General features: G+C 41.4%; 9 protein-coding genes across 21 annotated transcripts; 2 read left to right on the top strand and 7 right to left on the bottom strand.

Moving 5' to 3' along the window:
* Positions 1 to 495: 495 nt before the first annotated feature.
* nfil3-5 (nuclear factor, interleukin 3 regulated, member 5) lies at positions 496 to 10,685 on the top strand. Its single transcript, XM_056371898.1, has 2 exons — positions 496 to 901; positions 6,652 to 10,685. Exon 2 carries the CDS (start codon positions 7,188 to 7,190, stop codon positions 9,051 to 9,053), a length of 1,866 nt encoding a protein of 621 aa, XP_056227873.1. The 5' UTR covers positions 496 to 901; positions 6,652 to 7,187; the 3' UTR covers positions 9,054 to 10,685.
* Positions 10,686 to 19,697: 9,012 nt separating this feature from the next.
* rgl3a (ral guanine nucleotide dissociation stimulator-like 3a) lies at positions 19,698 to 38,239 on the bottom strand. 3 transcript variants are annotated; one of them, XM_056372529.1, is made up of 19 exons: positions 38,114 to 38,239; positions 37,569 to 37,647; positions 36,525 to 36,781; positions 30,605 to 30,894; positions 28,653 to 28,697; positions 28,335 to 28,504; positions 27,530 to 27,684; positions 27,136 to 27,447; positions 26,939 to 27,042; positions 26,657 to 26,741; positions 25,672 to 25,746; positions 24,967 to 25,053; positions 24,830 to 24,862; positions 24,576 to 24,697; positions 24,387 to 24,482; positions 23,592 to 23,727; positions 23,228 to 23,482; positions 22,423 to 22,537; positions 19,698 to 21,736 (listed from the first exon to the last, which is right to left on the bottom strand). In XM_056372529.1, the coding sequence occupies exons 3-19, from the start codon at positions 36,711 to 36,713 to the stop codon at positions 21,582 to 21,584; spliced, it is 2,424 nt and encodes an 807-aa protein (XP_056228504.1). In that variant the 5' UTR covers positions 36,714 to 36,781; positions 37,569 to 37,647; positions 38,114 to 38,239; the 3' UTR covers positions 19,698 to 21,581. The 3 variants fall into 3 exon arrangements, with proteins under 3 accessions (XP_056228504.1, XP_056228503.1, XP_056228505.1); XM_056372528.1 differs by lacking the exon at positions 38,114 to 38,239 and having other exon boundaries at positions 37,569 to 37,697; XM_056372530.1 differs by lacking the exons at positions 36,525 to 36,781; positions 37,569 to 37,647; positions 38,114 to 38,239 and adding an exon at positions 32,886 to 33,195.
* An 825-nt stretch (positions 38,240 to 39,064) lies between these two features.
* odad3 (outer dynein arm docking complex subunit 3) lies at positions 39,065 to 45,870 on the bottom strand. The gene is made up of 13 exons (XM_056371960.1): positions 45,710 to 45,870; positions 45,350 to 45,471; positions 45,117 to 45,194; positions 44,715 to 44,906; positions 44,480 to 44,581; positions 43,893 to 44,018; positions 43,314 to 43,436; positions 42,928 to 43,077; positions 42,648 to 42,808; positions 42,394 to 42,550; positions 42,111 to 42,260; positions 40,643 to 40,730; positions 39,065 to 40,562 (listed from the first exon to the last, which is right to left on the bottom strand). The coding sequence occupies exons 1-13, from the start codon at positions 45,786 to 45,788 to the stop codon at positions 40,438 to 40,440; spliced, it is 1,653 nt and encodes a 550-aa protein (XP_056227935.1). The 5' UTR covers positions 45,789 to 45,870; the 3' UTR covers positions 39,065 to 40,437.
* Positions 45,871 to 46,330: 460 nt separating this feature from the next.
* slc44a2 (solute carrier family 44 member 2) lies at positions 46,331 to 63,623 on the bottom strand. Of its 3 annotated transcripts, none has more exons than XM_056372490.1 (22): positions 63,438 to 63,622; positions 56,949 to 56,997; positions 56,784 to 56,857; positions 56,030 to 56,114; positions 55,760 to 55,844; positions 55,519 to 55,641; positions 55,339 to 55,399; positions 55,120 to 55,246; positions 53,789 to 53,872; positions 53,352 to 53,464; positions 53,107 to 53,238; positions 52,922 to 53,021; positions 52,075 to 52,167; positions 51,850 to 51,934; positions 51,390 to 51,652; positions 50,983 to 51,077; positions 50,539 to 50,642; positions 50,382 to 50,455; positions 50,173 to 50,243; positions 49,960 to 50,048; positions 49,779 to 49,863; positions 46,331 to 47,208 (listed from the first exon to the last, which is right to left on the bottom strand). In XM_056372490.1, exons 1-22 carry the CDS (start codon positions 63,472 to 63,474, stop codon positions 47,099 to 47,101), a joined length of 2,139 nt encoding a protein of 712 aa, XP_056228465.1. In that variant the 5' UTR covers positions 63,475 to 63,622; the 3' UTR covers positions 46,331 to 47,098. The 3 variants fall into 3 exon arrangements, with proteins under 3 accessions (XP_056228465.1, XP_056228463.1, XP_056228464.1); XM_056372488.1 differs by lacking the exon at positions 46,331 to 47,208 and adding an exon at positions 48,038 to 49,519 and having other exon boundaries at positions 63,438 to 63,623; XM_056372489.1 differs by lacking the exons at positions 46,331 to 47,208; positions 63,438 to 63,622 and adding exons at positions 48,038 to 49,519; positions 59,102 to 59,245.
* Positions 63,624 to 65,484: 1,861 nt separating this feature from the next.
* On the top strand, positions 65,485 to 70,127 carry LOC130163312 (glutaryl-CoA dehydrogenase, mitochondrial-like). The gene is made up of 12 exons (XM_056367433.1): positions 65,485 to 65,590; positions 66,118 to 66,227; positions 66,468 to 66,500; positions 66,624 to 66,764; positions 66,956 to 67,018; positions 67,230 to 67,400; positions 67,519 to 67,648; positions 68,166 to 68,382; positions 68,481 to 68,584; positions 68,789 to 68,914; positions 69,021 to 69,181; positions 69,574 to 70,127. Exons 2-12 carry the CDS (start codon positions 66,125 to 66,127, stop codon positions 69,645 to 69,647), a joined length of 1,323 nt encoding a protein of 440 aa, XP_056223408.1. The 5' UTR covers positions 65,485 to 65,590; positions 66,118 to 66,124; the 3' UTR covers positions 69,648 to 70,127.
* A 117-nt stretch (positions 70,128 to 70,244) lies between these two features.
* Positions 70,245 to 72,486, bottom strand: syce2 (synaptonemal complex central element protein 2). Of its 5 annotated transcripts, XM_056367454.1 has the most exons (6): positions 72,114 to 72,134; positions 71,991 to 72,009; positions 71,685 to 71,800; positions 71,280 to 71,359; positions 70,954 to 71,068; positions 70,245 to 70,758 (listed from the first exon to the last, which is right to left on the bottom strand). In XM_056367454.1, the coding sequence occupies exons 1-6, from the start codon at positions 72,117 to 72,119 to the stop codon at positions 70,555 to 70,557; spliced, it is 540 nt and encodes a 179-aa protein (XP_056223429.1). In that variant the 5' UTR covers positions 72,120 to 72,134; the 3' UTR covers positions 70,245 to 70,554. The 5 variants fall into 5 exon arrangements, with proteins under 5 accessions (XP_056223429.1, XP_056223419.1, XP_056223445.1 ...); XM_056367444.1 differs by lacking the exons at positions 71,991 to 72,009; positions 72,114 to 72,134 and adding an exon at positions 72,372 to 72,486; XM_056367470.1 differs by lacking the exons at positions 71,991 to 72,009; positions 72,114 to 72,134 and adding an exon at positions 72,193 to 72,351.
* An 8,727-nt stretch (positions 72,487 to 81,213) lies between these two features.
* Positions 81,214 to 83,446, bottom strand: acp5a (acid phosphatase 5a, tartrate resistant). 2 transcript variants are annotated; one of them, XM_056371665.1, is made up of 6 exons: positions 83,420 to 83,446; positions 82,715 to 82,805; positions 82,408 to 82,607; positions 82,169 to 82,293; positions 81,713 to 82,058; positions 81,214 to 81,622 (listed from the first exon to the last, which is right to left on the bottom strand). In XM_056371665.1, exons 2-6 carry the CDS (start codon positions 82,803 to 82,805, stop codon positions 81,383 to 81,385), a joined length of 1,002 nt encoding a protein of 333 aa, XP_056227640.1. In that variant the 5' UTR covers positions 83,420 to 83,446; the 3' UTR covers positions 81,214 to 81,382. The 2 variants fall into 2 exon arrangements, with proteins under 2 accessions (XP_056227640.1, XP_056227639.1); XM_056371664.1 differs by lacking the exon at positions 83,420 to 83,446 and adding an exon at positions 82,965 to 83,022.
* A 1,375-nt stretch (positions 83,447 to 84,821) lies between these two features.
* On the bottom strand, positions 84,822 to 96,852 carry LOC130166222 (interleukin enhancer-binding factor 3-like). 4 transcript variants are annotated; one of them, XM_056371662.1, is made up of 21 exons: positions 96,279 to 96,414; positions 95,499 to 95,625; positions 95,266 to 95,381; positions 94,728 to 94,839; positions 94,085 to 94,275; positions 93,757 to 93,931; positions 93,477 to 93,630; positions 91,463 to 91,554; positions 90,817 to 90,912; positions 90,545 to 90,656; positions 90,368 to 90,465; positions 90,172 to 90,280; positions 89,925 to 90,065; positions 89,126 to 89,316; positions 88,844 to 88,963; positions 88,559 to 88,690; positions 86,843 to 87,004; positions 86,628 to 86,754; positions 86,459 to 86,497; positions 85,556 to 85,891; positions 84,822 to 85,397 (listed from the first exon to the last, which is right to left on the bottom strand). In XM_056371662.1, the coding sequence occupies exons 5-21, from the start codon at positions 94,228 to 94,230 to the stop codon at positions 85,288 to 85,290; spliced, it is 2,340 nt and encodes a 779-aa protein (XP_056227637.1). In that variant the 5' UTR covers positions 94,231 to 94,275; positions 94,728 to 94,839; positions 95,266 to 95,381; positions 95,499 to 95,625; positions 96,279 to 96,414; the 3' UTR covers positions 84,822 to 85,287. The 4 variants fall into 4 exon arrangements, with proteins under 4 accessions (XP_056227637.1, XP_056227634.1, XP_056227635.1 ...); XM_056371659.1 differs by lacking the exons at positions 95,266 to 95,381; positions 95,499 to 95,625 and adding an exon at positions 96,717 to 96,852 and having other exon boundaries at positions 96,279 to 96,422; XM_056371660.1 differs by lacking the exons at positions 95,266 to 95,381; positions 95,499 to 95,625 and adding an exon at positions 96,518 to 96,701 and having other exon boundaries at positions 96,279 to 96,422.
* A 538-nt stretch (positions 96,853 to 97,390) lies between these two features.
* LOC130166223 (prostaglandin E2 receptor EP1 subtype-like) lies at positions 97,391 to 101,907 on the bottom strand. The gene is made up of 3 exons (XM_056371663.1): positions 101,620 to 101,907; positions 99,467 to 100,377; positions 97,391 to 98,495 (listed from the first exon to the last, which is right to left on the bottom strand). Exons 2-3 carry the CDS (start codon positions 100,334 to 100,336, stop codon positions 98,226 to 98,228), a joined length of 1,140 nt encoding a protein of 379 aa, XP_056227638.1. The 5' UTR covers positions 100,337 to 100,377; positions 101,620 to 101,907; the 3' UTR covers positions 97,391 to 98,225.
* Between the last annotated feature and the right edge of the window lie 19,989 nt (positions 101,908 to 121,896).

The following is a 121,896-nucleotide window of genomic DNA, read 5'->3' as shown; positions in this document are numbered from 1 at the left end:
ACTCTCATTTTCACTTATATCAGGTATCAGTATCAACTGTGTTTCTATAATTAGCCATGTCAAAAATTGCTAAATTTGTATAGCCTATATTACTGCATTATGTCACACACACACACACACACACACACACACACACACACACACACACACACACACACACACTTATAAAGTTATACACAAGTATAACATACAGCACAAGTATTTTGGGCCATTCAGTTTCCTTGGACTCACCAAAGGTCCTTCTCGGTCATTATCAGAATTAACTTTATCTTTCCCCCATTAAACATAAAGTATCACCAGGTGAAACTATATAGACTTGATATTGAGAGGATATGCAACACTGACTCGTTGCTAACACAGCTGAAGGACATGCTGTTACATGCTATTATTGGACGTCTCAGTATAACATGGTGTCCGTGAAAACGCATTCATGCCCTTGTTATAAACTTAACCACTCCCGTAAAGAGTTGCTATTACAGCGCGGAGGAAAGATGTAGATGGAGGTGGAGAGGACAGAAAAGGAGAGGGTTTATAACACACAGAGAGAGACTCTCGCGCGGAGAGACAGAGGACAAAAACGTGACTAGGCAGCCTAAGAGCTGTTATGCAACCACTGACCTACTAACACATATTTCTAGAAAGGGAGCCGGAGAAACTGGAGCAGTGTCCGGCCGCACACAACACACAGACAGCCCGAGCCAAAAGACCGAAACAGCATCCACCCGACCCACTGACTCAACCACAACTGACCGGAGAACCGACAGGAAACGAAGAAGAAAGTGTTTTTTCGTTTTACGGGAGGTTTCTTCTAAAGGGACAAGGAAAGGAGGAAACGGGAGCGAGACAGCTTTTGTGTCGGGGAAGCCTGAATCTTTTTTCCCCTCCTCCAGGACATGGAAAGGTATGTTAGAGTGAGCGCGGAGCCGCATTCCGCCCTTTGTCTTTGTCTGTTTGTGTCTTTATATGTTCCTCACTCGGCGTGGTTAAACTCAGAGGTATATCAGCTCAGTGTGAGTGTGTAGACATGAGGACATGATGCTTATGGCCGGTTATTGTTCACATGGCGACTCTCTGCTCTACCGGCAGACCCGCGCGTGCGTCCGTGACTTTGAGACGTTTGCGGCTGTTTTTGTCACATTATTAAATCCGGCGCTCGCGGTGCTAAAAATGCTCCTTTGTTGCCGGGTTTGTCTCGTTTTCTTGCTTTGTTATTGAAATGAAACATGTAGCAAGATTGGAAACGTAGCTGGCCATACTCCACATAATGTGCTCAATGTCAAGGCGAGGTAATTTCCCTCATGGTGGTGTTTTCCAGGGAATGGGGGCAGCTGCTGTAGTCGGGCTGTGTTGTCTGGTTAATGCAGACACACGGTGTGCTATATTAGCCCTGCACGTGGCATGCTGCTGTTTGTATGTGCATGTTGTTTTCACGTTTTTCACTAGATGACTTTATTTTCTGAGATATTGATGAATCTCTCTCACCATCCACCTGATGCAAACATTAGGCTGAATTAAAGCATGGCTCCTTTTAGGATACCAATTCATCTAAAGGCTATTGTTTGTGGCACATTTTTAACAAAACTGGTTCAATTTCATTTAAAAGTGGAGGGTATAGTTACATTTAGAAAAGATTATATGCAACAACAAAAAAAACATTTTCTTGTCTATATCTATAGATATGCTGTATTCATTTGTAGGAGTGGAGATACTACAGGGATCAAACGTGTAATGTAACATGTAACAGTAATCTATTATAATATTGAAAAAAAAAACTGAAAACATTTTTATGCTTAATTTTCCCTTAAATTTACTTCCCCCAGATGTGAAGAACATTTGCTCCTGCTTTTAGGTTACATCACTATCACACAATTAATGTTTAAGTTCAAAGGAGAAAACAAGCACAAAATGTCTGATTTCTGCTCAGAGTGAGTCACTGATGATTCTTTTTTACTCATGAGGTGTGTTAAGTAAAGCACAAAGCTTTGCTTTGAGGGAGTTGGAGGGTATGACATAACCAGCGCACAGCAGGGAGAAGCAATAAACAGCAGCTCTCTCCTGGGACAGAGAGGCCTGTAATTGATTCCCGTTCACACCCTGTGCTTTCTTCTCATCATTCATACCCATATTAACACTACACCATTATTCCTAAAGCAGATAGATATTTAACAAGTCTGCACAGGGGAAATTGTATTTAGAAATGTTTTCATCAGTGATGTAACACAGCTGCTCAAGGTCTGAAAGCTATTTTTAACTTGCCCAGTTTTTCTCCTCCAAGAGAAAACATGGAATAGAAAAAGTTAAGCAAGGCTAAACTAGATGTAACAGTCTTCCCGGTTCGGTGAAAAGCTCGTCTCCCAAGATCCCAGCAAATTTTTTAGTGTGACTTTGTTGTGAAATTAGAATAACAAGTGAACATCCAGGATGTGATGCAATGCATGGAAACCCCTGTCTGGCGAAGTTCTGGTGAGCTCTTAGTCTGCCTGCTGCCAGCTGGTCTGTTTTCAGAGCTGTCTGCATTGCTCTGTCCCAGCCAGAGCTCTGAATATAGGTCAGACCTGTAACTGGGTGAGGAGGCACATGAGGTATACGGGACAAGCCGTGGACTACTTTGACCACTCTGTCTGTTGCTCTGAGGAATACAAGACCTCAGATTTATGCATACTTTAATAGGTTAAGCTATTTGTCCCAGTTTTTTACTTTTGTGACTGTTAATCAAAATGTTAAATTTTTTTCTCTTGGTGATTTTACTTTGCTAATCTGCTGATTGCGAGTAAGTAAAACCTTTCACCATGTTGCAGTAAGTCAGATTTGACTGAAAAAGATAAAGGTCACATGTTACTAATTGACCGAGTAAGATTCAAATTATACACAAATATGTAAATTCACACTACGTAATACATTTCAAAATAAGGTCATGCTTATTTATTAGATTCATTCTTCACCAAATTTCTAACCTTTCAAAAAACTGCTTATACCTGTGTATTCAGTCACCTACGGCCAGTACAAGTTGAAGTGTGTTAGGTAACCTATTACTCTGAAGAAGTGTTAAATGGCACACAGTCGTATAGGTCTCACTAACTGACCTGAAATGTCTGGATTCCTGTGTCCTAGTTTGGATTCTTTACATAAAACCACGGGGCAAGACTGAGGCTCCTAGCTGGGGCCCCTCCACGTGTGTGGTGTTGGATCACTTAGAGGATGGAGGAGGGGAAGAGGATGCCATGCGTTTTACTCACACTTGCCTCAGAGGAGGTCAGAGGTGAAGCATTCCTCCCTGAGCGGCAAGTGCCTGGGAACTACTTCTTAGCTGAGTTTTCCTCAGCCAAAAATACAGAGAAACACACTGCTTACAGTAGCTGCAGCCAACCCTCCTTTTTTTTTTTTTTTTTTTTTAATGGGAAATTAGCCTCTGCACAGAGAGCTAATTACACAATGTACCCATCTCTTTTCTAGCTTCGGTCTTTGCTTTGATTCAGGGAACAACATGCACAGAGAAGGATAGTGAAAGGGGAGATTTCAGGCTTTCACAGCCAGTAACCTGTAGCTTCTGCTGCTATGTAATATGCATGTGTTACACAAGCTTCGCTCTGCAACAAGAGAGATTCAGAGCACGTAGGTTACGAGCACCAACGGCAGCCCCTCCCCATGCAGTCCTGAGAGAGGCAGCCTGTTATGTGTGAATTTGGCTGCAGAGATGGGTGTGTGCTCTGACGTCAATGCCATCTCCCTATCTCTCCCTATCGTTTTTCATCTGCTACTGATGCATATTGTTATGTGCTGCATAAGGCGTCGCAGGGTTTCTAGAGCGAACAGGAATTAATGTTGGAAATCACTGGGTCTTTCGTAATCCGATTTTGGGCAGATGGCGTATGCAAGTTTGTCTCTTTTATTCCCCATGCTGCAGTTTCTGTAAAATTCCTCTCATTTCCACCAACTGAATTCCTCCCGTCACCCCATCGCTCCTCTGCTTCCTCCCTCCCTCCCTCACCTCTTTCTGTCGCTCTATTTTTAGAGTGCACTCTAATACTCTCTTTCCCTCTCCTGCCCTCCCTCCCATGCAGTCCCACTGACCTATTTTATGGCGCACCGTCAAAGACAGGAGGAGTGTTTACTGCTTAGCGTCGTTTCTAGGTCAGTGGGACAGCGCAGACGTATGCGTGCTTCCTTCATTGCCCGCCTTTGTTTCGCGCCACCCCTCCCTCCCTTGCAAGTCTTTATGAAAATTATTCAGGGTTGGAGAGAAAAATGGGGGCTGACCCTACATTTTTCCACATCTGTTGGTGGTTGTGTCCAAATCCCTTTCAGTTCAGTGTAGATTTACTCCAGTTCTTCAAGAAAAGGCGAAAAAACAAAAGGCGGAAGAAATCTTGTTTTGCCACTCGGAGGAAAATTCAATTTGAAGAATAGCCTGCAGCATTTCTAGACTTAGCCCCTCAGTTACAATATCACAGGCATGGGTAAATAAATGGTTAATTATTCTGAGCTGTAAGTCATGTTGTTTCAAGGTCACAATGTGGGTTTTTTTGAATGTGAGATTATGCAACAGGACTGGGGGGGGGGGGGGGGGGGGGGGGGGGTAGAGAAATGCATTAACCAGTCTGGAGAAGATATTCACTAGGTTAAATTGTTATTTGGCATTGAGTCTGTGGTGTGAAGTAAGTGGTTTGTGATGAGGGAACAACACACTGCACTTAGCAAGTTTTTTTTTGCCCTCTTGACATCATCATGGTTTAAATAACGGGAACAGTCTGTGGAGATTCTTTGTTCAAGTCTGCTTTCTCTGCTTGTGCCATGTCTGGTCTCAGTTTCCAGGCTTCACTATACAGAGGGAACATAAGACAAAAACAGTAGCATGAATTGGGACCAGGAGCTGCTTGTTTTTCCCTCAGCAACACCCCAAAATTCCTATAGCCTATATCTTTCCATGCCTGACTTTATCTTTGCATGCTAGAGTTAAAAAAAAAAGTTTAGAGCTTTCAAAATGAAATTGTCTACAGATGTCTTTACTGATTGTAAGTGACATTTCTTGCCCTACATGACGTCAAAAGGATTGACAGCAGTAGCAGCTGTAACACAGTCTGTCATAAGACACTTAAACTGACGCACAGTTTACTATATCAGTACCGACCTTTGCTGCTTTTGAGGTACACAGTCAAAAAGTTGCCAGGGATATCCTCAGGTTTCCAGTCATTGCTGCTGCAATTGCATAACACAAACCCTTAGCAAAACTCCTACACCAACATGTTATTTGCAAACTTGTGCCTCTTATTTGCATTTGATTTGAAAGTCTGAAACAAAAGTTGCTTGACAATTGAAAATGACAGAACTGAGTCGACTGATTCAGTGTCCATTAAACTGTGAAACTGCGATTCCGGTTTCAAGTGTTTGATACTTGGTATCACCAAAAAAAAAAGTAATAGAAAACATCAGGGAAACACAAGGCCAGTAAAAGCATTTGTGATGATAGAAGTTCATATTTGTGCTCTGTTTAATTCCAGCGTTGAGGATGAAAAGTGACACCAGAGGAGTCACTGTTACCCACAGGCACAGTGACCTAGATTATAGCATTCCCTGTGCGAGTGTGTCATAAAAAGATGTTTTCATGTTTGTAATGGACTCCGGGGGCTCAGTGTAATGATGTGTTATTAATTACTGCATATCAACTGTGTAATGCTGTGCAGTGAGAGAACCAGAGGAATCAGACCTAAAACAAAGAGCAGATCTAGTTATTACATAATGCTGGACTCCCATCAACATCCGCCCCGTGCTGCATTGGGCATTGTTGTTAACTTTATGGCGCAAGACATGTTGTGTGAGCAATGCTTCCTGCTGAGCTACAATGTTGACACAACATAAGGAAGTTCAGCAGCTTGTGGTGTTGTGTGATTTCAGACAGTGTGACGGCTACCAGAGAAACTGAGACATTACGGCAGTGATGGAGATCTCACCCTCCCCCACAGACACACACATGCACACAGCCTAACACAGATGTGTGTCCAATAACTGTGATGTCTCCCATAAGCCCATTTCAGCCATTCCTCAATGAGTGTGATGCCCTATTTTCAATTTCGTTCAGTATTCATGACTCTCATTTCATGTGATTTCCCTGTGATGAAAAAATATAAAAGCAGAGGTTGTAATACATTATTTGTGTCATATTGCATCACAAACCATGTTATATCTACAGTAATATGTCATGGAATAAGTGGGATGATACACCAGATGTATCCTCGTCTACTCCTTCCCTCCCTCAGCCCTTTATCTGTCAGTCTCTGCAGAGCTGGCACCAGGTCAGCCTGCCTCAGTCCTTGTTATGTGACTATGACGGTGGCTCTGTCTTACACAAGAGTTCAGCAGCAGCAGCCCTGTGTACTCATGTGTGCTGCTACTCATGCTCTGCACCCACCCCCTTTTTCTCTGTGAAGTCAAGGAAACAAAGACAGGAAAGATAAACATTGTGCAACTTTGAGGGTTATGTAATAGATTTTCAGCGCAAGTTGAATTGTGATAAACAGAGTGCATATTGATCTCAAACCTTAGAGGTTACATTCAATTGACCTTATATACCACAATGAACGGCAGTGGTTTTACAGCTAATCTAACGCTTTCTCTCTCTCTCCCCTTCCCTCTTTCTCTCTCTCCATAAACCAGGTAGTGGTCAGCAAACAGCAGCACTGAAGCTAGATCCTCAGGGATCCCCGAAGTAGACGGACTGACCTACATCCTGTGTAAGACACTGAGAGAAGCAAAGCAGCGGCCTGACAGGCATCACAGCTCTGCTGAAGATTGAGGAAGACGCAGATAAACTCAAAATCACCTCCAGCGAGACTCCAGAAACTGCTTTGAACAACTGACTCTCTGCTCAAAATACAAACTTGTTTATTTTTTTAGGTTCCTCGTTCACAACACTAGTTCAATGTCTGAGGTTTTTGTGGAGTTCCACCTCTTTTTAATCTTCCTGGCTAATTTGGACACTTGAACATTTTGATCTTGAATAATACATAGCAGAACTCAATGAGGCAATCCTCTCAAGGAGCACAAATACCTCATCCAGAAGTTTTTGCCGATCCTGCGACATAGGTCACACTCCTTAGTAACAAAGCAGAAGGCTCATATAGTTTTACATCTTTTCCCTTTCCCCCTTTGCCCTTCGCTAGAGTCACACTCTGGCCCCCAGTCGGGAAAAAATGGAAAGTCTCAGTCTACACTTCCCATCTACCAGCAACAAGAATACCATGGAGGTAGAAACTTATTCTCCCTACAGTGCGAGCCTCCCATCCCCTGGTTCTGAAGGTGGAGCGCGGATCAGCCGCCAGGCTAAAGGTAGCAAGCCTACTGTGACTTCCCGTCGCAAGCGAGAGTTCATTTCTGATGAGAAGAAAGATGCTTCCTATTGGGAAAAACGGAGGAAGAACAATGAAGCAGCCAAGCGCTCAAGGGAAAAGCGCCGCCTCAATGACATGGTGCTAGAGAACCGGGTCATGGCGTTGAATGAGGAGAACGTTCGTCTAAAGACAGAACTCCTTCAGCTCAAGTTGCGCTTTGGCCTCATTAGCACAGCCTCCTACATGGAGAAAAGTCAGCAGATCTCCAACAGTGCTGCAGCTGTCAACACTGGTAGCAATGGGAGCAGCACCAACGGCACCCCGAACAGTAACGCCTACCTCTCAAGCAGCGGTTATTCAAGTGCGTCCCAGGTGATGCTGAATTCAGACTCATCTGAAACTGAACAGTCGAGCCGTGGTGAGCGCCACTCAACGCTACACAAGTACTCTCCCCGGGGCTCCGTCTCCGACATGTCTGATGGCTCCTCCAGAGACAGCCCAGAACCCATGGGCTACAGCATAAAGAAGGAGCCCTCAAGTCTGGAGATGGCCCGGCTGGAAAGCAACGGGATTCCCGATGGGATACCAAGTGGAATGTCAACTGGGGCTTATCATGGCAGCCACACCGCTCTGGTTTCTCCTCACCAGCAGAGCACCCAGTTGGCTGAAAGTGCCATGGACTACCAGCACCACCAACAGCAGCAGCAGTGCCACATGGAGGCCTCCAGCCCCGCTCCTCAGGCCACTTCTGCACAGAGGAGCGTCATCCTGTACCGCTCCAGCAGTGGCTGTTACCCCATGGAGAGCCAGAGGTCGGAGGACCAGCTGTCCCAGCAGAGCAGACCGCCGCAGCATGGCCAGCACACCTCAACTTCCAAGTTCTCTGACTGCTCAGTGACCATCACAGAGGTCGCTGAGAAGCTAGAGAGGACGAAGACCATGGACTCGCCCCAGTATGAATACACCAATGATCATGCTGAGTCAGCAGATGAGCTGCAGCAAAAGTACAATCCCAACAGCCAGCAGCAGCATGACAACCATCATCATTACAGCTACCAGGGTCAGGAGAACAGTCTTCAGCACGCAGAAAGCCACCAGAACCCCTTTGCCCCTAATCTGATCCACAACACTGAGGAGGGCAAATCCTCCTTCACACAGCACAACGGCTACCTCAACACACTGGACGAAGAGCCCCCAGTGCTCACCTACGAGGGAGGCCCCCGAGCTGGTGGTTTCTACCAGGAGAACTCCTCCATTAAAGACACCTCCTCCAGTGACGGGGACCCACGTAGCTCTGATAAGGAGGGCTCCACAGATGACGAGTCCCCCTCCTCGTCCTCCTCAGACATCAGCAGCTACCACCAGAAGGCGGCGGGAGCTGCTGGTTCACATGGAGAGTGCCAAGCTGAGGTCAAAGCCACCGCTCTGCCTCACAAGCTCCGCCTCAAGTACAGAGCACTGTCCAATGGAGGAGCAGGAACACAGGTAGAGGGCCCTGTCAGCACCTCCATGTCACCCTCTCCCACCTTGCCACAGCACCCTTACTTAGCTCTACCCAGCAACCTTCATAGCAGCCAGGCCAATGGGGAGAGCAAAGAGGTGGACAATGAGACTGATTATGCAGAGGAGGTCAAGCCTCAGGTGAATGAAAGGGCAGAGTGTAAAAAGGAGGGAGGGAAAAAGGGATCCAGCGCCGGAAGAGGTGGGCGAAATAAGAGGCGAGACTAAGGACAAATAGGAGTAGCTGGAGTATTTTCCTATCACCTCTTTGTTGTCTACAGCAGACAGACAACTACAAGTATGACTCACATCGGCACCTTACAAGAAGTCAGTGATCTGTGTGAGGTGTGGTTAGGATGTGATTTCACCATCAAGTTTCACTGTGTCACCTGTTCCCCTTCCCCTTACGCTCTCCTACCTCCCACCCATCCCTCCAGTTAAAATAATAGATCACTTAATGAGGGAGGGGACAGAATGAAACTCTCCAGAGCTGGAGTCTGGGATATTTCCCTTGTGGAAAATTCAAACATTATTCAATTATTCATTGTTGTAAACTGCCTTGGTGGCTGGCCAGCGTTTATTGTGGCATTATGGGAACATTCCTTTGACCAAAGATACACATCCTTCCTTTAGCATCTCCCTTTCCTGGCAAAGAGTTACATTCGTCCTCCCTCTGAACACATCTGTACCATTTGATCTTCTCATCATCTGCACACAAGTCCTCTTCACTTCTGAAGCACTTAGATTGTATATTACTGTGACATATAAATTTGCATATATGGAATATATATTTTAAGAAAAAAATGTGGCAAAAACAACAAAAAATAAAACAGTGGGATACGGAAGTTGTAGACTTTAAAGTGATCAGTTTGTTCCTGTTGAGACACCTTGTACAGTCCCTCTTTGTCTAGAAAATGCCTCAAAGATGTTCTTTTAACTCAAAGTGGGAGCCACAACTTGTAAAAAAAAAAAAAAAAAAAAAAAAAAAAAGAAAGAAAGAAAGGTAAATTTTTTTCAGACTTCCTGCTCGGGCTCCTTGTTCAGGTGAGCCAAGCTTTTGACACTCAAAGCTGTCAAAAAGAAGTCAAGGCCAGTTATTCTCATATCAATCAAGGCTATGCAGTCACACATTGCTGTTGGCAAAACCTGACAAGCACAAGGCGAGCCTTGTTTGCCAGCTGTTCAACAAAAATCAATAGATCTTCATATTCCAGACAAAAACTGTCTGTCTAATAAATGAAATGGCTCTCCAGTCGCAACCAGCAAAGCTGCTCTATCTTCATAAGGTGCCTCTTTATTGTGTTGTCCCTTGTCCCCACATTGGCCGATGTCTTAAGGATCCCACTCACCTTCGCACTGAGTTGTTTTAGCTATAGTAGCTGCAGTAGATCATACAGTCTTTACAAGTTTAACTGTTTCACTTCCTGGTGCCTGCCTCTGGTCACTATGTATAAATGTAAAGTTGTCTCTCTTATCTCTTGTATACTGCTGTCATTATTTTATTATTATTTTATTAATATTGTTATTTTCTATTATATTCTGTTATTATTTTGGCTATTATTATGTGTATTTTTCTGTCATCCTGTTGTGTCATTTTGCTCTATGCTCTTCCTGGTTGTGCTGTGTATTTACCCTTGCTGCCCTTTGCCCCAGTTACCATTTGTACTACGTGTTACTGTATAACCTTTGTTGTTTGCCGAAAGGCTTTCCGAAATGGAAAAAAAATTGAGTAAGGCTTGTCCAGAAGCGATTATGTATTGCTATACTTCACGTGGATATGCAAAATGGTTACAAAAAAAGACTCATTTTTGATTGTGAAAGATTCAAAATGGGGAAAAAATAAAAAGGTTGTTGAATTTATATTCGTCTGTTTTGAACTTTTTGAGTCACTCTTATGAAATGCCTTCAGACACACACACACACACACACACACACAACCCCTTTTCTAGCAGAAGACCAACTAGCTGATTCACGGCTCGCAGACAGCAACATCCCAGTCTGCCAGTACAGCTCAGTGTGAGCCGACACAGTCAGAAAAACTTCACTGGTTCACCACGTCATGCCTGCTGCCCACTGGCAGAGATTCTCTGAAATGAAATGAAATCACAACAATACACAGACTGTGTGGTACAGCAGAACAGGGGGGAATCTGTTGTCCAGTTTTAACCTCAGCCTGAATATTCATGTCATATATTTATATTTATAGTTATACTAACACACAAAATACACATGGCTCCAGTATAAACAACAAAGTACACTTCATATTTTACAAACAAACTCTCAAAGGAGTCTATTCACTGGATAGGAAACTTAATGAAAACTCTCAAGGTTGAGTATTTAACTCAAATAGAAAGGGATTGCTCAATAAAATATAACAGTCAAAACTTGGTTTGACTTCAATGGCACAAGAAAATGAGAGTTTTTAATCTAGATTAGAAAATACTAAAGTAGGGGTGCATTTAAGATAACTACTTTTGCTGCAACTCACAGCTTTACGACCACATTTAAAGTAGTGTCACGTCAAAAAACAGTAGTTCCACATATTTTTCTCTCAGTTTCTGCCTTAGTCCGGAATTGCTCAACATCATGACCCAATCTGTCTTAGTTGGAGAAATGTGAAGAGAAAAATCACAGAATGAGTGCAACAAGGAAAAACAAGTTACACAACTGTCTTGGGAGAAAAACTGCGTCAGACTGGTAAGTGTGGCAGCCTGCATCTGACCCTGCCGTTAATGGAACAATAGCTGATGGGAACAGAAAGTTGGCATTGGCAGAGCGTGCCACTGACAAGGGTTATATAACAGCCATTAGAGCGAGGAGAGCCTCAGATACAGAGGTGTTGCAATTTCAAGGAAACACCCAGGTTTTTCGTGAAAATCTCAGGAGCAGCAGCTCTGGACTGGAAATGTCAACAACTGAGGGCGAGGCAATCAAACCACTTGTGCATGTTTTCATCCTCAGAGTTTATTACCAGAGTTCTTCATGAAGTGCAATTTTGTGATGCAAATTAAATGCATCCCCAGCACTTTTGGCATACAGAGGTTTATTCTTGCATCTCCTGCAATAGATAGAGGAAGGATGTAGGTGTGTGTAAACAGCTGACCACACATAGACCTGCTGCTTCTTGTCAGCAATGTGCTACTCTAATGTGTTTTCACTTCTGCGCTATATGCCACCCACCAGCCAGCTATAACAAGGTGACATTCCTGAGAAAACCGCAGTGCTTTGTAAGTGCACTATCCCTTCCTCATTTTCTATCATATACCTTTTCCCCCTCCCTCCTCTCAGTATCTCTTGTTTTCTCTCTCTCTCACTCATTCCCTTTTCCTTTTTTTTTCCCAACCCATGTTTGAGCTGTAAAAGCTGCTTTGTATTGTGCGGAGGCTTGTGAAAACGGGCCAGGAGAGTAAAAGTAGGTCAGTGAGGAGGGATAGGAGAGGATGGATAAGAGGGAGAGGGAGGGGAAGGGGTGAGGAGAGGAGGGGGTTATACAGAGTGGAAGGGAGAGAGAGAAAAAGAGAGGAAAGCGGTGGAAGGAGGAAGGAGGGAGGGAGGGAGGGTTACGTCACATGCCTCTACAGTGTAAACTTGAGCAAACTACTCAGAAAGAAGCTCTCGCTTGTTGCTGCATGAGGGAGCAGGTCAGTGGTGCACACGCACATATCAGTCTGCTGTTGCATCAAGCTGACATTTATAAAAAACACACACACACTGATTAATTCCTCAGAGCTTGTTGAATTATGTATTGTAAAGCTCTATGACATTTCTATAATACTATAAATCATTATTGTTTTTATCATTCTTTATATTCTCATGGGTTTCTGTGTAGATTTAATGACCTCTTGTCAAATACTGAAGCTTTTTCTGATGATTTTAGTTAACCGACAGTTTGACCTAATTTAGATTTTTGTCACTATTTGCCCACACACACCTTTTAAAGGCACCTGTCTCTCAGGTGTGTGCACAATTGCAGAGGTATGCCTCAGGATGGTGACTTCCTACAACATGAAGAAGTTAATGAAGGCTGGTAGGTCATAAGAAAGAGAGTGCGTGTGTGCGATAGAGAGAAGGGGGGTGTTGGCCCAGTGCTGCCTGCGGTGATCAACAGCCCGGGCTTGTTATGTAACTGGGATGCTGCAGTATGTAGGTCAGCAGCACAGGGAGAGCCAGGGATGGGGTAAGGAGGATGGAGCTGAGGAGTGTGTGTTAAACTCTGTGTTGGTAGATATATGTGTATGTTCACACCTCTGAATTTCAGGTTTGAGTCATTTTAGCTGGTCCTCCTCATACAGACAATGTGCAGTTTATGTCATGCCATGCAGATGTCAGATACCACTGCACTCACTGCAGACATCTCTGCTGAAAGAGCTGAAATGCACAAGCTGAGAGGAGGAAATCATCAGAGGCTTGATGCAGCAGAAACTCATTGTGCAATCAACCTAAACTGACCCAGCTTTAAATTTAGAAAATTAATCTAACACACAATCCAGTCCCCATAAACTTTGAATAATGATGTTTTGCGTCTTCTGACGTGGGAAAAACGTTTTAAAAAAAGAAAGGAAAGGAGATTTTTAACCATTCTTTCAACTGATATCTCATATCAAATGATAATAAACTTTATTGTGAACACTCGTCAAAAAAGGATTTCATTAAGAATTAATATGTCAGGACAGAAGTCGTGCTGGGAAAATTGAAAAAGGCAATCAAAATAATGCTAATCATGATGAAAATAATCTGATTTTATCCTAATATTGTACACAGAGGGGACACTGAGAAGTTCTGTAATTAAAGAATAAATCACTCAGGAATGCAGTTAATCAATTATTAAATGCTTTGCAGCATGACTGGACCTGGCACTAATCAAGAGCCTCAACGTCCCACAGTGAGATTTATTACAACTATTCATAAACTTCAGGATCATGTGATGATGATTGTAATGATCTGAATATGTTGTGATTCTTTCCTGATTCCTATCCAATTTGCAGACTGCAAGTTCAGTATCGAGATGTTTGCAGTACATGTTTAGGTTAGGTATTTAAAGATATGGGATTCTGTATATCAAGAGGTGTGCTAACTTGCCCTCATGACAATTTCACAATCTCAAATAAAACCGAATCAAGCAAAACATTCCTCTGATGGCAGGAAGCCTGAGAGAGAGAGAGAGAGAGAGAGAGAGAGAGAGAGAGAGAGAGAGAGAGAGAGAGAGAGAGAGAGAGAGAGAGAGAGAGAGAGAGCAGAGCAAGGGGGGGAACGACATCTTCTGCTGGACATGCTTGGTTGGTTGTGGTTCAGGAATGAGTTATGTTGCCTGTCATGATCCGTTCAATCCCTGCTGCCTCTGCCCTACACAACACGGTAAAATAGGTCAGAGAATGTATGTGTGTGTGTTACATGTGTGTGTACAACTGAGATTTGAGGACCGCCAAATTCAGCGGAACACTACAATACACACACACACACACACACACACACACACACACACACACACACACACACACACACACACACGCACACACACACACACACACACACACAGACACAGACACACATACACACACACACACAGACAATGCTGATGCATTTACATCACAACATAGAATTAGGCCACAAGAAAGTTGTGCACTTGTGAATTGAAAGTAGGCCACAAGGAATAACTGTGTGTGCGTGTGTGTGTATGTGAGAGATGAATCAGCTCCATGTTACGCAATGCTAAACCACCCTTGGGTCCCATTACCATATCTTGTGCCCTTGTGCTACAGGAAGTAGCCTGTTGGTGTGTGTTCATGTGTGCGTGTCCAAATGGAGGGTACAGACAGTGATATCCTTTTGGCTACTGACTTCAGCAATCCATCACCTACATGTTGAATTTGTCGGCCTGCTGGACCTTAACTTGTCTTCAAATTGTTCCTTCACAGCTGCTTAGTGCAAAATGTGCTTGGGACAGCGTTTTGTTTTGTAAACATGGTATCTATACATGATCCCATATGAGGAAGATATTGCAAAATTACCTCAGTCCACTTTTGGTCAGAATCAGACCAGACAAATTCATGATTAGTACACGTTAACACATTCCCTATCAGTGTTTTTATGAAGTTAAAGGGGCTATATAAGTTTTTGCTATTGCTACATAGCAAGCATTAGCATAACTAGCTTTTTTTGTTATCCGTCAAGAATAAACAAGGCAACTTCAGCATTAAATTTAATTTCTTTACTCATCAAGAGCTGTCTCCAGTGATGGAAAGCCACACAAATGTTAACTCCTATTTTGCTTCAATTTCTATCACTTCTTTTCTTCTACGGAAGTTAGCATGCTAGCCAGCTAGCAATTTCTGATAATGAGTCACTGTAGCTAGCATCCAGTCCGCCCTCAGTTCAACATGAGAAGTAGTGCCGCTCAGGGGGCCAATTTAAACCTCTTGTCTTGTAAACGCAACAGTGACTGAAGCTCTTGGCAAGCGGCCATCACCAACACTAGCTCCCTGCAAGAAACCATGTTTGGCTGCAGAGAAAACTTAGCAACATAGCCAATAGCACCTTTAAGTAGCCTATTAACACTCTTTTTAAACAACTGAAACGTTAAATTTTAACCATTTAAAATGAAATAAACACCACTCTCATGTCTGTACAGTAACCACTAAGCTAAAGCCAGCAGCTGGTTAGTTTAGCTTTGCACAAATCTGGTTGCCTGGCAACCTCCACATGACAACAAGACTCCAGTTGGTCACTGCACTCAGCCAAGAAACAGTGTGGACAGAGCCAGGCTAGCTGTCCCTTGTTTACAGTCTTTATGCTAGGCTAACTGGCTACTGGTTTCAACTACATATTTACTGTATATCAATGAGATCCCAACATCTCAAACTATGCCTTTAAAAACTATCTACTCTTCTCTTGTTTTAACAATCAATGCACCACATAATTAACAGAAATCAGCAGAGAAGTCAGTTTACTTCATAAAAACAGTATGTGTGCTTAAGTTTTTGTATGTTTTATATTCAGCTGAGCTTTACAGTAAGTTTCACATTACTAACCAAAGACAAGCTTGCTTCAAGTTACATGATGCAATCACCAATACCTACTAATTGAGTCCAGACACACAAGTTTCCCACATAGCTGTTGGAGAGCTATGACTCAGGTGTCATGAATCCCTCTCCCTGGCTTCCACATAAAAACGTTCATATTTGTGAGCTGTATGTGTACAGTGCAAATATTTTAGTGACATCAGAGGAAGACTAATGGCCCTTGAGCGCATGAGCTCAAGTGCACAGTTTTAAATCCAAGCTGCCACATTGTTAACTGGAGCATCGCCGGAGATCAATAAAGTTAATTAAACACAGAGTGGAGGTGGGCTACCTGCATTTATGAGGAACTCCAGTGACACTTTACAGGAAGGCATTATGGGTTTATATGTTGTTTCCAATAAACTTGTTAATTACTAATAAAGCATTATGAGCAGTAAGTCAAGTGTCATTATAAGTGTGGGAACATTCCCTTAACAGCCTGGATGTGACCTTGACCATGAGAATCCCAAAATGTGTTAAAGTTCTTGTTCTAGCTAAGCTAATATGCAACTTCTGTGGTCCAGGTTTACCAAATCAAGAGGGTATCTTCCAAAATCATGGTCTTTAAGTACTAAATTCCCTTTTTGTGTTACTATAACTGCACTCTGCTGGTCCGCCCAACAAGGAAACTCTACAGGGGAACACAGAGACCAAATTTAGTACTAAAAAGCCTGTAAATTTGGAAGACACCAACTTGATTTGGTTATCTCAGAGTGCTGAATAAGCCTCATGTAAGAATGGCGTCATGCTAGGAAGTGATCTCCCCACAGCCAGTATGGACAGGAACAACAATTACAACGACTAATAATTCTTATAAATGAGCATGTGAACATTATATTAAGATAGACTTTAAAAAATTGGAACCTATCCTTGAACCTACATGTCTATCGCAAGTTGATGCTTTCCTGCAGATACAGTGCACACAGCTGATACTGTGCTATTTCATCAGGAATAATGCACTGTCGGCGTTTCCCACATAAGCCAACATTATGGAAACTCCATCAGCCTGACGGACAAACAGCATGTTGGAGGTGTGGTGGGTGAGGTAACATGCAGTTCTTCGTGGTTGTTATTAAGTGGATTAACCCCTTTAGATTAGTCTCAGCCATTTCTCCCATCTGTCTACTGTTACACCACAAACCTGCTACTGTAAAACCATCCCAGGACACACACACACACACACACACACACACACACACACACACACACACACACAGGAAAACACAACAAAAGAGGCATCAGAAATATATTGGGGAGCACATGAGCATATCTTCTCGCACTGACCTACTGCGCTGTATTTCTGTGCTTGACTGGACACACACACAACATGCACACACACTGAACTAATGCTCATTCACATCGCATATTTACATTTTACTGTAGACACGCTCACACAGCGGCCTTGGTCTCACATGCAATAAAACACGCACCCACACACTAATCTGTGATTAGTCGTTGGTTATTATTCTCAGTCGAGTGAACAGGAGACATGGCAGTCATGTACAGTACTGACACAACAAGGTGGAATTAGCGAGGCATGACTTTGGACATAGCTGACCGTATGGAGGGATTTAGACTAAATGTATAAGTGTGTCACTGTGTGACACTGTTGAATTTGAAACTCGGGGTGCATAAATGTCTCTCCACTGAGGTGTTGTGAAATTTGATTTAATTTATTCTGATGGAGGCCTAAAGAAAAAATGAAAATTAAATACAAAACAAACCAAATCTGCACTTTTCTACAGATTGCTACATGGGACAAGAGTGTGGATATTCTTTATGATCTGTGTTCATACAACCAAACAATAAAAAATAGATTGAATTAAAAGAAATCATTATTTTTGAGGATGTGAAACCCTCACCTTGACACTCCCTTGCCCCTGCGTATCTCAGTACTCATACACAGTGGCAAGTCAGGTTTTTCAGCTCGTGAGCAAAAATCTACTGAACAAAAATTAATAAAAAAAAAGGAAAATTGGCTTAGTTTTTGGCACAGATAGCGCCACCATTAGGCCATTAATAAAACTCATAAGTCATGTGAAGGATCAAAGCAAAAGCACATCTCAACATATTGGCCTTTTAGTGCCGTTTTGCTGTGGAAAACCAACTCAAAGGTTTGTTGGCACTGCATCAATCTGTGATACTGGAACAACATGAATCTATAGCTGTAAGTCATGAGTTTGGCTTGAATTTTGGCACAGTTCATCTCTGCACAAAGTCCTCATCTTACCAGACATGATTTAGGCCATTTCTCCAAAATAACTATTGATGCAGATGAAAACCTCCTAGATTATGCAGCATTGATAGATGGACACGATGATGGGTGTGTGTATCTATTTGTTGCATCACAGTCTGAGTCAAACTCCTAATGACTTATATTTTTGCTTTAGGCTTCATTTCTGCCATTAAAAAGCACAAACACTCCACAAAACACAAGAGCATCTTCTGTGAGTCAACCTGGGATGAACTGGGACCAATTTATATTAAGCTCTCACATGATACCAGTTCCCCAAATGTTAGTCAGCCTGTTGGTTGATTGAACAGTTTGTGCAGAGTAAGTTCATGTCAGGAAAGAGGCCTGATTTGGCCCAGAGCACACTGGAAGTCATTAAGACTCAATTAGGCACGAGGCCATAGAGCAGAGGACGACAACAAGGAACCACAACCACAAGCACAGAAAAAGAGACTGCTCTGCCCCCCGGGGGGGGGGGGGGGGGGGGGGGGGGGGTCACAGTTTGGTTATTTCTCCTTTTTTCTTTCTCTCCAGCACACAGACACAGATGCCTTAATGTAATATGGGTAGTCAGATGAGGGTGAGGGCAGCATGGAAGTGAAAGTGTTGCCTTGACATCCTGCGCAGGCGATGACACATATGAAAGATAAGGTTGTAGATATACTATTGAATACAAGCCATAATGAAATACCACATAAAAGGTTCATACAGGTAAACACAGGGTAGATAAGTAGTAGTAATCTTAGGGCAGATAAAAGGGAGAGCCGAGGAAAGGAGTCAAAAGGATGGTTTAAACAGAGAAGAGGAAATAAAAGAGAGTAGATCATTTGTTGCCTCTGCACCAGCTATACACTTATACACTAGCTGTTAGAAACCTTACCACACCCTTCTTGACAGTGAAGGTGTTAAAGTAGAGAAAAGTTTGTTCAAAATATAGAAAATTGAGCTCAGAAAACCTGCAACAGAACTGGAAAGACAGGTCTCAATTTCCCACACACATCTGTCACTGTGAACTCTGACCTCCTGCATTGTTCGAGGCTTCATCAGGGTGCAGAGGCTGGAGAGCAACGCTGCTGACCCCAATCTCGTCTCCTTGTTCTATTTTAGCTGCGTTTCTGCTGGACTTCAGTCAGGAAGATTGTATCTGTGTTTTTTTTTTCTCTCATCTCAATCTTATTTCTTCAATTGCTCCAACTTGCTTCACGTTAGCCAAAATATAGGTCACTGCTGGAAAGACCAGTTATTTGTTTTTTGAGTGGGAGCAGGATGAAAAGCACATGACAAAACATTCAAAGTATCTGTGTCTGGCTCCACCTAGTGGTCAAACCACAACCATTACATTTACCCAGACAGTTTCAGTTGTAACAGCCGTCACACCATTGCTGGTACACAAAGCTTGAGTTCATTTGAGTTAAATTTTATTATAAATTGAAGCTTAAATTTGATATTAACCACAACAGTTGACCTTGTGTTGATACCAGCAGCCCCAACAACAGCCTTTCCTTTTCTTCTGGACTCAAGAAATTCATAAATCTCTAAGCAATAGAACACAAATACAAATTACAAATTGTGGCACAATGATAAATTGTAAATTGGCTTTATTAGTGGACATATAATATTAATTATAAACAGCAAGTGCTTAGATTAAATTTTAAAATAAAGAATCTGTTGAAATAAAATGAAAACAAAGATACGTCGCCTTAAATTATCACGTGCATAATGTCGACAACTTCACTTACATTTTAACATTAAGGAGATAATTGACAGGAAAGTCAACTGATAGTAGTCGACAGACAGACTGACTGTAGACTCCTTCTTCATATATTGCAGCTGCCAGACCTCATTACCAACCTTTAACCTCACTGTTAACCAACCTCAGCAGTTTTCAAGCTGAACTCAGTGACGCAAAACTCTTCACAAAATCAGCAATTTAAAACAGGGATGTGAACCACTGTGTGCACATCTTTCAGTGACTGGAGAGCAGTGACTTCATTATATTTTTTGACTATACCACCAATACTCAATATTAGTACTTGCAGAAAGCTGCCTGCAGGTTTTGTGGAGGATTTCGCATCACTGAGATGATCAAATGTCACATAAATTCACTTACTGAGACGCTTCGTTTTCACATACAAGAGCCTTTCTTCAGGTAAATCTTATTCGCAGCATTGCACGTAGGCAGGTGGAGCTATATCCCATTCATGGCAGAAGGCCTGTTCTTGTTCTGTCATTCTGAGTTAAGTTGCTCTCCATTAAAGTGACCAGCAGCCTCGTCTGGATCACATCCTTCACACCACCATGTCAACATTTCGGCTCCTCTTTGAACCCAATGACAGAAACGCCACAGGCCAGGCAAGACAACTGAATATGAACTTTTATAACGTGTGCATATTATGCTCACATACAAAGTCTCTAATGTAACTAATGCAATCTAGAGTTGAGCTTCAGAGATACAAAGCAAGTTAAGGACATGCATGTCTGAGAACAGTGAAGCGCTGAAGGCTGAAGAGAGGATCTGAAATGAAGTGAAACATAAAAACAAACAAAACACAAACATTTTTATCATGCCACTTTTGCTCTAAAAAGTGAATACTGAAATGTATTAAATAATTTAAGTTGATAAAATTCTCATTTAAATTCTCATCTAGAAGACGACTGAACATCTGAATACTTATTACTAACTCTCTGTACAAATAAAATCTCCATGTCAGAGGTAACAGGCCTCGGTCCAAGCAGTCTTTCAAACGCGTTTTGATCCAGATCATTTAGATACTCATCATCTTCCATCCCATATTTAGTCATTCTGTCTGGCGTTTCTTCATCGTGTTCTGTGTCGTTGGGGAACTCCTGTTACTCATTCAGCCAAACAAGCTGATGGAAAAGTCCCAGTGTGTCGGTCCACATTTATCATGTTCCCCTGAAGAGTTATGACACAGGACCGTTGTGTCAGACCAGCTGCCCCTGATGCTTATAGTTGGCTGCAGTAAAAGCTGATGTGTTTCTCCCTGGGTGGATTGGGATTCATGACTCAATATGATCCAAAATGTAATCCAAGTGTGTTTATCTAAGGAAGACAGGTCCTGGCTACATGTGGTTCATTAATCCAAACATGGTCAGAGAACAGCTGGAGAATACAAAATGGTTCCTCTTGGCGTCTCTCCTCTCTATACTTGGACATTTTCGTCAATTTTATTCCAACACTACTACAATATTTTGAGGTGTCACACATTTCAGTGTTGCTCCCAGTGAAGACAACTTCTTGCTGAGAACCCCTTCAGGTTATTTTTCAGTCAAAGCTCTCAGGTCTCTGTGGCGGAGCGGCTCATATCTGCTGCACAGCGACACCCTCGTGGTGATGAGTGGATACAAAGCAGCCACAGGTTTTGTTGTCTGGTTGTTGTTGCAGATGAGCAGCTCCTCTGTTGTGTAGTTGGACTGCTAACCTCCAGTCGGGACAGAGGCTCATCACTTGGCGTGGCGGCTCTTGGGTTGAGCTCCAGGGCTGGAGGAAGAGCCTAGGTGTTTCCCAGGGCTCCTCCAGTGCTGCCGCAGGACAAAGTCGTAGTTGGCGGTGGTGCACATGGCATAAAATACATTGGCTTTGTCGGGGATCAGGAGCTCTGAGGCAGAAAGAGAACATTTATTTTCCCTTGGCCCACTTTTATTTCATTTGCTACATTTCTGAGAATTACATGGAGAGCAATTTTCAGAAATGTCTCCATTTTAAATCTATTTAGAGCGAATGATAACATAATTGAAGGCAGTGAAGAAAAAGAGTTGTTTTCCAGCTGAGAACTTATACTCGTTCTAAAGAACATTACCATTTCGTGGCTGAATTGGATCGTGGTTTATTACAGGCAGTGTCAGTGAAGGAACAGATCTCTGCTTCCTCTACAGTGGATTTCCTGCCATTTACTGTTAATGCATTAAACTTGTACTGCTTTTAAAATCAAACATTGGCATTCATTTAGCCAGTTTATACAGTTTACATAGAAATGTTAATGGTTGACTTTTCTTTTCAGTGCAAAAGAAAACAGAGGAATGACTCCTGCCTGTTAGGCTCAAAGTTACAGAAAGTTTTTAAGCTTAAAGTGAGTCTGATGCTGCTTTGTACAGGACAGGACCAGCCTCTAATACTGCTTGTCATTAGATGACCTGCTTTTTGTATCTTGTATTGTACAGAGAAACATAATATAGAAAAAAAACGTAATAGGAAAATCCTGCTCAATGGAATAATCCTGCTCTGAGCAGGTTAGACCGTTACTCAGAGAAGACTGGACTGACAGAGGCATGAGGAGACGTTCACCTTTTCCATTGTTGAGCTTCTGGCAGAGGCTGAAGTCGTGGCAGCTGACATCCTCCATGTTGTGCTTTTCAATAGCTCTCTGAATCACCTGAGGTGTGTGGTCCTGACTGGTCAGCTGGAGAGAAAACATCACAGTGAGAGTCAATACATCACATCTGCATCCGTAATATTTATTAGTAATAGGAAATGACAAATTTGAAAGCCTGTAAATTTACAAATTACAAGTAAGTATTTATTTGTAGCTATTCCTGCCTTTAACCAAGAGTGACATCAGTGATGATGCCCTTAGCTGTAACTAAAAAGAGACATCATAATAATATAAAGTAATAACAGTAATTCCATAATTGCCTAATTGTTCCAGTCATTTATCGATCTTTGTTTATTGGGATTATTAATTTCGAGTCTGGTCACTTGCCGTGAACATCAGTCATTATCTTACAATTTGAAGACATTTATTGGATAACAGAATAACAAGTCAATTTATCCTTTATACCTTTGACAGTGGAAATAACTGTCATTTGCAGCCTAACTGATGATGTTGCTTCACTGCTACAAGCTGAAGGATTCATTAATTTATCCTGGGCTGATAACAACTTATCACTTTACAGTATTTACCACTGAAAAACTGTTAAGATTGATCCTGTTGTTCAAAAGTAACCTTGATTTAAATATTCTTGAATGGCTGGCCATTTAACAACACCAGCTCCTCACACTTCTGCTTTCCTTTTTTTAGAAAGTGTTAAACTAAAATCAGACAACAACAGGCTGGGTCAGCAAAACACAATTACAAAACCACCGTCCTCACCAGTATGCTCTTGTAGACATTTCCGTTGCTGACAGACTCCACACTGACCCTGATGATACATGAGTCAGCGACCTGTTTGTTGTAGACGGGCAGTGAGGCCTGAGGAGAGCAGCTGGAGGACGACGACTCAGGGCTCAGCGCCAGAGAGGAGGAGCTGAGGTCTGGATGAGACGAGCTGCAGGAGGAGCTGGACAGACTGGCAGAGGAGGAGGAGGAGAAGTCCTCTGCTACGTTGTGAAGAGAGCCCGAGAGAGACTGAGGAGAAGACACGAGAGAAAATATCAATATTTTGGTTCCTGCCAGTTTCCCCCCTCTTTTTAAACCAGCTATGTCCCTGCTGACAACAAACAGCTGGTGCTCATACCTTGAGTTTGAGTCTGAGGGGGGAGGGCTGAGGGACGGAGAGGTCCTCCATGTCTGAACTGCTGGAGCCCGAAGACGACACACTGATCTGATCAGCGTGGGTCTTCCTCAGGGAGCTGTCGCTGGCTGTTCGCAACCTGCACACACAATTTAAGCTGGAGGTTGGCTGAAATTGTTTTTTCAAAAACTTTTTTTTGTTTGTAAAGCATCACTGGATCACACACCAGTAAACAAATACTGAGTCCTCTAGTGTCTGATTCCAGCATTAGAGGAGTCTTTTTTATGTTCATGACTTCAACCATTTATTATTAAAAACATATGTTAAGTTTTATTTAATTGTTAATTAACAGGACATTTCAAACACTGTATGTATCACACAATTATCTATTACTGCGTGTCTATCATTCTATCATTATGCACAACTACATTAAAGGTCCCAAATTGTATACAGTGAGGTTTCCATGTCTTATTTGATTATAAAGCAGGTTTAGGTTCTATATTAATACTGTGAAAGTATCAAAGCCTCAGTCCACAGAGAAATGCACACAGCCTGTATTCAGAAACTGAACCTTAAAACCAGCATCAGGACTTCTGTGACACAACAAAGCAGTCACGACTCTCAACCATACCAGGTTTTTGGTACTTAAAACCACAAATATAATTTCTTATAGATCAACACTTAAATAATACACAGGAAAAGCATAAAATATGGGACTTTTAACTTTTTGAATAAATCCAAAGACATTGAGTTCTGACAGGACCTCTCCGTCCCTCAGCCCTCCCCCCTCAGACTTACGATGCGAGCTTCTTAGTAAGTAGGCGACTGCTCCATGAATTGGGAGAGCTGGGACAGGGGTCGACCGGAGGCTCCAGCTCACGGGACAGCTCATAGCTTCAGAGGACAGAAAAGCAGAGACTATGATGTGATGCCAGCAGCTTTAATTGTCTCGATACTGAATTGCAGGGGTGTCAGTGTGTGTCTCACCTCTCCTGGTCTGTGAGCAGTGTGTGTGCCTGCAGCCAGGCAGTGATGTGAGGGTTCACTGAAAGGCTGTAGTGGGAACAGGAAACCTGGAGCTGTCGAATCTGGGAAAGAATCTCAAACTCCTAAAAAAAAAAAAAATAATAAAACAAGGCACAGGTAAACTACTGGAACAGAAAAGAATGACAGAGTGTCAAATATAAACTGAGGATGTTGGTAGTCATTCATATAAGACACCACTAGGGGGCGACACCTACCCGTCTGCGCTTCTCAAAGTTGATGAGTCCTCCCTGTGTAAAAGGAAAGACAATATGGCATCATAAATCTATTAAAGTACCATAGAACAAATGAAAACAAAACAACAGTTGGGTTTGTGGGTGTGATGTGTACTCACCTCCACAGTGTCTGTCAGTGCTGTATCCAGCATGGTGAGGACAGTCAGGTAAGTGCCCAGGTACGGCACAACACCTCTGCTTAAGCTCTGAGGGCAAAAACCAAGCCGTTCGTTTACATTTTGGTCAGTATGACTGCTTGAATGTCAAAAGAGAGAATCAACTTATTCATTTTTCTCTTAAATATTTTAATTCAATATATCAATTTAATACAGTTGCGCAGACAGGATATTAAGATAACTCAATGAAAATACAAGAAGAAACTGAGCCACACACAAGTGAAAGCACAAGACCATCACTATTTAAACAGAGTGATTATGGGGGCTATAAAACATTTACACACAGCACCACCTAGACTAAGTAAACCGCTGAACTGTGGGAAACACTGCACACACGTCAGCTTTTATATCCTCTCCTATGTAAGGGAGAACACCAACAGTCACGCGAGTTGTAACTGTGCAAACTTTTCCATTAGATGAACAGACTGAAAAAGAAGAAGAGGGAACTGGAAATCTGGAGTCTATTTTAGCTTGAAAACATCTGACATTTAGGGAAGGAGAAGTGATGATCCAGGCAGATAGAAATATACCTCTGCCTTTCATTTTCTCACTGGCTCACATCGCTGACAAGTTCACTTTATTCTGGCGGTCAAACCGAGAACCCAGGAACAACAAGGTTATTTCCAAACTGTATGACTATTTTCTTACCATCTGTCTGGACACTGAGCAGAGCTGCGGAGATTTAGGGCCCGGGGTGGCACTGCTGTCTGGGTGACTCCCATCCTGCAGAAAGCAGACGATAGTCACGTCACTGTGATAGAACAAATGAACTGAATGTTAATGTGAGAGCTGGGTGTGAGTTTACAGTTTGTTCTTTTCAGGGTTGAGCACCTGCTGCAGGGTGTGGGAGACTGTTTGAAACCTATGGCTTCCAAACAATCCTATCCACATAGTTACACCCTATTGTGTTATTTATCCCCTCAGGTGTACACTCTGTGTGTGTGTGTGTGTGTGTGTGTGTGTGCGCGCACGCGCTAAGAGACTATTAGACAGCATGCAGTCAGTGAAATAAATACGTCTTGATTAGCACCGGTGCCACTTTTATTTGTGGTTTTATTTGTCTTGGCCACTAAGAACGGCTTTTTCATTGTTTCATAGAAACTGTGCTGCTGATAACAGCGATATCATTGAATACACATTCATATCAATTGTTTTGCACATGGGAATAAAGGACACACAGTGACAAGGGGACTGGACACTTACATCCAATCTTTAGATTTAAATTGTTAAAAAAAAGACAAAAGAAAACATGAGATTAGGCCATAAAGAGGAAAACTAATTAACTATTAGAGGCCACACAACTAAAATGACTCATTGACAGAATAGCTGACAATTAATTTTCTGTCAATCAACTAATTGTATGTGCAGTTTTAACAATGCAGAATCCCAGGAGCCTTGTATGAAGGAAAAACAGGCATCAACAAGTCAAACAAAGCTTCCGTGCTGCACAGTAGGAAGTAACCTGTTATTTTCTTACTGCAGTGCATTCAATAGTCCACTCAATCATGAAAACACCCCTCCACCCATTCCTCGGGAAACAACTAGCCCACTTGTTGAAATAATAGCTGTACAGTTCTTTCCCCCATTAATTAGGCATGGTCATTAGTCCACATTTCCCCACACACCAGTTTACCTCCACAAGGATCTCTCTGGTGGTTAGCACACAGTTCTCATCAGGGAAAGTCTCACACAGGTTGTCAAAGGTGGCCATGCTTTCCCTGAAACCAAAACATATTCAATCTGTTAAGATGATTTTTCTTTCTTGAATTTACTGTAATCAATTGATTTAATATCTTTATTCTTTCTCAGTCAATTTTCACTTCCATTTTTATCACTTTGTGCCCTAAAAAGTAACTCACTGGTTCATTTGACAGAAGTCTGTTTTATAAGTTCTGTCTTAAAATCATTTGCTGACCTGCTGACAGCAGCCCAGGTCTTCTTGAGGCGATACACGGCGTTGGACTGCAGCGCTGAAAGGATGGCCCTTAAAGAGGAGAAATTCTTCAGCTGTCTGCACTCCTGCAGAGACACATGCACAGTTGTTATGCTTTTTTTTTCCACAAAAGTTACATTCATTTATGTCAGTAACTTCAAATTATTTTCTTCCCTGACCTGTGCAATGGCGATCCACCTCTCAATGATGCGTGCTCTGTGGGAGGGGTTGGTGTGCGAGGAGCGAGGTGAGCTTGGGGCAGTGGAGGGGTACAGGAAGGTAGAGGAGGAGACGGGTGATGAGATGGGAGAGGAAGTGGAAGGGCTGGGTGAGGACGGGCAGAGGAGCGAAGTGATGACACGGTTGGTGACGGCGTTGAACTGGGAGATGGTGGCGCGGACGGTGGGCGCCAAGTTTCGGTTTTCTTTCTTGTCACGCTGTGACCAGACGCAGCCCAGGCAGTGAAAGGGCACCACTCTGACAAACAGGTCCTGAGGGAGAGACAAGGACAAAGAGTGAGCGACCCGTGGTGACATGGAAGTGAGCTTTGAGATATTTGTTACTGAAACCTACGGCGTCCAGTCTGGTCAGCTGCTCCGCTATTTCTCTCACAGGGCAGTCCATGAAGCTGTATCTGTCTTCCTCCTTAACGGACGTCTCTCCTCCGTCCACCTGATCTCTGGGCTCCTGCTGCAGTGATTCACCCCTGTGCAGTGAGTGGCTGCAATCTGTCGAACACACACAGTCATAAATGACAACGAAACAGGCCGTTTAGAAGAGAACACGGGCGAACGTGCAACAAAGCACCACAGCATGTAGGAGAAAGAAAGTGGAGTCAAAATGTCCTTTTTTATCACCATGATTTGTTTTTTGTTTTTTTGTTTTTAAACAAAAGGAGGAATTAATGAGGTATTTCATGTTATCTACAGGAGTCTGTTTTAGTGAATAGCATGAGTATTAGTCTCAAAAGAGTCACAGCCGCTTTTCATGCTAAATAATGTTACTTTTCTTCTTGCTATCTCGCTATTCATTCTCTCCTTCTAACGCCGCATCTTTTTGCACTGAATGAAAATTGTAGAGCTGTTGAACAGAGTCCTTGACAATATCGAGCAGTGAATCTACTTTGAATAAAAGGATGGTTCATTTATAATAGAAGTGGTGTAACAGATGGATCGTCTGCAAACCATGTTTCCTTTAATATGAAAATCTATGCAGCAAAGTGGCTGAAACTCCAATCAGATCATGTACTTAATACATCATGTATCTAGAGTACACATGCACACAAACCGCCGTGAGAGCACTGTGGCTGCAGTACATGGATTGTGGTGGCAGGTCATTAACAAAACAATATGTGACCGCATCTCTCATTTCTTTGTACCTTGTTCCTGGACCCTCTTGAGTAGGGTCTCAGCAGTCTGAGCCAAACGTCTGAAGCACAGACGATGTCGCAGGTGCACACACAGCAGTCTGAGGGCCTGGTGCGGAGGGGGCTCATGGAAGTCTTCACTGTATTCCTCCAGCCACAGCCGAATCACAGGGGGTAAGGTGCTGAGGGGAGGGGGGTGAGGTTAGTTAGTAGGACAGTAATATAAGGCTGCTGGAGTATGAGCCAATGTTAAGCTTTGATTTTACTACATTAAACTCAATTTGGCAAAACCAAAATAATCTTTGTAAACAGAAGAGTGACGACACCTACCTGCGAGGGCAGACCGTGTTGTCCAGGTTGGCGTTTAAGTCCTCTCTGTTGAAAAGGAAAACACAGTTATCTATCACCTGAGAACTACATATCAGTGGTGGGACAGTGCCGTGACCTGGTGACAGAAAACATCCTGTAAACAACCAAGCTCACTGGGCTGAGCCTCTGTGATTGTTCACTTCCTGTGGAAGTGTCCTGCAACACTTTAAATCCCTGAAGAGACACTGTGGCCTTGTTATGGTGTTTGAAGAGCAAACAGACAAATGTCACCCTCAGTGATTAATAATGGCATCGTAAAAATATATATGTGACTAAAGTACCTGAAATTTAAAATGAAGGTGTTTGTGCACAATGAAAAGTAACATGTCACATTTAGGGAGCAAATGATAGAATGCCATGTCTGGAGTTTATAAAATAACAATCACCGTCATGAACATCACAATCACGCAGGAGCTGTCACGCTACAGTACAGGTGGTTTAGAAGGTAATGACAGCAACATAACATCCTGTACAAAATCCTGTAAGGCAAAGGAGGGAAAACACACTTCCCAGGTTACCCTGAGGCCGAGCTCACATCAAGCTCACAGGAAACCTGTTGCCACCAGCACCTCAGATATGAGGGCGACTGTTTGACAAATAACATACCTACCCCACAGTACTAATGGCCAATTTCAAACAGGCGGCAATATGTAGCACATTAAGCAAAGGTGAGCTTTAAAGCACTGATAAAGAACTGATAGAGAGAAAAAAAAACTCCTTGGGAAATGTCTACTAATTTCTATAAGTGGCTCCTTGGGAAGAGCTAATGACCAAGGAGTCTATTTGTGACACTTATGAGTTGCAGATGAACATTTGTCAACTTAAATCTGAGCTTCAGTCACATGAAGAAGCTCCTCCATTGGGTGTGGCGAGTGTCGTCATGACAACTCAGGAATGAAACAAAGCTCCTGGGTGCTTTGTTCAGCTCATGACTATAAGACCTGTCATAGAAACTTGCCCTGGGTCAACAGAGATGGTGTTACGCTGCTGTCCTGTCCTGTCCTTGAGGCATGCTGTAAAACTTGGTTACACGTACAGTAAGCTCTATTTACATTTGGATACAGTGACACACTTTTTAAAGAGTAGCACACACTGGAATAACAAATCAATGAGTACTAGTACTAGAACCATCAAATCTATATTGTGCTTTGATGACGAGAGGTGTCACAAGGTCCAATAACACTTAACTGATGTCACTTTTCATATGGTAAAACTAGTAAAGTCAGTTAGTTCAACTCAGTCAAATCCTAAAAACCATTTTACTGTTACTGCTGTTTCATGAACTTCTATCCCTTTTATTATTTTATCAAAAAATCCATGTGATTTAGTCTTTGGAATAGACTTTTCCAAGCACAAAATATAGGCCGTTTTTCAAGTCAGCTGCACTTTCCAAGAGTTAGATGAGAAGATCGACACCACTCTCATGTCTATACACTAAATATGAAGCTGTAGCCAGCAGCTGGTTAACCTGGCTTGGCATAAAGACTGGAAGCGGTCAGCTGGCTCTGCCCAAGGGTCATTAAATCTCCCATAAAACTGCAAGCTGTAAGTGGATTCTGTCACATTAAACAGCTGGGCTACCCATTTCCCCATTTCCAAACTTTATGCTAAGCTAAGCTAACGGTGGTAGCTTCATATGTGACTTATAGAGAGTGGTATTAATCTTCTCATCTAACTCTCAGCAAGAAAGCAAATAAGCAACTTTCCCAGAATGTCAAACTAGTCTTTTGAACACAGGGTCTCCGTCAGGAGAAATCTTTAGTGTTGAACGGAGCAGATCCCTCTGAGTCAAACATCAACAATGACCTAATATGTGGGCTTACAGAGCAGCTGACTGTGCCCTCATGGTTTTTGTTAACTTAGGTCTCAGCTCAACAAGACTCTGCAGAGCCTCGGTGTGGACAGTTTCTCACCTCTGAAACAGCAGCTCAATGAGGGTGCTGGCCGAGGTGAAGGCTCTGTAGGTGGAGAGGAACACACGGGTGAAGTCAGGCTCCTGGTGTTCGGTGTCCAGCAGGTGGGTGACCAGACGCTCCAGGGTGGCAGCCTTGAGCCTGCGAACCTTCACCGTGTGGTACTGGACGAAGCTGAAGGCTGTGGGGGGCTCTGCTGTGTCAGAGCTCGGCATCACGGGCTCCCTGCGCAGTGTGATGCCAAACACGGCACCGTCCTCCTCCTCCTCCCCCCACTCCTGCACTGGGTCCTGCGAAGAAATACAAGGTCATCAAGATCTGGCAAGTTATAGGCCAAATACATAATATGGCCTATTTTCCTAATTTCTTTGATAGTACAGGCTACTAAATAATGCACTTGAGAGCTAGTTGAAGTGTCACATAAAACAAAGTGGAAAAACAATAATTCACTGAACTTTTAGAAGAAGTGCACATTTGTATTTCTCAATATAATCTCAATTTGTGCAAATACATGCATTGCAGAAATGAAACTAAACTAAATATCCTCAGTATGTTTCCTACCTTATATAAATTCATAGCTTTCTAAACAGTCATGGAGCTCCTTCAACGCAGGTTGCTTAACTGAATGACTGTGACAATCTCACATATCTGCAACAAATACCTCATGACAAATGCAATAAGCCTTCAAACCGAGTAATGTCATTAAAAGGGTCAAACTCAATGTCAATTAATCTCATTCTTGAGATTCTGGCTGTGACCCAACCTTGAACTGTGACGCAGACAGACACCTGGTGACTGGACCGATGACTTGCCAGAGAGGCCTTCACTGCCCGACGTGTTTACGTCTATGACACAGTTTTTTTGTTAATTCAATTCTGTCTTTACACTTGTTTTGTTTTTTGTTTTTAAGGATAACAACAGCATCACATTTCCCCTCAAATATCATCACATGTTACAAACTTTAGAGAAACAATGGTAGGTGGTGAGGAGAGATCAGGAGGTCTTTGTTGGCTCTGAACTGGTCTTGAAGGGGAGAAGTGAAGGCACGCAAGCGTCAAGGATATGGACAACTATAATATCACAATAATTATTGGAAAATTAGCTCTGCGTCAGAGTGTTTTATTTGATAAAGAACATTTTATTTATCAAAGAGTGAAATTTATTGAAATAATTTTATGCTGTGTTTTACTGGACAAAACCCTGACATTTGCAAACAACGACATGAATAATATCTAATATCTGATAGTGTGGCGGCAAATGTTGATTTTTTTTGCAATCATTTAACACGAGGACCGAGAAAACATGAATAGCCTCACAGTATTGTCTGTATGCTTGCCTATTGCCAATCAGTTTTCGTTTTCTTTTTTTGGCTTGTCACACTATTCCACCAATATGTTATACTGTATGTTAGCATTTGTCTACTATGTCATCTTATATTCATATATAATATCTTATATTATTCTCATATATATGTCATTTTTTGTCACACTATTTCACCAATAAAAGGGAAAATAAATAATAATAACCTTGGGGTCCCATAAAAAAAGAAAAAAAGAAATGAACAATAATAGTTAATTAAACCCCACTAATACAAGATTTTTTTTTTTTTTTTTTTACTGTAACGTCATGTGACAAGTTAGTGGATGTTGGTACAAGATGTAAGAACATTTATAAAAATAATACGTTACACCTGTACTCTGAATGTGCTGACTGCAGAAGTCATTCAGGTTACAACTCATTCAGGAGACAACTGATAGTCCTAATTAAAACAGAGAAATAATAATATCAATCATTTAACTAATTTCCCCCTGGGGATCAATAAAGTGTTCTGATTCAAATTTAGCCTAGATTAAGACTTGCAACAGATGTGTTCTGTTGTGAAGGTAGGATTTATTGTCGGGCTGTTGAATTAGACTGTAAAAGCTAGGTGTGAATACCTGGTTGTCAGTCCATCTTCAACAAGTATTCACAGCCCTGGAATGAGGCTCTATGACTGGACTGGTAAAAAAGCATGTGTTGATACTCTCTGAGTTATCTGGCACACATCTAACAAAAGAAGTAGCCTATGCTTGAAAACACCTGATATCACATGACAGAAACTCAAGACAAAAACCAGTGTGCTAGCTGCCAAACACAATGAGACTGGTGGATCTACACAGCCTCCACTCATAGAAACCATGTTATCGTTGTGTTTGTGCCGGTGGCCAGAGAGAACATAATTACGTTTACTACTCGTGTAAACCCGAAAAACAAATAAAAAGTTTTACGTCATTAAACCTACCATCGATAAATGCCATTTTCCCATGTTTATTTCGCTCTTGTGAGTGAATAAATCCCAAACTCCTGCTGCTGTTGCTGTGGTAACAGCACCGCGGTGGTCAAGGACTCAGCTCCGTCCTCCGACAGCTCACTTCAGTCTGAATTATTTCGGACACTCTCATATTTGAGAAGGCGGTAAAATGTGAAGATGAATTATGTCCAGGCACAGGAGTTGAACACAGGCAGTGGACGAACCAGTTTGACAGCGGAGAAGGAACAGGGAATGAGCAGCACTTCACTTGGCGGGGCTAATGAGTCCAGTATGGGCGGGGCTAATCATATGGACCAATCACAATAAAAGGATACATGGTTTTATATTATATTATGCAGATTTTAAATATGAGGCTCTGACTGGAAATAAATGCCATTGTTACTGCTGATATTGTTGCAAGTAAAAACAAAACTAAAATCAAATAAAAAGTTAGAGGGCTACCTAATAGCTTGTCCCTATTACTTTAATTAATATTACAGTTATCAGTACAATTCTATCATTGTCAGCAGCTATTTACAGTATAGGTGGTGGTAGTAGTGTACACATGGGGTCAACCTATGAGCTCAGTGGTGGAAAAGTATTCAAACCCTTTAAACACTTTACCATTGCAAAAACTACTCAAACAGTAGAAGAGAAGTCCTTCATTTAAAAATAATATCACTTAAAGAAACGTACAGCTTCAAGAGTACAGTGCAGTAGTAAAAGTTATTGTAAATGTAAATATATATGATGTTTTGTCATTAATAAGACATCCAACAGTGTCGTGACTGTGGACCTGGGACAGCCAGTATTCCCAGTTAGAGATGAAGGCTGTGGGCTCTGGTGTCAGGATCAACAAAACCCCATAATGGTTCATATCCTGCCTCAGCTAGAGGCCGACAGTATGACTGCAGAATATGAATACAGCCTCACTTTTTTTGAAGCAGAAGATGTGCAGTCACGAACCCACGTATTATAACCCTTTGTAAGACTTTGAAACCTTTCATCCAAAAAAGAGAAAAGAGATATTATTCTGAGGCTTGACTGTCTACCTTATGACTTATAAGTGTTGGTATAAGACACATATTACATAATGAATTATTATTATTTTCATGGTGCATTAACATCCATGTGGGCGGCACGGTTGTGCAGTGGTTTGCAAGAAAGCTCTGGTTTTGGACCTGCTGTCCGACTTGGAGTTTGCATGTTCTCCCTTTGCCCGCGTGGGTTTCGTCCAGGGACTCCATCTTCCTCCCACAGTCCAAAGACATGCAGGCTAGGTGAACTGGTTAACTGGTGACTCTACATTGTCCATATGTGTGAATTTGAATATGAATGGTTGTTTGTCTAGCTTGTCATAGACTGGCAACCTGTCCAGGGTGCACCCCCCTCTTGCTTGTCAGCTGGGATTGGGTCCAGCTCCCCCTCAAAGGATAAGAAGTATAGCTAATAGGTGGATGGATGTGAATAGGTTTATAGAAATTTCTACCAAAACACAGAATCTAAGATTCTGTGTTTTGGTTCTGTGTAATCTATTCAATTCACTGTGGACATGTTGTTTCTAAACTTTGGCAGAGACAATATTGTGACATCTGGTGGCCAAACATTAAAGAGATATCTTTCAAAGAATACAATTTGCTCAGGTTGTCTATCTGGATCAAGAACAGGCCCAACAGCTTTAAACAAGCTACACTTTCTATCAGGAAATGTTTATTTGCAACTTTTCAAGATCACCACAGATAATTTTGCAGGAAGAGATTGAATGCAAGATTCTCATGGAGACATTTTTGTCAACTAGAAGCTACGAACAGTGCATGCCAATGCCTCTGAATCTAAAAGAATCCAGTCGGGACAGTTTTTCTCAACAGCTTGTAGCTTATGTCCCTGCCTATGGTGACTGGGGAGTGGTGGGGACATACCACATGAAACAGGTCTGCCGTGCTCCTAAAAAGTGAAGTCAACATTGTGGCTTCAACGAAGCACGTATCTGGAAAAATGTGTAAACTAAGAGCTTTTGGTGGGACTGAAAAAATTTCCTACATTAAATTGACTAGAAGCAAAAAATTATAGTAAAACTGACAAGCAGAAAAGATGGGATGTCTTTAATCAGGCCGTCCACTGCCTTTGTAGCTCAAAAGAGAAGAATGAGCTTTTTGTTTCTGTAATGAGTTTCTCTCCTTCTCTCTGAACTGAAAATCTACCATCATTCTCCCCTGTTTGTCCATGCCACCCGGCCTTTCTACAGAGGCCGAACAAAGGAGCAGAGAATCAGTGCCAGGAGAGACCCACAATTAGTACTTATTAGACACATGAATGGGTGATGAGGTGGCAGGCAGGCAATGAGCCAAAACACGATGATGCCGAAATATGCTGGTTGAAGTAACTTCCTCAAAACTTCGCACGGCTTTTAGCTGAAAATGTACAGTACACCCACAGGGATATGATCTGTCCACTGCAGTTCCTTCTCAGTGACGAGAAAATAGCTCCTGCTGTGAACGACGCCTCAAGTGAAAACATGTTCAGCATAATGGGAACAATGGTGGAAGTCCCCAGAGAAAAACCCAGTGTAAACAGTGACTGGATATATGACTGTTCCATCACAGTTTCAGATACAGATACAGTGAGTGTATCAGCAGCCAAATCAGCGCTCATAGTGATAGATTCATGACTTGTAAATGACAGAGGACACTAAATCTAATAGTAAACTTCAGGAAACAGTTAATTCAAATGATAGAGTCATATCAACAATTTAAAATAACATTACCTCTATACTAAAGAGACTGATGGGAGATTAAAGGGTAGCACTTCTAGGATGCCAACACATGTTACTGGTGTTGATGTTGGAACGGTTTGTAACACACAACACTATCTGACAACTGATTAATCTTTTAATTCAATTATCAAGGAAAATGCAAATATTGGTGTAGAGCTGGAATGATTAGTTGATTAATTGATTCACAATCAACAGAAGCAACAATATCCTTTGGGGTTTTGGATTGTTTGTCCACATCAATATGGACATTTCTCAATATCTCCTGAAATTTTATAGATCCATTAATTAAGAGGAGAAATCTGTAGATGAATCACTAATGAAAATGATTGTTTGTTACAGCCGTTTAGGTCAGTGATTGATTACTACCAGTCAAAGGTGTGACTTGATCTTTTCACTGAACTCTAGCAGTCAAACCAAATCCGTAATTTAATCCATTAACTAACATATAAATCTTGAAATTTTAATAACCAAATTCCCAGTGGATGTTCTATATCATATCATATCATATCTTATCATATTATACTGCAATATCTCCTAGTGCTAAGTGGAAAACCCCAGAAACGTTAATATTTCTATGATGACCTCTACAGACCTGTTTGACCAAAGGCTTGGAAAAACCTGGGTGTTTACAGTGGAGATGAGTGTATTGATGCTCTGACCTCTTTGTGTTATTTCCATGGATGATATTCTGACAACCCTGATGTAAGAAATCAGTTCAGGACCACTGAACTTAATTAAGATGTTTAAACGAGAGTATTTGTAAAATGCAACAAAATGAATGTCAGTTAACAATGTCAGATGAAGGAAGTCCTCTCTGGATGATGTTTGAAAGCCTGTGTAGTTTTGTCATAACTCACCTCATATTGCGCATCAGTGTCTAACATCTGGAAGCTCCTCAGCCACACACCGGGCTCCGTGTCCATGTGGACGTCCACGCACTGATTCGGCCTCAGCCACAGCAGCTTCCTCATCCTGCCCATCCTGCTGCGGAGGCCGCGGGACTCCCCACCATCACCGCCTCCACACACAGCGAGAATGGTCCTCATCTTCCAGCTCTGTGTCACGCTACAGGCCCACACACCTCGTCAGATCTCCCCCACACCTGCTGCCTCATCTGTGTCAGGGAGGAGAGCGTGAGTACAGTCAGCCACAGTCCCTCGCACTATCATTTTCTTTATTTCCAAACATCAGAGTAGTATCCAGGTCAGCTGAAAGCGTTAGCAACTTACATTATTATAAAACCCCCTGGTTTCATTAAACACAGACCAGCTCTAAAGAACTGGGTCAGTGGCAGTTAAACATGAGTATGAAATCACAATTACATTAACCATGCTGGGTTAGAAACAGGGCAAATGGCTCAGCCAATTAGCAGCAGCAAAGATAACATAAACAATTTGAATTCAGATAATTCCTTTCATAAGAATAAAGCTGCATGTAAAACCCCCTTAACTACAGACAGGAGCTACAACCTATAACATATAAGATCCTATTTTGTCTTAATGAACTGAGGAATTGTCTCTTGAACTTTATAGCTGGCAACAATCTGTGCCACAAACAAATATAAAATACACACCGTATAGAGCATATAAATGTCAGCTTTGCTTTTACTGAATTGACAGCACTGGCGCATTTTGTATTCTAAAGTGGCATGTTAATCACTTAAGGAAAACATGAAGACTGCAAGGAAAGAGTCTGTAACTTTACGGTCAATAACCATAAAATACTTCTTATAGGTATAAAATTCACATTATTCATTTACATATACAAAGCACAACCAATCGTAACTACTGAGTAGGCCTACCAGTGTTTCTTTTACCAGAAAAATCAGGATGTCGTAGCATTCAAATGATTGTTTTGATAAAATTAAACACCCACAAAAGTAAAGAAAATAATCACTTAACTGTAATTTTGCTCCTCCTGAATCAGCATCTCATGAATCCTGATGAAGGCCACGTTCAGAGCTGTGTCTCTCCAGCTGGACTAATCATGCAGAGACAGTGTGAAACTTGGATGAAGACTCTGGTATTTATCAGAGGACGGATTGTTCTTTGTGTTTGTGGGTGGGTGATGCTCTGCGCATGTTTGTGTGTGTGTGTGTACGTGTGTGTGTGTGTGTGTGTGTGTGTGTGTGTGTGTGTTGGGCTGGCCTCCTCCCTGTTTGGCTGTACTCTGAGATTTATAATTACATGCAGTTTTGATTGTATTTTACATCTCATTGTTCCAGGTCACAACCTCCTCACTAGAGTAAGACACAAATCCTCTGCCCTCATCTTCACCTGGACCATAGATACAAACACTGCAGGACAGGCTACATCAGGATGGTTTGATTCTGCTTAAAGAAAATGCACATTCAAAATAATCCATTCATTTTTCAGTATATATATTGATTTGAATTCGACAGGCTGATGATATTCAGTTTGTTGATAAGATCTTAAATGCGTCTTACCTGCGAGTGGGTTACAGTTTACTCTTCAGACAAGGTGAACGTAATAAAGCCATGACTGTCACGATGGAAAGGCTACACAGAGCGCACAGACATGTTTGATTGAGAGATGTTACGGAAACGCTGTCACGCTGCTGGCAGCGATTCAAACCCTGTACCAGGAAGCGCAGCCCCGCCTCCTCTCACTGATTGGTCGATACGCGCGGATGTATCGATTGACTGCCGATATATTAAACCTGTTAATGAGCCAGTCTGTGTCCGATATCATAGAGGATCTTTCCAAAAAATCTTTTGTTTAAACACGTTCAATTTAATTTCTTTTTTTTTAAATTTTATAGCATATTAAGTATATTTTAAAAAATAAGGTAGGCTATATGTACTATTTACATAATGATTAAACAGGTGGGTATGTATAGATACTCCTGGTCAAAAATTACTCCTACACAAGTGAAAGTTGTTCAGTCAATTTTTTACTCAAGTAATAATACCGGAGTCCTTGCTTTTAAAAATAGCCCACGTAAGTATTCAAAAATAAAAAATTTTATGTCAACGCATTGTTGTCTTGTTCCACTCATAACTCTGAAACAACCCACTGAATGCACTGACTTCTAACCCTGAAGAACATGTAGAATAAAAAGCTTGTAGAATATACTACAAAGCTTTAGAGTTGGTCGTAAAACCCATATTAATCAACATTTCAAATTTCTTTTTTATTTTATTTTACATGCCACACCCATCATATAATACCATGGCAGTGTTCTGACACACCTATGGCAATGTGTGTGTGTGTGTGTGTGTGTCCATCAAACAGATGATGGAATTACTATAGATGCAACACCCATAAGAAAAAAAACCCCAAACCAACCTGACCTACTTATATGCCTCTATCTTCTAACATAGCCATCATTAGGCCAAGTTCATACTGAGCTGTTTAGAAATAAAGAAAACACAACATGATGTAGGGTCACTTTATTTGAAAGGGTCACACAGCAAAATGGTTGAGAACCACTAGTCTAAATAACTAAAGGGTTTCAGTGAGTTTTATTTATGTATACACAATAATAAACTGGTTAATGGTTGAACATTGACTGAATAATTGCAATTATTTGGGGTGAGAGCAGTGGAATATAAATATGTGACACATGGGCCACTATAGGCTTAGACAACTGCTGTGTAAGTCAAGGCAATTTCATTTATATACCCCCAAATCACAAATGTGCCTCTGTATTCACATCATACATCATATTTGTAAAGTGCTGGTGTATCGATTTGCTGAAGATGACAGGGTGGTAAAAGTTCACTATTGAAAATGTATTATAGCCTAGAGCAAAAAAAAGAAAGAGCCATCTGTCAAGAACAGCATAAAAACCCCAATTTTGGGAATGAATGTGACATGAATCCAGCTGCATATGAGCACATACTACAAGCACAGCTGCCTGTATTTTCACCTCTCCTAGTACTGTACACACCCAAAGAAGCACCTGATTCTTGTGCTCCAACCAATCAGTCAAAGAGTTTTTGTTCACAGCCAAGAGTTATGGTTACATTGTGTAACTCAGTCAGAGCTGTCAGACGGTTACAGAGAGAGAACATCATTCTATGACATTCAGGTATCAATAATTATTGTTGTGCAAGAAACTCATAGAACAAGACACTCCACCTAACATCCAAGAGTTGGCCCTAACAACCTCAGAGCACTTGAGCAGAGGCAGAATCATTAGTGAGATACTGAACATAGCAGAGATAGTTCAGGTGTTAATGCTACATGTCTACAAACATGGGTGGCTTCACATGCAGCTTTTAATCCTATGTTACATTCCGGACAAAACATGAGTGTCTTTAGTTTTGATGTGATTTGTCACAGGTGTTGGATTTTCAGTGCAGGCTACAATGCATCATGTCTGTAAGATAAACTACTACTATATTTAAAGAGAAAAACTAGATTAGTCGTCTCTCCTACACACTGCACAGCTGTGTATCATAAAAAAAGAGTTATCAAAATAAAGTTAGAGCATTGTTCTGATTGATTTTATTGGTTTTCCGTGAGGCTGCAGGGTGTTAACTCTGAACAGTGAAAAAGAGGTGGAGCGACGAGTGTTGGTGCAACAGTGACACCTGACAGAGAACATTACTGCTGTCACAACAAATCCACTAATAACCAGCATTAAGCTACTGGAACTGTAGACATGAAACATTAATTGGTTAAAATAGCAATGTGAGACCAGGGAAAGTCATTATATGTTCTTTCTCCTCAACATAAGCTAATTTTACACTTAAATCAGTTTTTGTTCCTTATTTCTTCAAAGTATTGAGACTCTGGCGCTGGATCAGAACTTGCCCTTCTTCTTCTTCCAGGGCTTCTTCTTGGACTTAGAGTCAATGATCAGCTGAGACTGGCGCTTCAGTTCCTCCCGTGAGATGATGTCAACCTCGTCCTCTTCGCTCTCGACCTCTGAGACACAAACAGTGACAATTTAAAAAAGAGAGATGTAGATTGCGTGTGTGTGTGTGTGTCAGTGGTTCAGAACTCACCATCGTTGAAGAGGTCCAGTCCTTGGTCCTCAGGGAGCTTGACTCGGGTGTTGCAAGTAGGCAGTTTCCTCTCAATCCTGATGTAGAACTGCTCAGAGTAACACACAGACAGAGTGCAATGATGAATGATTAGCACCAGTGACACAAGGATTTCCTACATTTTCCAGCGTACCATGGCTGATGTGTCTGAATCTGTCGATAGCAAGTGAATTTATTAATACAGCTCAATTTTTAAATCTATAGGTTCTGTTCAAAAAAACATTAACCACTGTTTTTAAGTAAATTTACATATTTGTATTCAACTATTATGATGAGTTATCATGATAATAATTAGCATTGAGTCCTGGAGGGATTTTGGTTTCTACGACCAGAAGGCCAGTCTTTTCTAGACTTCAGGTTTTCCTTAATGATAGACGTACAACACCATGACAACCAAGCAAAGCCCAACAGCAACCGTCAAGCAAACAAGGCGTGCTGATTTTCAAATTATCAGCTCAGAGTTGCGTCAGTTATACAGATTATGCCTCGTAAAATGGACCTGAGAGTAAAATAGCCAATGTCATTAGTAAGTGGCCTACAGACCGTTGCGTGTTTGCTATGGTAAACTCTGATATCCCATGTTCTCAAACAGAGAAGGTTCAGTTGAGCGTTAGTAATCAAGAACAAACACTTGAGCTTGCTCTGACGGCTGCTTTTCCATTCAGATAAACTATGCAAGCACAGCAGCATGCATGCATACATGCTCAGCCATGCTGTGTTCATGCGTTGCACTGTGTAATGCTGTAATGCAGGTTTAAACGAGAGCCCCAACATTTGCCAGAACTGCATTTACCATTGGAAGTTGAAGCTGTGGTTTTTCTGCAATTTTTAAGACCATTTTAAAACCACACAGAATGTAAACTAATACAATTTCACAGTTATACCAGCCAATATATGACAGTATGAGGGAAAACCAGTAGGGCTGATATGGCCTAGAATTATCTATCATTTTATCACATTTTATCAGTACTTCCAGGCATTATATAACAATAATTCCTAATGATATAACTGCTTAAATTAAGGCAAAACTGTACTCAAACAAAGGGCTGGATTGATTAACCAATTAAAACTAATTCATAATCTAATTTAAATTAGTTTCAGATGTGGTGAAAATGGACACTTGTCCACCAGGACGTGATGACCTTCCTACTGTAGCTACAGTAGCAGTAATGACAGTGTTTGCTGCAGGCCTGATGGTGCTGACTCAAACAGTCCTTGTGCCAACACTCTGCTAATGAGAACAGTGTGTACGTTGTGATTCATCTAATGATGTGCCCACGCATCGCCCACACACCTGTTGCTAAAACTACGCAGAGACATTCTGCAAAAGTGTATGAGGATTACCTGTGCAAAATGCAAACCAGTTTTGACATAATCTCCAGTCCCTGAACCTGTACTTCAAACCAGTGTGATGCCAACTGACCCTCACCTCCTCTTTCTCCATCTCCTTCATAATAGCAGCCAGATCTTTGCCTTGAAGCTCCTCCTGCAGTAACTGCAACTTCAGCTCGCACTGGGTCATCAGCTCCAACACAAACTCATCTGAGTCTGGAGACACATCAGACACTATGTCCTCACTCTGGAGAGAAATGGAAGAATAGTGAGCAGACATAAGCTTGATTGGCACCAGGAATTTTGAGAAGAAAGGAATAACAACCAGTTATCAAAATGGGGGAAAAGAATATAGTCATGATGGTATAAGTCATATTTACCAGTGCGATGTGTTGAAGTTTGTTTGCCAGGTGCTCCACTCCGGCTCGAATAGTCCTGAGGGTTTTAACCAGCCAATCCAGGCGCTCTTTAGCTGCATCGCACCTCTGCTGCTGAGCCTGCAGTTGCTGCTCACACTCCTCCAGGATCTGTTGGTCACTTTTGAAGCGACAGAAAAAGACAGTGACAGAGAGAGAATAAGTATCCCACAGCTGCATACATGACACCTTCCTCTACTACTGTCTCGCTGTGTCACCTGGAGAGTTTGGCCTCTCCAGAATATTTCATATCCTGAAACTGTTGGTTCAAGAGCTCCCTCTGCTCCTTCAGCTGCTGCATGACATTCTCATTCTCTCCCTTCAGCTTCTCCAGATGCTGGTGTGTCTCCTTTTGTGAGATAAAGCGCTCCACTATCTCCTATATGCAGAGTACATGAAAGAATGTATTATGTAAACACTGATAGTAACTTCTTAAAAGTATCAATGAAAAGCATTACACAATAGATATAGTAAATCTTTATGTGTCCACATCCATACCTGTATATCTGTGACTCCAGTGGCCTCCTTGATGCGACGGAAGGCCTCTTCAAAAGTGGAGATGGCCTTCTCCTCTTCACCTGCCATCCTGGTGGTGCTGCGCTGGGCCTCACTGCTCAGCTCATCTGGCTGCATATTTGCTCTCTGGATCTGCAGGTAGCAAAGTTTACAACCAATCCAAATTACTCATGTTCACCACACATGTAATGAGTGTTGTAGGCCTGTCTGTGGTCATTCAGATATTTGCATGTTTAATCACAAGTGTACATGGCTGGTGACCAAGTGTTTAACCAAAAGAGGGAACAACCTCAAAATAAAAGCATACACCAGAATAATATTCTTAAATTGCACGTATTGCACAGTACGTAATATCATGTGTATCTTACCCTTCTATCAACTTTTTCAGCCTGGGCCTTGCGCTCCTCAACCTTTTTCCTGTAGCTGGCAATAATACGCTCTCTCTCTTTGCGCTCCTTGTAGAGTTGTTCCTCCTGCTGCTGTAACTCGGCCTAGCAGGAGGAAGAAAGGGAAGGAGTGATGGGCACGGAGTGAGGGAAACAAGGGAAGGAGAGAAGTAAAACCAGCACAGTGAGACAGCAGCGCATTAGTGATGACTATAATTCATAAGTATAGGATACACAATAGAATACAATACACAAGAATGATGCCTCACATTGCACCTTTACCCAACATCATGTCTTTAGCTGTGCTCTTATTTTGAAGAAAAAAAAGACAGAAGAGGGAGCAACATTGATTTGGAAAAAAAATTGTTGTTTGAACAATCCATAGTGATTGGATATTGTAATGTATGTGAACTTAAAAGTACACAGGTGAATGAACACAGAAAAATTATACAATATTACTTATGACAGCGGTGATGACAGTAATGGTGAGCGAATCATCCCTCTGATGCCTTTACTGGAAACATGCATGTTGTACAACTTGTAGAGTAAGTCATGGCTCACCTTAGCAGCCTCTTTAGAGAGCTGGGCGTCATTGTTCATAACCTGCAGGTTGTGAAGCTCCTGTCTGTGGTTCAGGATTTCTGCTTCCATACTGTCCAGCTGGCCTTGGAAAGTCAGACTCTCCTCCTGAAGTGGTGAACATGGAAAAGTGAGGGACGGACAGAGAAAAGGACAGAAAATATGTACAGGAGGGAAAGAGAGAGGGAGGAGATGTGTGAGAATAGATAAGATTTTGTAATTAAAGCCTAAGCTATTAATGTGTTAACATAACAGCAAAATGTATAAATATTTAAAAATAAGCATAAGAAATTAAAGTGTGACATTTAAGTATTCAAGAAACTACAGTATCTGTTGACATAAATTCTTGAATACAAGAGCTCAACTTAAGTGCAAACAGAGGTAAAGTGAGCTTGGGACAGGAAGTAATATTCCACTGTGGATGTCTCACTCGACATCTGCAAATCACAGACACATATTCCCACATAATGCACAAAAACAGTACTCCAGCGACATTTCCAGCAAGTGAGGATAAGTTTGTGTGATGCAAAACATTATTTTCAGACTAAAAATGTGCATGTTGGACAAACCTGCAGGTGACTTTTGAGTTTCAGGTAGTTAGTCATGATGTTCTCAGCCTCCTTGCACTTAAACTGGGTCTTTTCCAGACTGTTCTCAAGTGCCCGCAGATTCTGAAGACACACACACACAGACATAGCATTGTTTACAAAGATTTTTATCTCTGTGTGGATTCATCTGTCACCAGGAAGACAGATAATTAGCATTTTTTGTGCTTTGAATATCTCTACAGTGAGAGGTAAATACTATGGCATCTTCCTCTTTTCTACGAGTGCGCGCATCAGCAGACTGTGCTCCACTGCAGCCCTCTGGTTTCTTTCTCTGGTACTCCATCTTAAGGTCTTCAAGGCGCCGTTGGTAGGTCTGGGTGGTGTGTTTTAGGGCATTCAGGCGCTTCATCTTTGACAGCACCCTTTGGTCCAGTGTTGTCAGGGCCACCTGAGTAAAAGTGTTAGAGGCAGACATACAGACAGGGAGAGAGAAACAGATTGAGTTGAACAAGTTAGAAACTAGTTTGAGAACTCTTTTCTGAGGACATATACGATTTTAAATTTTGTTTTTACAAAGTTATCACCACAGGCTAAGGTGTAAGGACAGTAATACCAAAAACATTTTGTTGTCTTTTATATTTATTCTCCTTCCTCTCACCTTCCCTGACATGTTGCGGTAGGCATCCTTCTCCATGCCTCTGTTATGAAAGGCCACTTTGATGATGTGTTCATCACCCTAGGAGGCAATACACCAAAGTGAATTACAGTGTAACTGCTGAGAAAGCTATGATCTGTTTAGTTGTTGCTATAAATAAATGAGAACAAAAAAAAACAAAACAAACAAAGAGCTGAAAAATTAACCTCAATTCAGCGTGGATATACTAAACTTACAGCATTAGCCTCTGCCAGTTTTCTGTACAGCCTCTTGTTCTCCTGCCTCAGGTGGAGGATGGACTCTCTGTTCTTCTTGATGGTGGACTGAGAGCTCTCATAGTATGCAGCTCTGTCGCCCTCTGGCGGACACGTTTAATCGTTACACCAATAATATGTCTCATTATTTACTACTTATACAATTAACCAGCTGCTGTTTCTGTTGGATTTAGTCATGGGATAAGTTAAGGTGGCAGGACACATTGTCACACGAAATATGATCAAATTAACCTAAACGTAACAGCTAGCTAACTGTAGCAGAGCACATGTCCTTTAGCATAAACTGATATCGACGCTCAGACTATTTTGAAACAAACTTACCAAGCAGTTGGATTTTACGCTGCATCTCCGTTATTTGGTCATGCAGCGGAGGTTTAATTGCGTTGCTACTGAGCGGCATTTTTTTCTTTTACTGTTGAAAGTTACACATTTAACAAAGAAAATAAAACCCACAGTCAGCGACAGCTCAACCTGAAGGTAGAACTCTAGTAGACTCCAGTGTTGCTTAGCAACCTGTACACTTTAACCCTGTGGGTGGAGCGCTACAGTCACTTAACAGTTTTCATGAAAAATTATGCGTTTATTTGAAAAGTAGAAAACACTATAGCAGTAACTTAGGGCTATATGTCTATTCTTAGTTACTAAATTCACCAGTTAACAGTTTCTTTCTTTCAGTTCATGTTAAAAACTAACAAGTAATAATGGGATCCATATAGACAGATACAAGAAGCTATGGGCCGAGGCCTATATTTTGCTTGATTATGACAACTTTAGAGTTTTATATCTATATTCATATAACATAATTTTATATTTAAATGTTATTTTTCAGGACTAGCAAGTATTTTCCCTCAAATGAGCATGAGTGCTAAAAGCAAACAATTAACATGTTACTTTACCCAAAGAAACCTAAGAAACAATTGTCTTTTGTTCTTTGAACACTAGTATGGTAACACAAACTTTTATTAGTTTACAACAAAATGAGAGGCAGTGTAAAACTTTACAGACTTAAAATGTATACATTATTCCTGGCTATGTTTTATATCAAGTGGAGATTATGAACAAAAAAGAACACAAGCCATATAAAAATAAGCACTGCAAGTTCAAGTTATGTTACATATGTAATCTCTAAAGGCTTTAAGAAATATACTAAGTTTTTAATTGCCTGCAATTTAGCAACTTTGCTTTGGTGAGTTAATTTCAAACAGTGCAATATGTTTAGTTAAACTGATAAAGCACAGCTTTACTCGTGTATCAGGTTACATCTGTTAAAAACTGGACATATCATTGAAAGATCCTGGACCCTCCGAAGCTTCCATAATAAAATGCATGACAGAAAACACACGAACAGAGAGACAACAAAGACCAAAGTGTATGATGAAAAAGAAAAACATGACTTTTTACAGAAAGTTATCTTCTATAGTCTGTAACTCAAGCTCCTAAATTCCTTCTGTGATGAAGTCACACTTGTTGGGCGGGTATTGGGAGACAATGACTTTAAGAGTTTATAACAACATACCAAACGATCAATAATGTACAGACAGAATCTCATTTGACAGCAAGACACAATAATTGTGTACCTACATAATGTGGCACAGGAAATGGCACAAAGTTCCTCCTTTTCTTCTGCTTTTCACCACACACGCACACAAACACACACACACACACGCACACACACACACACACACACACACACACACAGAAAGCTGTGACTTAATCTACAAATTTGGCCTCTTCATTGGACTTCTTCAGTAGGGTGAGCAGGTTCTGCGACATGAAATATGGCCTCTCCGCTGATCCATCGTTCCGCTCTAGGTCTTCCACTGTGACACGGACAGAAGAAGTTGAGGGACAAACATGGTAACACTGAACTGTAATTTAACCATGCGTGTATTTATGCACTGTCTGTGATCAGTTTTGTCTTTTAGCTACTTTATATTGAAAGGGGCACTCCGGCAGTTTTACAACTGCACTACAGAGACAATTGGAGTAACTTAACACTAAAAAAGCCTGTTGGGCGTGGTCAGAAGTGTCTTTTGTTGCACTTGTAACCACATACAACAGTGATATCACAGGGTCCTGGAGAATGCCTGTGCATCACTGCAGTATGGTGAGAAGATAAACAACCAGAAGATAAACACCAATCATGTGGTGTTAAGTTAGTCTTTAAAGAAAATAAAGAATGCTCTAAATCAGATGTTCCCTTGGGATTTGGACCCTGAAAAGGGTGAAAGAAATATTTGAGGGGTCATGAGATTGGTTAAAAAAAGGAAAAAAAAAATTATTTTCCAAAAATTTTTTATTTTTTCTGTAGAAGCTCAGATATCCTGATTATTGTCCCTAACATGGGTCAAGTTGCACAAAGCCAGAGTACTACACTTCCCATACTGCAACTCAGTCCCTTTGTTTGTAAATTCCAAGCCTTCAGTTTGTAGCAGATGTTTCATTAAAAATTTTCAGAGCGCTCCTCCCCATTAGACATGTACAACTGTTTCACTGAGCAGTACTTCAGTCATGACTCTTGCAAAATTGTTGGAGTGCCCCTTTAAGACAAAATCAGTCCTGTCTGATTCTGTTGGACATGAAAACTCACCTGCTTCCGAACGCCAAACCACCATATGACGCACACATATTTACCCATAACAGAACTACTATGATTAAATACAATCACCTTTAATTAAGATTTACAGCCAATAAATATGGAATGTCATCATTGTTTTCAGTGGAAAATCAACTTTCACAAAGTGGCAAACAAGAAAAAAGGTACAAAAGCATCCAGAGAAGATGTTAGTTGCGAGCATTCAGAAGGCCATGTCAACACCATGCAGCACTTATAGAGAGAGAGAGAGAGAAAGAGAGAGAGAGAGAAAGAGAGAGAGAGAGAGAGAGAGAAAGAGGACAGGGACAGAGCAAGGTAGTTGGAGTCAGTAAACAATGGTGGAGTCCGCAGAGTCTGAGAGGTCATGATGGCTGCATCATGGAGACACAGTCACAGCACTTACGCCAGTCAGTCTGAAATACCAAGGCAAGTAGGTGGCAATACAATACATGGGATCCCATCTTGGCGAGGATCTCTACAAGACTGAAGCCAAAAAATACATCATAGACATACACTACTGTGTATATACACGTTCCATGGGGGAAAAGGATCCAGTATCCATACAGTATATCAAACATGTCTGTAACATTTTGGCGTCAGCTGGTATTATTGTAAACAGTGAAAGAGGTTCACCATCGACTGAGAAGTGTTTGTTCCGACTGTGTACAGTACTCAAGTGGTTCTGTAGTGCATTTGTCAACAGGATTAAGACAACAAATATTAGTGACAGTAATCAGGCACAGGTTCAGCACTCACAATGTTCTACAGATCTTCACGATATAAAAACCAACACTGTTCTAAAACCAAGACAAGCTACAGAGATGCACTGGGCTTTTGACCTGCTTCGACCTTCACAACCTTCTCCAGCCGGACGTCACACCGCTCACATAGCAAGGCCGTCTGAAATTTTAGCTTGTTGTATGCCGTACATTTATCAGGTCCATATCACAAAGTTGTAGGGACAGTTCTTTCATTCTTTATGCTTTATGAGGTTTACCAAGCCTCACTTTTGTTTTACCATGACATCTACTCCTGTGGTGCAGCGGGAGGGTTTTCTTCCTTCGATTCCTCTGTTTCCTCTTCCTTTTCACCAGTCTCCTCTTTCTCAGCCTCCACAACTGGTGGTGACGCCTCCTCCGCTTTTTCTTCTTCCTGTTTTACCTCCTGCTGTTCCGCTGCTTCTTTCACCTCGGCGTCTTCTTTCTTTTCAGCCTCCTCGTCTGCCTGACCGACTTCCTCGCTCTTCTCCTCTTTTGGCTCTTCGGCGTCTGTCTTGGACTGCAGCGGCTGCTCCTCTTCGTTGTCCTGCTTGAGCACCACCTGCTGTTTCAGTTGGATCGCTCCGTCTTCTTGCTGCTGAAGAGGTGTTTCCTCCTCCAGTTTCACCTCGTCCACTTGCTTTGCGGAATTCGCCTGCTCAACACCGTCGCGATCTTCCTCCTCCGGCCGTTTTGTTTTGGAGAGGATCTCGTGCAGCTCGGGGGACATGAAGTAAGGCCTGTCAGACGAGCCGTCGTTTCTTTCCAAGTCCTCACCTTTTGAGTGTGTGGGGATGCGTTTGCAGTGTGTTTGATTGGGTTAATGGAAAATTAGGGGGGAAATGAAAACATGAAATAAAGGGAATGTGTGAAAATAAAAGTAAAGTGAAATTAATGGGAGAAACGAGACAAAGAGAAGAAGAAGAGTCAGAAACATGGCAGGAAGAAGAAGAAACCAGCAGCTCAGCTTGAGACCTTGAAGAAGAGGGACGATCTGCAGGAGATCTTGCCAACAAATGAAGGCAATGTTACTCACAGAAGCAGAGGAAGAGCGTGTCCACACACATGGCGTACACACTGAAGAAACCATGGGCGATGAGGTAAGATCCCACTACCAATGTCTGGGTGAAGAAAATCACATATGTCAACCTGTGCTGAGGTGAGCTCAAAACAAAGGATTAAATCATACAAATATAATGTTATTATATGTTTCTTACCAGTATTGGCACCCAATAGTAGTTCAGAGATGGAGCAGCATCCTCTACTGCTTTGATTCTTCCAGAGAAGAAGAAGAAAGAGAAAATCCCTGTACAGAGAAAATAATGAGGATTTGTGGATTTAAACTAGAAAGCCAGACTGGTCACTCTCCACTGGTTTAATAAATAGATACTTTGGGTCTAAAAATAAAATATAAGTAAAATCTCCCTTACCAACAATGCCAACAATGAGGAGCTTCCCAAGAAACAGCAGGAAGTCAGTCACTTTGTCTAAAACAGCCACCCTGAGTTGAAATGGGCACAGAGCAGAATGTGAGAGTGAAACAAATAAAACGAGGCTAAAAGTAGCTTAAATAGTGAATAAATGTAGTCTAAAGCTTATAGAATTAAAAATTGTTGATATTAATGTAATGAAATCCCACCTGATGATGTTCCTCATGAGAAGGAAAAAGGCATTTCTAGCTGAGGGACAGAAACTTTTTCCATAGATGGCAATCTAGAGAAGAAAAAAAAAGCCTTTTTAAAATCCGACCACACAGAACATCGATCATGCTGCTGTATCCAGTTGCAAGGACTCACCATGATGTAGGCATTCCTGTTAAGGAACTTGATACATTTCTCCAGACACCAGAAGCAGCACTTCATGCAGCTTAGCAGGAATTTAGCAAATTTGTTCTGAGCACCTGGAAGATGAGAGCCATGTTATCACTATATGTGATCACTGCAAGAATAATCTGACTATTGGCTATGTTCAGGTCATATTTCGGTAAACCAAGTTACAAGCACCTGTGATGCCATGAAAGTTTCCCTGTTGCTATAAATACATCAGAAAATACAGTGGAATAGAAGTGTGAGGAGGTTCACTGTATGAGAGGTGCATGCATCCAAAACCAGGAGTCAAAAGTAACAACAAAATCCTAAATGGATATAAACATAATTACTGATGAATATAGGACAATGATGAAGGTATGCAGTCAGTCAATATTTAGTGAGTCGTCTTCTTCTGATGTTAAATCATCTGACCTTTCAACTTGTGATCCAGATACTCCAGAATGACCCTGATGACCTGAACCACAGACAAGATCAGAGAGCCAAAAGCCAGGGAGCCTGTGTGGTATCTATACAAAAGGATGAAACAAGAGGCCGACTGTGAGCATCAAACACTCTTCTCCCATCACACAGGCAGGCAAACCCACCTACTGACCTTCCCATCTGTCGTACACGGAGAGAGATTAACCCAAACCAAAAATTTAGAGTCAACACCATTCTGACTTTGCAATAGAGAACACCATTAGGGTCCCAAAATATCACTTGCCGTTTTTATATAGCTAGAAAAGCACTGAGTTGATACACAACTACAACTACATACATACACTGTACATGCATGTGCACAGACTTTTCACAAATAAATTACAAATCCATCTTCTAACCTGAGGGCGCGTCCAAGCGAGGAGAAGATGGGGTAGGCAGGAATATCATCAGGCTTCTTGAAGGCCCAGTAATATGAGGCGAAGGCCCCCGACAGAGTGACCTGGCCCAGTGCCGTCACAAAGTTGGCGCACCAGAAGAACAGGAAGACGTTGTAGAACTGGAAGAGGATGAGATATTTGTGGTAGACGGTCTCACCACCGTAGAAGGCAAACAGGCACTCTGCATCTGGACACTGAGCTGAGGCGTTGGAGGTGTTGAACGTCTGGAGAAAGAGAGAAGGTAAACTGTGATGAAAACTGCAATGCTATCCAGGTAAACAGCATAAAACTGCTTCTTCCTAAAATGTGACATATATTAAGAGACTGCGTGGTTGGCTCTTTGGCAGACTCTGAAATTCTACCATCCCACACACATCTTCTAACGTTACATTTAATAGGACTTTGACATTTAGAGACATACCTTGGGGTCGCATGTCTCTCGTGAGTACTCGCACTCAGAGGTGTTGAACACTTTGTACACCTGCTCATTAGAGGTGGACAAGAAACTGGTCAGAGCTGTCAAGGAGACAACAAGGGGAGGACGTCTTTCAAAAGGTCACGATCATCTATTCATATTGAAATGCTACACTGGGAATAATTTATTTTGTAATCATCTTTGATAATCATCTGAGAAGTGAAAGGATACACAGCAGTGATGGCCCAGTAGGCAATCACCACGGCCAGCAGGGCAAAGGTCAGCAATGGGTAGAACAGAGATGACATCACATGCCCAACGGCTCTGGAAAAGAAAACAATGGACGAAGTGTTTTGTTAACAAGCTTAGATATATTATATATATAATTCTCTGCTGTAATGAAAATAAATGTAATCAAATTAAAGCAGCGTTAACTGATTTTGTTTGGCCTGCTGGGGTTGGTAGAGCTAGCCTCAAACACAACCTCGACGTGTACTGTTCACTATCATCACTTTAAACATTTGTAATGCTAAATGTGTTTAACAGCTGCTTCTTTACAAATCCAGGAGACTTTGTGTTTCCTGTCACCTGATGAAGTCTAATATTCACCTCCTTTTAGCTATATTTTGGTCTCCACCATGTACAGAAGGAAATATCTAATTCTCTATGTGATCTGCTAAGAACTGTGTCTGTCTGCTATTTGGTGCTGGACAGGTGGAGTACAGTGGACAAGTGAAAACCGCTGCCTCCTGTGGCAGGACACAAGATTGATGAGAGCTGTGAGACTGAACCTGAACAGTAAAGTTGTGGGCTGGAAAACCAAAACAATGAGCTGAAAGAAGCGCTTCGTAGAGATGAGGGGAACTGAAGAGCTGGATGATACTTTTCTCAGGGTTTGTCACAATGAGTGACTCTTATCACACAACACAGTTAAATGATTCATTGTTGGACGGATATTTGTTGGTGCAGCTTTAAAATAAGTGAGCTGGTCCAGTCACTTTTCCACTTCATCTCAGAAAACATATGAAAATGATGCTGCAAAATAAACAATTTGAATAAATTCCCAACTGAGACTGACCTGCTGGCCTCTTTGATGAGAGCGATGGCGATTAGGATTCTCTTCCTGAGGAAGATGAGTAGTAGGATGATGATGAATTCCACAATAGCGAGGATGATCACTGCAAGTGAATGAAACAGATTAACAGGACATATGGACAGTTCATACAGAGTTATATTACTGAGTGAAAGCATGTTTGTGCTTACTGAAGGCCAGCCAAGTCTGTCTGATCTGCAGGTACACAGAGAAGTCCGTCTGCAGGCCCAGGTCACGGATGGTGACGTCAGCGCCAGGCTCTCCCTTCAGACTGGCAAATTCCATGTAACAGTGGAAAATACCTACAAACATTGTTTAAATATTTACTAATCTTTTTAATTTCATTTCAATAAAAGGAGTAAAAAATATTGTCTTGAATAGCAACTTTATTATTTTTTAAAGGCTGAAGACTTACCATATCCTATGACTAGAATAACCAAAACAATCATGACCCAGACCATGACGCCAGCCAGGAACCGCAGCAGGACGATGAAAATCAAGCTGACCACCATTGCTATCACCAGACCACTACAGAGCGTGCACACATCAAACATTTTAACATATTGACAGTTTGACAGGAGCCTTACATCGTTTTAACCTGTGATCTTTCTGTTATGGTCGTGCATAATTTGTGGTTTTTAAGTGAAGGTCAGTCTTGAACTTTCAGATGTTTTTCACACACAATGATGAGAACATTTCAGCCATGATAAGCCATTTGTGTTAAGACAAGTGCAGAGGTGACTTATCATTTCTAGTGACAACAAACCAAAATCTTCTCATCAAAAAATTGTACTTGAACATTAATTAAGTAACGCTGTGTGACTGTAACCAGTGCAGAGTGGGCAGACTTACAGCAATATCCAATGCCAGGACTGAGTGTAGTCTTCAAAAATTCTCATGGCCACCTGTCGAGCTTCAACAACAACATTTGACTTCCTGTAAGAAAAGGAAATGAAATGAAATCCAACCACAAGAGTCTAAAATTAATTCAATATTTGCCATTTATAGACCTGGGAAACTGACTAAATGTTTCAACAGTTTAACAGACAAAAAAAGGCCTATAACTGAACACATTAATAGATAATACTGTTAGTTGAATAATTAATGTAGCGAGAAAAATATGTGTGTGTGTGTGTGTTTGTGTGTGTGTGAGCTCCTAGCTAAGGCTAACATTCAAAATATGAATATCAAATGTAGAATAACTTTTACATTGGCACATTGCAACTTAAGATGACATAATTTGATTTGGTGGTGTAGCTCTACTGTCAAGCCCTGTGATACTGCCAGCTGTGAGAATCTAGCATAACAACAGTAGGCATACTCATCATCTTGATAAATAACATGCAGGGAGCAGTCCCCAGAGGGAATAACGCTGATAGAAAACACTGACATAAAGACCCTCCAGGCTGAATTCAAACTGAGCAGAACCAAGGCAGACGCAGGCTGTAGCAAGCACACACTAGTGTAGAAAGTAAATGAGAGCATAAAGGCCTTTAAATAGGCTGTCAAATCAGTGCAGGGAGTTATGGTGGTGATGTGATATACCAGCTGTCAGCTGACACAATTCAGCATGATGTTTGACGTGAATGTCCAGCAAGAACTAGATCATTTATCCATCTAAACAGCATTTTCTCTGCATTTGAAAGTGTCCACTTTTACAGTTCAGAGTACAAACTGATGTCTTTAGTCAGACCAACACTCTAAGACCAAAATGAATTTACTTTAACTAGACAGAAAAAGTTGTTAATTCAATAATGAGTTAAGGTCAGAACTTACTAATATTTAATCAATATATCTCAACGTGCCAACTTCCAACTTTCCTGCCTAAATATTTTAAACGTATTTTACATAAAGCATTTTTTCACTGTGATGCATTTGACTTCTTAGGATTTAGAAGACAAAAAAACTAAATCATTTTATGCAATGAAGAAAACATCTGAAAGATGCTTTGGGAGGGAAACTGGAAAAACCAACGGCCAAATGTTATCTGTCCTTACAGTTTGCCTAATGTTGTAAATAGTCTGCTAAATAAAATAGTTGTACTTGCTGCTACATAGTGTGAGCTAGCATTAGGCTAAAAACAACATATATGTGCAGTACCACTCACTACACAAGTGTGTACCAATCTTTCGACTGGTACTGTATATGTATGTATATGTTTCCGTACAGTGAACAGGACCTACTTTGATGCCTCCAGCACCTCAGTGGCGTTGATATTGTGACCCTCTCCGGCATCAATACTGGTTTCATTGCCTACCACCACCACGCCACCTTTCATCGTTCCCAAGGCAGGAAGGCAGCGACGCGTGACTGTGGAGGGAGGAGAGGATCAGTATTGATGTGGTTCTATGTGGGTGGGTGAAAAGTGAGCACAGGGAATCTTGAACAAGCGTCTCACTTACAGGCTTTACTGGGCATCAACATGGCAGGACACAAGCCATCCCTCAGGATCTCAGGAGTAGTCTGAGTAATGTAAAACAGCCTTCAATGTAGTTTTTGATTTTTTCGGGTTTTATCGTGTGTTTTACAGAATCGTTAAGCATGTATTGAATATGAATAACGTGAATAATCGAATTATTTACCATTTTGGCAAAGTCCACTCCCTCCTTGCAGTATTGTTTGTAGTTTTCACGGTCTTCTTTGCTGCCCAACTTGATAACTTTCACCAAGGTAAGATGTCTGTCAGGACATCTTTCCACACATAACTGGACACGACATATAATCATGACAATTAATGACACTGTTAGAGATATATATATATATATATATATATATATATATATATATATATAATCTGATAGATTAGCAGATCCTGTTTCTGACCTGTGTGGTGGGACACTGAAACTCCAGCAGAACCAGAGGACTGGCACATTTCAGTATGTTGAAGTAGAACAGAAGAGGCTTCTTCCTGTTGAAACAGGAACATCAGTGAAAGAAAGCTATTATTAGGCCAACATAATAAATGAATGTCTCTAAGACCCAAATGAGGGGCATCGGATTACAATAATATTTATCTGCAAGGAACACAAGATAAGATGCACCTAAATTGGTACATTTACACTATTAGACCATTCATGTTGCCATGAGACTCACTCCAGATGTGTTCCAGCTTGTCCACAGAACTCCCCCCTGCTGTCTGTGGGATAGATCACTTTCCTGGGGTCACCCTGAGACCAGGCTGCATGGAGAAATATAAAAATCACTCAGGACAAATGTGGATATTGAATCAAATGACAATATATATTCATGCTTATTACCACCATTGGTGCTTCAGATCTTCTATTAATATTAAATAGACTGTTTTCTGACAAATTTGCAAGTTTGTATATTTAAATCAAACCCCATCCCCTAAAGGCAGACTGTGTTTGTGCTGTGCCAAGGACGTGGAAGAACGTTTGCCATCCTCAGAAGCAGATAGACAAAGCATTATGTCTCGAGGATGTAAACAACTCACGCACGCACGCACGCACACACTCAATGATCACTGCTTTTATAATACTAATTTTCTCATAAATTTATGCTGTATATTTAGTGCTGATGGGGATTTATATTTCTCTTGGAAATTATGTATCTACTAAGAGTAAAGAAGGAAACTGGAAACAACCCAATACTGCCATGACAAAGGCAAGATAGGTGAAAATGTTTGGAAATGTTTGGAAATGTTTGGTGAATAAACCCTGCTGTACTGAAGATGAGATGTGTGACATATTTTAATAGTGATTGGTCTTAAATACATAATTATAAACAATAATAAAAACAGGCTTCCTCTAAATTCATACGATCAAACATGCTAGTGTCTAAGCGATGAAATAGTACTAATATCGTAGGGATGGACGCTCAGTCTTACCGAGGATACCCACAGCGAAGTAGCCCAACAAGGCTAAGATGAAGAGGATACAGCAGAGGATGTCTGTGCAGCCCCTGAGCAGAGGAGAGGCACAATATTGTTGTTGTTGTCTTGTATTACAGAAAGAAAAGAAATGATGATCAGTGATTAAAACAGATGTCTCACCTGTTGTGGATCGGCCCTTTGAAGTTTGGATCAAACTTTCTGGACTCCCCTGTGGATATAAAGAGACAACAGGATTGTTATTGCCGCTTCCTATAAACTGAATTTTAGACTTCTAATTTCAGTCTCAGTCTCATGAAGCTCTAAAACAGATAACTCATTTTGTTAGTTTGTACTTTTCTTGGAATCAATCATTTAAATGACTAGATTTTAGAAACTGCTAAAGATGTATGATTATATCATTATGATACAATTCCACTCAAAGTCGATACACAGCAACTCTGAATTATTGACGGGCTATGTGAGCTCTTTTCTGTTGTCACATTTTGTCCCTGTTGGCCAGTGTAAACTTTCTCTGTGGCCATCAGTCACTGTCATCATAGTGAAACTAAAAATATGCTAAAATGGAGAGGACACTACAACAGTAATTGTAAATGTGTAAAAATAACAATTAGTCAATGAATCGATTAATAATAAATAATTACCAACTATTCTGATGGAGTCATGATTTTCATACAGAAAGACATTTTTCCAACAAAAATAATAATCATTCCTTAGTTCCATCTTTATTAGAATTCATTGTCTTATGTAATAATAGACTAAATATCTTTGGCTTTGCTGAATTGACAAAAACAAGCAATTTAATGACATCTCCCATTGGGTTTAACTCACTGCCAACATCTCTATGTACAGTACCATCATCACTGTTAAACAGTAATTGTACTTTCATTCCTCAGCAGTACGAAAACTTAAAGGCTCCTCTCACGGCAAACATCCCTTCATGGTTCACTAACATAGTTTAACAGTGGAGCGTCTGGTGGCTGAGTGGTTAAGATGAACACCCAGCTAAAACTAACTCAGTCTCATACAACAGCCCTATACAAAAAATCCTCCCTCATGGTGGTTTCAATGTGCGGTTTTTGTTGGAACTGTGTTAAAGTGGTGTTGATTCAACTGCAGCCTCCACAATGATCACACAGTTGAATCAACACCTCCCTAACACAGTTTCAACAAAAACTGAGCAGTTGAACATTCATGAAGGACGATTTATTGCAGGAATGCTGCATTAGCCTGCATTAGTTTAGCTAGGTATACTGTCACTGTACTTTTGAAGTGCGCAATACGTCATGGATGCTATTGCAATTAGTTGCACAGTCGAATTGCTTCTGTAAAATCAAAAGTGGAAGCAAATTATTCATCGGTTTCTGCGCGTTAGTGACTCAGATAAGACACAGTTACAAATCATTCCTTGACTTAGTGGAGAGCTGAATGTACTTGTGTACTCAGAAGAGAGAGAGAGTGTACTTGAGACACATATATATACAATATACATCAGGTGTAAGCTCATGTATTGACAGACAGGACAAAAGGATTCTTCTGCCTGACTGTCATGCCCGGCAACCTACAAAATGGCTCCCTAGCGACAGTGAGCTCCCTGTGGACATCGCTAGCCGCCATGGAAACACCTCAGACGCGGCAGAGGAGAAACATCAACCAAGCCCACTCTGTCTGTGGTGAGATCATCAGGAGCTTACACTTTGAATCAACTTTAGTAACAACAAGAACAGGAACAAGAACACTGAGCGTGGATGTATTCATCTGTGATTTTCAGGCTTCTAAATTTCACCTTGAAATATGTTTTAAACAGGAAATCAGCTTGGTGAAGAATTCAGCTGCGTGTAAACACAGTCTCCTCGAACAACATCCTTCCATTAGAAAACCAGTTGCCAGACTCAGAGCTCTTACACATCCTGCCACATTACTGTAACTGCTTGCCACAGCCTTCATGACAATTCACATCATAAAGTGGCATTCAACTCTTCTGTAAATGCTCTGCTACAGATTCAAAGCTAGAGGCGAGCCCAGCTACTTGTTGTCACTGCCTATGTGCTCACATTCAGTATGCATCATATACAGTGCTTCACACACTGCTAACACACACATACACAGGATACACACACACCCTCTGCAGACACAACTGAAAGGTGTCACTTTGTATTTTACAGAACAGTTTGTCGGACCATTAACCATCACAATTAGCAAAAGATTAGCTATTTGTCAGCTCTATCTGAGAGGCGGCGGTTGTACACAAGACACTCAACAACAAATCAACCTCCAGTTTATAATAAATCCTGCTGCAGTGACCTTTACAGTACCTTGTCTTTCGTATTTTGTCATTCTGTCCTTATTTCTCTCAGAGTTTCAGTCATCAACGCGTTTATAGATTCCTCTCAGTGTACCATGTATGACAGTTGTTTCTTTACGTTTCCTTCCCGTATGAGGTCTGAGCTGTCCGACCTCTAACTCTTCACTTCCTTCTTTCAGAGCACTCAGAGCTCTGTCAGCATACTCCCTCTCTCTGGTCCCTCTCTCTGCGCAGGGCTTGTCAGGGGAATTGCAGCAAAAACAGCATTGATGGGGGAATTGAGAGAGGAGCTCAAACACAACAAAGACTTATGGCGCCTGAGAATCTGCTGCTGCCAAAACTGGCTGTGTTTACACACACAGACACACATGACACTAAAATGTCTGACGGCAGGGAGTGTTTGAGTCAGAGGTGGGTGACACGTTCTGAAACCAAAGTCTTTAACACCAACATCATAACAGTTATTTTAGGCTTCAACTCAATCCACTATATTGACATGTGTTCATTGTTTCCTTGTTTGAGCTGTTTTACAGTGTGTAACTGCATGCAGAGAGCGGCACGGTGGTGCAGCTGTTAGCACTGCAGCAAGAAGGTTCTGGGTTCGAACCCCAGTTGGGGCCTTTCTGTGTGGAGTTTGCATGTTCTCCCTTCACTCTCACCTCACTGTAGTCTGTAGAAAGCACCTAACATGGGGTTTGAAAAGAAAAAAAAAACTGTACAATAAAACACTGCCACTGTAGGGTTTGCTCTTAAAAGATGATAGGCCTTCTCTCAAATTTTTCTCAGCTTCCTGTTCCTGTACTGTCCAGATTGTTACAAGCACTTGGACCACATTCCCCCTCCAAGTGCTTTCGAACTTCCTAAACAGTGGACAAAGATCTCTTGAAATGGTTTCATGCAACCAGACAACGATTTGATTATGATGAATTGGGCCTGTTGTCACACACGAGGCGACGAAGTGAACTGTACATCAGATATAAGACCTTCCTACATGTTCTCTGGTGGCACATGACTGTGGCCTGGTCTGCCCACCTTCGCTGCCATGTGATGGGATAACACCATGCATGAAATACCAACTATTGACCTCATACACAAGCTTGTTACAGTGCCATTTCCTTGCAAACCGAGTTTCTGTAACCTGCATGGGAGCCCTTAACATCCTTAACATACTGATCTTTTCAGACCGATATCAACATATTTGGCGGTCAGTGTTACAGTGGTGGGCCGCCATGAATAAATCAATGTATGGAAAACACTGAATAAGGTAATAGAAATTGTGAGAGTTTGAGAGGATCAATACCACCTTCATATCTGTATGATAAATATAAAGCTACAGGCAGGAGAACAAGATTTACCTATCAGCTCTTCTTAAGCTCACTAATTAACAGGCTATAACCCATTTGTTTCTGTACTGCAATTATTTGTTTCCTATTGCTCAACATAATGATACTTACACACGTGATGAGCTAAAATGAGTTGATGATATTAGTATTAAAGTATAAAATATATAAAATCATACAATTAGAAATGATTGTTTTAAAACAGGCCTGTACAGTTATGAATGAGATTTAGATTTCAGTCACAGACACATCTTTGTTAACCAAAGGGTTTGCTGTTTCTGTTTGGTCTGACTCCCTGCTTTCACTTTGTGTGTATACATTTTCTCTGTCTTTATACTCTGAAGGACAAACATTGAAAGTGATTTTTCCATCAGCCTTTCATTTGCAGGACCATCTGTGACTGTGAGAGACACAGCTCCATTAGTGCTGGAGCAACAGGCGACTCTTTGCCTTTTTTGTGCCACGAAACAATCTCCGATTGTGCGGAAAAGCATTTCAGCAGATTTGTTGTTGTTGCGTACAGGCTGCCAAATGTCTTGTAAATGGTCTTGTTTGTCTTTGTAATTGGCTTAATTAATAAAATTAACTACTACGGTACATGTAGCAACTTTAAAAAGAAAAAAGGTTGCACATTTTATAGACATTTTTTGTTTTGTTTTGTTTTTTCCCATTTGGGTAACCTGGGCCCCTTAGGTACAGGAGTTCCTTACACACCCTCCAGAGACCCTGAAAACCCACAGGACTTACCAGACAATCTCAGTCTGCATTCAGTTCCCTATGGAGTTCAAAACGTCTGCCAAACCTCACCCAAAACTGGAAACTATTTAGTAAAATCCCGAAGACAATTCTTTACAAACAACCAAAGTGTAAATTCTGAAACCAGAATAATTGGAACTCTGCCTCTGCTGACAATAAGATATGTTTTTCTAGTCACGCATGCGTGTGTGTGTGCGTGTGTGTGAGTGCGTGTGAGAGTGTGTATGTTAGAGGAAGTAATGATGTCATGACTGATCTGATTCACTAATGGGCCCAGAGGGGTTATCAGATGAGCCCTTCCCTCGCTACCTTAATGGGTTACTGGCCACTGTGGTTGTGCGTGCATGTGCGTGTGCATGTGTGTGTGTGTGTGTGCGTGTGCACACAAATTGACAATGAGTATATTTTGTCTCCTGTGCTCTTATTCCTAACATTTCTATTCAGGACATGTAGATAAATATGATTAATATATAATAGCATTTCAGAAACTACTGTATGTACTGCTGTTCTAATACTGTATCAAGCAGCTGCCACTGCATCAAAAAACTCCTCCATCACAGCCACTAATGAGGTCATTGGCCCACATACAGGCACGGAAAAGAAGAAACACAATAAAGTCTCTTTCCGAATAGCTAAATACATAAAATCTGCCAACCACTGGCTCAGATCACTGTCTCTCTCTACTCTTCACAGTCACTGGTTGGATAAAACAGCAACAGGCAAACTCCAAACGACAAGAGATCATTGTGAAACATTTAGCAGTAGTGTCTTTGTGTGTGTACATGCAGTGTGTGCTGTAATGCATCAGAGCGTTTGCCAGCTTGATATTGACTGGAAGCCTCTTGACACTGTCTGCTGAGTGGGTAGAGCGGGCGAGGCTGAACACAGTCCAGGCGGTGCAGGCTGCAGCCTGCCTGCATGCATGCACACAGGTCTAGACAGGTGGGAAATGTAGGAGTAGGATTAGTAGGCGACCAGGGACGTCTCACCAGTCAAACTCTGCCAATAAAAGCTACTGTTTAAGAATACTGGTGAGCTGGAATTTCTATTGTGTGTTTGCATCATATAAACTTTTATCTCTGGTTTAAAAGGCTGCACTTTTTGACATTTTAGCCTTCATGGGGGAGGGGAGTCGAGGAAAAAGAGCTGTTTATGTGGTAACAGGAAAGCAACAAGGAAATGCTCCACAGTGGGAACTCCATGGATGGACTGAACAGGATGTGTGCTTAACATTGTGGGTGTGGGCTGTCAGGAGCATCTTACATTGTGAAAGACAGAATAACTCAAAAGTCAGACATAACGTTGACTCAGCATTAGTGTTGTCTTCCCAGTGAAATGTGTGTGTGATGATTGTGGTTTGCATTTCAGCGGCCAATAGCCTTCCTCTCATGCAACAACACTGACATGGGGTATTAAAGCAAGAATAACACCCGTGATGAAGACTTCATGACTAAGCAGTCTATATGAACCACAGCCCAGCCCAGACATACGAGGAGCACAGCAGGCTGCTGTAGGCTGCTGAGTTGGTGCTGGTGGAGAAAATGCATGTGTGACACACAAAATAATCAGCGATGAGTCATGAGTTTGCCTTGTATAGAGGATGAATTTTCCAAAATATGTGGATCCAAAAAAATCAGTGTGAACAACATGTGTTTGTGCAAGTATCTGTGTGAGTGTGTGCAGCTTTGAATGAAACAAACATTTGTCAATCCAAATGTTTTTTTAGCCCAGGGGAAAACACTATTCATGCATCTGTTTTCTCCTCCTCCTCCTCTCTGGCCTGTTGGAGTGTTTTTCTGCGGAACATAATATGAGCAAATCAAGACAGCCTTGGTTTGATAAGATGACAACCTACTTTTCTTTATCAGTCAAATTAAGCCATATACCGACAATGAATAACTAATACAGCTTTCGTTTCATTTAAAGCTGTAGGCTATTTGGTTGGCAATTGGCTATGGATTGTTAACATAGGGCAAACAAGCCAAACAGAACCACCCACGCACAGCACGTTGCCTTCATTCACTGTGTATTGTCAAGTGTATAATTAAAAGCTAATTTAATACGTTTCCCGAGGTTAAAGATGTTGACTCCTTAGAAGCCGGCTTTGGAGGATGAGGATGCCTCCAGATCTGCATACGACCCATGAGGTCCACACCCATCCATCCATTACAGTCATTGTTTCCATTTCTTCCCCCGTTTAAAGAAAAATCAAAGATCGAGGAGAAAACTGTCACGTAAAGCTCTTCTTACCGTATTTCGGGTCCGGGTTTTTTTCCTCCGGCTCCATTCTCACACACTGCTCGGCTGCTCGCTGCTGATCAGACCTTAGACTGGACAGTTACCATGGAAATGTCGAGGGAAAAAACATCAATAACAGTGGCCGACTGCTACAGAGAGAGCGAGAGAGTCAGAGAGAGAGACCATCCCAAATCAAACTGAAGCACGGCGCATTCCAGCTAACGGACAGACAGCCAATGAGAGAGCAGGGCCTGGTGACTGACAGCTGCCGCAGCCAATCAGAGGGCGCCTGAGCGGGCCAAAACAAATTGTCCGACCGCTATCTCAGTGGAATGTGTTGAAAGTGTTGGTAAAGACTAACGTGTTGGGCATACTGGGCATTATGCATCAGAAAAGACTTTAAAAAAAGACCTGCTTCCTTTACACGATTAATGAATTTATATATATTTTTTTACACATTTAGGCCATTTAAACCTACCATAACACTACACCCCAATAAATAGTCCACACAGAGCACAGCCGTGGTACTACACGTAAGTATTCTATGCCAATTCATATACTCAATGGAAATATTATACTTTCCATTCAACTATACAGTACTTTCAGATATAAAGTATAAAGTAGTAGCTCATACTTTCATGTATTCATAATAACAATCTCATAATAATGACATAATATTATGACAATGCTGCATAAAAAGTGCTTTTATTTTTGATGCTTCTTGTACATTTTGCTGACAATTTTCTGTAAGCTACTTTAAATATGGTTTAAGCAAAGGTTTGAATGCAGGACTCTAACTTATGTATGTATAGTATTTCTTTGGTAAATGATAGATTTCACTGGAGCACAATCCCCCCCTCTCTGAGAAAAAACCTTTAGCGATAGCCTACATCTCCTGACATGAGAGACTACACTGACGTTCATTTTCAAAATTTCTCAGTGGAGGCTGGTCTACTATTTTCTGTGTAGCTCCCCTCTGCTCATAAAGACATTACTGCAACTCTGTGATGTACAAGAACAAAGAAAGAAAGAAAAAATAAAACAATACTATACTATTCTTGCAAACAATTATTTAAAAAAAGGTCCTCTGGAAGATAGAGAGACAACATGTATCTTTACATAACACTGGCTGGAAGGTGAACTGTGACAGCTAACTGCTCTGCCTCACCTTTGGCCGCATAAGTGTCATGTGTAGGTGTGCCGGAAAAGTAATAAATAATTCAAGTTATGAAATGTTATCAGCTTTCCTAAGAAAATCATGAGAACATTTTACCCATCTAAAATAACAGCCAAACAAGCAAACCCATCTTCCTACTGGTAACATCTACCCTGACAAAATCAGCTGATTTCATGTTAATAATTAATTTTAACTAGTTAATGTTTCATCCAGGAAAAACACCAACAATAGCTGGTTAGAAATAAAAGATCACCTCTCTTCTCTTTACAATCCTGAGCTACTAAACAGTTTTTAAAAATTTGGGCTCTGGTCCCAATTTTTTTTCAGTTCCTGGAGTTTTCTTGCTTTTTTTCTTCCTTAATTGTATTGCCTACAAACAAATCCTCACAATCTAACCACATTAAGTTTTACAGTGTATTGTCGGTGTAGTTGTTGTTGTATAAGCCTGTGGTCAGGTGTCTCCACTGCCAGCTGCAGTGTCACTTATAAAAGTTGTGTACAGGCGCTCAGACATTCAGTACATCACTCCTTATTTTACCAGCCAATGAGCTTGAAAGGCGTGGGCCGACACCCTCCACACCCCGACCGCACAGCAGTCCTCGAACGCCATTTTGAGTGAGGACATTTCTCACGAATGTCATTTACACCCCATGTTTAAATTAAACAACATGCTACACAGGACACAGAAACAAAGCTCTCACATTCCCAACAGTCAAACTCTCCATGTGTATTCAACATATTCATCTTGTCCTGCAGCCGCAGGCAGTCAAAGTTAGTTGTGTAACTTGAAGTTGTTGCACAACTTCGAGTCGTGCAGCGTCTTGTGCCTCACCTGTCATGGTGGAGAGGAGCTCCCACGTTTGACGTTACGTATCCCTGTGACGTTTCACCGCGAGAATTGTTACTTAAGCAACTTTTTTACAGCTCATATCACAGCTGAAAAGTCACCGGACCATCAGATAAACTCACCGAGAGGATATAAAAAAAGGTATTGTGCGTTTAGGACGAGGTTTCCTAAAGAAAAGCCACTAAATGTTAAAAACATTGCTGCACGTGCAGGTTAATGCTGGTGTAACTGCTTTAAAAACTGCTCGTAGGACAGTTTGTGAGTTTGTTCTGAAATGTGTACATCATTAACAGGCTGCTGTTTGGTTGCTGAGAAAAGATTTTAAGATTTTCTAACCCAGTGCCATAACAATACCCAAACCCTTTCTGTTTGTATTGCATGGAGTGATGATAATATAATAACAATAATAATAATAATAATTATAATGACTTATAGTCCAATACAAAAAATAATGTGTTTATTAGCTTCCTGAAAAGTTCTATAAATTTGTTATCAATAATTCTGTATTGTGCTTTATATTTACTTGATTTTCACTGGTATGGCTACTCAACCTGCATCAATGTTACATAACAATGTGACATCAACTGTAAAAAGTGCATATACTCTGTTTTATTACAAGTATAACAACTTTAATAAATATATGTCCTCTTCTTTTCCTCCATGTCCAGTAAACATATGGCTCTCAGAGGTGCTGTCACCCGTCTGCTCTCCAACAGCCAGAAATGTGCTGCTGTCACTGCGTCCAGAGCCCAGGGCACAACTGCTGCAGCTCACAAAGGTACATTTGACATTCTTCAGTCCTTCTGTAAATATATAGAAGGAATGGTAGGATCAGGTTTGGGGGGGTACGGTCTTTGATGAGATAAATAAGTCTCCTAATGTGGCTATGACTGTCTTCATTTGTGTCCAAAAAGAAAAAATAACACACAGGAGATGAAAACTGAGTTAAGTTGTTTAAATTAGTGTAAGGGAATGAATAATACACAGGACTCAACACTTTAATATTTTTCCCTTTTAGATGTTGAAGATATCAAAAAACCGGCAAAGGCAGGTAAGAGACGTTTTAATGAGCTCAACCTGGTCTGCTCAGATTCTTTCACACCTGTTACCATATCTGACTGTGACATAACCACAGTGTGTGTGTGTGTGTGTGTGTTCATGACTTGACCCTCAGCCAAGGTGTCATTCAACTGGCGGGACGCTCTGAACTTGGACGGTCAGCTGACAGAGGAGGAGACCATGATCCGGGACTCCTTCCGCGACTACTGCCAGGAGAAACTCATGCCCCGTATCCTCATGGCCAACAGACATGAACGTGAGCTAAACACATGTCCATGATTCAGAGCATATAGGGCTGATATGAGGTGTTTATTAAATCTCATATCATCTAGATTGTGGAGAAGATCTCATCATAGCACAGTTTCATTTCTTGCCTATCAAAGGTATCGAGTTTCTGCTCAATATTTGACGGTCAGTGTCTGTTTCCCAACATGCACCATGATACAGATTTCCACCGTGAGATTGTCTCAGAGATGGGAGAGTTGGGCGTCCTCGGCCCAACTATTAAAGGTAAACAAAAAACAGAGCTACATGATCATTTATTCAAGTTATAGTCCCATCCTAAAAAGGAACAATGCTTACAGTAATGCTTGATCTTCATCTTCATGTTTTTTTTCTATCTGCTTTGTCAAAGTGCCACATGATTTTTTTTGTCATGTTAAGACTACTCACTGGGTAGTAGGATTATTTGGAATTAAATTCCCTTCTGTCTACCCTGCAGGGTACGGCTGTGCTGGCACTAGTTATGTGGCATACGGTCTGATTGCCAGAGAGGTCGAGAGAGTGGATAGTGGGTATCGGTCAGTCATGAGTGTCCAGTCTTCACTGGTCATGCACCCAATCAATGCTTACGGCACAGAGGCTCAGAAGGAGAAGTACCTGCCAAGGCTTGGTAAGAAACGTGTTATACAAATGGGCATGACATCTCAAACAGCAAAGCAGAAGCACAAGATACTTTTACTGAAATCTATCTGGTGTGTGTGTGTGTGTTTTTTTTTTTTTTCTTGCAGCTCGTGGAGAAATCCTGGGCTGCTTTGGCCTGACAGAGCCCAACCATGGCAGTGATCCCAGCAGTATGGAGACCAAGGCAAAGTACAACCCGTCCAGCGGTACCTTCTCCATCAGTGGATCCAAGACTTGGTAGGTGGACAGACATACGAGAAGCATTAGCCTTTCAGATAGATAGATAGATAGATAGATAGATAGATAGATAGATAGATAGATAGATAGATAGATAGATAGATTAATAGATAATGATATTGAGTACTCACTCACTCGCTCACTCACTTACTAACTTACTTACTTTATGCATCCCCTTGGGGAAATTCAGTATAAATATATAGACGATGAAGAGAAGTGTAGACTGTCCCTTTTTCAACTTAAGTTTTAGACCATACTTTAGTTTGAAATGTAATAGTGGTCAGGTATTTGGAGACTAATAATCTAAATAGATGCAGTAAATAAACAAAGACCGCTCCTCTCTTTTGGGTTAGCTTAGAGCCAGGCCAGTTTTTTATCAAGTTAGTAAAAACTTGAAGCTTTACATGAGACTTGGTCTGTACCAAGCATCAGGTTCTTGTTAAAATACTAAAATGTGCAATCATGCAACCTTATCAACTGACTTTTTTCCTTTGTTCCTCACTCCTTCCTTCGCTAGGATCACAAATTCCCCCGTGGCAGACATTGCAGTGGTCTGGGCAAAGTGTGAGGATGACAGGGTGAGGGGTTTCATCTTAGAGCGTGGAATGAAGGGTTTTTCCACCCCCAAGATTGAGGGCAAGTTCTCACTGAGGGCGTCTGCCACTGGCATGATCCTGATGGATGAAGTGGAAGTTCCCCAGGAGAACCTGCTGCCCAACGTGTCTGGTCTGGCTGTAAGTGGCTGCTCTGTCATAGCAACTTAAACTCCAACAAATACTTTAATATAACAACATTAATGTAACTGTGTTTTGTTGTTGGCCTTTGTAACCAGGGTCCCTTTGGCTGTCTCAACAACGCCCGGTATGGCATCGCCTGGGGAGCTCTGGGAGCTGCTGAATTCTGCTTCCACGCTGCCCGACAGTACACTCTGGACAGGTACATGACATTCGGTCTACTCTAGTGTGCACGAAGGTCAAGGTTAGAGGATCTGACAGACATAACAAAATATGAATTCAGTAAAAAATGTGTTAACGTTAGCATTATCATACTGCATATATCCATACTGTCTGCCCATGTAATGCCAGCCTCAGCTTCCCTCAGAGAGGGATTAGTTTACATGTCTTTCTATCCTCCAATCAGAATCCAGTTTGGGGTGCCACTGGCAAGGAACCAGCTGATGCAGAAGAAGATGGCTGACATGCTGACAGAGATAACTCTTGGTCTGCAGTCATGTCTGGCCCTGGGAAGACTTATTGATGAGAAGAAGTGAGTCTTCTCTTTCCCTCTGTTCTTTCAAGTTTGGCTCTTGGCTCTGGTCCTCTCTTCTCCTAAAAAACATTGTCCTCTAATGTGATTGTTCTCGTCCTAATAGAGCAGCACCAGAGATGATCTCCTTGCTGAAGAGGAATAGCTGTGGCAAGGCTTTGGATATTGCCAGACAAGCCAGAGACATGTTGGGAGGAAATGGCATCTCAGATGAGTACCACATTATCCGTCACGTCATGAACCTGGAGGCTGTCAACACATACGAAGGTGGGCACACACAAATGGCTACATCTACTTACATGATAAACATTTTCAGAAGGTTTGAGACTGCTGTTATGTTTGTCCACCACCAGAGGTCAGCAGTGCAGAGAGTGTACAGGTTGAGACTAGTTGGGTAGAGAGGCACAGTTTATCACAAGTCTGTCCAGTTTGAGTCAAATTAAAGTAAAGCACATTGTTTAAGTAAATATTAATAAACAGTTTTCTTTAAGTCAAAACACTTTTTAGAATGTGTATTCTCATATATGAGGACTGAGTAAATTCAGGAAAAAAGTTTCATTGTAATACTGTGATTTCTTTTTTTACTGATAACTCAACTATCTCTACATGTTAAAGTAACTTTTTCATTATATTTTATTTTATTTTATTTTTTTATATAGGAACTCATGACATTCACGCCTTGATCCTGGGCAGAGCCATCACTGGACTGCAGTCTTTCACGGTTGGAAAGTAAAGCTTTTCCAGTTTCCTTGAAATGGACTTGATGTGGAACAGTACTGTTCATGTACCTTCTGAGAAACACCATCTGACTGGACAAAATGATATTGGTTGAAACTTGAAGTGCAATTAAACCACCTCACATTACAAGCTTTGCCTGGTGGGATACCGGCGTCACAAATACCTCATCACATTTACAGTGTATTTTCAAACAACGTACATGTAAAGCCAACTGTACAAAGCTTTGGGTCCAACTGAGATATGAGATATTTGTACAGTTAAAATGCCTGATGTCTACTTCAGGCATTTGTACGGCATAATGCATGTAAAAGTTGTGGCATTATGATTTGGTTTATTTTGTGATAATTGAATAGTTTGTAAATGAATGGTCTGGAATAAGCGGGAAGATGTAGACAAGTGTAGCTAAGATGCTGTATGTGCAAACCCCTTACTACCTGTAATCACATTAAATTATCACCTGTTCTTAAAAACTCTATGATGTAATGTTGGTTACTAAAGAGTAGTGTATCAGTATCAATCTGAAATACCATAGACACAATAGGGCATGATGATACCTAAATATATAAAATATTAACACCACAGAGCCAAATAATTTGGTTTATTCTTTGTTATTTGTAGTTTTATTTATTGACTCAACAGATACTGAAACTGAACATAAATAAAACATGGATTCAGCTTATTTTTTTTTGTATTCTTTGACTGCAATTGTGAGCTGTAACCTGAACTACAGAGACACAGACAACTGAGTATTCTTGGAAAAAGGAAGAATGAAGAGGAAAGAGGAAACCAGAATGAGTAATGTTACCCATGGCAGCATTTTGGCAGACAAAGTGAACTATTCTGAACGCTCATTATAATAATAAACACAAGAACACATGAACCTATTCAGAACAACCACTAGTTTACAGGGATTCTGATGTCTGGCTAATGGTCAGACCCTCTCTGAGACTAGTCAGAGCCTGGCTGGCCTCCAGGAGCTCATTGTTGAGCTTGGTGCAGCTCTCCAGCACCTCAGTCAGCTCCTGCAGCTTAACCTGCATCTCATTACCGTTCTCCTCATAGACTGTGAACATGTGCTCCTTCATCTGCCGGCACGTCTCTGACACCTGGGGGAGGAAGATAATTTGAAAATTGACCAGATCAGAACAGTTTGTGGTAAGAGATAGTTCAGGATATATACCGAACACATGAAGTACACTCAGGCCGTCATGAGAGGAGTGTTTGGTAAGTATGTACATCGCAGTGGACCAGGCAAAAACACTATATTGAGTAGAAACAAATACATTAAATAGGTCTTGTACCTTCTCCGTTAACTTTTCCTGAAAGCTGTCCATGATTTTCTGGTCACTGGTGCGGCTGCCGTTAATCTTTTCTAGCAGTTCCTGCACTCTTCTGCTGATGTAATCTATGCTTGAGCTACAGCAGATGTTAGCATACCAATGTTGACATAAAAGCAGAATTTGGCTTCAACAAAATGATGCTGATGGAACATGGAAGGACAGAGATGTTTGTCCTGGGGCAGGTGAGCAAGCAGCACTACTCAGGAAAACACACATAACATAACAGAAGCTACAACTACATCAATTATTATTTCTGTGCATGAATTGGTCTGTAGGTGATTGTGTACCTGGTATGATCCTCTTGACTCTCAGCCATGCTCATGTTTGAGGACTTCCCCACTGATGAGTCATGCTCTGTGTCTTCTGTCTGTATTGCCAAGGAAATGGCCAAACCATAAACATTTACTGTACAAGTATGATTTCATGGATACGCAATATTAAGTTTGAACAAATTAATATAAGATAATTTTTTCCATTTATTAGTCATGGCATATCTACTTATTATTCAAACAAAACATAACAGTACATGTCATGCTGCCACATCTTGTTCTCAGATGATAATAACGTGCTCACACAATGTATGGATCTTGTTTTTTCAGCAGTATTGTGCTCCCACAAGCTCATATCTTGCTTTCACACTTTTGATAATGTCATATTTGGTACACCTGGGTCTTTACATGATTAAATGTTACCATTTGTGTATCTTCACGCCCGCTCTTGGGAGTGGACTGGGATGTGGACGGTAAAGTGAGGTCCTCAAAGAAGAAATCCATCTTGGTCTGGTTGACTCTGCACGTCTGAATCTGAACTGGATTTTAAAAAACAAAGAAAAAAATTCACACCTGTTAGAAACACATGAACAAAATTACTGGGAAAATAATCTGAGTGAACAGAATTAACAGTTTGTAAATATAATATGGCAAAATTAGCTGGTCGTCACATTTTTCATTTACAGCTAGCATCACCACCTTTAGCTTTAGCTAACCTGCTAAACGTACCATTTCCTTTAGCTTCACACTCGCAAACCACAGGACAAATATATAGTTATGTATAGTTATATAAATATTTATATAAAACGTGCACAGTTACAGTACGTTGAAATAGCGTATTGTGTTACCTACAGACATAAAGCTGTTATTAGGACAGTACAGATGGTTAAGTGTAGCTGTACTTAAGCTAACTTGCCAGCTAAACACATACTGTGTCTTGATGGATAGTCCCGTGGTTTTCTTTTTATGTTTCACTTATAAAACAAGCCGAAGTCCCAAGAACTGCATTATATTTTTTTTTAGCGTTTTAAGATTATGTTGCTAAAAATCAAAAACAGTATATAATATAATTCAATACAGTCTGTGGTTAAAATGAAGAGATGTTCTCACCTGAGCAGTAACCTGGTGGTAGAAGAAATAATGACACCAAAAAGTAAGTAAAAGTGTTGTAATTCAGAAAAACCCATTGTGCAGCACCATATTGCCCCATTAGGTGTCTTATTTTATTTGAAGTATAATTTATATTGCTGTACTATTTCATCATTATTTCTAAACTTCTTACATATTTGATTCAAGTTTCAGTTTGTTGTCAAATGAATGTAGTTTATGATAAAACACGATATTTTCTCTTAAATATAGAGAGCATAAGTGCAAAATACCATAAAATGGTAATAAAATGAAAAACCTCTGTGTCATCTTTTAACTGAGAAAATTATATTACAGTAGTGAGTACAGAGACAAATCTGAAAGTAGAGCAGGATTTAATTTCAGTCTTTTCAGTCAGGAAAGTCATTACATTGAGGATTTATTTCTGATGACCTCCAAACAACTAAGAATTTCTTAGCAAAGATTGTGATTTTTCCTTCTCTTTCTGTGTATTTATGTGTGTGGGTGGGTATAATGTGTGTGAGCATTATAGGGGAGAAAGCACTCACTCAGATTGTCTCTTGTGGATTAGGTCATCTGTGTGGGATAGGTTGGGGGAGGGATGAAGGACTGATTGATCGCTGCTGCGATTGGAAGTATAATCCCTCCCTTCCTCTCTCTGTCTCTCTGTGTCACCACCCACAGTCTGGATTATTTCAGCAGAGAGGACACAGCACAGAGCAAAGAGACTCCCAGGCTATCTGAGATGTCCTGATGTCTGTTAGGTACAGGATGAACTGATAGTAGCAACATGGTACTGATGATAGTGAATACTAGTGGTGTGGAAAGATATTAGTGAAACAGCACTGCAGAGATGCAAATGTGTTTTTCCTGGAAGCTGCAAAAACTTGGTCTTGACAGGTGGGTGAATTTATTCACTGGCCTTTTTTTCATATTGGTTAAGTGTCAGAAAAGTAGCTCATCATACCTTAAAAAGTTAATAAAAAGGTAAATTGGAAAGGTAAATTAGTATATGTGTATTACCTTATATTAAAGTCAGATAAATGATCAGACATAAATATTTTATTTCATTTTTAAGCATTAAACCTAATCTAATTTTGACTCTGCTTCTTTTCTTTTAAGGGTGTGACATCAAGCAAGTGGTTAAACCAAACATTTTCTCATTGAATATAATGGAATAACTAAAACTCACTGGAGGCCGCTACTCTGGAAATATGGACAGCTTTAATTACACTGACGAAGGCGGACAGTCATTCCAGTTCTTGGTTCACAATGTGGAGCCTCTGTACAAGGAGTACAAGCCTCCACCCAGGGACCTCATCCAGCTACCTAAATCTCTTGTCTACCTCCTGATGGCCGCCCTGGTTGTGGTCGCTGTTGCTTACGCTATCGTGGGTCACCTCATCAAAGACCTCATGCTGGATATTACAGGTACTGAAGTCTATTAGAGCTACATCAGTCCACATCAATACAGTACTGGATGATATAGTCAGACTATATACTGTAGTATAAATGTACTCATGAAGCTTCCAAGTTCTTATGCAAGCAAGCAAAAAATCTGTGTTATTGATTTATTCCAATATTTATCATATGTGAGGAGTATTTCTACGGCTAGAGTCTGTCATTGGAACAGGAAAAGCAAATGTCTGAGACATCTGTGATCACTGAATTATGGCTGAAGTAAATAAGTAGAAGGACACTTAGAGAGAGCACACCTCCGTAAATGTCAAACAACATACACTAGACTTAAGAGTGGTGACTTGAGAGAAAAAAAAAATTTGTATTCATAGTAAATGATCCGGATCTGCCCCAAAATTTATTGGCTCATGCCCCACCAAGTTTGGTGCAAATCAGTTCAGTACTTTGTGTAAGCCTGTTGACAATGAAACAGAAACAGGTGAAAATATAACCTCCCTGGCAGAGGTAACTATCAGGGGTGTATTGCATGATTCTCTCAACTCAATACACAAGTTGAATCAAATATTGATTAATACTTTGTTTGAGTCACCATTAGAAAATTGCATATTTTGCTAAATATCTAGGTCTTATACGATGATATATGATATTTTTTCACCACATCGAGTTCATGCAGCTCAAAGTGGTTGGTTGGTGATTTTCTTTTGCTATAAATGCTCTGAAATGCACTGAAAATGGAAATGTAAGACACATTCTCAGGCACTCTTTGATTTTGCCTTGTTGAATTTGTGTCACACACATGTGACACCACAATGTTTTGAATTTATAGATGAATTTTAACCATCATTACACCTTTAATACAGTAAATACTGAATTTCAGTTATTGTAGTTCTGATTTACATTCTGCTCTTTATACAACAAAGCTAAATAAAATTTGCCCGTTGTAGCACAACAATAAAACACACCAAAAAAAGGGTAAAATGATTGGAGTAATTCAGCAGACTTGCTGTAAGTTGAATTGTCTATAACAATTACTGTGATTAAGCCAAAACAAAACAATACAGGAGTTTTATAAGTATGGTGAGAATAACTTCTTCTCTCCTTCTCTCCCCGTCCACAGACTGTCTACTGGGTCCGGTCGATGAGGACATTAAAAAAGATGGAGAGTTGGAGGGAGCCAGCCCTCTGCACATGCCACCTGCCCTCTGTCACTCCCACCCTAATGCATTTCACGTGTGGGACCAGGACGACGTCATCATCCCAATGACGTCCCAACACGACAGCCCGCTGGCCAGCCCTCTGATGTCTGTCATACCATACATACCTTCATTTTTCCCCAACTCCCTCAACATGGGCAGCCCGTCCTACAATCAGCCAATCCCGAAGGAGAGTGATGCATGAGGGAGTGCGCCCAAGGCAGTGTTCATTTAGTGCATCATTACTGTCTTTATTTCTCTTTTGCTTTGGGTGTCTTTAGCTGAGCTTCCTTAGCTCCTTGTTTTCACCTCTGACCCACTTTCACCCCTCCACTGTTTAAAGGTGTTGGAAAAAGTTGAACAATTTCTGGGAAAGCAAATCAGTGTCACAGATCCAGCAACGTCACATGACCTGCAGAGACAAACTACGCATTAAGATGTTTTATTTTCCACATTTGACTGGACACACACAAGCAGTGATCAAGGCCAAGCTGGACGAATGGATCTACTTCTGTTGGAGTGACTGATCTCCGGACTTCACCAAGACATAAACTCAGACAGAGCCTGGGATACTATGTGGGACAGCCTTCACTTGTTCATTTTCCCAGTGGATTTGTGCCAAGTTAGCATCGTGATTATTCTCCTTCCAGACTCACTAGTTACATCAGCCCAAGCTGCCACATGTGTTTGGATGTAAGATCTTCCCGAATCTGCCTGATTCAACAAACTTCAGATGTAGTTGAGTTATTAGAATTGTAACCATATTCAACCTAAAATAATCCAAAACTATCATTAGTTTGTAATTATCCATCAACACAGGTGTGTCATTAACTCCAGTTAATCGTATCTCATTATACAGTATACTTTCAGAATATGAATACCTGAAGAGAAATAATGAGGAGAGCTGTGTGCACATCACAGGAGGTTTGTGTTGCAATTATTGTATCAAATAAAGGTGAATGCTGGTGTCGACTGAGATAATGTTTGCTAACACTGTCGTCTCAATCTTATTCTGATACTAAATATATTTTCAGTCTTTAGGAGGATCGGCCTGACTTACTAACTAATAGGGTGGAGTTAATTCAATTAGTGGAGGTAAGCGCTTTAAGGTGACTTTGTGGTACCTTTTTAAAGACAGTCACAGTGTCCATCAAATTGATTCAAAAAATGCCAGCCTCAGAAGTAGAGTAATTACGTCCACCTCTCTAGTTTAGTAAAGAAAAAAAGACAATAATATCATATTTAATGAGAAATTGGATAATTGTTGTGAATGATGTTAAATTGCAGACAATCCCAAAGTAACACAGGTTTCACTCAGGTTCTACATTATAACCTTAATATTGATTTATGATTCACTCAAGTCACATCTGTTAAAATGTGACATTGTGTATTTTAATGCAACTGCAGAGACATGTTATTGTCTGTTTTTGCTTGTTGTTGGCATAAAACACACACACGCGCGCACGCACGCACGCACGCACGCAGAGACGCACACACAGTGTTACACAACTCAAAAAGACAGATTTCAGGGTGCATTTTAAGCAGGATATTGGCTGAGATGCAGAAATGCAGGGATATTAAAAGCACACGAAGGCTGTGACCTCACAAACACGCACACTGCACAGCATCAGCACTTTAATTTATTTCTCATTTCTCTCAGTCTGCGCCCAAATCTGAAAAGATTATTCCACCTTTACTGTTTATCCCCAAACAAACAACGTATTAACGTTTTTTTTTTTTTTTTTTTTTTTAAATAATTTTGGGAGAACTCTCACTGAGGTAACATTGCTCAATCCATCTGTGAAACCCAGAGTGCCTCTATTCAGTGAGGGATTAGGGAGAGAAGATTAGATGAGCAGTTTAGCCTTTAATACAGCGTCCTTTTTATTACTTTTGAGCCGTGGAATTAGATAATCGGACAGCAGCAGCCCAATCGGAGGGGACGGACTTCAGAAACTTACCTTGTTATTTTGGTTGTTTGACAGGTTTGATTGGATCCGGGCAGAGAGGGAGGGACGGGTGCTGAGTGAAGAGCAGAGGGGATGTGAGGAGTCAGGGATGAATGGGGAAGAGATCGAGAGCTCAGCGCAGCAGAGTGGGTCTGACTGACATGTGTCTTGCGTGTTTAGATTATTGGTGGCCTGGGCAGAGGTCTCCATCATGTCGCCGTTGCTGTTTTATGTGGCGGGACTGGCCAGGAAAGGGAAGCTACAGCACTGTGTTGCAGAGACATTCAACATGTTGTAACTGAGGCAAGAGCCGATGATTGTGACACCCTGACAAACGAGCAGATGCAGCGTTGAGTGTGATTGTTATAGCAGCTGTGTGTGTGTGTGTGTGTGTGTGTGTGTGTGTGTGTGTGTGTGTGTGTGTGTGTGTGTGTGTGTGTGTGTGTGTGTGTGTGTGTGTGTGTGTGTGGGTGGGGGGTGCGCTGGTGCAGCCGCACGATGAGGAGGGAAGTGGAAGAGAAATTGAATGATTTATTTTTTTCACTTACTTTCAATTCAAGCAAAAAGTTTAGTTAGAAGAAAGTGGAGACAGTTGACAGCTGCAATACTTCAGACAAACTATACTATGAGAAAGAGAGCCTGTTTCCTCTTTCAGAAAACCAACTAGCAGCATTTTGAAACTCACAGTGAGTTGTAAGGCTGCCTCAAGTTTTATAAAGACCATTCATTTCAGTTTAAAGTTGCAATATTTGCTGGTACCTGTACTTCCTGGGGAACATATTATCTTTGAATCCCCCAAGAACATATTTTCTCTATCAGCTTAGCAAAGAAATAACGTCTTTGGTCATTTCTCCCAATAGATTTGTGTACTTGTGTTTTTCTCTGTGCTCTCCATAGGTGTGAAGTGGTTGGGGGAAACATGATGTCACATATGGTACTACTGAGGACCAATCAGGTTTCCTATTCGGTGCTCTGACAACATGTGTGTTTAAAAATAAACCAACACAGGTGCCTTTATTTGAGGAAATCAACAACGTACAATTTAAATGTTACTTATCTTCAGGTATGACTTGAGGGGAAGGAGGACGGTTTGCTAATCCTATTTCCTGAGGCAGGAGATCTCATGGCTCTAGACTCCACGCTGACACTGTGGGAAATACACTGATGGCAAAGGATCTCTCCAACACGAGCAGAGGGGTTAGGACTTAAAGTGGAGCCAATAAAGACTCAAAGAAGGTCAGAGTGATGAGGTGATTCACCAGAAGCTTCCACACCACACAGCTATGTCGTGTTATCCCACAAAAAAGTAACAAAATGAGGAAGCTGACCCGAGACCGAAACATTTGTGTTGTGTGTCTGTGTTGGGGAATGACTCAGACTCAGCTCAGACTGTACCTGTAACATATCAGAATAATAGTTACGCCAGCTGATCAACAAACAGAGGAAAACACTATCAACATGTGACTGGCTGCTTTGTGAAATCAACCTTTTGTTTATGTTCACCGGGTTCAAAAGACGTTTTGGGATTAGCTGTTGTCTGGGTTTTGAGGTGGAACATGTGAGTGCAGGATTACTGTGCTGCAGTTCTGGACATTTGGTGGCAGGTGGTAAAACCTAAAATACGCTGCTAATAGCAACTGAATCTAGACTGTGACTGAGGGTTTTGGCTGAAAACATCTACCATGGTCACCATAAGTGTGAAGTTAACATTGAAAGCTGTTACAGAGGGTAAATTAAATGCATAATCACAATAGGCTCAGAATTAAATAAAACATTACATCAACCTAGGTTGCATACCAATTATCAATGTCAGTATCAGTCACCTCCATCCCACACTTCATCCTTCACATCTCTCTGGGTCAGTTTCAACCAAGTGGCAACCTCCAACTGAAACAAACGTGGAAGTGCCGATAACTGCAGTTTTTCAAATGGCCACTTGAGGCTGGCTCCAAAATCGAGTCAATCCCAACAGACTTTACAGCAGAAAGTTTGTTTTGGTCTCTATAGCTAATTCCCCCTCGTGGCAACTGTACGGGGGGTGAATTTTTATTTACCTCACCCAGTTTTGATTTTATCAAGGGCGTGGCTGCCTTGAGTGACTGGTGGGTGAGCGTAGGCATGCCACAAACCGGCATGCACCAAAGTCTCGACTCCACCTCTTTGCCCATTTTTGGATTAGCTGGGAGTTAGGTGGAGTGAGGCACTGCCAAGATGGAGACGGCGGTCCGCTGGGTTTCTCATGTTGATTTGAAATCTCATAAAAATTCTGATTGTAAACAGCTATTTTTCGATCATAGTTCATATTTAAACCTATAACAACAGCAACTGAAACAAGATTTGAACACAACGTTGACGTGTCATCGATGTGGTGAACTTATTGGTAAAGAGTTAAACAGCTAAATGTTTAATGTTTATGTTCCCCAGCCAGTGTCAGACTGTGTGTCTGCTGTTTGGGGCTGGTCAGGTCGAGCACAGTGGGTTTATATAGCTGTTCCTGGGGGTGGGGAGCTGCAGATTCAGGTGATAATTCTCTCTAGGTTCATCACTGTGGGTGACCCCTTTCATAGAGTCATTAGCATATATTGATTATAACTTTAACTTTAATCATGAATTTAATCTTTGTACTTGCTGCTAACCAATTGGTACACCCACCCAGGACCCCTGGAGGCGACAGATCAACACATACATGTATATAATTACTGTAAATTCAGATATAGTGTCTAACCATCAGCCTGTCTTACCTGATGTGCAAATCCAGCGAGACCTTTAGTCTGCAGGAAGTTCACGTCATTCAGGGTTAAGTCAGCCTCACCTGTCCTTTATCCTCAGGTGACAGCTTACCCCCGGCCGACTTCTTGTTGTCATTGACTCACCTCTGTAAGTCGAGGTCTCAGTTTGACGATGCATGACACCAGCAGACTGTAACTCATCCTAATTGGATCAGGACATCACCTACCAACAGTCAGTAATCCTATAGTAGCCAAACTGTGGTCAAGACAAGAAAAACACAGATAAAATGTCTCTATGGTATTACATTACATAATACACACCAGCACACTATAGTTATTTGTATTCATTCAATTTCTCTGTGCAGAATTAAAATACCCCTTACATCATACAGACATTAAAGACAGTAGAGCTCAACAATTCAACATGTCAGCAGGAGAGAAGGGAGAAAAAATAGAAACCCGTCTGTTCTGGACTATGCTTCGCTCCCAGGTTAATTGTCATTGGTCGGTTGAGTTTATCCTGGCCGCAGTCACTGCCAATCTGCTGTCATCCAGCCTAATCCTCTGTTGGCCGGCCGGGTGGTTCTCTGTGTGACGGACAAAAGAACAGTGACTGGAAATCTTGACCTCTCCTGTCCTTCAGCAGCAGCTAACCATGTCAGCATTTAAATTCTGCATGTGGGCTCCTGCAATGAGCATAAAACTAATGTAGGATCAAACTTTGTCAATATAGAACTCAATATAAAAAGCAGTTATTTTGAAAAATCAGTCATTTTAAATTTTGCACCATAATCCTTATTTGAAAATGTTTAAATCACATAACTGTATATTCAACTCCAAACCAGTTATTGGTTTTGCTTTGCCAAATTGTGTAACCACAGAATCAGCAGGCAGGGTGTCAGGCCTGACAGAGTGTTATGGCTCAAATATCCTCAACTGGAAGTTCATGGCATATTTAACAGTCACCTGGAGAAGCACAGAACAAAGTAGACACTGTTTATCCTCATATTTACAACACTGGACCTATGTGACTAAGGAGACCACAAACATGGTACATGTGAATAAACGCCACAGCCTATTCCAGGTGTTCAGAGTCTGACACTGTGGGAACCACCTCAGGCAAAAGATAACTGGACACCAGCATCATTAAAAATGTGCCAAAATAAGCCTAAAGCAGTCCCTGTTTAAGTCACACATTGGATGTACACTGTTATACTTAAGGACCCCCCACCCCCCAAGTTTGCCCTGGACAAATGTGCATCATGTCCATGTGCTCAAATGACTGACTAACTGCATGAAATTTTACATTTGCGTAGATGGAGCACTTTAAAATGCACCAACTACTGGCTCAAAGTGAGATGAGGTGTAGATTCAGTCAGCGCAGAGGAAGGCTGCAAGTGTACCAGACTTCAGTAAAACTGTCTACACTGAAGCAAAACAGATCCATTTGCAGCAGAACACAAAGCAAATGAAAATGATGCACTAAGCAAACCATTAAAAGAGATAAGTGGTAGAAACACGAGTCACAAGACTGCAACTAAACTGGCAAGACACATTCTTTACAAACCACATTTATTCTTTTATCACAGTAAATTTACATGTAAAAAGTTGATTCCCTTTAAAACAAATATTAATGCCAGAGTTTAAAATACAGGATTAATAGCCATTACACTGTAGACTGATACTGTATGTGCTTGACAACATGACTGTTCCCGTTTGCTCATCTATTCAAACTTCCTTTGAGCGAGGACGGTGCGGTAGAGCGAGGTGCCTTTGGCCTGGAAGAAGGTCATAATCATCTTGTTCTTTGTGACCTCCGCATGGACAAAACCTCCCAGCGTTGAAGCTTGGCCGGTGAAGAACTTCACTGAACCTTTGGGAACGTGGTGCCAGTGACGGACATCAGGATCAAGGAAGTTTCCGGCTCCACTCACCACGTAGCCGACACCGGACTCTTCAATGTACTGTAGAGGGGGAAGACAGTGGGATTGAAGAGCGTTTTTAAAAAAAAAGTGTCATCAGAAATTTACCCAACACATTCTGCATGTACAAACCTGCAGATTGTGGTCGTGGCCGCAGAGGTAGGCGGTGGCCTTGTATTTAATAAGCAGAGGATGAAGCCTCTGCAGCAGACACTCTGTGGGCCCGTGTTCGGACACAGACCACACAGGGTAGTGCCCGGCCACCAACAGGAAGTCAGCCTTAGACCGAGCCAGTCTCTCCTGCAGCCAAGTCAGCTGACGGTTGGCATCCACCTCACGGAGGGGGCCTCTGGGCTTCTCGTCTGTGTAGTCGTCAGAGTTGCCACACAGCATGATGGTGTCGAGCATGATGATGGTCAGGGTCTTCCCAGTGTTGGGGATGCGGAAGTTCAGCTCGTAATAATAAGACGGAAATTTCCTGTGAATCAGTAAACAAAGCTCAACTAAAATGTTTTTAGTTGAACACTTACTCTAAATGTCATAAAAATAGCATTTGAGGATACAACTTTTTTTAAAGTTGCTCCTTACCATCTGTCAGATTTGCGGCTGTAATCAATCTGGGCTTTGACGTTCCCTGCGTGGTCGTGATTACCAGCAAGCACATACCAGGGGACTCTGAGAGACTTTGCAGTGTACACAGACTCAAAAGTGTCCTGACAGGAAGAGTCAAAAAGAGAAACCGAGTAAAAACCAAAGCCACCAGTTTGCTTCATCACCACTTTCTTTTCACTGTTTGCAAAACGGCGTTACAGGTTCTCTCGACTGACCTTAAACCGAGGAGAATCCACACTGTCCACACCTCTGTAGTAGAAGTTATCGCCAAGGGCCAGAACAAAGTCAGCTCCCATCTGCTCTGCTATCTTGCTCATTTCTCGAGCAGTAGCCTTCTGCACAGCGGTGATGTACGGGGGATAAGGCACTCCACCCCAGTCTCCTAAAGCCAGGAACTTAATGGAGGTTTTGTTGTCTGTGAAGAGAACAGAAGATAAACATCTTAGGAGCTGAGAACCTGAGGAACACACAATGAAAAACATTGCTCAGTCGAGATCAAAGCCGGTATGAAACGATACTTACTGCTACTTTCCACCAGGTCTTGAAAGGCAGTGGGATAGCAGCGGGCCATAGAGATGGCAGCAATTAAGATGGATACCAGTAGAAGCGCCATCTTTAAAGAGAAAACACAGATCTCCGGTTAGCAACAGAACAAAACGCAGCTCAAACAGAGACGTGACATTTGGCTCAAACTGAAAGTAAACTCATATATACGCAAAGAAAACAGAAGAGGAACATGAAACAAGCATGACAAACCACAGCTGCAGCTTACCACACAAGCCTGCGCTGCCTCCGCCTTTCTGCTTTCTCTGTTCACCTCCCCCCCACCGCACTAAACCACTACATGGCCTCTTGCTTTTTATGCTGACAGGTGACTTGTGATTGGCTGCAGTTTGAAGCTGACATGTTCCAGCTGGAGCTAATGGAAGCTAATCAAAGCAGCCATGTGTGCGAGTCTGATAAGGTCAGAGGTCACAGTTTCATTTTTGTCGAAGCATATCTGTATATCTGTGCTTCTTTTAAATAAGATCATAACAGATAACATAACAGATCGAATGACCTTCACCATCCTCAGCAGAGACACTGTAAAACAAAAAGTACAGCAGCATCTAAAGCCTCACTCCACTCCTAGTGAAGAGAAAAGTGGCTGACAAGAAAAACAGCTTGAATGTGTGAAGAGTAGGTGTCGGTGTGCAGAGATAATAATGTCAAAGATAAAGCACTCACTGGAGAGGTGTGCTCAGGATGACCTGACGGGACACTGTCTGTCCTCACAGCGCTCTTCCTGCCCTCCTTTTATCAGCATTCCCCGAGGAGAGGCCGACGGAGGACCAGCCCTGGGACACTCCGCAGGGGCATGATCATTGCTCACTCCCTGACTCAGTCTTGGGACTAGAGGGTCATCGGGGCCACATGTGATCCGCAACGGTTATTATAGCTGGTGTCCAGACTCCGCTTTTTCCACTTCACTGTTTTCCTCCTCCTTTATTTTTTTTTTTTAGATAAATCTTGTGCTTCCATATTTCTGGGATGAATCAAGAATAAGAAATGTAGCCTGCTGAGTTTATTTCAGCGGTCAGACGGCTCATGGCAGGGTCAAACTGTATTACAGTCTCACAGAATGCAGTCTTGTAATTTGTTTTCCACCTTTAAACTTGGGTGCACAGGACTTAATGGCCTTTTCCCACTATAATGAAAACACACATAATTGTCTGCTGAACTGCTCCGAGGCCGAGCAGCTTAGCAGTGCATTATTATTAAATCATTACATGAATTTATCTATTGATCTATCTATCTATCGTATGAAGTGGGAATGTACTATTGCTGCCATAAATCACTTTTCCTCACACAGTGGAAGACAAATCTTTACATGTGAGCCAGTTTGGCCAGTGAAGGACTGGCATTAGATGCAGGTGACAACACTGTTCAGTGTATGCTTACAAATGATAAAACATTGCTTACACTGCTCACACTGACTGAAGGGGCACTCAACTGTGTATTAATAAACTGCCTGTAAATACACTTGTCTGAGAAAACAACCCTGATGGCATCACTTTGATGTCATAGGACTGCAATTTGAAAGATGTACAGACTCATGGGATATGTAGGATTCAAACTAGAGAATAAAAGTCTGGATATCTCTTTCAACCATTCTTCTTTTAAATCACCACAAAATCTATGGAAGTGTTATTACTGTATTTTTCATCTTATATCTCGTTCTCCACCATCTTAATTGCCCACATTATATTTCATGTGTCCTTGTGCTACTATCGATGCCTCCTGGGGAACCCTAGGACCTTTGATCCTACCAGGGGTCAACGAGGCTTCATCACAACATTGTAACAAGACGGCTGGACATATAGACCGTGCATGCTACATGATGATCCTTACGTGCATGCTGGACTGGCTGATGATGTGAAGCCATTTGCAGGATTCATGGGTGTTGTAAAACATTTGCGGTAACACAGATGTGAGGAGTATCTTTGGCATTTTTTAAGGAAAGCTCAAGTTGACCCGAAGACATGATTCAAATCCTGCAGATGAACCTGCTCGACTCTGACCTGAGCTGTAGTAATCAATATCAGAGCTATGCATTTATTTGTGAATTAGCAAAGTGATGGTCGGAAACTTTGCTCCAAAGTAAGAGTCATTTATTTTACGAGAATTATTAGAGCATTTCTATGTGACATGAGTGAATAAATCTTCAGTTTAAAACTATGAGCAGCTTCAAATCAAAACCATATACTGATACACAACCAGTATGTCAGGTTAAAAAACACAACAACATAAAAATAAACCAGGTATGTTTTTTTTTTACATGTCAACATGAACATGACGTGGGTTGCAGCAGTTAAAAGACAACAGGGACTTCAATAAAACATAAACTTGCATCTGTCAACTAAAATAGCTTTTAAGAGACAAGTGAGGTGAAGAGCGACAAAACAAACAAAAGACAAACTGTAAAATTCCAGTTACAGAGACGACACAAGAACTTTTTCTTTTCCTTTTCAGAAGTGGTATCCCTGGATCATGATCGAGGGTGAACAATCAGAGATGGCATAGTGAGGTGAGAAAGGCTGTACATGACATGATGATTAGTAATTCATGTCGCTGTATCCAGAGTATGAGCCCTGGTTTTGTCCTCCGAAGCCCTGGTACATGCTGTACCCCTGCTGATTGCCCCAGGACGACTGGTTTCCCCAGCCTGTGGAACAGGGGAAAATCAGGGGGCATTAATTCTTTTTGTTAATACAGCACATGAATGCAACATTGGATCGTTTTTTAGATGTAAACAAACATCAAAAAAGTAGCATCATTAATTGATAGAAGGGCTGGAGTTCAACTTGTTACACCCTTACTCACCATAATTATTATACACTTGGCCCCCTGTCACTGAGCTGGGGTAAGCGGTGCTGTACATGGAGTAGTCTCCCTGGCCCTCATTCTGACCTTGGGTCAGCATCTTCTTCTTCTCGTCTCCGTACCCGTAGCTGTAGGGGCTCTCCTGGTCGGTGGGCGGAGGCATCGACTGGTAGCTTTCTCCCTTTGTGATGCTGTAGTTGGAGCTGGGGACGGGTGGGGAGGAGTAGGTAGTGCTGCTCTCAGGGTAAAAGGTGCCGTAGCCGATGTTGCTGCCTGATCCACTAGATCCAGGGATTTTGGCCGTGGTGCTGGCTGTGTTGTTACCGTACAGCTTATCTAAAAAAAAAAAAAAACAAGAACCAAGCATCGCTGCTATGTAGAATCATTTGTTTCTTACAATGTCAAATTTTCCTGCAATGGTGAAAAACAAACAAAAGACAAGCTTCATACTATGGCAGCAATTAATAATTATCTTTTAATTGAATGATCTATAATGTCTGAAAATAGTGAAAAAGTTGTCATATTCAAATTGCTTGTTTTGTCCAAAAAACAGTCAAAAACTGCAACAAATAATTGATTATCAGATTTGTTGACAGTTACTTTCCTAGCAACTCTACTAGACCAAACTAGAGAGCATGACAGCAGTATGACCTGAGACATGCAAGATCTGAACAGAACATGTCCAGCTGTAATTATTTCAGGAAATGGGGAATGAGGTGAAGCTTCTCTGTAACTTTAAAGCTTCTTTTTTTCCCCAACAATAATAACAAAAAAAAACAATAGTATAAAAATGTCTATATTTTGTGTTGTTCAGCAGATTCACTAAAAACACAAACAGAAAATATCACAACAGTCTAACGTCAGTCTCCACAGAGCTAACAGAGACGAGCGGTTCATACTTACGATAGCCAGTGCCAGTGCTGCTCTCATAACTGTAGTTGGCTTTGAAAATAATGGAAAGAAATGATAATTTAGTTGATCTCCTCATAGGTGTAATGACGTATATTTAAAAAGAATCCTACTTAATCTTTGTACGGCTAGGCCAACACCTAGCAAGTGTAAAATTCCTTACTCTTGTTATAACTGGGTCCCGAGGGAAACGGTTTGCCTCTGCCCCGGCCGCGACCTCTGTTGGGACCCCAGCCACGGGATCCAGAGTCTGAAGGAATGCCACGAATAGTCCCGAACCCTGGGATGTGCTGTTGAACATGACGCAGCAGAAGAGTTTATGTAAAGTGCCCTCAACAATCAAGTCAACTTGACCCGACCACTAGCTAGATACGTTACCATGTCGGTGTAGGTGACTTTCTTCTTTGAATAATTTCTGTTGGTGTTTGACACTCCATTGTCGTCTGGGAACAGCTTCTCCAGGGCAGCGAGGGCAGCGTAGGCCTTTGCCTCCTTCTTATTGGAGCCTCTCCCTTTGAACTTCTGCCCATCCACCTCCACCTGAGAGGCGGGAACCGGAGAACACATCAAAGTTTTTTTCCTTTTAAAATCGGCATGCATTACTTCTTCAATATTTCTGTCTGTCACAGTGTGATTCTTGTTACTTTCTACCACTAAGAATCAGCAAAGTCAGAAGTTTTAACACTTTACACAAATGTGAAAATCTTCAGTGGACTCTGCAGTGGTCTTCTTCTATGAGACAGACATGCAGACACATTTGATATCAAAGCTGTGACGTGGGGCAGACCAAAGAACTGCAGGCATCACATTAAAGGGGACCTATTATGCTTTTCTCAGTGAGTAACTCTGTCAGGGCAAACCTCACTTTTCTCATTTGTATGAAAGGCCTCGCTGGAGGTCCAGACATTACTTCCTGGTCCTATTGATGTCAATACTTCTCTTGGTGCTGCCCACCTGCAAGCTTGGCACGCCCCCCACACACGGCACAGCACATAACTACTTATGGTGAAGAGTTTTCTTGAGTTTTGTTTTCCACGGCTCCCTCTACTGCTCCAAACATTATAGTGCGAGCCCGCGCAGAAACCACGCACAGTTAGATGCTTTATTTTCACAACGGTTATTGCTGTAGTTCACTCTTGATGTGTCCAAACAACAGCGTCAGTCTGAATTATTATTGTGGATCTGTGATGTTTAACCGTGTTACTGCGACCTGATCACGTTAGTAAGAAGAAGCAGCAGCGAAGATATAAATGCTTAAACTATACCTTCTTAGCTCGGAGAAATTATCCATAATTCAACCGTTCAGTTTGTTTTTCAGTAACTATGCGCACTAAAGTTTAATTCATTCAGCTTTACCTGCATCGTAAACCAGCAGGAGGTGACTCGGGGGAGACTCCCTACCTCTCGACTGTCTGTCTGTCTGTTCCTCCATTATTTATATTACTTTAGTCCGGAAGTGTCCACACGTAAAAAATCAAAAGGGTTTCTTTTCTTAAGTTATTAATATTGTCATCCAAAGTCTTTGCAGACTGTCCGGCTTCTTGATTCGCAGCACTCTCCATATTTCTGCCTCTTCCTGCACTCCGGCTGCCTGACAGTGGGTATGCTCGTTTTCTGCTCCAGTCCAGCTTGTGAAGGTGGGTCAGGTCTGTCATCTTCTGGTTCAGGACTCTGGCTCAAACCCATAAGGCAGAACCAAGCTGCCACAACCGTTTGTTTACACATGACATCTGGAACATGTTGCCATCGTAGTTGCCAGCAAGCTCCTCCAGGGGGAGGAGGGGGGCCTTAAAGAGCCCTGAACTCTAACAGAGCGTGTCAGACAGAGGGTGAAGAGGGTACAGTATAAAATGTACAGCGGAAGAAAAATAATGTCTTTTCAGAACATTAAAGCATGTCAATCTTTTTTAGTCGACACCAAGAATGAAATGATGGACACTAGAAATGGCCATAATAGGTCGTCTTTAAAGGCTCAATTGTAGTATTTGTAGCATTCAACACACAAGTGGAAAGGAAAGGATGAAACCAAAACATAGAAACCTTTGGATCATCATATAGTCTTGTTTCCTGTGTGTGTTTTCTGTGCCGACTCACCTCCATGACAAAACACTTTTCATGGGAGCCCCCCGTCTCTGCAGACAGCTCGTACTTCAGGCTGCGCCGCTTCTCATTTAGCTCCATCACTGGGTTCTTGCCATTTTTGGTCAAGATGGGACCCTGACCGCTCTGTTCACACACAGGAAGTGGACAAACAATGACTGTTAAATACACACGACCATGAGCACTTTGCTCGAGAACATCTTTTTCCTCCTCTCCTCTCAGTTTTTGAAAAGAGGCTTTTAAATAAACCACTCCAGAGGGAGGAACACATCTACATACGTCTTCTGATGTAGTTGAGGACGTAGTAGCAGCTTTTATTGATTCCTGGACTCCTTCACCGTCACCACTGGACTCCGACTTAGATTCTGAGCCTGTTGGAAGACCGAGATCCTGCAGGACCTGTGAATGACAAAAGTCAAAGCATGAACTGACAGGAACACCTCTTCATTCATTTACATGCCCCGTTGGACTGTAACTAAGGGACATGTCTGTGAATCAGTCAGCAAACCACAACAGGAAAACAGGTCAACAGAGGGGCGAAAAATGGGTTTGCAGACTTGCCTTGGTGGCTACGTTAAGCTTGGCCGCTCGTTTGGAAGGCCCAGTGGCCTCGTAGGTCTTCCCATTCAAGTCCACAGCCATTGTGAAGACCGGCTCGTGGACTGGACCAGTTTGAGATGTAAGCCGGTACTCCAGGCCAGGTCTGTACTGGTTCAGACGCATCACAGCATTCATGCTAAAATCATCAGTGACTACAGAGACAAGGAACAGGTAAAGAAAGGCACAAAGAAGGCAATCAAATAATTTCATTCAATCAATTTAGAGATTTGCCTTACAGATAATAAGTGGTAATTTGGCAGCATTTCCTCATTTAATTACTTGTATTCCCCAACACTGGTAGCTTTGAATCATTTATTATTTAATATTTCTTTAGCACATTTACAGAAAAAGGTTGTGTAGTAAAACACCAGCTTTCTGGCAACTGACTTAAAATATTCCAGATTCAGCATTTGCATTGCTGACACCAACTCTGTGTGTCATACACTAAGAAGATAGAAGTCATGTACCCATGTGCATTAACAATCTTTAGCTCCCTTTAAATAGCCCCCCTCTTACACAGAACGGTGAGGTGGAATAAAGGTGCAACATTACCGCTTTGAACAGGTTGTGTAAAACAGGCTTTTTTGCCACTGTAAAAAAAAAAAGTGAATCTATCAGGGGGTTGAAGTTAAAGACTTTGATTTGATTAGGGTCATTTTCTCCTGTTTACGAAACATTTTACACCTGCCAGGTCATGCGTCCACAATCAAAGTGAATCATTTGGCAGTTAAAAGGCTCAGGCCTCACAGTAATTACTTACATGATTTCCTCTGAAATCGCTTCTGGAACTTGAGAAACTTCCTCTGTTTGCTGTTGAGATGGGGCTCGTCCTCTTCTTTCTCCACCTCAGAGTACGACCTCTTAGCTGGCAGGCTGAAAGGACCAGCAGGACCTATCTGAGCTGCAGGAAACGACAGAGACAAGCCTGAGAACAGATCCTTTTCATGAAAGCATGTAATGATTCCTGAGCGACATGAAAAGGGGAGAGATTGCAGATCATTAGGTACCTGTACCGTCTTTGCCACTGATTCCCATTGACCTCCGTGGCTTTATAGGTTTGTAGTCCCTCCCCAACACTTTGTGCATCTGTCCAAATGCACACTGCCTCAAGGCAAACTGTAAAAATATAGAAGTTAGATACTTTTCCAGAGTTCAAAAATATGAGTGCGCTTGTGCTTGCATGTATAAGTGGCCTCATCTTACCTGAGCACTCTGCGTGATGTCTTCACGCTGCTGCAGAGTTAAATGTTCAGTGGCATCAACTGTTTCCTTCTCACATGGATCTTTAATTCCAGGGCCATCTTCGCACACACACAGATAAATTAGTACATTAATGCTGAGGTCAGTGTATGAACGTTCATGCTGGTTTGACAAACTCACCTTCAAGGAGGATTCCAGATGCAACACACTCCAAAACCCTGCGGAAAGATTCGCCTGCTCCCATTGGTCTCTCAGATGTACCAATAGCTTTCTCTACCAGCAGTTCAAGAGGCTGTGTGGGAAAAAAAGGGCAGCTAGTACACAGACTACTTATCAAGATGTTGCTCCATTTAAAAAAACAAAACTGATCACAGATCTAGAAAGGAGTTGGTTTACACACAACTACTTCTTTGTTGCTGCTCTAACATAATGTGCAACAACGGTTTCCCTACCCATCCTGAGAGTGGCATCCAGGTAGGAACACGGTTACACAAGTCCCTCATGATCCGGATCACGACAACGGCAGAACTCAGGTCGCTGACTTTGGCCTGGAGACACAAACAAAAGCCTGTTCAGTGGGAGAAGCTGCAGACTCTGATGTGACCTCACCCCTGTGCTTTCAGGGTTCCCACAAAAAGACCCGGAAAACAAGGCAGGCACAGAAGGTCAGAACAACTGAGCCGTCTCCAGATCAACAACTGTTAAAACTAATATATATGTATAGTGGGGTTCAAAAGTCTGGGACCACTTTCCCATTCATCTGAATGGTAATGCAGTCTCAAACCAATGGACTCCACTGTACATTAGACATGCCCACTTGCTCTTTGTTGTACAGCTCAGTCTGGCAGACGAGATGTTAATCAATCAGATTGGATGCTGCTGTCGATACCAATGATTGATTTAATTCTGTCATTGGTATGGATCAGCAGATCACTCTTCTTACATTCTTCAACTTTGACATTTTAGGATTATGAGCTACATCAACTACAACTGACAGCACAGTTAAAAACTGTGACTCACTCTAAATTGAGATAAAATAAAGAGATCACTCAAAGAAACAGTTCAACCTTAAGTACAAATAAGGACGTGAATGCAAACCTGGAACCACTTGGCGTGGCGGAGAGACGCCAAGGCAGTTAGGCATTTCTGCCTGTCCAGAACGTCCGGCGGATCGTTGACTGTTCGCGTTTCTATTGACGAGGTGGGGTAAGAAGAAAAGGTACAGTTTGACCAAGGGGGTTGGCTCTGTCTTGCAGCTCAGGGAGTAGCAGCTTCCCACAAACCACCAGCAGCTGGGAAGGGGGGTCCCAAGTACCTAATGTGTAATGTTGGTCCAACAAACCAGACAGTCACCTGTCACAGATCCCAGCTAAATCTTCCACAGTGTATGAAAAGTGGAAGCAAAAAAGACTGTCATAGAGACACAGTAGTATTTACAACATTGCATAGCATGTTGTTAATGTATGCACTGGGTAAAAACTACAATAAATACCCCCTTCCCTCAGCCCCTCGGCTTGGGTTTGCTGCTTTCCCCCCCTCCTGAGACAGTGTGTCCAGTTGGTCAAAGGTCCAGCGTTCCTAAAAAACTTGACAAACTAAAAGGCAATCAGTTGTAAATCACAAGCATTTAGAGAATCTACACGTCTGCCCCACACTGCAGCAAAACTGATGGAGTCCCTGTCCCAACACTGGCTTCAGCAGGCCTTATTAAAAGGTTAGAAAACCATAGAGCCATACCAGCTGTGTGCAAGTTTTAGCTCATTTTCTACACTACAATTACAATTCAGCTAATCTACCCTCAACCTTTTGATTTCAAAACTACGCCACGACGAACGGTTGAATGAGCGATAGGAGAGATTAAAACAGTACTGCATGATAAAAGCCAGCATATTCAAATTTTTCTTTACATAAAGTTAAGTCTTGACATGAAATCGGTGTCTTCTTAAGAGAAACAAACCAGTAAATATTATATTTAATGAGTAATACTAATAAGGAAGTCACTACAGTAATGTAATATTATCAAATAAAAATCAATAATCCTAATGAGGAGGATGCAGTTCCACAACAGCTGTTTAAATAGTTCTCATATGCAGCAGCAGCAGCAGCAGCAGCAGCAGCAGCAGCAGCAGCAGCCGCCATATTTGGGAATCATAGGCACATCAATCAGCCCATGACAAACACCAGACGGCTCAGACTGTTTACCAGTGACTATGGAGCGTTTGATTCAATCTACTTGAGCAGACCCTCTTTAATACAAAGTGTCATAGCTGCACCTGATCAGGTCTGACTCACTGTCTGACTCATTGTGGAAGCTATTATACAATTTCAAATGTGCAGCCCCAGTGTGCAGTGTAGTAAATGGACTAAAACTGCACTGAGACCGGTATGGTTCTGTACATGGGGCTTCAGCAAACTCCCCCCCTGACCTTTAAAAGAACTCACTGTAACTTTAGACCCTTGTGTAAATACAGCTCATGCCGATTAACACCGAAGCTCCACAAACACTCCACTAACTAACAAACAAATTCATACATAAACAGACAATCACTTAGGTGTTCCTACTTTTTTTCCTGTCTGGTTAAATTTAAACTCTCTTCTGAGAAACCAAAGGAAACTCCTCTTGCCGATCAGTTTTGCTGCAGCTGGTGCCAAATGTACATGTTCAGCATCAAGTACATGCAGTGCGCGCTTTAACTTGTTATTCTTGAAAAAGCCTTCACTTTAAACATGAAAACAATTCAACAAGAATACACAAAGTTTTTTTTTTTTTTTTTCTATGACTGAGGCAATGTCATTAACAACATGTGCAGAGTGTGTCAGCGACTACAGAGGAAATGTGTTGCTGGCAAACACCAGTTTGTCACAAAACGACGACAGGACTCTCGAGCGAGTGAAGAGCCAACATCCGTTGGTTGTTCACTGGCCTTGGTCTAAGACACTGTACAAGCTCCACTGAGGTTTAATCTGATGATGCAGGTGGCTAACTTGTTTGGTTTGAACTGCCGGAGCAAAGCACAGATCAGTGGAGCAGTATAGTGTCTGCATACCGAGAACACACAGATCAGCCTTGTGGGAGCTGATGTCTAGTTGCAGGCTGGACCGACATATGTACCTTCTTCTTCTGCAGTTTTACTTTCTTGCTCAGTCCTGATGAGAGGTGATGTCAAGTGGATAGTGAGAGTCAGGGCTGACTCCTTTGTACTTGTCACAACAATGGCTGCATCCCCCGGACACTGGCTCACTGTGTACGCCCCAACTGAAATAGCCTGTTAAAAAGAAGAACAGACAGTCAGGAATGCAAAGATGAACTCTTTAAATCTCAAAAACAACCCAATCTTCCAAATCTGTGTTTATGGAGAATGACATAAAATGACTGCAGGTTACATTTCTACCTCTAACTGTTCAGTTAGCTTTTCGGCCACTTGTTGAAGCAGGGTGATGGTAGGTTTGTTGGAACAAAGCAGCACCAGCTCCAGGTCCTTGTCTCCCTTCAGCAGAAGTCCTTTGGCCACCAAGCCGACCCTCATAACCCCACGCAGGACACGCTCTTCAGAATCAGTACTTGGACTGCAAGGAGGAAAAGTATATAAAAAAAAATATATGATCTAATTATTTATATTAATTAGATTTAAAAAAGGACACATGCATTTTAAAACTCATTTGACATACTTTGTAGTCACTTGTGACAACTGGCACAGCCCATTTGGACACCTTGCTTACCTCTGTGCCTCTGTATTTTCTTTGCTGTCTTTTGGAGTATCCATCTGGTCAGACACAGTTTTCAGAGCACACTCCACATGGGACACGATTTTCTGCACCGCCTCCAGCTCTTCTGTTGAGGGGTACACTTCAGAGTGCTTGGCCATCACGTGGCGATCATATGGCGTGCGCACCTGGGGGGATGAAGCCTCCTTCATTGGAAAAACCAGAGAAGCAAGGTTTGTATTGGAGAAAAGATAAACATAGTGTGGATGACAGAAAATGTTCGGCTCATACTGTAATCATATAACCAATCATTTGAAATTGCTCTGTAATGACCAGATGTTTGATTCATCATTAGGAGCAGTTCTTTCCTTACCTACCGATATATTCTAGTGAAACATAACAAGCAAAGCAAACATAGAATTGAGAAGTATAAAATTAGTGGGAATAGTTGAGATAGGCATGATTTAAAAAATTTGGAAAAAGAAAAATTAACATGCACAGGATACAGCTTCCTTGCAGGAGAAGAGTTGTCTTTTTAAACCACACCAGGAAATAAAACGGTGATGAAAAACACTAGATGTTCATTCTTAGAGTGAAAGAAGGAAAAGAAGCCTATGGATTATCAAGTCTTGATCAATTTAGCAGGGGAAAGAACCACCTCATAATGCTGTTTATCCTCAATCTCCTCGATAGCAGCGATGTAGTCATGATACTGTCTCAGCTCCTCCTCGTAGCACAGGCAGTCGTACCAGTAACGCAGCTCCTCGTATCTAGAAGGAGGACGCCACAGAATGACACTGACGACAAGCTCAGATGTTTCAGACAAAAGCAGGTGCTACATCAATGAATAAGTGTGAAATGGGATGTTTGGTAAATGCTAAGTAGCACAACAATCATCATTTTTCATTGACACTTTAAAATGGTTAATAAAGCTTGATCTGTGCTGTATAATAATCCCACATTTAATTCAATGGGCTGTGACACTAAAAGTGTAAACACTGAACCTGAGGAGTACTTTGTGAGTGTGTAGGGATATATTTGTGGTCTTTTTTTCATTTTAATTTATATTCTTTTTTTTTCCTTTTTTTTTTTTTAAATAGTTCATTATCATTTTTTAATTGTTACTGATGGTTGATCTAAAGCTAGGCTCCAAAGCTCGTTTCATTTGCATGAAGCTTGTATCAAACTGCTTTTACCATGTGACTGATGACGTCTGAAGCTTCAAATGTCGCTGAACCACTGGGGTGGGCGGGGAGAGGTTTGAACAGTTCAAACATTGCCAACATCGAGTGGTATGGTTTGCATTTATCACCTGTAATTTAAATATATCTAATTAAAGTACCAGTAACAAATATTGTGTTTGTCTAGGTATCTGAAAGACGCACAATTGGCAAGTCCAGAGGACCCACTACAGCACTGGGTGACTCACAAGCCTGAAAATCCCCACTTCTTTCAGATGACTATGCAATATCTTTGCTCGCCAGCATCCTCAGGGGCATGTGAAAGGATCTTTTCCAAAGCTCCAAGTTCCAAGAAACCGTCTAAAGCCCAGGGCTCTATTTTCAAATAAAACCCTCAGTGAAAACATAAACACACTTTTCCACAACCACAAAAATGCCCCACGTTCAAATGCACATCCACCAAATTCTCTTCTATTTCTGATTGTACAGCACACTGCCGTATAATAATATAATAAAGTTCATTTATATAGCACTTATGAAAATCATTATTGATATTGATTAATTTTATTGTAGAAAATAACAATTTAACCCATTTGCATGTTTACACGATACTGCACATCTGTGAATGTAGGAATAATCACATCTAGTGTAGCATAGCACTCCAATAAATTTAGAACTACATCCTTGATTTAATATGACATTCACTGTTAGGCTCTTATTGCACATACAGAGAGCGAATGAACGAGTGTTGTGCTGACTGCACTCCCTTTGATGGCTGCTGTAGTTTCTGCAAATCTCTAGATGTCACGGTCAGTTCTTTCATCAAAGCTTTAAAGTTTTGGCTCTTTTCCTCAGACAATCAGGAGAAAGCTTCATGAGGCTTAATCCGTCCATCCCCATCATTTGTGTTCTCCTGTCCAAGTTACTTGTGGCTGTGTGCATTTTAATGTAAAGCTGTAGTATAACGCTTAAATGTAGTATATAAATACATTTACTTTTACGATATCTCAGTGTCATTATATTATTACCTATCAAAATCATGCGGGAGGAGCCGGTGGCCCTGCTGGATCAGACTGTCCCAGTACAGCAGCTCCTCATACGCCTGGTGCTCATCCCACATTGGCGTTGCAGCGGCCGCCATGCTGTCACGACTTTCGTGCAGAAGCTACCACCTGTTTTAGCAGCAAAATCCCTTGTTAGCCATTGTGCAACTGGTCGATGACAGGCGGATGATTAAAACATCTGTCCGACAAAAATAGACGTTTACCTTCCCGTCCTCTGTGCAGGGACGCTGCTGCGATAAACTGTGACAGCTAATTAGCTGATGTTTACAACACTGGCCGCCCACTGGCTGTTAGGCAGCAAGCTAACGTTAGCCAGCATGCTAGTACGTTTGGCATTAGAGACGGTCACTTTGTACAATACCGCTGTCTTCAGTCTGTTTCGTTCAGGTAGTTAGGACTTACCTTTAACGAGAGACCTTTCTGTCGTTTCCACCTTTTCTTCTTCTTCTTTATTTTTCCTCCTTCTCCTTCTTCTTCTGTCCGTCATATGGCGCATGACAACCGTTGGGTAGCATTACCGCCACCTACTAAGCTGGAGTGTGGACAGAGACAGGTTTACTGTCAAGTACATTTTAACATACTAGGAATTTGCTTTGGTGTTTTGGTGCATAATCAATCTGTACTCCATACAACCCCATGTGGATTTGCAAGTTAATTAAGTATTTCATTAGTTGTAAAGCCACGTTTAAAGTAGCCCTCTATGAACTTACAATCCATCTCAGTGTCAACTTTAATAGATCTCATGCCAAAGAGCGGCTGCAACTGTTGTGCTAAAGTATCCCACAATTTCGACTTTTGTGTCTCATAATAATGACTTTTTATCTCATAATTATGACTTTGGTGTCTCATAATTTTGACTTTTGTGTCTCATAATTATGACTTTTTTAATCTCATAACTCAGTCATAATTATGACTTTCCCTGAGGAAACTTATTTTATTTCACTGGCAGAAACCAGTTAATTTCTACTGTATATGGTGTAGTACATATACTAACCAAGCCAAATATAATCATTGTCAAAACAGGCCAGTTTGTTATGGAATGACAATTTGTCAGAGAGAAATACAAAAATTCAGGGTTATATGTCACATTGCATTGTTTTATTTACATTCAATGTTCTTTACATTTCCTCAGTAAATTGAGGGTACAGTTCAAGTATCAACTTATAAAATCTTACATTGTTTCACATAAAGCAATGTATAAACACTTGAAAAGCATACTTAAACTTAAACATTCATAAACTCCACAGTATTTGAATATTAACAGTCCTTTATGAAATACATTCAGCAGAATACTTATCATCACAAATACACTCTAAATACCTCTGGGTTTATTCTGGAGCTCCCTCTGGTGGTTACAGCTCAATTAATCCCCATTTGTCTAATGTAAGAGCAAGTCACTGTGCCATTTATTTATTTTTTACTTTCAAAGCTGGTGAAAATGAGGTTGAAAAATAAAATAATACTCTGTAAGTTGCTCTGTAAATCACTCCTGCAGCCCTCTGCAGCGTGGTTAATACTGCTTTCATATCCTGCAGCCGACATCTTTGCCCTTTTGTTGTTATGAGTTTCAGAATAAGAGTATAACAATAATAATAAGCAATGTTCACTTATTATAAGTAAACAGTACGAAGTTTATGATATTTTGTGCAAAATCACAGCATTAGCTAGCTTCCATTTGTAAGGACAATGAATTCACTGGTAAACGTTGATGGAGTACGAAAGAGAGATTTTGGTTGAATCCATTAAACATTTCTAAAGTGGACCAGCTGAGAAATGTCATACTTCACATCTAAACTGGTATACAGTTACAAAGTTTATTCTTTCCACCTGCTGTTATGTGGGTCTCTCCATCTAAATGTCTTGAGATCTTCATATGTTTAATAACATGGTGACAAAGTACATCCACAACAATCACACTTGGTTGACTTCCTTCTTCTCTGAGCTGGGAAAAGAGGTCGGCTCCCAGCGGCCTAATATATTACCCCTCAGGCCCACTTGGCACTTGGCAATGAGGTAGATTTTGCGGAGGACGGTGCGGCGCAGCAGTATGTAGACCCAGGGATCGAGGATCTGGTTCCATGTGGCCAGCCTCACGCCCATCACCATCAGGGTTTTATAGTTGGACAGGTCGTCCCCGATGGATCCTGTGTAGGAGTGGATCACGGACATCAGGCCAAAGATCTGCAAGCATGAAACACATGCTTGCAATTAGAGTTTGGATGGTAAAGCAAAAATTACACGATAACAACATCTTAAAGTGATCTAGTTTATTTCATAAAAACACAACAAATGGATGCTCACCAGTATTGTTTTTACATCACATTAAATACCTTTACCTTCAGGTAAATAAGTGTTTTGTTAAAAATCCTCCCTCCTGCCTAATCATAGTTGGGCATGACCCTACCTCAACCTGACAAGCCCTACACCTGAACTGAAGGCTGAGCACATAAAAGTAAAAGTAAAAGTAAAAGTAAAAGTAAAAGTAAAAGTAAAAGTAAAAGTAGGGTGAGAGACAGCACAAAGTGTTTTTCCTGAAAATATTGGATACACTTTTATTATTAAAAAGCTGTAATGTACTTTGACGTCACTGCATCTTGAGCTTACTTAATGACATGCATGTTAAAATGCAAAAGTTTTCATGGTAAATAACAAACGTTTAATGTATAAAATCTGAACGAATGAGGCGATGGCTGTGGTCTAATGTGAGGTGGATCGTGTTTTTTTTTGGAATCGATCCCACTGATGCTGGAACTGCGACCGATGCTCAGAAGACTATCGATCTGCTCAGCTGTGCTTTGAGGAGCATGCAGCAGAATGCGTCAGTAGCTGAAGGTCATCAGTTGAATGCTGGGAATTACATGCCGACGACAACAGGTGAAACAAAACTGACAAGGCAGTGAGGGAGCTGTCACTCAAGCACGCAACATAAGTGATGTGTTAGTGAACTAGAGTGTTGTTTAAAGACTTATGGTAAAAATTATATTCTATATATATTATATTATAGGACATATAAAGCTGACCAACAGTAGACTTAATAGTAGCAGCATGGTTGGTTTTTTTTATTATTATGTAAACTGACAGAGGGCTCTCAGAGCGCCGGTGTGAAGATGACCACACTGTGTTTCCCTCTCGTTGTACTTCCTGAAACTCACCAGCAGAGGGCTCCAGCAGATACACGAGGTGACCATGATGCCGACCAGCTGCACCACCATCTCTATGTCGTGCGACTTGGCAGAGTGATGGGAGCCGGGCCGCCTCCTGAGCCGAGCGAGCACCAGCGTCAGTCCGCTGATGGTGTTACACACCATCGCTACAGCCAGCGAGGTCAGACCAAGTCCAGAGAACAACACCACAAAAGCCACATCCACCTCCTCAGTGTCACTGAGCACGTTAATGAAACACCAGGTCCCTGGGTCCTGGTAGTTGTAAGATCCCAGTTGAAAGCAGGGAAGGATGGCCACGCACAGAGCTGCCAGCCAGATGACAGACAGGCAGATCTTCGTGCGGGTTTTGGTGACCAGGGACGAGTGCAGCAGCGGCCTCGTGACACCCAGGCAGCGCTCGGCAGCCATGGCGCAGCCCATGAAGAGTGGGCACAGACCAAAGAACACCATGCTGCCACCCAGGAACTGGCACATGCCATCAGAAGAGTCGAAGTCCTCTGGGCGCACACCTCCATGCAGGTAGAGTCGGAGAACCAGGGCACCAGGGATGACGTGGCCAATGAAATCTGTGACCACCAGTGAACTGGCAAACAGGAGGAATGTGGCTTTGGAGCGCCGGCGCTGGAGGGAGTAGGCGTTAGCCAGGATAAAGAGGGCCACAATGTTCGAGATGATGCCCAGCGTCATGGACAGTATGACGACAATGACGCCGCTGGTGTTGGGCTGCACAGAGGAGAAGTTTCCCTGCTGCAACAGGCCTTCAACAGCCACCCCGACCTCCACCTTCCCTGCACTGTCATTAGAGAAATGAGGGAGGAGCGGGGAGGCCGAGGAGTTGTAGTGGCTCAAAGCTAACATCACTGAACTCTAGAGGTCATGGGGTCCATAGTTACTGGAGGCTGCAAGAGAAAGAAGAGGCAGATCTGATTTGTCAACTGCTCATAAACTGGATCAAAGTAAAATTCTGTTTTGTTGATATTAAAAGTCTAATTAAAAACAGTAAATGTTACACATGCTTAACATGAAGGTGAAAATTTAATTAACACTTCCACACCCACCCACACACACACACACACACACACACACACACACACACACACACACTAAAGGAAAAGGTTGTGAATCATATGCCGTGGCCTTCACAGCCCCAACTGAACATCTATAAGATATTGTGCTGGGCGAGTTAGAGCGCTCTCCATCACCATCATCGAAACACAGAATGAGGAACTATGTTTTGGATGAACAGTGTTTGTCAATCTGTTTCGGAAGCTAACGGTGGCCCAACACCTCACTTACAACATCTATGTTGGTTTTTACCTTAAATTAGTAACTTGTATCTTTTAAGATCAGAATTTGAGGCCCAGAAACAGAAAAAGAGTTGAACAACTACAAAGTCTTCACAGATAATGATCGAAATACGGCCAAACCTGACTAGACTCTCTTCTTATGAAACTGTGTTTGAACTTGAGTAGACAGTGGGTCGCTCTGTGCATGGTGTCAAAAAAAAAGCAAAAGTCACAGACACAGTGAAGACGTGTCAATCAATAATCATGATGCAGAGAGGTTTCTCTTCACTCAGGTGTAGTTTGGCAGGAGGTCAAACACAGGTCGTAAACAGGACCGTCCTCCCAGCAACACACTAACTAATAAAGCAGTTAACACCAGAGCAGAGCACACTGAAAGCTATGGTATATTATCTTTCATCATAGTCATATAGTACCTGATTTTTGTTGTCTACGTTGACCTTAAAAGGTAATTACTGCTCAGATTTATGAATTTTTTGAGAATATCAGCTGCTGACAGTGTTTCTCATGGAGTCCAATGTGACGTAAATCAACTTAAGAAAATAGCGAGAGAGAAATGCATTTCTCTATTGTTCATTCCTTCATAATTTCTCATGGAGCAGTTTGTCCATTGGGGAACAGCTGCCATTAGAAACGCCAGTGACCGCACAGATCTGCACCCGTTTGCAGAACTGGAAAATGAAAACCATAGTATTAAAAACAGTATAAATGCTATCTATCAGGTTTTTAACAAAGAGGCAACCCAGTTCTATTTCTTAGTAATTTTCTCTGGGGAAAAAAGTAAACTTTATTCGTTGCTTTTATTATGATACGATTTTAAATGAAGACATGACTCACCACTACATAGCTCTGATATCCCTCTCAGTGCAGCTGAACATCCAAAAGATAGTTTTCCGTGTGTAACAGATATCCACAGATACTCTCAGCGGTCCAGAAACAGAGGAAGAAATGTCTTTTCCTTAACATCAGAAATCATGTTTCCCTTTGATAAACTCCGCTGCGGGATAATGTCCATGGCTGGATCCGTCCGGCTGCTGCATGTCGACTTGAAGGTTGTAAAGGATCCCCACTGACACTAAAACACAGAAGCACGTTTTTATAGCGCGTCTTTCCGCCTTCAGTCTGTGTGGGCGTCTCTGCTGCTGTGCCCCCCACCCCACAGAGCCAAGTTCACGTATCCCCCCCCCCCCCCCCCCCCCCCCCCCCACTGCTGCTGCTGCTGCTGCGCTTTGCGTCGCTGCTCTCTGTTTACATTACGTCTACGGCCAGTAAGCACAATTTAATGTCCTTACTCACTATACGCGTGTCCCCTACATTTCTAAGAAATTATCTCAAACAGGCCTGTTTTATCTTTTGGCAGCACATTGTGGACACCAAAGCTGCTTTGATTTACATTGCTGCAGATGTTTCAGTCATAACTTTGTCACCACGTTGTTTGGATTTACGCGCTTGGTTAGAGTCTGTGACTTTTACTCGTTGTGGCCCAAGTTAAATTGTTCAGCGTTTTGTTTCCTGAAGAGCCTGGATCGATGTGAACAGATTCAGTTTCACGGCACACATTAATTTTCTTTTACTGTTTAATGCGCAACTCTGCGCTCAAAATAACCTGGAGGTATCAGTTGTGCAGAAGGATCCGGTTGTGGATGTGCTGCTCATCAGTCTGGTTTTCTATTTCAGTTCTCTGAATAAATGACCTCAGCGCTGGGAAGGAAGGTCAGACACGTAGTTGGAGTTAAATAAAAAGATGAAATTAGGTGAAATTATCTAAAAATGTATTTGTTTTGCAGTTGTGTTTTTGGAATTCCAAATACCTATTAGTTCTGGGAACTCATAGGGATAGTATGGAAAAGTCATATTCACCCTCATGAAAGATCCAGATGTTCCTCCAGGACTCTGATGTTAGTCTGAAGGTTTTTGCAGCTGTATCAAGGAAAACATGTCAATTTTTCATCTTGGTGATTGACAGGCTGAGAGGGAAAAACTAGGAAGAGGCATGATGTATCTCTCTTTTGGTTCTCTTGCTGCATACTGGGGACAGGTGGTCATGTTTGTTTTAATTTTACAACGATCTGGCAGCCCAGCTGGATACATACTTGCACAAGTTGTGGTTTGGAAATGGGGGAAAAAGCAATATCTCAAATTGGCTGCGGGTTCACAGGAGAGAGAGAGAGGAGGTAGGCACTGACACATAAATTGGTTTACAAAAATTAGAACGAGAGGTGCCTGGACAAAAGGCTCTACTGGCAACAGTGTAACAAGTCTGTGAACTGAAGATCCAGACAGGCGAGTTCAAGGGAAAAACCAACACCAAGTAAGTTCAGTAAGTTGTTGGGCCACCACATGCAGCCAGAACAGCGTCAGTGCTGCTTGTTGCTGATTCTACGAGACTGAACTCTACTGGAGCGATGAAAACCTTTCTTACAAAAGATGTTCCCTCATTTGGTGTTTTGATGATGGTGGTGGAGAGCGATGTCTAACATGTGGGTCCAAAATCTCCCATAGGTGTTCAACTGGGTTGAGATGTGATGATCTGCCGTCCGTGCCCCAACTACCAACCCTCTTTCAAAATCACTTAGATCTTTTCCTCTTGTCATCTTGATACACAATCAGAATCAGCTGGGTCTACTCAGCATTTTCATACCTACCATAGTGCATGATGGGACGCTAATTGTACCATGTAGTTCACCTGTGTGGAGGCATCTGCATTTGTTATGTTTCTCATTTATTCACCTGTCTGTATATTGTAGAATGTAACTACATGTTAAACTGTCAAAATATGGAAAATGTCTTTTAGGGAAGGATTCATTTGCAAAGGTACATCTGTTGTAGGTTTAAGGAGGGATCCAGATAACTGAATAAAAACACACTTGACATATAACCGCTTTCAGGATCTTTGACACCATAAGAGTCAACATCAGTTCAATAGGTATGGCGGTGCTTTGAGTTGAATGCTAATGTCAGCATGCTAAGATGCCCACAATTACACTTTAAACATGCTGATGTTTAGCATGAACTGATTAGTTCTCCCCCCTAATTTGACTATTGACTCTCTAATAGATGCTGACCCTGAACTGCAGCGTCCTTGGAGTTAGAGTCTGGTGGCATGTGTTGCATCTCTCTCTCTCTTGTTTCCTGTCATCACTTTACCAAAGGCTTCAAATTCCCCCCAAAATCTTTAAAACTGAATAAAACTGTCAATCTGGCTCTAGAGGAAAAGTAAAGCAAAGGATTCATCCTCTGGGGATAATGAATGTCTGCACTATCTTTCATGGCCGTCCATTAAAATAGTTCAGTCAGGACCAAAATAATGCACTGACAGATGAATGACAGACTATTGCCATCCTTAAGAGTCACGCTACCGTTCACTTAGCTTGTATTTTTCTGTTGACCTATTATAGTAAAAACACACATAGTAACCGTCAAACACAAAAACAGATGACTGTGAATTTATGCACGCTCAGTTCTGACTAGACTGTTGTTGATTTCAAAGCCCACAGAAAGGATTCAGGATTAGAGGTTAGATTGCTTTTTAGTTTTTATTAGCTTCATACATCTTATTAGCACATCAGAATAGGCATGTTTCAGTGTCTGCTGCTCTTGGACCAGAGAACCAATAATTCATGTCTGATCGCTTCCTTTCCTGGTGCCCATTTAGACTCTTTAAGTGCAACAATCAGGAGTCTGGCCGCCATGTGCGTTATTCCTCCAGCTCTGAAAGGAGACCCTGTTGCCCCCATTTTTCTCATCAATCGGTCTTGCAAATGGTGCCATTTGGCCTCTGCAGACCACTGGCTCTTCCAACACCAAGTCTAGGGTTTATGGGTTTGAGGTTCCTTCTACACCCTTTCCCCTTTCACTGACCACAAAGTGAAAAAAAAAACAAAAAAAACCCACTGACTGCATACCTGATCATCTCAGAAGCGCTCTGAGATGGAAGAGCTCTTCAGCCTGGAAAAGTTTACAGTGAGATCTCTATCGTTTCATGAAGTTGGAAATGTAATATTGGAGAAAAAGCTTCAAAACGTTTTCTTGTTGCATGTGCACACAAGTATTCCGTCTTGGCTTCAAGACTCCAAACTCCCCCACCACAACTGTTCAACAGTTCCTCTCAACGGCCGCTTCGCCAAACCGTTCTGCTAGAGCACATGCCTGTATGTCAGAGAGATTGACTGTTTCTTACCATGTGAGTCGCTTTGGAGCAGACAGGAGTTTGGTTTGCCAGTAACTGTGCTCTCTAATCTCTGAAGTATGATTTTTTTAATTTTTTTTTTTTATTACAACAAGGAAATTCAGGCTGAAGACAGTAATTTTCACAACTGCAATGTGCCAGCTTTAATCAAACTGTGTGACATCATGTAAATGCATTCAGTGTGGCAAAGGTAACCACGGGGTCATGTGCTTGTGCATTCCTCGCTGACATTTTTAGGGGAGGTACTGGCTATTATGAGTGGAAAGCCACACGCTATCTGTCTGGGCGTCTCAGATACTACTGGCCAAAAATGAAACAGTGGAATGTTTGCATGAGAATATTCAGCGGAGAGAAAAGGAGACAAACAAGCTGTCAGAGGCAGAAACAAGTTCAGATACTTTTCTCTGATGAAACGCACACTCCTTGTGGTGCAAATTGTTTAAAAGCTGCTGTCTGACTGTCTGGCTGGAACCCAGAGGTCATTGCTAATATTCAGTTACTGTTTTGCCTACTGTATGTCTCGAACTCTTATGATGGGAGGGAGTGCTCACTGTGCCAAGAGAAAATGGCAAAAATCACAATATGGTGAAATCCGCAAATAGTCAGAGTTGTCATTCATTCTGGGCAATGCAAAACATGAAAAAGCACTTGTGTTCCCGAGCCTTCTGAAGAATGTCCATGTGATGCAGCGCACATTTCAAATTGAAGGTCAACGTTTTGAGGAAATCTGAGTAATCGTGCTGCGCGTTTTATTATTGAGTCAGAGTTATTTAGAAGAGTAGCAGTACTTAATTCAAAATGATTAATAATGCACAGCAGCTATAACAATAACACTAAAAACACGTAAAATAAATGTCAATCAAAGCAAAGACTGTTGGATGAGGATGGAGGGGGTTGTCAGTGCTTTCTACAATGAGCTCAGGGATGCTTGATGAATATAGCAGCGGCTCCCAACCTTTTTTTGGAGACAAAAACCAGAAACAAACAGGCAGAAAGATTTCCTCACTGTCCCGTGTTGACACATGCAGGTGAATATTCACTGGAGCATTTGAGCAAACAGAACTAAAATGTTTAGACAGAGATGCTTCAGTGGGGTGATCTATTCAGCTTCCCTTTCCACAACACCCCGGTCTAACATGACGTGAGACAATCCAAAGGCTTTCATGTGAAGTTATAAATGGATGTATTAAGCTCAAGGTCCTGGAGAACCTTGCATTTATTCTGGGACTGTATTTTATTTAGACCTTGCAGAAGCTTATCCAGACCAAATATTTTCTCTTGCAGTGTTAAGAGAGCTGCCGTTGTCCACGTTTGGCTTTGGTTTGTTGTGCTTTGTCCAAACTACAGGAGGGGGTGTGTCCAACAAATTCTGTCAACCTTTTGAAACCGATCTGCCATTCACACACACTTGCTGTGTGCAGGTGAGAAAGCAAGCAGGATTTAAACTTCTCTCTTAAGTCTTTTTTTTTTTATGTCCTCCAGGAGCGACTGCATAAAAATATGTACCTCATATAAACCAGCAAAGCACAGCCCTGCCTTTAGTGAATCAATGACTATAAAACCACGAGGTTGACATTTTTTGTTTTGCATGAAATGTTGTGCCCACTACTGGATACATTACCATTGAATGTGGTGCAGATATGATGCAAACAAGACATCGATACTGCTTTGGATACCAGATACAGCATCTCTATTGATCACTTCCTGCAACATTACAGCAAAAAACTAAAATTATAAGGCATCATTCTTAGGTTATTTATATCTCTGTTGAATCAGCTGCTAATACTGTATGTAAACGGAGAAAAAACCTCACAAGGCTCAATAATCAAAACTTTCTCCACAACAGATGTCTTACTAAAGAAAACTGTTCTGGAGGACAAACTTTTCCCTTTATTATAAATCTGTGAAAGACGTCCATGGAAGCCCATCAAAGAATGCTACAATTTGCAGATGTCCTCTAACGGCCACACACGCAGACTATCAGTAGATGCTACCATTTATTGATGTTCCCTGAATTCCTCACATGCAGGCAGTGGATAGATGTTAGCTGCAGCACACATCATCAGTAGCCCCACTTTGGGGGATTTTGGGGCAACAGTATACTGCACCATATAGTATCTTCATGGGAGGTTTAAGGGGGTTTATATTTGTTATTGCAAAATTGCCAATATGAGCCCCTTTTCCCCGGAGCATTTGCCTTGTGCCTGGTTTGCCTCTCCTGACCGTGCGCCTCTGGGTGAAATGTGTAAATGTGTGTGGTAGGCTAGTGCTTTCTCCAGATTATTATGAATTCCCTCCATTTTCACTGTTTGTTTGACCTCACCAATGGATTGACCTCCTGGTCAGTAAAGACAATGACTTCCTTTAGCCGCTAGCATCTGTGTTCAGGGCTGATAACTTGATGGTGTCTCTCTATCTCTGTAAAAGAGGCTTTCTGACTGAGGAGCATGTCACAGAAACTGGATACTGGCAAAGCCAACAAGACGAGCCTGTAAGATTTATGATCTGTGTCAGTATTTAATTGTTGAGGTTTAGGGAGTTGGAGGGAGAGGAGACAGAAGAAGGCAAAGAGTGCTCCAGTTAGGAAAGTGAAACAAATAAGTGTCATGAAATGTACAAAATAAAAAGAAAGGGGGGAAAAACCATTACCGTGATTGAGACTGGGCCTGGCTATTATGGCAATCCAACCACACACATATGCTGTTTTAGCACTGAGTAGTCCTTACCTGGGATTTGCCAAGTACAGCCACTGTCTTTACCGCTTTCCCATATTTTCTTTCTTTCTCCATTCACTTTTCCCGTCACATATCATCTTTTCAATTTGCAAGAAATTAAACAAAAGCTTTGTGCTACTGGTTTTCTGCTCCTCATAGCTTTGGAAGTGAAGCACAATTCACGGCTAGTAACATTTTTACATCACAGCTCCCGTGATTCTAGTTTTGTTCATGTAGTACATTCTCTAAGATCACAGGGAGAACCAGAAAAAACGGTAATGCATTTAATTTTAGAGTTAACCTGCAATCCAATGTCATAATGTAATTCCACAGCCTCAAAAATGCAAATGCCAAGAAATACATCCAGTACTGGATCGCCTTTTTTCCGAGATGTGAAATTCTCAAAACCTCTTTCCTGTTGTCTTTGCAAATAGTAAAACTGCAACATTTCTGTGGCTTTTTTGTCATAAATCTGATTTCAGAGTGAAAACCATTGAAAGGTTTTTATATCAGTGTTTAATGGTGTACATCAGATACATCACTCTGCCTCGGCCAAACTAAACCTGTGTTTAGTCAATATCTGAATGAATCTATAAGGAGGCTCTGGCTGGATCCAGCTGCGTTGGCTGATGTGCTTTGCTTATCCTGGACAAAGACAGAGAATTTTAATGCAAGACTGGCAGTGACAAACATAAATCCTGAGTTTAAGGATATATATATATATCACTGCTCCTACATATATATTGTTTGCGCTACTTCACGAATATGATTTTCAAATTCCCACTATAGTCAGAGAAGATAAGGCAACATCTGCTTCCAATGCAGCAACAAGCTTATCCAGCTCCATGGTGAAATAAGCAGAAAGACTCAACAAATCTGGGTGAACAGTCTGATCCACCACAACAGCACCCACCGTCACACCACATAGATCGTGTGGTTCAGTTGCTTTGCTGATGTCTGCGGTAATAAAACTGAAAGGTTCGCCTCCATGTAGTGATTAATGATAAGTCCTGTCAGCATGAATAAAAGAGAGGAAGTTGTAATTAAAGAAGGTCTGCAGAAGGGCGAGATTTAAGAACCACAGCCTGCTATTCAAGTCAGCAGAGATGTTATTAATAGGAGCACCCAACTACCCATCATCCCACCCACACACAAACAGACAATTGCTGTGTCAGTTGAATGCATCAACCTTTAATCTCCAACAACCAGAAGAAACAACCAGAACCATTATGCTTGGTAATTCTGTACAAATTTCTCATTCAAGGTCCAATCAATACTATTTGCAATGGCATTACTTACTTAGTAAAATGATACGGTATTTGCAAAGACAATAGCTCAATATTTTGGGAAATACACTTGTATGAGACAAGGATTAGCTTGAAATTTTGCTCATAGTTTTCTTGTAATACTCCAAGATGTACATTTTGAGTTATACCTTTAGGATAATAAAAGTAAATACATCATAATGGATAAGTATGTTTTAATTAAAATTGACTTTAGCTTATATTTCATTTATAGAATAGCTTAATTAATTTTCTTTGGTTATCAGGTACTGGAGTGCACCTGGCACATTTACTCCAGTTAATCTGTGGCGCAAAGGAATCTAGTGGCGGGTAGACTAGCTGTGGATTCATGCGGTTTTCATACTGTGTCCTTTCAGGTTTAGTTTTTTCTGTAAAACAAACATCAGCGGATTTACCTGCTTTGTGACACGTGTGTAATAAATGTTTTTTGTGTTCATCAACTTTATAACAGAAGCAGAGTGGATTATTGTGTGGAACTACGTCGGTTGGACACGTGTAAAGGCCACGACTCCCAGCTTAGTCACATTTTTGCAGTAACAATACTGAGAACAGTCAGAGGAGAAGACTGACGTCACGACACCCTTATGTCTGTACAGTAAATATGAAGCATTAGTTGGCAGTTAGCTTAGTTTAGCACAAAAACTGTAAACAGCTAGAAACAGCCAGCCTGGCTCTGTACAAAGGCAACAAAATAAGCTGACTAGCAACTCACCAAAACTCACCTAATTAACATTTAGCTTCTCACTTAACTCTCAGCAAAAAAGTAAATAAGCCTATGTCCAAAAATGTCAAACAATTCCTTTAAATGCCAGATTATTTTTCAGAAGCAATTTGCTGAGTGAAATTTATTGTTGGTAAAAGGTAGGCTCTGATATTATTTTTCACTGGAATAATCAAAACAATCGGCAAGAGAAGCTTAGAGGACATAAAGTGATATTTAATGAAGACAAACTGAGTCTAGCCTGAAACGATGAAATCATTAGCCGATCCACAGAGCAGTATGATAGTGAGCTGTGCCAGAAAATGAAACAAGGACCATCAATCTCAGTTCTTTTCTTTTTTTGTTTCTTCCTCGTGCCACCCAAGAATCTGATAAACTCCCACAAACCCTGTAATAAAATGCTGGATGGCATTGAATAGTGCAGAAATATTTTCTGATTTTCAGCCATGACTTGCTAAAATCCAGTTCATGTTCTCTCACACATCATAATTTTCATCTGTCAGAACCACAAACTGCGGAAAATAAGTGACCAGACAAATACACAAAATATTTTGGCAGGTTTTTTAAATTTTTCTTCTTGGATCTAAATATAAATTCAACTGTCATTCTTCTGTGTGTTGGCCATGATTTTGTTTGATATTGTGCAGGAAATTATCTCTGATTATACACGCATCAAATAAATCACCAAACCATTACCATTTAAACAAAACATTTACTGCAAGTCTTTTAAAGGCACTTTTTTGCAAGTCTTGCTATCACCACATAGCCAACTTTAGCATTAACAGCTGTTTACTTACCATTCTAGAAGAAATTTTGTGACTTTCGCATCATACTTCATTCCTTTATCTACCAAGAGTTGTCTCCAGAGGTGGAAAGCAACACCAATGTTAACTCTTGTCTCAGTCACATCTTTTCTTGTACTGATGTTTGGATGCTAAAAAGCTAGCAGCCCGTTGCATCACTTTCTGACAGTGAGGTAGGTATTATTACCATGTAGGGCATATTATAACCAAAGACTGTAAATAAAGATGGCTGTAGCCTCCGTGACATCACCCATAGGTTTCTGAAGAGTGGTTTTGAAGCTCAGAGTCGGCTGTTCCACACATCACCATCTTGGCAGTGCCTGACTCCGCCTAACTCCCAGCTAATTCAAAACTGGGCAAAGTGGTAGAGCGTGTGTAACCAAGACTTGGGTGCATGCTGGATTGTGGCAAGCATATGCTCACCTGAAGCAGCACACCCACAATCATGCATAACTTTAAGCCTTAATAAAATCTAAACAGGTGAGAAAATCCCCCCCTGTACATTTGTCATGAAGGAGGCTGTAAACATGTTTATTTCTGCTGTTAAGTTGGGCATTTTAACATGGGATTCTATGGGGACTGACTCACTTTTGGAGCCAGCTGCAAGTGGCCATTCGAGGAACTGTTTTTGTATTACCATGATGGCCGAAGCTCTTGTCAGGCCACAATCAACACCACCCGCTCCTGGAAAGAAACCACGTTCAGACACCTCCTTCATGTAAGCACAAGTTAGACTGGTTTTGAAGCCCTGTACAATGTTTGTGAATAGATAAAAAATGACTGGAGAAAGGCAGGATGGTTATTGATGAGCAATTAACTGAGTGACCAGATATGTCCAACTTGATGCCCAGGGATTTGCAATACCAACAATAATTGGAGCAGTTGTAGCTCTAGCTTGGGTGGGATTTTGAAGCCATCCATCTCTGCACTCAACCTCCCCCCTCCTTCCTTTTGTTTCCTTTTCATCATCAGTCCCACAGTCACAATGAAATGTCATTGGCAGAAGGCTGTGGCTTGAGGCTTGAAATCAATGGGATTCATCTGGACTCAAGTGTAGTAACACTCATCATAGATAAAAATATGCTTTCTCACATAAAGTGCACAACTAAAACTCCAACAGTAAAACCTTAAAAATGCTCCTCATATTCAGTTATAAATGGTCCGGACAGATTAGCCTGATTGGGAGAAGGTTTATTGGACACTTGCCTCAGTTACTTCCCCTGTATTTGTCTTCAGCCTGAACGATTAAGCAGGGATGACTGTACTGTACCGTATGACAGATTTATGCAGGCCGCACACAGCACAGATAACTCACACTCACACAACCTTGAATCTGATGCTGCCTTCATGACTCTGAACTTTCTCAGCACAGTTCTCCCCAAGGTACATGCTGTACTGTGGTGACACAGCGAAAGCAACGTGCCAGCTCACTGATTTTAGTTAATGCTGCTGATAGCAATCATGCTGTGTTTACCTCTGGTTTGACTTTCTCTACTTGACTCACTGAGGGAATCTTTTTTCACTACTCAGTAATTTGCCAGAGGGCTCAAATCTCTAGCAATTACGTCACCAATTACATCTTCTGTCATGCAGAGGTGGTTTGAACAGTTAATAAATAATATTTATTTACACACGTTAAAAACATTCACAGGCTGGTTTGAAACTGTTTATAAATGATGCTGTTCTATTTCATGCAAAGCCTTCAGCTACATCTTGTGGCCTTCATCGGCAGGCCGTTCATTTGTCAGACCTGTATTAGTCTTAATTTTCCTCTTAGTTTGCTTTAATGTGAGTTAGACAGTTTCACAAAAAAGCCTAAAAGGTTTCACCTGCTGACCACTGGTACCAAAATGACAAAAGCCTCGCTGAGAAGGAAGCGCGTTACCTGTTGGAAATACAGCACCTCAGCTCTGCTACAGCTGTACTGGAAGTGTGTTTGGATTGTTACAGTCTTCATTGAATTCTCCTAGTAAAGTGATGTAACTGTTGAATCCTCCGTAAGTCGTGGCTAATTAGTCCGCCCTAAGATCAAGAACTGGACAGTGTTGTGCAACAGATGATTTCAGATTTCTATTTAAAGACTAATAGTTTGGTCTGAGGCGTAGTCAAAGTAGTGCTCTGTGACTCATTAGGGGAGCTCAGCTACACTAGTACATATGAAGATTCATTCATGCAAAGCCTCTAATAGAGCCCTGGGATTATTCATTCAGATCCAGTCTCATAATGTATTAATTATCCAGTTTTTTATCAGTTTAATAGCCTTGATAGGCTGGTAATAAAAAAATAAAAAAATAAAACCTTTATATTGGCATGGCTTAAAAGTCATGCCGCTGGTAGTGCAATTAATCTAAATCATGTGCAGTGTGAAGACAGGACATTACATCACACTCAAACTGAAACAACGCCAAACTCACAGACTGAGAATTGCACTTTAGAGTAATGTGAAATCACTACTCTTGTAGCGATGGAGGTTAGATTAAAAGTCTTCTGAGGGCTTCATTTATCACACTTGATGGTGAAACTGTTTCATAACTTCAGCTGTTGCACTAAGATCCTGTTTGTTTTCTCTGTTTCAGTCTCACAAACAGCCTGGACGAGACACAAGAGTGATCAGTCAGTGCAATGGCCTTTTTCGTGAACCTGTTGAGGCTTTGCGGAGGATCAAAGGCTCATCACCGGGCCACGTCCCAACAACCTCAACACAGTCCAGGAACAAACTGACGTGATGGCATCTCGGGTTCAGGGTTGTAAAGTCAATGGAACAAAGATAAACATGGTCTAAGGTGTGATTTGAGGAACCCAGCTGAACTTTGACAAAGAATTTTGTTTTTCTTGCCATCCACAATGTTTTGAGCAAAACATGCTGCACCGCCCTCACTCACAGGACTCATCAGTGTTTTGCACAACAAAATAAAAAACTACAATCTGTATGAAAGGAGCCAACAGGAGAGACTTCAGCTGATGATAAATAGTGTGGCTGGATGTTATTACAAACGTTTTTATAGCAGCGACATTATGTCATGAAAGGAATAACCAGTGATGAGATATAACACTAATATTTAACCTGTGATTACACTAGGCCTCATTAAAGCTGTCGGCTCTAAATGCCAACATTCATCTCATTATTTTCACGTAATCCTCTTTTATAGTCCTCCGTTCTTTATGAAACACTGAAAGGCCAAATATCAGTTAGGACCTTCTTTAAAGACCTAAATATGTTTAAAAATATGTTTTTGGCAAGCTCCGACATACAAACACATACAAACAGGGCCGCTAGCGCTGTTTAACACATCTCCCATAGGTGTTCAATTGGTGACTGCGAAGATCATAGCATATGATTCACATCATTTTCACAATCATCAAACTATTCAGTGACCCCTCACACCGTAAACTTTCTTCTTTCTCTTCTCATTTTTCAGGTTTTTCCTTTGGTTTGACACCCGTCTGTATACATCCACACACTCTTTCACTGACCTTTGCTGTGGCTCAACGAATATTTGTTCCTTTGTCTGATGGAGACAGTGATGTCAATCTTTTGGTGTGTAATCTTTACTTTGGCACTTTAACTGAAGCAGCTTCTGCCAAATTACAACAATGCTTACTGTAAATGTTTTAAAGGCTGAAGCTGACGCTGGATGGGAAAAGGAAGGGCACAGCACCAGTAGGCAGATTTTTTTTTCTTACCTTTGGACAGAGCCAGGCTAGTGGTTTCCGGTTGTTTCCAGTCTTTATGCTAAGCTAAGCTAACCGCCTGCTAGTGGCCTTCAAGTGGCACAGTACCATGCATGAGAGTGGTATCAGCCGTTTCATCGAACTCTTGGCAAGAAAGCAAATGAGTGTATTTCCAAAAATGTCAAAAGCATTTTCAAAGTCAGTGCTTATGATTTAAAATCAAATCCAGTACAGAATGAAAAGATTCCTGCTCATCCTTGTGCAACACAAACTCAGCGGCTGTGACCTGACCAGATGTGGATCCACTGGCAATGAAAGTTTAGTCAGCAGGGAAGAGACGAATGATTTGACTTAATGCACTTTGTTTTATAATGTCAATTTAATCCAATTGAAGGATGCAAGTTTGACTTCTGCCCTTTTGTCTTTCTCACATTGGAAACTAAAAACATGTGCTCAGTAAAAAAAAATCAGTGAAGAAGTACTTCAATAGGGCATTTAAGTACTCCACAACTCCTGGTTATATGCATGTGTGTGTGTGTTACCACTAAGTTACAGGATGTCAGTGTGCCCTGGCATCCCCACACACTGAACCTGAACCACATGTTTGGCACACATTGCCGCTCACCACAACCAGAATCTGAGCCAAACACTGCTATATCCATGTAAGGGTAGTACAGTATCACTCACATTTCATGTGAGCTAAGCCTGGTTCTGTATGTAACTCAAATCAGATCAGCACAAATACCTTCTCCCATAGGTCAGGAGAAATACAGTATTTGAGTGGAGTTTTAAAAAAAAAATATAAATCAAGGTCAAGCTGTTTGGTTATCCAGGCTTCAAAACATCTGGATCAAACGTCAAAAAAAATGAACTGGACATTTCTTGATTCACAGACCCTGATGAAGATGAAGATAAATGATGTATCAGATGACTCTTTGCCTGTCACATCATCTTTGTGTGACCTTTATGAAGTACCCTGTGAATTATGTATCATTTGGCAGCATTTCACAGGAAAACACAGTAATGTATGTATTAGTCTGGGACTAACTTTCCTCCCTCCGGCTGTTTTGGCTGGAGGCTGGGATATTGCTTTTGGTGTAGGTTTTCATTTTTAATGAATGGTCTTTTAGGATCACTGCACCACTCCTGTTACCCATTGCCTTTTTCCATTCATAACAATAATATATGTAAATACTATTGTTATAATTTGTTGTTATAATCCAGGTATTCAACAACCCCTTTTGTCCTTCCAAAAGTGTTAAAAGATTGCAATGTTATTGTTTATGTTGCAGAAATAAAATCAGGATTACCTTCATAAAAAACATCCAGCAGAGTGAGAGCAAAGGAAGAAACCTGAGCTCGTATTCACAAAGCATTTTATCTTACCACTAAGACTACTCCTAAATCACCCTAAAAGTTTTTAACGGATTAGGGGTCATTTACAAAAGTAGTGCATGCTCCAAAATGCATCGGTATGATCAGGCTTGTGTCGACTCGGGAGAATTCAATTTAACTATAAAAACTTACATTCAATTCTCTCAATGGACCCCCCCAAAAAAAAAAAAAAACGAACCTGTCCTAACTTAACTAACTAACTAACTTAACGTAACCTAACTAACAGCCTATGAGCCACATCCTGTTGTACCTGTAACTGTTGTAATGTAGCTGTGGTCCCGGCTTTGGGTTAAAAGTGTGTTAATATCCAGCAGTCCCCCAGATGTGCTGGTGACATCCAGCTAGAATGTGATCCTGTCAAACAGCTGCCTCAGGTCACTCTCCGTTAACATCTATGACTCGTGCGTAGATCCTGGAAAACAACCTACAAACACCTCCTTGTCTCGCGATGGTGCAATCATTTTTACATGCTTCCATCTCTGGCAGCGATCACAGCAGGTAGACCGACCATGAAGCGGCTTTATTTCCCTGTAGTTGTTGAACATCTAAATGAAATCATATGAATTTTCCTATGACATTGGGTCACAGCGCATTTATTGTTTGGTGGAGATAGGCTATCTGCTTTTCTCTGTTGCCAAGTAACGCAGTGTTACTGATCGGTTTGTTTTGGTTGGTAGAAGATTGAATCCTTCACAAACTCCACAACGATCATTATTCCCTCTTGATTGAGTCAGTATATTTTAAGTAATTCAGCATCGTTTAAGGTTTCCAAAACACTGCAGCTTGGAATGACTGCGGCCCTTTTATGATTCTTTTTGATTTGGTCTTAGTGAGTTAGGAATCCTCTTGACTTCTAATCCCTCCCAGACTTAGGAGCTGCTTTTAAGTGGCTTTGTGAACAGCTCTTAGTAAAAAAAAAATAGCAGTCCTAAAGTTAGGACTGACACATTATTTTTAGGAGTTTATCCTAAATCGTTAGGAGCTACTTTTAGCCTTAAGATGCTTTGTGAATACGGGCCCTGATCTGTACAGTTGACTCAGATGTCATGGTCCAAACCAGATGTGACCAGTGGATCAACAGGTGTCAGCTTTCTGCCGGACTATGATAATAGCCCTGTTGTCATCTCTACTGTTGAATTAGCACTTATAATAAATCTAGCCGTGTTGAAATGTGTGCTGAAGGTCAGAGGGTTTTTGGATGGAAAATATTGGCAACAACATACATGCCATAATTTAAAGGTACTATATTCAGAAAACCTTTGTTATTTATGACACTGGTGGCCGTAAAGTGAACTGCAGTCAGTAGCTGTAGACTATATTTGACTCTCCGTCACTGGCACAGTGCTAAAACAAAGTGTGGAGATGGGTCTGACTTGAAAGATTATAGTTTGACTGATGTTATGTTTTTAAAATATAGGATTTCTTAATTGTTATCAGCTTACTAGCGAGCACAATGTAGGCCAATGATGTTGATCTAATCCATTCTTGTTAAATAAAACATTGACTGTTGACATAAAACATCAGTGTTAGGTAGCTATTTAGCTTTATCAATTGCTTGTCTAGCTTTCACCAAGAAGCCTAGCGATGTCAGACTAGCTACATTTTTCAGATGATAACGCTAGCGCTAAATGAACTAGACAGAATTAATTAGATGTATTGCCACAATTCATTAGCTACTGATTCTAAATCAGACGTATTCTATCACTCAATCTAACAAGCAGGTTCATTCAAAGTAAGGATTGGCGGCGTGTGTGTGTGTGTGTGTGTGTGTGTGCAGGGGTGGGTAAGTAAAGGAAGTTGAACTTCTCTCTCAAGCTCTCTCTGCCTTTTCAACCCACCTTTGTGTGGATGTTCAGAAAAAGCCATAAACGCCTTTGCCTTCAGACGAAGTTGGACGACGGGTCACACAAACTATTTCATTTCAAGCGTATCCCGGCCTTAATAGTTCCACTCAGCCAGCTGCCAGTCTGCAATTCTGTGTGATGTCCATGCCAGCCCGAAGTAGGTCAAGCTCTGGCTTGTGTTCCTCTTGACACAGGTGCACCAAGCACGCCTGAGTTTCTGTTAAATGAACAAAGTGTTGACACTCATGATAAACTACTGCTGGACAGCATATGGATGAAGGCAGCCATGACTGGAGACCAGTGCAGAAGACGAGGTCAACATGCAACAACAGAATGGTGAAAGATTTCATCCAAACACTCAACTTCACCCTGCACTTTTTTGTTTTTAATTAATTTGCCATTAGGGCAGTGTTTATATAAATATCAAACGATCCGAAAATATATTTCTCATGAAGTGGAGCTGAATAATCTTGCTTTGGACATTTTGCAGATGCTAAAACTCAGCTGTGTAATGTACATCTGCACACCATTATAGCACCTTCCTGCTAGACAGAATCTATTTTTCCTTCAAACTCTGACATGTTGTGGAGCTCTGGCATTTGCTTTTTGGTCCTTTTGTTGTTCATGTCCATTAATTTGAAATCTGCAATGTGGAAATGATTAAATAAATAAAACACGCCTTGAAGGGCAAAATGAACACCCTCCCACTGATCAGCTACTTAGAGCAGGAAATGGCCTGTGTATCTAATATAGTCTACTTTAGTATGTTCCTGTGCCTGACTGGTTTTATTTAAAAATCTGGAATCTAAATTAAGTTAATATTGAGAGATGAATGAACCAACTGTTGGACTTTGCAGCTACAACCAATGAAGAAACTGAGCTGGTTTCTGGCCCGCTTTTATTGGACACTATTGCAGCAGCCCTTGAAAACACATTAGATATTTATATGATGAGTTTATCAGATGCAAAAATCCCCGCTGATATACAATAATTGTCACTTACTTCCCAACTCTTGCGACTGTGTTGACAACCGTAGAGGCTGAACTAGAAGTTAAAGATCATAACAGATGTGTCCTTCTGTATTCAAGAATCTTCATCTGTAACTGAGTGTTCACTAAACCTTTCCTCTGAACAGTGATTATCTAATCCTCACGTAACAATGAGACCTGTCAGGCTTGGAATTTCTCCTCATGCTGGAGCAATAGTCTATATCTGCTCTTGTGTAACCTACAGTCTTTAACAAGTCTAATACTATTTTTAGTGTTAACGGTAGAGACCCACTGAAATCGGCTCAACATGAAGTTCGCCCTCATTAATTTTCAAAGGGATATGAGCAAATTGCTTCATGAGGCATTGTGGGATTCCCAGCAACATGGGACTGACCAGCAATGCGAAAAAAGGAGAGGGTCCACAGTTGGAAGTTTTCAATGTTATGCAAATGAGGGTGAAATTCGCCTGGTGGCTATGCAGTCTGTTTGAAAAATGACTGAGGATTTTCACAGTGAGCTGCATGAATGGAAAAGTTGTCAGGTGTAGCAACAGTGACGGGCGGCAGAGCTCTTACACGCTGCTAAAATTTAATTTTCAAACGCCCTTCAGAAAACATCTCATCCCCAGTGAGGGGCGCAGCTTGTGAACAGGCAAGGCAGGAGACTGCTTGGGGTCCCGGGCTGTTAGGGGCCCCAGAGGACCGACAAACTTTACTCCACTGCAGTGTCTCAAAAGGCCTGTGCAGACAGGAGATTAGATAACATAAGGTCTGTACAAAAAGTTGCTAGATATGTCGCCGGCTGCTTTAATGAACAAAACAAAGAATGAAGAAAACCCCTGTGGGTTATTTACGATGTGACAAAGTTGAAGTTATTTATTTAGGTTTTTATTGTTTAAAAAATCCTACTAATGTGAACGTTTGGATTAAAAATGTTTAGATCTCTGTTGGTGTTAGATTATTTATTACATAATGGCGATGAATGCTGATTGGAGGGCCCCCTGCAAATGTTTTGCCTCGGGCCTCGACGGAGTCAAGAATCACCACCGTCCTCAGTCGAGCGTGTGTTCAGCAGGTGAAGGAGTTTGTTCTTTTGTAATCTTAACAATCGCAGCGCAGTGATTTCTTAACCGCGTATGTCTCTCCTCTGAACCTCGGGCTTCTGAAATGCATGAGCCACAGATCCCAGAGGAAAGAAGGAGGGATGATCCAATGGGCGTGAAGCTGAAAATCGAGAGGTTTTGTGGATGTTAGTAGAGAACATTCATTCTGGCGTTTTGTCCAACACATTGGCTGCACGCTCTCTGTTTCTAAACTATCCACATGAGATCTGCAATATCGCAATGTCAGATCATGTTTTCCCTCCTTCTCCATGGCTTCTCACAGGAACTGGTGTGGGGTGGGGGTCCGTTTTTAAAAATCATTACACATTCATATTTTTAGCCCTCGCAATTTGGGAGGTGCAGTTTGCCCTGAAGTGGCCGTTGTGTGAATTTATGGGAAATTTCACTGACAAATTTAGAATACACCAAAAAAAAAAAACATTATCCATGTGCTAATATGTTGACAGACCTCCAAGTACTGTGGGTGTGCAGGACACTGAATTACTGGATTGTTATCATCCAGTCACAAAGGGAGCGGGTGGAGTCTTGCTGGCTGACCTCCATGACTAAAAAGAGCTCATGAGAGATTTGAAGGATAGCAGCTAAAGATGCATCACACACAGAAGCGAGAGAGAGAGAGTGTGTGTGTGTATGTGTGTGTGTGTGTGTGTGTGTGTGTGTGTGTGTGTGTGTGTGTGTGATTGGCCAACTTGTTTGTTTGTGAGCACAGTCTGGTTCTCGTCTTCCTTTACACTATTAAAACAAAGCCCTGCCTTGAATCCGGCATATTGATCCGTTTCTTAGCAGCCGCCATTGGAACACGTCGTCAATCACAAACAGGTGTGCCAATATAGCTCTGATGTTAGGAGGTAAACAAGATTCATCATGGAAAGGCCATTAGTGTCTGTCTGCAACCGCAGGAGGCTTCAGAAACGATTTATCTTGTAGCTGGTGGAAGTGAATTTTCTTTGGTATGGATTAGAGTGTATCCGCGTGTTGGTTTCTACTTACAAGTGGTTTTATCGACGGCACACAATTGGTTTGTTTATCCATGTAATGATAGGTCAGTGAACCTTCAGTGGAAAAAAAAAAAAAAAAAAATCTAATTTAAACCTTATTCTTATTATTAAATCCCACCTAAGTGGAAGACGGCTCCTCGGGGTGTTTTTAAGTATTTTTCCAGCTCAACATGTTTTGATTTTTTGAAGGGACTCCTGGTGAGGTAAGAGAGCAGAGGAGGAACACGATGAGACAAACCGAGGAGGAGAGAGCACAGTCCATTATGAAACAGCATGAGTCAATCGCAGCTCGGCAGCCAAGTGATGAAGACGAGGCCGGCGGACACATCAGGCCGCGCTCGCAGCTGAACGAGGCGTCAGTGTAAACACCGCAAAGAATAAATTCACGCAGCCGGCTTTTAGAGATTTTGATCCATATTTCTGGTCCCATATTTGGAGCTTGTGCTGCCCTGCTGAGCATCACTGCACCGCGGAGGAGTCATGTGTTTATGTGACACATGACTCGCTGAATGTTATGTAAAAACTCAAAATGTATACTTTCCCCTTCGCTCAGCAAATGATGTGAGATATACAAAAATGTCACACAGGGCTTTTTTTAACATGCAGGAAAAGTACAGCTCCTGCTCACTTTTACATAAGTAGACTGATGCAGATAAATGAATGGTGCTGCATGGATTATATAAGGTGTGGGAATGTTGCTTTAAAGTTGGCTATATTTTGTATTTGTATTGTAAATACATTAGGTGTTGCATTCTGAATAATTACAGGAAATAATCAGCTGCTCATCTGTCATGTTAAACATTAAGGAGCCAACTCTGTTTCATACTGGATCCTTACCTCAAAAACACCCTGCATGTGTGTCCGCTGAGGCTTATTTAATCTGACTCACTATTCGTCCGCTGAGCCTGGACCTTCTTGACTGGCTGTATGTTGCTCTGCTTACTCTCAGATGGACCATACCAAAGAGTTGACGAGTGAAAAAAAAAAAAGCAAAAACTATCACAATTTTAAGAGTCACAACCCCCCCAGCTGTACTGTAAGAGTTTCCTGGAATTTACTTGGTGGCTTGGTTGAGTCAGTGTGTAGAGTTCACAGTTGTACAAGAGGCTCAGTGTGCATCAGTTACAGGCAGAGACTACACAGTCCATAACACAGCCCTGTGGATTTTAAATCTAGGTATAAATAGCAGGACATTACATTGCCTATAAACAGTCACAAACAGGCCTGGCCAAGCACAACAAACTGGAAAAACAAACAGCTTTTTGTGTATCATTAGCAGGTGTAAGTACTTTGTGCAACGTAAATATTGTGTGCACCATAGCTGCGCTAGCCCAAAGGAAAGAACTATTTAACTTTATAAAA

This window comes from Seriola aureovittata, chromosome 3 (genome assembly GCF_021018895.1).
Source record: "Seriola aureovittata isolate HTS-2021-v1 ecotype China chromosome 3, ASM2101889v1, whole genome shotgun sequence".
Taxonomy (NCBI): Eukaryota; Metazoa; Chordata; class Actinopteri; order Carangiformes; family Carangidae; genus Seriola; species Seriola aureovittata.
This window is presented reverse-complemented; position numbering and strand designations above follow the sequence as displayed.

Excerpts from the sequence above, each read along its gene's own strand:
- nfil3-5 (XM_056371898.1), top strand. The coding sequence starts at position 7,188 with ATGGAAAGTCTCAGTCTACACTTCCCATCTACCAGCAACAAGAATACC.
- rgl3a (XM_056372529.1), bottom strand. The coding sequence starts at position 36,713 with ATGAGGACCATTCTCGCTGTGTGTGGAGGCGGTGATGGTGGGGAGTCC. Across the intron at positions 27,043-27,135 it reads GGTGGATCGCCATTGCACAG|GAGTGCAGACAGCTGAAGAA; the intron begins GTCAGGGAAGAA and ends GTGTCTCTGCAG. Across the intron at positions 21,737-22,422 it reads GAAGCTCAACAATGGAAAAG|AGCTCCTGATCCCCGACAAA; the intron begins GTGAACGTCTCC and ends TTTCTGCCTCAG.
- odad3 (XM_056371960.1), bottom strand. The coding sequence starts at position 45,788 with ATGCCGCTCAGTAGCAACGCAATTAAACCTCCGCTGCATGACCAAATA. Across the intron at positions 45,195-45,349 it reads AACTGGCAGAGGCTAATGCT|GGTGATGAACACATCATCAA; the intron begins GTAAGTTTAGTA and ends ATTGCCTCCTAG. Across the intron at positions 44,907-45,116 it reads ACCGCAACATGTCAGGGAAG|GTGGCCCTGACAACACTGGA; the intron begins GTGAGAGGAAGG and ends ACTTTTACTCAG.
- slc44a2 (XM_056372488.1), bottom strand. The coding sequence starts at position 63,474 with ATGGAGCCGGAGGAAAAAAACCCGGACCCGAAATACG. Across the intron at positions 55,247-55,338 it reads GTTGATGCCCAGTAAAGCCT|TCACGCGTCGCTGCCTTCCT; the intron begins GTAAGTGAGACG and ends CTCCCTCCACAG. Across the intron at positions 50,643-50,982 it reads TCTGGATCACAAGTTGAAAG|GTGCTCAGAACAAATTTGCT; the intron begins GTCAGATGATTT and ends CTCATCTTCCAG.
- LOC130163312 (XM_056367433.1), top strand. The coding sequence starts at position 66,125 with ATGGCTCTCAGAGGTGCTGTCACCCGTCTGCTCTCCAACAGCCAGAAA. Across the intron at positions 66,228-66,467 it reads AACTGCTGCAGCTCACAAAG|ATGTTGAAGATATCAAAAAA; the intron begins GTACATTTGACA and ends TTTCCCTTTTAG. Across the intron at positions 69,182-69,573 it reads GGCTGTCAACACATACGAAG|GAACTCATGACATTCACGCC; the intron begins GTGGGCACACAC and ends TTTTTTATATAG.
- syce2 (XM_056367444.1), bottom strand. The coding sequence starts at position 72,471 with ATGGGGCAATATGGTGCTGCACAATGGGTTTTTCTGAATTACAACACT. Across the intron at positions 71,801-72,371 it reads ACCACCAGGTTACTGCTCAG|TTCAGATTCAGACGTGCAGA; the intron begins GTGAGAACATCT and ends TTTAAAATCCAG. Across the intron at positions 71,069-71,279 it reads AGTCAAGAGGATCATACCAG|CTCAAGCATAGATTACATCA; the intron begins GTACACAATCAC and ends CATCTGCTGTAG.
- acp5a (XM_056371665.1), bottom strand. The coding sequence starts at position 82,805 with ATGGCGCTTCTACTGGTATCCATCTTAATTGCTGCCATCTCTATGGCC. Across the intron at positions 82,608-82,714 it reads AGACCTGGTGGAAAGTAGCA|ACAACAAAACCTCCATTAAG; the intron begins GTAAGTATCGTT and ends TTCTCTTCACAG. Across the intron at positions 82,059-82,168 it reads AGCCGCAAATCTGACAGATG|GAAATTTCCGTCTTATTATT; the intron begins GTAAGGAGCAAC and ends ACTGATTCACAG.
- LOC130166222 (XM_056371659.1), bottom strand. The coding sequence starts at position 96,391 with ATGGCGGCCGCTGCAACGCCAATGTGGGATGAGCACCAGGCGTATGAG. Across the intron at positions 90,281-90,367 it reads ACATCACGCAGAGTGCTCAG|TTTGCCTTGAGGCAGTGTGC; the intron begins GTAAGATGAGGC and ends ATATTTTTACAG. Across the intron at positions 88,964-89,125 it reads AGCTTAACGTAGCCACCAAG|GTCCTGCAGGATCTCGGTCT; the intron begins GCAAGTCTGCAA and ends TGTCATTCACAG.
- LOC130166223 (XM_056371663.1), bottom strand. The coding sequence starts at position 100,336 with ATGTTAGCTTTGAGCCACTACAACTCCTCGGCCTCCCCGCTCCTCCCT. Across the intron at positions 98,496-99,466 it reads TCTGCTGGAGCCCTCTGCTG|ATCTTTGGCCTGATGTCCGT; the intron begins GTGAGTTTCAGG and ends TCATGCTTGCAG.